The sequence below is a fragment of the Thunnus thynnus genome, chromosome 2 (assembly GCF_963924715.1).
Source record: "Thunnus thynnus chromosome 2, fThuThy2.1, whole genome shotgun sequence".
Lineage (NCBI taxonomy): Eukaryota > Metazoa > Chordata > Actinopteri > Scombriformes > Scombridae > Thunnus > Thunnus thynnus.
The window spans coordinates 32,733,291-32,877,469 of record NC_089518.1 but is presented as its reverse complement, the minus strand read 5'-3'; the positions used below and the strand labels follow the sequence as shown (position 1 = coordinate 32,877,469).

Here is a 144,179-nt window from a genome sequence, read left to right as displayed (position 1 = left end):
AATGTTATCATTGGCGCAACAAGAAATATGGAAATCATCCTGGACAAGAGGCGAGCTGAAGCTGTACTGGCCCAACAGCTTACATAACGTTACCACAAATTGATTACTGCCTTTGAGAGCCGGGCCCATTGTGAGGAGAGGAGTTAGGAGATTGACAGACACGTGCACACAAAAGTTCAAACACACACAAGCTCAGTGGGCGATATCTACAGTTCAATGATGAGTGAGTGAGAATGGCATCACCACAATGACACTGGCCCTACCACTGAGGGAACAAAGGGGCCTGTGTGCGTGTTTATGTGTGTGCACGAGTGTGTGTGTGTGTCCTTCCTTCCCTCCACATCGGATCCATCTTAAAATACTGCGGCTGCTCTACTGATGAAAATTGCTCCCTTTCATTCTTACTGTAAGTGCATCTGGGGGGAAGTTTGAGTATGTGGGGGGAGAAGGAGGGGAGAAAGAAAGAGCTGGAATGATGTGGGTAGGAGTGCAGATTAATGCATGTTTTGTCACTGCATATGTTTATCGGGGCATCTGACAGCGCAAGTTGACTGAGAGATCATTTTACCATCCATTTACAGGCAAAAAAAAAAGAAAACACCCCCATGGAAGACCATTAGCAACAGTGAGCCATCATGTCTTGTATCACAAGCCGTAGATCCTCTGCTTATCAAAGTCTGCCTGCGATGAGGAACCCATATGGGGATGTGTTATTTTCCTCACAGAAGACACGCATTAGCAAGACATATTTTCTCTCTCTTAAGCCCAGCATTGGTTGTTTGTTTACTGGTAAAGGGCGCGCACAGCTGTGCCACAGAGCACAGAGGAATGAGATTTGTACCTTCAAACTCAGACCTCTGACATTGCATATGCTGTCTCTCGTGTTTGCTGTTAATTTTATAAGCCTGGGCTGTGTCGGCCCTGTCTAGAACCTGGGGAAATTTGAAATAAACCAAGTGTTCACTTCATTGGTGCTATGCACATGGAGTAGAAAATTAGAGCGTGGGTCTGCAGGATCATAAAAACAGTCTTAGTCCCACCCTGACTCACTCGGGTAGCACGGTGGCTCAGTGGTTAGCACTGACACACAGCAAGAAGGTCCGAGGTTCATATCCCAGCTGTCCCAGGTCTTTTCTGTGTTTGTGAGTTTGTATGTTCTCCCCACGTTTGTGTGGGTTTTCTCCCACCATCAAAGACATGTATGTCAGAGTTAATACTCCTGTCAGTGCCCCTGACCACTGGCACTGGCAAGACAGAACTGGAGTCGGTCCCCGGGAGCTGCACCACAGCTGCCCAGTGCTCCTAGTGTATAGGATGGGTCAAATGCTGAGGATACATTTTGTCTCAATGTATGTGGGTACAGAGAAATGACAGTAAAGAAATTGTAATCTTAATCTCTGTGTTTGCCTCTCTGTTTTCCTCTCCTCTTTCTTTTCTGGTTAATTTTGTTTCCCCTGTCATCACTTTTGTTTTTCACAATCTCTCCTTTGGTCTCAATGCTCTGCTCTAATTTGCAGTCTGGTTTAATTTAACATGGATCGATCCGAGAAGTGCTAATTGTGCACCGCAGAAAACTTTGAACTGAACACCCTCAGCCCATCTCTTCGTCTCTATCTCTGCTCCCTCCTCCCTCCTACTTCCTACCTTCACTTAGTCCCTGCTTTCTCCTGACTGCACAAGTCTTGTTTACTCTGGTGTCAGAGTTGGTTTAGAGCAGGTTCAGTGGCATGTGTTCAGCATGCGGGAGATTTCCCCTTCTGTTTATTTAACCCTGTAACCCCCTTCTACTTATTGTATGGAGAGGTGTGCAATTGTGTGGATGTTTGAGTGCCTTAGCGTGTCAGGCATTATGGAAAACAGGGACAGCATTAGAGGTGAAGAAGCTTTTAATCATGTTTGGATATATGGCCTCTGCTTTTGGCAGATGTTGAGTGTGACTTGAGGAAACAGTAAGGAGGTTCCAGAGGGAGATAACTGAATGCGACACCCCATCCGCCCTCATGTCAGGGTGGCTGGCGGGTCCCTGGTGTCGACATTCTGCCAGCGGCTTTTTCCCCCAGGGTTTCAGCAAGTCCCTGAATGTCCTTTACGTCATTGTCAGAGTCTGCAGCCCATCAGTCACTGCCTGAACGTTTGCCAAGCAAAGCTCAAAATTGTCCCACCTTATTCCATCCTTGTCCACTCACAGAGCCAAACTACCCTTGATCCATCTGTGCTGTTTTTTGTCAGATACCATCCCAGGCACTATGGGAAATTCTGCAAAGGTGGATGTTTTATCTGCCGCTGTGTTTTTGCTGATTGAATTTTCAAAATCACTGGAGACATAACACTTAAATTTAGGGCCAGAGAGCAGAAAAAACCTTTTTAAGCTTGCCATTTTTGCGACAAGGAACTTCAAACAGAGGGTTTTTTTGGCAGAGCGTTTAGCCCACCAGTGGCTCCAGCAGATTAGACTCTTTCCATTACGGAGCTAAATAATAGGGGCCGTACTAGAACGAGATGGGGCCATGTTTTATAGGTGCTACCCAGCAACTTTGGCAAGGAGTCCTGTGGGTCTGTGGCTACTGTGGTTGTGAACTGGAGAGGTGGTGCAGCAAAGAGTTTTTGCAGGAAGAATGGTGGTGGTGGAGGCTATTTTGGGCCTGAATGAGGTCTTGGTTTATGGCCTGGTTATCTGGGGCTACAACCTATGACAAAAGCATGAAATGAAAAGGAGGACTGTAAAATCCCATTGGAAAGTCATTGACCGAAGAATTAACTGGTTAGAGGCATCTGTTCTCATCACATGGGAGGCACCATTGCTTTTCTTTTGCACTTTCATTGACCCTCTCCCATGAGTGCGCTTTGAAAAAAAAAACTCTTTACAGGAGAGGCGAGATCAGAGAAGCAAAGAGGCGAGGTGTGGTCCATTAACCGCTGAGTCCCCCCCTCTGAGAAATCACTGACTTCTCCTCAGCAAGATCCAACTTCATTATGAGAGCCTCACTGAATCTGTGACTATCCTCCTGCAATCCTCTGAAGTCTGGTGTGGTTTGCAAAATGGAAATGGATGCTGTTGGGGAAAAGGGGAACCAGACTTGTGTTGCAGCCAGCTGTGTCCCCCCAGAAAAGAACTCTGTAACCCGCTACATCTGGCCTGGTTTGGCCTGGCCCTGGCCTCTGTTCTTACTATACTGACATTAATGAGCACCACAACAGTAATGGCTACCAGGATACTGTGGAGGGGAAATATATTATAACAGATTGTGTATTAATAATCTGCCATTTCTGTCATCTTAGTTTGTTGACTTTGGATAGGAAAGGAAACTTCGTATGTGCTCAGTGTGCAGCTTCCAGTTTTTAGTGGTGGCGGTGCCTCTACAAATTAACTTTTTGTGTACAATACTGTACATCCATGTTTCTCTCATAGGCTCATTTTGTGTAATTTTATTATAGTGGAAATATTGCTCATGCAGTAAGCCTGTTTTGCTGTCCCCAGAGCTCCAAGCATATAATAAAGATGGAAGGAAGCTCTTTATGTCAGCCCTCTGTGAGGAAGCAGTCGTCTGTAATTATCGCTGCTTTTCATCCCTCGTAGCAAACACAACAAATAAGTGCTCTTGTGTGACCTGGCAACGCATTTCACAGAAACCATTTGTTTGTAAGCTTGTTTGTTTGTGTTCTTGAGATCACATGACCAAATCCCCGTACTCCTTTCTTTTTCTCACTCCCCCCTCTTTTCTTGGAGCATCAAGTGCATTTGAAGTTGCAATGTGGAAGTCATTAGCCACAAATCCCAACAAATATAATAACAGGGCGATTAGTTCTTTCTCAGCGATCCGCTGTTTTTCTTTTTTCTCTCTCTCTCTTGTTGCCGGGGTGGTGCAGTGTTCTGTGAGCGCAAGGCTTGGTCAAGGGCGAGTCCTCCTCTTTCCTTTCCCGGACTTTTTCTATTTGTAGATCTGCATATATTTTATAGGATCCCCCATCCCCACCCCCCTTCTCTGCGTCTTTCATGCGGTGGTGGTTCTGTTTCCCATCACGGTCTATGATGAAACCACAAGAAAGCCCAGGCCCATGTGACGAGAGCGCAACAGTTGCTTGGTGACAAGGAAAGAGTGGTGAGGTGGGGGCTGGGCGTGTTCAGAGGGGAGTGGGCCTGAAGTGGTGATGGTCCAATCAGCAGATGAGCTCTTCATTTCCTCTAGGACAAGGATAAAATGCTCGTATCCACACCACTCCAACTTAAAATTGTCCTTTTCTTTTCAGCTTGATAGATGTGTGGCCGTCCGCAGGGCTCTTAAATGGTCCATTCATCTTTACGATGGCCTCACTTATCTCTGAGTCCTTGCAGATCTGCTACTTCCCATTCCCACCACAAGCAAATGGTGCCTTGAAACCACATGGAACACTCCACCGTCTCCCTCCCGGTGGCAAAACGCTGACATATTTACCATCTCATCCTGGAAAGCTAACTTGGCTGCAGCAGGGCGGGATGATTGCCAGCAGCAGCTCGTTCCAATCGGACCATGTGCAGACAAGCTCTGCTTCATCCTAAAACTCCAGAGTAAAGTTTCCTGAAGGAGGATAGGAGACATTTACAAAGTCATTTGGCCCTTTCTTTTTGATACAGTGCATTGATCAACGCTGCACACAGCCAAGTTCAGTCATTTTAATACCCGCTCTTTTCAAGGAGAAGATATTTGAAGGACGTGAGCTCATTTGGGATGCAGTTGGTTGCCCTGTGCCTGCCCGATGTTATCCTCCCTGACTGGGGCAATAACAGTCATGATTGCTTTTGGGGAGCAGTGACTCATGATTGTGCTTGTGCAATTGCCAAACTCTCAATAGCAGTGTTTCCTTCTCTTTCTTTCTGTTGCCGTGGCTGCCGGCATCAAGAAAAGAATGTAAATACAATAAAAATTCATCATCTTTTCAAAGTTATATATATCATAATGTACTGTGCATATCCAAATAACATCAGTCTTGAATGGAGCGCCCTGGTAGCCGAATGGTTTCTGCACATGCCACATAATTCAGTTCGATTCTAGCCAGAGACCTCTGTAGTATGTCATACCCTTCTCGCTCTCCTCCTGTTTCCTGTCTGCCTCTTCACTGCCCACTATCCAATAAAGACAAAAATGCCCAAAAAGTAAGATTAAAAAAAGAAAAAAAACATCAGTCTTGAGCTATGTTGGTATCAGAACCAAAATTGCTTCCACATCTCCAAAATCTTCTACAGTTAAAGCACTCCATGGTGATCACACGCAGCTAATGAGACCTGCCAAGTGTGTTATTACCGTGTTATTTAACACACCTCATCTGTCCTCTGAGTGTCAGCCCGACGATAACTTGTTTCCTCCACCCCTCTCATTCGCTCCTTCGTGTCAGGGTGGCAAGAGCGTGACCCCTGTTGTAACACCAATTAAGCTGTTTTTCTTATTTTATGAAGTTATGTTCTGCCTGAGCCACTGTCAGGTGGATTTACGATCCGGTGGTTGATATCCTTGCATGCCAAGGCAGTATTAATTTGCTAAGAGAGAGGGGAGCCATTTACAGACAATAGAGTGGCATTATAATTGTAGGAACCTGACACCCTGCAGCTCTTTGCTGCTGTTGAACTCCTGTCAGCCAGACGATGGATGGCTGATAAGCTTGACTGAACAACACAGCCGAAACAACTTTAATTAAAAGCAACTTTGGCTGACACACTGAGGATGGCCAGGGCCTCTGATTTACTAAATAAAGTGATAGCTCTACTTTTGTGGTGGATACAAGAGGCTGGAATGCATGTATGCTTGCAAACTAACAGCTATAAATATGGCAAAAACGTGGTAGAAAGTATGAGAAGCTAATTGCTAAACTCATGAAACTTTTGCAACATTTGTTTCTCGTTAGGCTCTACAATTCTATATTCATTCACTTTCCTCTAATGTAATTGACTCACAGAAATTTGATTTGTGAGTTTATTGATCTCTCGCATATTAGAAAAGAACTCTTTTTGGGCTTTTAACTGTAATAACTGATTCTGTCCAGCTCCTCTAGACCTGTGAAATGACATGTAGAGGTTGCCATCTAAGGATGGACCTGGCAACACACTACAGAAGTTGCATTACAGAGCTGTGAGGCTGAACAGCTTTGTAATCCCCCAAGAAATTTTTGTCTGTATGTGAGTTGAAAGGGGATGACAGAGATGGCAAAAGCAGCAGAGGAGAGAGGAGAAAGGGAGCAAGGAGAACAGACAATAAGATACGAGAGATAGAGAGAGAGAGGAAGTTGGGAAACTTTGGACTCAAGAGAGAGGGAGAGAGAGAGGAAGTTGGGAAACCTTGGACTCGAAAGAGAATGAAAAAGAGCCTCGGAGCACAGCTGGCTCACCAAGGGGTATAATGACTGTCATATTGCAATGCATTAGCTCATACTCAGCCCAGACAGCTTGACTTGATGAAAGGGGCCGGTCATTGGCTAACCACGTACATAGCAACAAGACCCCATGGAGACGAGCCAAACAAGCCAGTATTGTTTTTTTCCTGTTAATGTTTGATTGACAGGCATGATGTGAAATTGCTGTAATAGTTCCGCGTGCTCTTGCTTGACATTTTGAAAAGCAGACGTTAAAGTTAACACTAGAAAGTGTTACATATTTTAAGAAAAGAAAATGTATATATTGCGAAACTTCATCTTCAGATCGTTGCCTGTGTGGCATCTTTTGCGTCTACTCTTTGCATAATGCAGACTGAAAAGCCTGTTTTCGTCTTGTTGGTTACACTGAAGGGGTATTCTGCTCTGTCAACAGATGTAGCAATTGTGAGCACCTGCAGTACAAGTAATCATAACAGTCACATAATAAATCAATATTTTCCATCGTAATGCAATCAAAAGAGGAATTCAGTTGTAGCTAAAACTCTCTTAACAGGAGCCCCCCTGAGGCTCAGTGCGATGAGCGGTGACGGCCCATCACACTCCCATCAGCTATTGTTTATTTGAATTTTCTCTCTCAGGGAAGAAAAGTCTATCACCAGCCATGGTTTTGCCTTGGGAACTCAGCTCTCTCTCTTTCTCACTCTCTCTTCCTGACTCAGCCATATGGTTGTCATACACTTCCTGGAAATTCAAGCCATGTTTGCTTTTTCTGTATATCCGTGGGGGGGGGGGGGGGGGGGGGGGGGGGGGGGGGGGGTGGGGAGGGGGTTCTGTGCCTGTGCGTCAACATTAATTGAAACAATACTGTGATTGATCTTGCTTTAACACGTTTGGCCAGAACCTGGCCAAAGTCTACAGTTATTCCAGAGTTATTGTCTATGATCATTCCAAATACGTTAAAACATTTTAATAGCAAGAGAGCATTTCACTGAACCCAGATTCGGAATAAAGCAGATCACATATGTGGTTGCCTTTTACATGCCTGCATAAAAGCTCTTTCCAAGCTTTTGATTTCTATCTTAATATATGTCTAATCCCTTATTACAGACACCAGATTTTGATTTTGTTTCATTTCTCTCACTTTCTCCCTTTTATTTCTCTCCTTCCAGAGTGTTACACTGCCAACGGGGAGGACTACAGAGGCTTCCAGAACCAGACTAGCCTGCATGGTGGTAAACCTTGCCTCTTCTGGAATGAGACCTTCCAGCACCCTTACAACACACTCAAATACCCCAACGGAGAAGGCGGTTTGGGCAGCCACAACTACTGCAGGTGTGGGTTTTTTCTTTATCTGGCAGTTTACTGATTGTAATACCTGCAAAAAAGATTTACTTTTTGATAATGGTGATACAAGAAGTCATCAAATCAACTGTTACCTTAATGTTCAAGTTTTTATTTCAAATAATATGATTGTGATTGTTTGAGGAGGGGTCAGCTGATACTGTTGCTGCCTTAAAAACTAAACTGAAAAAAATTATTTTATTGAGAGTTTAGGCTTTTATGTAATGTTTTCTATCTTTTGCAATTCTTCTTAATGCTGCTTATGTCCTGTGAATTTCCTGACTTTGAAAATATTTGAATGCAGTGTTTGGCAATAGGACAAACACATTGTCTATAGGATAAATCTAAGAGTCAATTACCACTGCTTGAGGCTGAAGCCAATGTGGAAGTGCAATACCACCAACGGCCACTAGATGCTGACTACAAAAAATCCCTTGCTCCAACTGACATCCATTCAAAAAGCCACAACTTGTCTATAGAAATACTGAGTCAATATTTTTTTTCAACGAGTCATTGTCTCACGTCATGGTCTCAATCACACAGGCCCTTTCATGAGCGTGTTGGTGGTCATTTTGGAAATAATTTCTCCATTAATAAGATTTGAAGACTTGTAGTAACTTTGATGTCTGCCAGGATTATGATACCTGCCCTGTTAGCTAATGTAGCTAACGTTAGCCCAAGTGTGCGCCTGCTCAGTTGTTCCCAGTAAGCTAGCATTCGCTTCGGTCCGACTTAGCAGGGTGTGTTTCCAGAGCGTGTCAACGTGACACCCTGTACTTCTTATTTGGAAGGTTCTGGCTCCAAACAAAGAGATGGCGCTGACCATAAGCTGCAACTCTGGGCTTCAAATCGGCTCAAATGTAAACCAATGGGTGATGTCACAGCCTGCTACGTCCATCTTTTTAGACAGTCTATGGTTAAATCTAGGGCTGATTAAAGGCTTTGTAATGCAATGGTGTACTGCAGTTGTAGATACTGGTGTACTGCGACATACTGTAAAGTGGGTCAAAAAGCAAATGAGACCGCTCTGCAGGTTCCTGTCTCATACAGTTTGTGTGTTGATAGCACCTGTGTTTTTTGAAATTATTACCATGCGTGCTGCTGCTCTAGGTTCATTTCTTTCACAGTGGCTGCAGCCATGGGGCAAGTCAGTGAGACATTTTTCTGTAAGAAGTTTTCACTCATTTCGCTACCCAGAATTTCAAGTAAGCTTTAGCTCTGTCTGCACTGGGAGAATAACAAGGTGTTTCTCTTGTCTCACATTGTAAAGCAATCTCTTGTCATGCTGAAAATCCAGCAAATTTACCACAGAATCCTAAGCAGTGGCTCACAGTGTATTCCTGCAGTTATCTTGTTTGCTTATGGTAATTATAATTTATGTAACTGATGTCAAAAATGCTGCGTGTGTTACCTTCAAAATTCATCTGTCTGAGACTGACTGATATGGATGTAAATAAGGCATTTGATTTTCAGAATAATTCAGAACCAGGTCGCTGTCATTTGGGTTTGAGAGCAGGGTACCCGCTCAGACATTCACCTCTGAATATTTTATTGGTGGTACCAAAACATAACGTTTAGCCCTGTCATCACAAGGACGCGAACACGCTTGAAGAGTTTGTGCAAGCAAATCTCCATCATCCCTGGAATGTGGAGGGACACGGTGGCTTTGAGTGTCTTGAAAACCCTTTATATCCGTCAGTCACACTCCGAGTACAACTGTCAACGTTGTATGCATGACTGTCAAACGTGTATATTTGTAGGGTGCTGCACTCCTTTCGTGAGTCAGTTCAAATTCACCGAGACGTCCAGAACAGTGGCTTGGCCCAGATCACCAGCCATAAGAAACAGAACACCCCCTCCTCCTTGGCCCAAAGCCTCTGAAACATTTCTCTAAGTCATGGTTGTAAACTCATAACACAGCAATGCTTTGAAGTGCTGCTGGATGGATTTGTTTTTACTTGAACTGGATGGGAATTCGGAAGATTTATGAGTAGGATACAGGCAGAGGATGGAGGAAGGCTTTCCCTGCACATTAGGAGTGTATTATGTCCAACAAGCAATGCAAAATGGACATCTTCTTTGTATGGATTTGGCTGTTTTTTTGGCCACCTATGCAGTTAGCAGCTTTTCCAACTCACTGACAGCTCACAGCTTTGTTTCTTCCTGACAGAGGGATTTCTGTCACTTAGGACTGTAGCTACAAATATTCCCAGTCTCTCTCAGACACCCTCCTTGTAAAGAGTCAGTCATCAGCAGTGCAATGGGGACCAAAGTGGCCACTTCATTGTGAAAAGATGAGGGATGGCATTTATGGCATGTCTGCACAGGGTCAAGTATTTGTACATGCATCCACCCACACGTGTGTGTGTGTGTGTGTGTGTATGTGTGTGTGTGTGTGTGTATGTGTGTGTTTGTGTGCACATGTTGGGAACATGTATGTGCCAGTAAAGGAGAGGGTTATCCTACCACAGAGAAATGCTCATTTGTGATGTTTGATTTGCTTGATCACAGTGTTGGCTCGTGACATGGATTTTTCCAGCCATGTGGGGAACTGTCTTGGATGTCGTTGCTTAATTTGATTTGCAAATCTCCTTATTTACATGAAGTGTGTCTTGCAATTCAAATTCTGTTTCCAATATTTCTTTTGCCCCCTTTAACCTTCAAACGCTTTCAAATCTCCTCACCTGAGGCTTTTGTGTAGGTTTCTGGCTAGAACTCCACAATAAGTGGTAATTCTTAGACAAAAGGGGTAGATAGCAAAATGAAAGCGGGGGGGTTAAAAAAGGAGAGCCAGGGCAGTTTTGGCATGTCTGACCCTGGAGCTAATTGTGGTTTTATGAGTTGAGAGCAGAGGGCAGGGCATAGGTGGATAATGCAAAGCTGGGTGTTTAAGTAACACACGGCTCTAAGCACATATCAAATGTTGAGGTAGAGGATTACAAACTCAATTCTCGTCCCATCACAGCATTTTCCCCATGATTTATTCGAGAGGGCACCAGAGTGGTGCCGGAGAATTTGAATTGCTCAACTTGAATAGTTGCATTAAAAAACTGAATTTGAATCACATAATTTGAATTTGTATTGTGTAACTTGAATAATTGCATCGAAAAACTGAATCTGAATAACATAATTTGAAATTGAATTTATTCATTTGGAACTGAATTCCAATAAACTTGAAACTGTATGTAGTATTATGAAACTGAATTCAGTTGCTCTGAAGCTGTATTTGATCCTCACTGGAAATTCAACTCTCTATATACTACCACATTCAGTTCTCGCAATTTAAATTCTGTTCTTGCAATTCAGTTTCACTTGTCTGAGACACACATCCGGTTGTTGAGGAAGAGCAATCGAGTTCAGATTCGCAGAACTCCTTTTCACGTACTGTGACGATTATTTTCTCTCAATGATATCAACGACCAATGGTCTGTCACCATAGTAACATTTTGGCCTAAGTGGGCTTCTGTTAATACTATCATATCGTAAATGGATCTAGTTCATTTTTGAAATTGCGCAAAAATCTCCTTCAGTTCTCTGGACATGATACTCCGAGCTGAACGCCACCAGTTTTCAGCATGTTTGTATAAACATATGAGAAACTGAATTCAATTTCATGATATGACATTCAGCCTCAAGTTTATTGGAATTCAGTTCCAAACTAATAAATTCACTTTTAAATGATACTATTCGTATAAATGATTCAAATTCAGTTTCTAGTGACACATATTTCTGCCAATAGAAAGAGCCCTTAGAGCACCCACATTTCATCTTTATAGCCTGCTATAAAATACTCCAGTGAAAACAGGGAGAAACTGTGAAGAGGGGAAATGTCACATTATTCCCCTGCAAAAAAGGAGCACAAAACCTCAGGAAAAGGACAAGAGCTCTCGTGTCTAAGCTGAGAATTAGAGAGACTCATTTCAATAGTGAATATCACATTACTTATCATGACTGCGGTTCAATCCAGAATTCATTTCGTATCATGAAGTACAAGTAAATGATTTACTCCTAAGTCTGGTTTTAAGTTTAGTTGTAACTCTGCAGTCATTCTGCACTTTTACACTTAAACAAGACACTTTCTTCATTTCCTAAGTACTTCTATGACCTTTCCGGAGTACTTCTTGACATTCACACACAAATCGAAGTCTCGATTTATAATTCATTTATTGTTCCTTCCAATCTGCCCCTAGCGTATTAGTATGAGGGTGTGAGGTGCACGACGGTTCAGTGGGTGGTTGAATAGCTTTGCCAGCCATTTCCTGGCTATTTATATGCAGGTGTGTGTGTGTACTGTAGAATTTATGAGTGTCCACTATGGCTTCTAATGCTTTTCCCTTACATAGATGAGATAATGGAAATGCCAGAGTGAATAATGCTCCCCAAGTTGATTGTAATTGAATCTCCATGATATCAGGTGCAAATCTGAGGTCAGGCAAACTGCAGCCAAGTTGTCCACCATTTGTATGACTACATTATGGTCCCAGTGTGCTGCTTTGTTAAATTGAAGAAGTTAATAGAAGTGTCCCATGAGAAGATGTACTGTGTGGCACTAAAGCATCAGCCATCAACATTATAATAATCTCAGAATGCAAGTAGGAACCAATTTCATGCAATGAAATGTGTCATTTAAATGTTTGGACATCTGTCTTTCATAGGTCACTTCCCCCAAATTACAAGCAAACATACATCTTTGAACCATGCAGATAGTTTTTCTTTTATTTGCCCACGTTTTGAGATATTACAGAGGTTTCCGTCCCCACCCCAATTCAATAGAGGCGATCAGAATTTTGTTTGTGTCTACCAAAAGTTGAAAAATTACGATTAAAAAATCACATTATCTCTTTCCAGAAACAAACAAACAAAAAAAAGAACAACAAAACTCTCTGAGACACATATCTATATATCTATATCTATATCTATATCTATATATATATATATACCTAGGTACCGCTAAAGGTAAGTGAGAAATTGTTCTTTTGTAATTTGGGTGAATAGACTCTTAAAAGATTCGTCAAGGAACACAGTGGTTTGTTCACCAGCACACATGACACAAGAACATCCCAACCTTGTATTTAGCGCAAGTAGACCATGAGAGAACAACAATAGACAGTAGACTATACATATCAGCTCATGACCAACAAGCCCTCTCCTTCAATACATGCATTCATGCAGTGCAGCAGCAGGCAGCAGTTTGCATGCTAAATCATCCAAGTCAATTAAAGACTCTTCTCTCAGGCAGTAAATTGCCAGACTCTGATCTGCTGTTGACCTCAAATCCCAACCCAGACAAGCTTCTCACTACCACTTTCCAATCAACATTTCTCCCACTTTACCATTCTTCAAAATGAGGCTCGTTTAGCTTTCATCTTTTTTTTTCTTTTTTTTTTTTTTTTTTTACACATCTACCAGTTTTACTAAACAAAGGCAGTGTAGAATCAGGCAGTTAAGTTTAAGCTCATGAATAAAAGACTTCAGCTCTGCACACAAGAAGGATGTTATTTCCAGCATTTGCACACATAGTTTGATGTAAATTATTTAGAGATTTTTATGTGCAGGTTCACAGTGCCAGGCATTTTAAAGATGATCATAAATTTTCTGATTAAGGTATGTGGAAAATGGTTATTAAAGAAAACCTTTTGAACAGCAGCCAGCCAAGAACAGCTGTTTTTCTCGGCGTTCAGATGTGAGCCACTCAGTGCAGGCCGGAGAGCCCTGTGAGGCAAATCCAATGTGGCTATAATTGGCTCTGTACCGAAGTGTGTGGCTTACTCCGAGCAAAATGAGTCAATCAGCGTAATTGTGACAATTAAGTGTCCAAACATCTTCTGTGATGTACCTCTGGGTATAGGAGTTTTTCATAAAGCTCTTCTATACTCAGAGCCAAGCAGACCATCTCTGACGCATATGGATATAAATGCAGCCCCCCCCCTTGCCTCCCCTACCAAAAAAAAACCCCTAAAGACACACACACACACATATACACACTGGCAGTAACTTTTATCAGAGTGCCTCCACAAAGACCAAAGTCTGTCTCTGTGCTGCCGGGTTAAATGAATGGATTTCCGTCCATGAGGTCTGCCCTTATCTGCACTGTGGCACCTCGGCTAATCTGAGGCTGTCTGCTTTCCAGAACTCTGTTCTACCCTTCCTCCCCTCACACACACACACACACACATACACACACACACAGAGATACACAGGTACCTCGGGGCAGGATTGATTATGTTTCTCTGTCATGTGGGCTGGCCTGTTCACCTTATCCTTGCGGATGATGTTCCCATGCTTCTGCTAAAAGGCTGTGTACAGGTGTTTGTGTGAGAAAGAGAAGCATGAAGTGCTATTTGGGGACCAGTGGGGGAGAGTAAACACAAAAGGGGTACACCACATCATTTACTGATCAAAGATGCCGGTGGGTCAGACATGGGATGGGTGGTCTACAGAGGATGTTTTTTTTTCTTTTAACGCTGATGGTTGTAATTCATGTCTGCCTCCTTAGGGGGTGATTAAGAAAGTGCAGTAAATTACATAAGTGGCTATAGATGAGGCCTTGGGAGTCTTATTTCAAATAGAGCTATTACCCGTTGACAGGCATGAAAGAGAGAAGGGGAGAAAGAAATAGAGAAAGGGTATATAATCCAATGTTTTGATGGTTGGACCCAGTTTTTTCTCTTTTCAGCCATTTCAGCAGAAGCCTCAGGCTAAACAAACAGGTGTCTGCCTCTGATCTGGGTGGAGCAACAAACAGATATGGGCTCATGATACGGTGCTGAAATTTACTGGAAAACAAGGCTGGTTTGCTGTGAACATGGGAATATTTCATGTTCGGGGTCACATGAGAAAGTCAGGGTTGTTTTGATGGCAGGATGCTAGAATAAATATTAGATAACAATGTGACTAGATGAGTTCTTTCTTCACACATTTCTGTTGCTGTCAGGGTGCAAGAGAGAGGGATAACTGATTGCCACATAATGAGAGTGAAAAGCTTTAAGGCACTTAAATTTGAGTTCAACCCAAAAAAGTCTTTACAACGACATCTTTGTCAGTACCTCATTCTGAGTGTGAAAAGAGAGGAGGAAACTCAGGATACTGTTTTTGATAGGAGAAGAAAAGAAATGGAAACGCCCTTCACAACTTTGTTCACAAAAGGCGAAATGGGATAGTGCAGCGCCGCGGGGCTTTTTCGAGATGCTACAATGAGGTGTGTCAAAAAAGAAGAGAAAAGGTCTCTGGCGATTACAGTCAGGGTTGAAAAAAATAGCTATGTCATCTTAGAAGGCTTTTTTAGTTGACGGGGTGTGTATTTTTACAGTCACAGTAATCCTGAAATAGAGCTTAAAGAGCTGAAACAGCACTAAGAGCAGCTCCAGCTGCATTTGATTTCATTTATCTGCTATTAAAAGGGTCATGATTAACAAGGTTGCATTATTACCCTGGAGATATGGAGCCTGCACAACGCTTTTAGGTATTTCTGTGTTAAATCCTGCTTCTCATTGCTTTTGTAAGTGAAACTGAAAAGCAAAAGCACCGAGGGGCCTGTCAGCCTTATTATGATGGGTTAAAAGTGCCTTGATGAGGTTCAAAAGAAGCTGCGGACTCAGACAAAAGCTTTGCCCCATCACCCATCCCTTTTTCAGGTCTGTGTCTGACCCAGAACAAAGAGCCTCCCCTCCACCCCTCCCCGACCTCTAACCATCTCCACCCATCAAGACCCATTGGCCTGGCCCTTAACTGACATGCATGGTCAAGCCTCCAGAGTGCCGAGGAAAAGGCTAAACCAACAAGCGCCAAGGGGTGCTACTGGGGATGATTGACACAGCCAAGATAATCTCCCCCTTGGAAACACTATTGAGCATTCAGCCTTCTGCAGCAGGGTTTTCAGTTGATAGCCTGTCATTGTCTTGTTGTTTTTTGCCCTCATGTCCCTCCTATCATTCTTTCTTCCCTTCCTTTTCCCCACCATCTTTCTCTTCCTTCTCCTTCTTTTTAACCTTCAACACCTGCCCGACGCACCTCTTAAACTACAACCACAATCTGAAAATGCAGTTTGTGTGGGGAAATAATGTGCATCCTCACAAGTTTTTTCATTCCAAGATCTCTGTCCACACTAAAACCACCAAACATTTGAAACATTGCTAAATATCATCCTGATTATGTTTTGGTTGGCCAAAAAACAAAAACAAAAATGTGCATCACAACCAACATCTGGTAAGGAGTAGGAAAAACACAACCTGTTTACTCTGTTTTGTCCCCTTGAAATACAGCAGTTTTCATACGTTTGTTGTTATCGTTTACATTTTTTTAAACTGTTTGTGTTGCTGCAGCTTAACGAGCAAAAAAGAGTGATTTGATTACAGCTTCTAAATGCTTCTTGTTAACCAGGAAAACAGCAGTTTGCTGCATTCAAACATCAAGCTCACTATTTTATGATATGTGAAGACATCTGACATAAACATGAATACAACTGTGTTGTGTGTTCAGTTAAATTGGATATGAAATTGAGAAAATGAGAAAATCACAGAGTGGGTTAGAGACAATAGAAAGTTGACAGTGTCTGAGCAGATACATGTCATATTTTTCCAATTTGACACAAAAATGCAAGGCTGGTGTTGTTGCATTTTGCTGGTTTGGAAGGAGGTTTTCAAAAGCTCAATTTTGTGAGAGAAAAAAAAAAAAGAGATGCCAAAAAGGAGAGAAAAAGCTGTTTTTCAGCTTTAAACAACTTTGTGTGTACATGGTCTTAACATTTTGGCCTGTATCTCTGCAGGAATCCTGACGGGGATGTTCAGCCGTGGTGCTACATTGCAGATCATGAAGACGGGATCTACTGGAGATACTGCGACATCCCTACATGCCAGAGTAAGAGACTACAACTCCTTTTTCTCTTTCTGTCTCTGCCCTTCCATGCCCCCGGGGCTATATCATGGGCACACGGACCAGCCACTTTCATTGCTATGCTCATCTGCTCGCCTGCTATGAATAGCTTTTATAGACTGTATGGCTTGTACACAGCTATTATCATCTAAAAAATGCCTCTAATTGCCTCTCGTCACCCCTCCTCCTGCCATGCCTGGGCCTGCCCCTACTTTAATGCGAGCTGTCAATCACTGCCTCTGTGTGTGAGTATGCATGTGTGCGTTTTTTGTACGCGCGATCATAAGTTTCCCCTTTGGCTTTTCAGCTTGTTTTGACAGGCTTTTTGATGTGAGTGATTATGTGCATCTACCTGTTTGTAGATATATTTGGATGATTTGTTCACATGTGGGTATGACACTGTCCCGGTCCAGTTATGCCTGGATAGATGTGTGATGGACTGTTTGGTTAGGGAGACTCCGTGCTTCTGTGTGTCTTCTCTACCAGTTTGGCACACATTTACAAAGAGCTGCTTGTCTTTAATCACATTACTTTCATTCCCTCCACCTTTTTAATCACTGCTGTTGAAAACAGACTCATGTGGATCAACCTACACTGTTTTTGATGCCAAAGATCAGAATTCCTGCAGAGGAGATTGAGATCCAGCGATTTGCTGCGAGCATGTTTGTTTTTTCAAGTAACTGTCACAAATGGTTATATTTCTTAGGTAATTAGAGAGTTCTATGCTATTTAAAAATCATGTGTTTTTCACTTTTATTCTCTCTTAGTACATGGTGGTTTAGATCAGAAGAGTTATTGCATTAGTACCAAAAGAATCTGATGACTGAACACATTGCAAAAGATAAAGATGGCTCTTGAATGTCAGCCAAGTGGAACACAAATTCTTTTTAACTGAAATAAATATTTCATTTCTTTAATCATGAATTACATTCCCCTTTCTTATGTAATCAATCTTTACTCTTTTCCTGTTTTTTTCTCTGACATTAAACATTCATTCTCTCTATTTCTTTTCTTTTATTTATTTTTTTTAATGCCAGTGTTATCTCACCTTCTGGCTATTGCAGTGGGTCTTTAGGGGGAGATAGCATCAGTATATGCCACATAGATGTGGTATACATCATCTGAAAGCTGGGAACATGAAGATTAATTTGAGATGCAGCTCAGCACTATGTGTCAAGTCATAAATCTGTTATAAACATTGTGTTCTGGTTAGGTGCCTATTCAAAATTTGAAGGTTTAGAGTGTATAAGGGCTAAGAACATTATGATAGAAGTATATGATGATCATTCCCATGCTCAATTATGTCTCATAAGTTGGTGCAGCAATTTTTGGGTTATATAGATTTGGTGCAAAATTTAACCATTTTTGACCACTTGAGAATCGATCAAAAATGGCCAAAAATCCCCCCAAAACACCACATTAAGTCACCAAGACCTTGAGGAACACCACAGAAAAATTCATGCTGTGATTTTTTTATCAAAAACTTTTGATGTTCAGCGATTTTTGTAAGAATAGCATTTTTCGGTGATCGAATGGCAAGCACTTCTGTTCCTGTCAATATACCTAGGAAAGCCATACATCCTCTAAATGCGCTAGGTCTCTACCTTGTGGTTATGTGTGAGGCTGTGATTATCCCAGAGGTCACAATAGGTCATTTTATACAGTGAGGTCAAGTTTCAAAAAATGGTCTCACTACAATGAAATGGCTACTGTGGGGACTAACATCATCACACATGAATAAATGGGCAATGAATAATGGACTCATTGAATCCTCAAGAGTCTCAGCTTTCCAGTCATACCCAATTTATGCAATTCCAAGACTGTTTAGGGACTGCAGTTGCAGAAATATTCAAATACACCATTTTTAGAATAGGTGAAAATAACACATTTGTACCGCATGCAAAACACTGCATAATTTTTGTCAAAAACTGCATGGGATTAGCATAAAGTGGGCATGTCTGTGAAGGGGAGTCTCATGGGTACCCACAGAACACATTTTCATTCAGATATCTTGAGTTGAGAGGTCAAGGGATCTTGTTGAAAATGGCCATGCCAGTTTTTCCTCGTCAAAATTTTGCCTAACTTTGGAGTGTTATTTAGCCCCCTTCCTAACAAGCTAGCATGATGTGATTGGTACCAATGGATGCCTTAGGTCATTTACTTTGATATATTCACTTCTTCACTGTAGTTTGAGGTTAATCTGCACTTGAGGTGAACACTAGTGATTGGGGAACAGGGAACAGACTTTCTTGTGACTTTTCTTCGTAGTAGGTACGCTGTACCGCTAGGCCTCGAGAACCCCCCTCCACCCCCTATAGCCATCCCACCATTATACTGTCTGAGTAGATTTTTGACTAAAGGCTGCTGTTTGAATAGCCCAGGACCCATTAACCCATCTGATAATGGCTGTTGGCTGGATGGCTTGTGTGTATCCATGTATTTATCCATGACGTTTTTGCATGTGTGAATGATTTCGTGTGTATAGGAGCTTGTGTGTATACCATTAGTCTTTTGACTGACCTATTTCAGACAACTGTCAATTTAACTCAGTATTTCCCGGCCGATATCCCAAACCTTTGTGGTTTCAGAGGAAAGAGGAGAGCAGCCCACACCGTCTCTGTTTGGAGCCAGGCTTGTCCCTTATCTTTGGTAAAATTAGGCCAGCTTTTGTTCCAGATGGGTTTGCCATGTGCTGGTTCAGCCTTGTTTTTGTCTAGGATCCAGGACTGCACAGCGTGTAACCCATCCTTGCGACATGTGGCCCATTTCTAACGGCTGAGAGCTTCGCCTGTATCAAATCCTGTCTTACAGGAACATTTCTCTTTCTTTTAGGGCATTAAGAGTTATACAGAACCCTGTAATGTAAGAAAAAGAGATGAAGCTAGCTGTGAGCCAAGCATCCAGTGTCTTGAAAACATGCCTGTTCAGTAGAGACGGTTTCTCCCTGCAGGGATATGAGGGACCTTTCAGACACGAATGCTCTGTCTCATCTATTGTGAAACCACAATCGCCACAGGGTGCCTCACCTTCTGGCGGTGCCTGTTCTCAATCTGCTGCGCTTGAAAGCTTTCAAGCTGCCAAGTGAGAGAATGCTGATGCTCTCTCAGTGTCAGTGTTCTCACATGCGGCTGGCAAAGAAAGGCTGAAAAACACTGTGGTGTGCCAGAGAAAGGGCAACAGTGGTCTTTGTTTTCATTTTGTCTGGCTTTTTGTTTTGTCTGTGCCCTCGTTTTGTCTACTTTTTTGCTTATGTTTGATGTTGCGTGGTTGGTAGTTGGTGGCCACTTGCTGAGGCACCTGGAGCCTGCCAACGGTCAGTCTGTTATCCAGCTGGGTTCCCTGTCATCTAGGGTCATGCCACCCTGGTGAGGGTGACACACCCTGGTGGAGCGCAAACTGCCAGGCAGGTCACATGAGGCCAGAAACACATAGTCTGACAGTGTGGATTACAGTGTAGGTCACGACATTTGTTGATCCTAGTAATCCCTCATGGCAGCAGTTATCATGCGGTGGAATTATCTAAGCATTTCAAAAAGGCATGCTGTCAAGGCACATCGTCTACTGTACAAATTGACATTTCCACGGTGCACGTTGTCCTGGGTCCTTCTCATTTCCAGGCCACTAAATGCTCAGCTAAGCATAGCCTTGTCATGATTGTTATTTATTGAAATCCAGTTCCTGTGTAGCAGACCAGCCTAAAAACTAAAACTTCTAAAGGATGCATTCCCCTACATTGAACCGATTAACTTGAGCTATGTTGTAACAAACATTTATATTTATTGTTAAGTTCAGTTTTCTCTATAGGTCAGTTCAGTACTGATGCATTTGGGTAAAACATAATGTCAGGCCTTGATGTGTAGGGCAGAAAAGGCTTATTGTTGTCTTACAAAGAATGCACATTCTAATGAGGTGTGAGGAATTTACCAGTGGAGCCTCTGGCCAAACCAGTAGGTTTACCAGATACAAACTATAGCTGACAGCTCAATCCATTATTACAGGAGTTTTTAGTTTTACACAGACACAGTCAGACGGTTCCTGGAAGGTCTTGAACATTTGGTTTTGGTTATATGTCCATTTGCATTACTGATTAATGTGATGACAAAGGATTTGTTTGGGATTTTAAAGACAATCCAGTCCATAAAGTAATTTTGTTAAGTGTTAGTAAAACCTTACAAATTTAAAATTTATTTTCATAGCTCTGTATGTGTCAGTGTTGTGATACTGTGGTATCTGTAGATGTCAAAACACTTGTTAACAAGAGGATCAACTCTATAATTAGAAAACATTTGAATGATTTGACCAGTGAAAATGTGATGGATCCTGTTGACCGTCTATCCTTTTAAAAAACTTCCTTTCTTATAATGTTTCATACTGGCAGGACATTTTGTTTTTTGTTGGCTCCTTTAAGCTGACATGCATTTACTTGACGATATGCCCCGGCTGAATTTGATTGACACAGAGTGAAACTGTCAGGGTTAAGTCCTACAGCGTTTGCCAAGACAAAGACGGTTTGATCTGCACGTTGGGAACTCATCTCTCAACAGCACAAGAAAAACTTGTTGTGCCACTGTGTTTTCTTGCAGTGGAGAAATGTGGAGCAGCTATGAGGTTTTCCCCTGTTTCAGTACAGTCCTAAAGGGATAGTTTACAGCACAGTAAGCGTTAAATCCACATTGACGTTTATCCACCTTTTCTTTTTTTTTTTTCTCAAACTTAATTTTTCCAACAATTCTTGACATTGAGCAGAGTTGACAGGTATTTACAAACAAGAGTAAACCTCAATCCATATCCTTTTTAAGCATTCATAGTCCCAAGTAGGAGGAGTCCATCTTTGTAGAAATATGTCCATTTTCATTTGTAAATGTGCCGTCATGCATTCCATTGTGTATACCTGTTTTAGTCTTATCCAGTCTAGTCCATTGAGTTATGTTTGTTGACAGTACTTTCATCCAGTTTATTGCTGTTAAATTATCTATTTTTTTATCAATATGATACCATATGTTTACAGTATCTTCTTATTTAACACAGTATTATTGTTGGTGACATACCTGCTGTGTTGGGTAATGAGACTCTGTACGTCACATGTCCTGTACACTACTTTTGTGATATTTTAAGATAGTCCTTTGTTATAGACCTGTCACTATGTTTGCACTTCAGCTTTTAACCAACTTGACATATGACTTGAATTCCTCACTTACAGTAGGTCATACTTTCATCTATCTGAACAATCGAGGCAATGTCTGATTAACCTTGTCTGTCACCGTCAAACAATAGTCTCAATACCAGAGGCACTACATCCATCCGTCTGGCAAGCTAACCAGCCACACCTTGAAGACATTAAAACAAAGTAGTTATGTGTTTGGCCCAAGATTTTATTACTGAACGCTGAGGAAAATATGCAGTGATGAGATATTGCCTTCATTAAGGGTGATTTATGAAGCTGCTAAATGGCACTTTGAAGTTGTGGGACACCTGAGTCAACCTCCAGCGAGTCATGAATGAATCTGACCAGAGATCTGTGTCCAAGAACGGCTAAGCTGTTCTTGTTCAGTGTTTTGGGATGAAACTGAGCTGTCCAGGCCAGGGTTTTACAGGGTTTCACACAAGTCTTTTTTGAAGTCTGCCTCCATTGTTGTAAATGTCTGTCTTTTCTTCTCAAATACAAGCTGTTAAATTTACTGTTTTGTGCAATAAAAGAACTCCACTTCCTTGCGGTTAAAAAAGATCTCCACTTCGAAACAAACATAGTAGAAGTGCTGTAATCAACATAGGGCTGCGATTATTGATTATTTTCTTTATCAGTTAATTTATGGATTCTTTTTTTATTTCTATGATATGATATATTCATAGATTTTCCTCTGGCGCCACCATGAGGTTGACATTTTTGATTTTTAGCCAAATGTCTTCACAACTATTGGATAAATTGCCATGAAATTTGGTGCAAACATTCCTGGTCAAACATTCATGGTCCCCAGATGATGAATCCTAATGACTTTTGGTAATCCCCTGACTTTTCCTCTAGCTCTACCAGCAGGCAGAGGTCCAGTGAAATGTCTCAACAACTATTGGAGGGAGTACCGTGAAATTTGGTTCAGACATTCACGTCCCCCTCAGGAGAAACTGTGACTACTTAATGATAATAACTTTATTTATGCAGTACTTTTTAAAACAGCATTACAAAGTGCTTTAGACAGGAAAAACAAAAAACAGATCACAATTAGATCAAATCCAGCAAATAAAGGTGTAGAGAATACAATAGGAACAGCCAGAAGGGCCCTGACTGAAGTGACACCCAGAGCCATTGAATTCTTGGCATTTATGCTTAGTAAAGGACTTAAAATGATACAAGTTAAGCTGAGTCCAAATCAGTTCCAGGGCCAGACATAGTGCGGTTTGAGACAAGAACAGGTCCAAGTGGTGTCAAGCCAAGTCAGGACCAGATTAAACCCGTCACCAAAACCGTCAATAAGCATGTAAAAAGTAAAGCCTCTTAAAGAAGACAAAGTGTACCTTTCTCTGCACCAGCTACAGTAGGTGCGTCCAACAATGCATGGATTATATAATACACACATGTGTTATTCCTTAAATAACAGCGTTGTAGAGAAAATGAAAAAAATGTGGATCAGGTTGTAAAAAGATGCATCTTTGAAGATTTTATGATAGGCAGGAAAAGTCAACTGAACAAGCTTGAGTCAAAATAAGCAAGAGGCCGAGACAAGTCGAACATGTTGGACATGTGGTCTGGAAATGGATCCCAGACTGAAGTACCACAGCCTTGCCTCGTGGCTGTTGTGGTTGCCTGAACCATAGATGCTTTCAGGTTCTGTTATTGCAGTATTTATCTCACTCTCTGCCATTGTTTTCAGAGGCTGAATAGTTCCCCTAGGTGGTCTTGTACCAGCTTTCACCACAACCAACCCTCGCAACCAGCATACTGAGGCAGGTTCAGGCATCACTGTGTGGAGAAGGGTGTGTGTGTCTGTTGTGTTTGTTCCTGTACTTTTGACAGTGTAAAAACAGCTCTGAGATTTAGACTTCTTTTAGATTTCACAGAGAGGATATTTTTATGAAGTGAGGTCATTTTGACCATTCCTCAATTCATTTAGAGGCTATTATAGGTTAGAGTACAATTAAAGAACTAACAGTAAAGGTCAGTCATGTTGCTGATGGTTATGTTTTGGTTCTTAAAAAAGGCAAATGGTTGACCTGTTCTTCTGCTTAAAGATTCATACAGTTATAACAGATGTGCTGACAGAGCCAACAAAGAAGAGGCTTATCATGTGGCTCTTCTTGAAAGAGCTACATTCATAAAGAGTCACTTTCATATAATCCAATGAACAAAGTAAATAGAGGGGCCTCTGAAGGATAGAAATAATGTGTGTGCACACGCGCATGCAATCAATGTCCAAAATTATCTTTTTGGCCTCACCGCCCCAACCTTTAAAAACTTACCTACCAAGATGATATTTTTTACCAACCAAATTAATTCATATACATTTTTTATAAAAAAAATATGCCAACCTCAGAGTAATTTCATGTATAAAATACAGCAGGTGTTGTGAGAATAGATTTAGAGTTCTATTTTAAATCCTGCACCCTCATACAAAGGGACTTTTTGTCTTGTTTTTTCTTGCCACTGGCCTCACACTGACTGTGTGCCTCCACATGGGGATGAAGTAAACTTCCTGCTAATATTAGACTCAATCGGCATCCACAAAGACACAGAAAGAAAGCTTTGAAGTTGTTTAGGGACTACAGCTTTAAAGCAGCAAATCAGGAGCCTGTGAAAAATACAGACATACAAAGATTGTACACAACTGAGACTGACATTTTGAGTTCTGCAGAGGCAAATTTTGGAGACTTTAAGGCACTGACGTCTGTCGGTTTGACGCGTCCCCTTTCACCTGCATTAGATCTGTCCTTACCTGGGGAAGAGGGAGGGGGAGCTTTGAGCATTGTTATCTTCTTCTGACCTCTGACCTCCTCATGGCTCCACCCATACCTGCCCTCAGGAAAAATACCTGCCTGCAGTGCTGTGAGGAAACTCTCAGACAGAAAGTAGAGACTCTCACAAAAACAAACCAGAGAACATCACGTAGATTTAATCTTCCAGCCTCTCTCTCTGGCTCCTTCCTTTTCTCAACATAGCTGGGGTTAAATCAGCTAGGGCCATTAGGGAATTAAAGGTATTGATTACGAGGAGAGCCGGTTGTGTAGAATGTTTGCTAATGAGAAGAAGTAAATGGACATTGTTTAGTTCTTGTCTTGGGGAAGAGGAGGAGATGAATAGTGGGTCAACCGATTTTGAGGGCTCATAGCCAAATGTAGACCAGCATGACTCTGCACAAGTGCAATAAATGTAATTTTGTTATTGGATATTATTCAGCAAGTTTTCCATGTGCATGTGCAGTTTGCATATTTAAGCCAAACTTGATTAAAATTAATTTGCATAGTCGATATACTTTTTAATCGTGGAAAGTAAGACTGTGACAGTGTGGTACAAAACCGGATATGTTGGCAACAACTGTCCATATTTTCCATTAAATCAACTATGGATAATGACAGTCCACAGAGAATGAATCCTAATGTTTTTGCTGACCACCTGACGAGTGTCTCATAGGCCAAAAATTCTCCACAAGACACAAAAAATCGAAATGTCCAAATCTAAATCTATAGACTGTTGTGAAATTATGCCCCCCAGAAGATAAATCTGTCTGATTTCTTCTTAAGCATTACATTAACTTCTGTATTGTACTACCCTCAAAGCCAAAATATCAACTTTGCACACATGACATAGTTTATAATAATCTAATGGGCATGTTTGCCACGAAATTTACTGAGCACATCAATATTCCCCCTTTAACAAGCCCCTTTGATTAACGACCACATGTCTTTTTCTCTTGCTCCATCCCCAAAACGAAAAAGTTATATGATTAGTTCCAGGACTGATAAAGCTCTAAGAAAATAATCAGCATGTTGTTCATTACTTTCATACTGGGGGATGTGATGGCAATTGCAGCTTGTAGGGGCCACTCATGGTGCCTTCAGCTGTAAGTCTGGTTGTACATACACACAAAATAGTTTCAAACAATGGCTGGAACGATGCTTTTTCTCTCTCTTTCCAGTGTTGTGTCTTAGTTCGGGATAAAACAAATTGTCGATCAAGCAATTAGTCTCTTCAAACATCGTTAGGTTTTGTATTGTTGGTTGGACAAAAGAAGGAATGTGATCAGATAAACTTTAGGAAATTATAGAGTCCATTTTCCACTATTTTCTTCCATTTTATAGACCAATCAATCAAGAGAGTACTCAGCAGATTAATTGATAATGCCTTGGGATGAATTATGTGCAACATCTCCTAATTGGAATTAGAAAAACATCATATCATATGTCACATGTGAGCGAACGTGACAGAATTTGGACTTTTTTTTGGAATTTCTTTTTCACATTGGTGGCGACTTATTCACTGTCATCGACATCCAGATAACCAGGACGACGTGCCACGGTAGACAAACGAGAAGTCAATCTCTTTGGAAGTGAATGATGATAAATGGAAGTGCGCCGCCATGCTTATCTGATGCCCCGAGGTGGTCACAAAGTGTCTGCTCATCTTTTCATCTCCCAGTCGCCCGGGTATCAGGTCCCCTGGGACTCCTCGGGACATTGGTTATTTGGTTTGTCAGGTGAGGCAGAGTGATGCGGTGTGGCGGCCATTTTTCATCTCTTCTCTGCATTGTTCGGCCTGGTCTCTGAGAAGGCACTAATTATTTATTTAAAGCTCCGGCTCTTCCCTCTTCCCTCTAATTAGATGGTTAGTCACTCTCCCAGGGCCCCGGGCTGGGGCATTGATCTCCTCCATCCCAATCTTGTTGTAACACAGCCTCCACTGCACACACACACACACACACACACACACACATACAGAAATGTTTAAAGGGTAAGGCTGGTTATTTGCTATATTTTTCTTATTGTCAACAAATCTCATGTGCAGAGCCAAACCAACAATGAATTGATCTGTTTACAAGTATTATATGTGTATTCAAAGCCTGATTTATCTTATTCCTCTGTGCCGTAGACCTCCATTGTTGTTGAAAAACTATTGAAAACACTCTCGCTGAGCCACACTGTTGCATTGGGTGACTGTTCCTTCTCCCCAAAGAGGAGTAGGCACGGTAGTTTGTGTAGAAATGCCTCCAAAGAGTAATAACAGCAAACATGTTTTCAGTCTACTACATAGTATATTGGACTAGTAACTTAAGTAGATAGTCAAGAGGTTGCGATATGTAGCGCAACAAGTTAACGGAACCGTGTTCCTGCACATACTGAGTTCAGCCTTACACTGAAATACTCTCCGGAGCCTGAAAATGCCATCGCTGTCATTTGTCTTTGGAGCCATTTCCAAACAAACTATCCCTCCCAAATTTTTTCAGGGCCAAGGAACATGTCACCCGATGCAACAGTGTGGCTCATCGATGTGTATTTAATAGTCTTTGGACAACAATAGAGGTCTACGGCACAGAGGGATAAGATATAGGATTTGGATACACGTGCAATACTTCTAAGTAGATCAATTTGTTGTTGGTTTGGCTCTGTACATGATCTTTGTTTACAATAAGGGAAATATAGAAAATCAGCCAGCCGTATCATTTAAATGGGATAAAAGAGGACGTACAGATACAGTAAACATGCACATACCGTACTGACATACAGAGTCTCCCTCTCACGCACACATGCACACAAATACCTGGTTTTCACTGACACTCACTCAGCCCAGCAGCGTGTCTTGAACATCTCACTAGCAAAGTCAGTCAGTCACATACAAATACTTCTCTGGTTCTGCCCAATAATAAGTCCTTTATTGTCTAACTGTAAACTGTTCCCATTTACATGCGGGAGAGAATTTATGATCACCATAGAAAAACAAAGCATAAACCCAACAGAAAAACATAATAGCAACTCCCACCTACTTACAAACAATGCTGAGTTTCCAGAAATGATCGTCCTGGGGGAGTTTGTGGGATATTTCACTGTTTCTTCTGTGTTCTCCCAGGCTGCGGTGCAGTCGACAAGACTAATCATGGGCTTGATGAAATGCAGCAGCTGTATTTGTTTATGTATTCAATATACTGTACTACAAAGGGAGTAATAAATGGGGCAGAGACACAATGAAAGGGAGACAGAGCGAGGAATAACGGCAGAGAGACAGAACTGGATGGAGGGAGGAAAAAAAAATCACATAAACACCGACTGTGATAAGTGTTGTTTCCTTGGTTTGTTGCACTTAGCATTCCTGGGAAGGCAGTGTATGTTCCAGATGTGTGCGCGTGTGCGTATGTGTGTGTTAGTGTGTGTGTGTGTGTGTGTGTGTGTGCATCAGAGTTGAATGGTTAACCTGCTGGTGGTGCATTAATGGGCTGGTGGGAGTGTTTCGAAGGCTCCAACATACCTGTGTTTTAAATTACTTGTATCAAGCCTTTTAGCACTTGAGGAATGTGCCTTTAAAATCCCGTTTCTCCTCTTTTGACCTCACCGCTTAAACAATCCCTTTACTAACGCGGAAGCACTAATCACTTTTTTGTCTCCGGTTACAGTGTAATTCGATGTTAACAAGGTGTTATCAGAGATTCTTATCAGAGATTTCCTCCTTTCAAGGCGCAATTTACTTTCATTTTATTCTTAAGTGATATCAAAACTAAATCTCTGAGATGTCAAATTCAATGTAGGAAAATAATACTTGAAAGAAATGTGTGTCTGAAAAACTTCTTCAAGGCTAATGGGGCATAAAAAGAAAAACATTTAAATGTTTATGCATTCAAAACACTGCCAGAAGACGGAGCATGTGATATTAGACAGAAATGTAAACAGTGAAAGAAGAAGGTGAGACATCGTAGCGGCATAAGAGCACTTTGGGAATGATTGGTGTGATTTGTGCATAAAAATGAGGAGAAGAATATATAGTATATATACAGAATATACTGTATGTAGTTTGAAAAAAGAGGAGACAGCTGCTGTAGTTTGGCTGGTTTCCTTTTTACTTGATGTCACAACTTTGACAGAACGTCCCACCTGTTGCAAACATCTTCAGGTGTTACAGTCTTACCTCATGTTGAGTCTCTCAGCTGCCTGTTTATAGAAGATTAATCATCTTATATGAAGACAAACAAATCAGCAAGTAATATGTTAAGTAACCTGATGTACAAAAAAAAAAAAAAAAGTTGCAAATTTAAAGGACAAAGGCATTCTGGAAAATTGGGCATAAATTTCACCGTGACCACAATCATTAATTATAGAAAGCCCACGCCATCACCTACACAGTGACGCCACAGCGGTGATGTTATTTATGATCTGTGTGGGTGCTATAAACTGACCTTTCATGCTCCCACATCCAGAATTCTTCAGGCAGTAAGTGAGAGGCCATTCAGTGTTTTTTTTTTTTTTTCATCGTGAGAACAAGGAATATTTTTTTTACCTGCCCAAATAAATTCATGTTGGATATATATGCATCTGTTTCAAATGTATAGATTCAGGTGATGTTTCTATATTTAAAACATCAAGAACATATATTCTGTACATATTATTTCAGCTTTTTATTTAAAATGTTTGATATCAGGAGCCACCTGAGTTTTGGTCCTGGAACCAAACGATACTTTTTGTGATAGCTTAGCTGGAGGAATATGTCAATGTTCCCTTTGTCTTTTAACAGAAGAACTATCATCTGAAATTGGTGAAGTTATAATTGAAATCAGAAACTGTCTGATCAAAGAACAAGTGAAGAGGAGTTTGAACAATTCCATGCCAGCGGTAGGCGCCAAAAAAAGTATAGACGTTCGGCACCCAGACCTAATTTTGGTGCGTTATTTAATGTATTTTCCATGTTGCTGCAGGCTCTTTTACATACATTTTTCAGTGTCATCTTGGCTTCTCTAGATTACACAGAGGACAGGTTGTGAAAATAGTTTTGTACTGAAATCCTCCAGTGTTTCAACAGTGATTATAAAGCAGAGACTTTTAAAGGTTGATTGTTCCTTAAGGCTTTATATTCTCTCTCTTTCTCTCTCTCTCTCTCTCTGTCTTACCTCATCTTTTAAGTGAACATATCTGGCACACTGTACTGGGTGGATGCAGGCAAGCAGAGTCTGGCTGTTAAGAGTAAATCTATTTAAAAAAAAAAAAAAAAGAGAGAGAGAGAGAGAGAGACCCACAATCCCATTAAAAACAAAACCATTCTTTAGCTCTTTCTCCTTTTTTTTCCTAGATATCTTCATCTTCTTTACACTCCAGATGTCATAGAAATTTATAACTTGATGACATGACCCCCTCAACCCCCCCCCTCCCCATCCACCCACCGGCTCATCAACCTGCTCGCATGCGCTCCCTGCCAAGTTGCACTTGCCAAAGCCTGTCGTACATGTTTGATGTTTTGTTTGTTATATCCCTCTGTGTTGTTCCTTTCTCTTTCTCTCTGATGTGTTTTGGGTCGGCACTGTTGTTGTGTCTGCTGTGTGGAAAGAGGTGTCTCCTGTTCCTGGCTAGACAGACACCCGTGAACTTTGTTGTTTTGCCCGATGCCTCCTGTCTGCGTAGCACATTGTATTGTGGGAAGAGTAACTAGCCGCTCCTTTCTGAGCTAAGGCAGCAGGCTTCCAGGTTGTGATGGGTATGACTGCAGTCGAGCTTTGTTTAGCTCTCTGTCTTTTTTTTTTTCTTCACTTTTTTTTAAACTTTGTGGGAGTCCCCCCCCCTCCCTCCTCCCCTCCCCTCCTCCCCCCTCCTGCTGTGATCTCCTGAGGTTTTCAGAGGTCTGGTCTGGGCTGACTGGAGCATTTATGCACCTTGTGTTTCCTCCGTTTCTCCCCTCTGGCTCGTTAAAGTCTGAATTCCACCGACAGCTTTGAAGTGTGTTGAATGTGTTTGTGTGTTTTTTTTTTTTTTTTCTTTTATTGTACGTGGAGACATTTGCACTTGTTGCGTCTGCAAAGCAGATGTTTTTAAAGGAACAATGCTTCGCTCAGGCGTTTTTCATGCAAGGACAATTTCACACAATTTATTTTTGATAAACGCGGTGTTTGTACGGAAGGTGCAGTGCAGAGGCTGCGGCCCTCTCCGTCTCCAGTTCCATACAAACCTCCGAACCTCTGATGTGATACGATCCCACCACCTGCTGTTCTTCAGACAGCGCTTCGCAGCCCCTGGGACGAGAAAAGGACAAAGACAGATAAATTGACTGTAGTCTGCAATCTTCTTGTCAAAGCAAAGTGAAAAAAGAGCACTGCTGCCTTTAATCTGGCTGTTGAGCCCCGCAGTAGCATTTTCTCCTCCACTTTTTCAAAGGCTCCATTGATGTGGTACCTGCGTGCCTTGCTTGGAGGGAGGTTGTTGGTTCCCAACCAGGTGTTTATCTCTCTTCTCTTCTCGGCTCTCCTCCTGCACACTTCACTAGGGTTAATCCAGTGTATAGCTAAGCGACGGATAAAAAAGAAAAATGCTGTTACAGCACTGTCCTGCCTCACCCTGAAAATGTGAAGTATAGAGAATATTCTCATTACTGTCATGTTTGCAGTTTAACTTGTCATATAATCCAGCCCTTAATTCTGCAAATATGCATCGTGGAGTCTTGCTAAATGATTCAAACACCCATATTAATCCATTTATGAAGCGTTGTGGCTGAAAAAGGAATATTGCACACGGTTTGTTGCTGGTCTGAGGCAATCTCAGAGCGTTGTCTTGAAGTGTTGAATCATCTGTCAAACACGGTTTCAAAACAGAACCGAATCATGGCTGCAGCCAAAGGCTCGCTGGTCACTTTACAGTCAGCAAACGAGAGTGAAACGCAGGGAGCAGCCTTTTTCTCTCCCAGTCTGTTTCATTTCATTTCCCCCCCCCCCGTCTCCACTCCTTCACTTTTCCAGTCTGTGGTGGGCATTCTTGTGGACAATAATTTATGTAGAGTCTAAAACATGTCACACTTTTACCCCAAAAGCCTTTGTGCCTCATTCTTACATAAACAGAAAGAATCTGCGGCATCTGTTGTACATGTAGACGAGGTATCGTGCCAGCCGAAAAAGTTAACATTGGGAACAAGTGGCATGCCAAAGACAGCGCACGTGTGTGGTCTTTATCATGGAGGGGACAGGTTACTCCAGTTCACGAAGACAGTGAGTGATGCCCCTCTGCAGCGATGTTATAAACATTAAAACTGAGTTGAGTGCTATGTTCCATACCTCTTTTTTCCTTATGCAGAATCTGAATATATTCCAAAATTGAATCATGACAGGCTTGTAAAAAATGGCTCTAGCGTTTTACTGCCAACAACTAGATGTTCACCGGTGGAACTAGCTGTCATGAGACAAGCAGGCAGCTTTCAACATGCAAGTGTTTGAGAAGAGAAGACACACAACAACTGAAAAGCTCTGGTGTAATTCATTTCTAGGACAGTGTTGGTATACAGAGTCAGGGGACAAAACCACCCCGCAGTCTCAGCTTGTTGTCAGACTTTGCAACATCCACAAAGTAAGACTCACAAATAAGACATGCTGCTGTGTGATATCAAACTTATGATCAAATAAATGTCTTGCTATTTTTTTTTATCAGTATGTGAGGAAACTGCATTGTTGAATTCTCTGCTGAATCGCATATGCATTTATATTGGTATCAAGCAAAATAACCCCCTGTGGTGGGCTTATTCAGGGAAATTCACTATAGTTTTTTACTGTATGTTCCAAATTCAGTAGCTGCAACACTGTTACTTTTCATGATTCTAATATACTGCCAGTACAAACTTAAAATATCAGACTTGACCTGTTTTTCCGCTGATTTAATTTCCAGTCGTTTTGAGTTTAAAAGACTGCAAGACTGCAGGAAGATCAATCACACTTTGAAATCTGTATTAAAGATGAGTTGTACCTCATTTAACTTGCAGTTAAAGACACTAGATGGAAATTGTACACGCTCGATTAAGAACAAGAATGTACTGTAATGTCACATGCTTTTGATTTTTGCATCCTTATGTTGTATCTGAAAGCAGCATTGACAACTATTTTGGGCACAGACTTTGCTCTTGTCTTTCCTGTCTTCTTCTAATGAGCTCTTTTGTACCCTTAGGTCAGATGACACCAATTCCAATTAGAGTGAAGAGCTTTGGGGGTTGATTTTTTTTTATACTTGCAGTGAAAATTACTTTCAGATTGTGCATTTACTTCTGTGTGTCAAATTCGTTTAACCTCAGAACATGGAAATGAAACAGGAGTAAGCCCGTTTTAATCGCAATGAAAAACAAATCACAAGCGGGATGTAGACCGCTGGAAGCTTTGTTGGCACTTCCTGAGCTATTACATTGAATTTAAAGGCTTTGGAGGGTTTAATCACCGCGCTGGATTTTGAGAGATTGCATAGTATTTGATGAATACACAGTGGATTAGGGACGGCGGGCTGATTCATCTGACTCCAATGTGATCTAGAAAGGTGTCAACATCCATTTTCCACCTATCTGTCTGGTCTGGGATCCATCTGCGATTGTTGGCCTATTTGTGTCATACGTCCCCCTGGTCTCACCTAACAAGCATTTTCAATAGATGTTGATACGATGGATGGCAACACGCTGAAAACCAATAGGGTATAAAAAAGTAAAAATGAAAAGTGATGCAGAAGTTGTACAGTATGTAGCTGCTTCTTGCATCAACCAAAGTATGTCTCCGGTAGCAGTTCAAAACCAAAAACAGTTTATGTGTTAAATATTTTATGGAAAACTGATCCTGTGTTTATTGGAGAACGAAGGTGTTGCCATCTGTCAAATACCAGCTAGGAATTCTTGGCACATCAAATATAGAAAACCCATTGTCTCACCACACGCACACACATGTGTAGAAGAGGCTACATCCCTAATCTGATGCAACTTGCTCTCATATCTGACAGGGTACATTTTCGAGATTCCAGCTTCCTCTCGTTATGACTCAAACATCTTTGTCCCCTCCATCGCCTCCTCATCCCCTATTATCTCTTTCCTCTTCTTCTTCTCTTCTCTTCAGAGGCCAATTGTTGGCTGGCCTGTTGACAGTTCACACCAAAACACTGAAACAGAGGCTTTATTACTTCTGGAGTGTGTTACCATAGATGTCCTGTGTCTGGGGTTTATAGAGCAAAGTCTGAACTTATAGGAAGATGTAGATGATGCGCTTCGTAGTGTTTAAGACACATTTTGAATGAAGGAATGAAGTCATGCACTGACCTTTTCATGACTTTCTGTAGAGATGTCAAGTTTCTCAATAAAATGAAAATACCACATCTGGTCACATCTACATCATGTTACTGCTCAGCAGCAAACTGACCTCACCCATGATGACACTGATAATCAAAATAATCAAAAAATGATATACTTCAAACTCCAACACCCATTTAGACTGAACCCTGCAGCGGATCCAGAGGGAAACCTGGATCTACGATCGAAATTACAAAAAACACTCTCACAGCTATGACATTTGTACATGAACCGCTAATAGTCAGCATGTGATACAGAGTGCATCGAAGTTATTGTGCGTAACTAATCGTTTTTTTCCTCTCCTCTCTTCTTCTTACAGTGCCTGGGAACTTGGGCTGCTTCAAAGACAGCGGCGATCCCCCCACCCTGTCCGGCACCAGTGAGACCTCCAACAAACTCACCATCCAGAACTGTATCAGCTTCTGCAGGAAGCAGAGATACAAAGTGAGATTTGAAACTAAAGCAGAATTGTATAAAAGAAAATCTATAACCCGAGAGCATGTTTTAAGTCAAATGAAAACTGGCAGCTTCTGTGGGAGAAAACATAAAAAAACAAGCTCCTGGCACTCATACTGGCAAGTTCAAATGTGGCCACTCACTGAATGAGAAAGCATTCAGTCAGTTGCCCCTGACATGTCTAAAGTTGACATGAGCTGTCTCTTGCAATAGTCAAGCTTTCATGTAAATCATCTGCATTTACGGGCAGTTTCCTGACAATTATCACCATGATGTCCAGTACAGTCAGTACCCCCTTTATTCAGCCATCAAACTTCCTGTTTGAAACCAAGCAGCGGATGACAAATCATCACAGCAATCAAGGCTGACAGCTGGAAATGAACGGTTATTAGCCCAGTGGGCACCTCCTCTTCAATGCATTTTACTCATCTCTGAATCTGGCATGCCATTGTCCCAGCTATAAACAGTGCCAGGTGTTCATTTTCTGTCTCAGCAGATCCGGTTCAGCTCTGTCTGCATCGACAAATAGTGACAGCTTCCCCCTCCCCTCTCAATTCAGCAGATGTTACCAGATGTGGCGGCAGATTGGCATCGTCTGCCTACCCTTGGACTGTCACTGTCCTTAATGTGCATGTGAAACATCAGTGCTCGGAAGTACAGATCCCGTGTGACTTTTTGACAAAGAGCATGCCTGATGAGTTAGACAGCGATACATCACTTGTTTGCTCCGCCAGAAATATTCACGTTGGTGTTTTCAAACGTTACTTCATCAGATAGAATAATGCAACAAGGACGTAGCTTGATACATCTTGGCGAGAGCAGAGGCTCCATAAATTCCTATTCCATGAGAAAAGACGCAGAGTGGGAAATGATGCAGTACCTTCAGTTGTGTGAACTCATTTAGGGCCTGAAAATTGGACAATGGTGTCCTTTTGAATGAAGGACAATAGCTCTTTTGAGGACAAGCAGCCATTGGTGGCGAGGTCAAGATGTGTGATGGTTTTTGACGTTCCACATTCCTACTCCGACGCTTTCAGGAACAGTTTACTAACAGTTTTGATTTTGAAGATAGATAGGTGCTATTTCTGTAAGGTTTATTCTGTACTCTCTTTGTACAGCTGTGTGTTTGAAAGGCACAAGGAGGCTTCTAATCAGACGAACTGAGAGGTTGTAGTTTTCCAGACTTGAATTACAGAATCTTGTAATCACGAGAGAAAAAGTAATTAGGGCACTTTAGTCTAAAGTCACTTTCAAAAAGGCAAGGAGTTACATGAAGTGTTTACTAAGTGTTAACACAATGTCACATAAAGCTGATATGAGAAACTTAACTTATAAAAAGTACATGAATATGTTTTGTGTGTGCAGTTATTTTTATTTTCATGCAAATTTGTTGTGCAATCATATAATAATTTAATGGAAAAAATTTTAAGTATTTTTAGAGTAGAGAGAAAAGCCAAAATCTTCATGTTTCTTCTACAAAGCATTCTCTGAGTCATCAGAATGACAGTCAATGTTTTCCTCACAGGCACCCATTGCAAATGGATTTGTAATGAGTAGCATTATGAGAAGCGTTACCCACAGTTTGTTTTGAATTCCTGACTCTTTTTGTGTTGTGCAGCTTGCCGGTATGGAATCAGGATATGCCTGTTTCTGCGGAAACGAAGTGGACCTGCGTGACCACGGAGAGTCACCTAGCATGGAGTGTAACCACGTTTGCTTCGGCGACCACACCCAGCCCTGCGGTGGAGACGGCTGGGTCATCATCTTTGACAGTGAGTATGAGAGTGTGTTGCTCTGTCTCCGACTTCATGATCTTTTCTGCTACTACACAACTTTGCAATTTGAGATTTTCTAGCCAAAATATAATGTACTCTCCTCTTCTCAAGGGTACTCATGACACCTGCTGTATGTCTTACTGATCAAGATTAATGTGATGGCACAAAGATGCTGAAAATGGCCCCTGTTTGGTCATTAGTTCAGAGACAAACAATCTGAATCTCAGTAGCTTCTAAACTTTGATAGCTTATACAGTATCTCTGACTATTTCCTCCTCTTTTTTGTCCTCTAGCTCGAGTGGGGGCCTGCGGTGGAAACTACAGCTCTCCATCAGGAGTGATCTACTCCCCTGACTTCCCAGACAAATACTCGCCTGGCCGTGTTTGCTACTGGACTATCCAGGTGCCTGGATCCTTTGCCATCCTCTTCAACTTCACCTTCTTCGACATCTCTGACCAGACGGACATGGTGGAGCTATTGGACGGCTACACCAACCAGGTGGTTGCACGCTTTGACTGGCGCAGCCCACCACGGGAGCTGGTGAACATCACAGGCGACTTCGTCATACTCTACTTCTACTCAGACCGCACAAACCAGGCCCAAGGATTTGCTCTGCTTTACCAAGGTACTGCAGGATTTCACTGGCTTTTCTGACATTTCTTATGATAAGTGGTCCACCACAAGTGCTTTGAAAAAAGGTAGTTTTGTAAAAGCCTATGACAGTATCACTTCTAAGGTTTGAGTTTCAGCAAACTGCCTGAGCTACAGTATCCCTCACACCCACCAAGAGTCACATTTGCATGATCAGGTGCGTGCTGACTTGCTGGCTCCGTGATGGAGTTTTGTATGGCAGCCCTGGTTATTAGACTAATGTTAGCTCTTGTGAGGCAGTTGTCACGCCACTGGCAGGCCCTTTTCTCTTTTCATTTGCTAGTCAATGTCTCACAGCCCTGGGTGATACTGCATATTTAAATAATGTTTTGTTTTTCTAGGAACTCGCTCCTTTTATCAAGCCGCAGCAAGCTGCTTTGCTTCTTCAGAGTGTGTTCCTTGGTGAATTACATACAAAACACTGTGATACTATGCACCGTGCCTTCTGATAGCATGATTGCACTGCAGAGCACATATACGGCTGAGGAACTATATCCCACGCAAAGACCTTACGGCAAAATATTTTATCTTTCCAGACTAATGTGGAAAATATAGATAGACTAATGTGGAAAAAGAAAAGCTGTCATCTTTTGTGTTCACACTTTGTTCTCCCACAATGAGTCTCTGCGTGAACAGTCTGAATGCACCAAAAATGATTTAATCGATTCATTTGTGGAGGTATGAGTAAAGCACACCCTGATATAATTCAGTGTAGGTGACATTCAAGCCCGCAAGTCGCTATACCAGCGAGGCAATCTGTCCCCGCTCCTCCCTTTCTGCCTCCATTTGTAATCCAGTGTCATTTTTCTCTCCCAGTGGCGTTACAGTAAAAACAATATCTGGAGGTCAGAATCCTCTGACCTTTGGACAGGCATGGTACTTTCTCCTCACGTCTTGGTTCTTGTTTGACGTGTGGCATCATGTAGCCAAGAAATTGAATCTCAGATGTGTTAGGAGAAAAGGTCACCTCCTAAAGTAATAGAGTTTTCTGTTTTCTTAAAGAAAGATCGAGAGAGAAATATAGCGAATGAAGACAGAAACTAAAAGGCAAAGACAACAGTTAGGCTGAGTATCAACACTAAATACATCTAATATCTCCTTGGTGACACACTGAGTGGTAGAAATGGTAATTTCAGGGTAAACACTCTCAAATGACGATGGCAGAGGGTTTCAGCTGTGCCCGGGTTTGAAGCAGGGTACTTTGTTTGCAAATGGGGAACATGTGGGAAGTTTTGGGAACATCACAGTCAGGTTGAGCTATTATGTGAAAAGAAAAAAAAAAATCCCATGCTGCTTTTAACATCCAACCACCATTCATGGATGAGTGGAACAGGCCTGGATCAAATGGTATTAGGAAATAGTTAGGGAGTGTTTGATTTAAGCTAAGTGGGACACAAGATGGGTGGGGTTTACCATATCGGGACATTTTGGTAACCAGCTCGTCTGTTATGTAATCTGAAGGATCTGAAACTTAGAATTATGATTATATTAATTATATCTTTTTAATTTCTGTTTCTTTTTGCTTTAAGAATAATTTAAAGAGACATGAGTATAAACATGTCTTTGAGACAAATTAGAAAAGCATGATATCTCATCATTTCAGGTTGCTTTTAGATTTCGGACATGTTTTTCTTCGCCAACGCCTAGAACAAATATAAGTAAGAAAAATAAAGAAAGAGTCAAGTGAGACATGAAAATCAGCATGAGACACATCCAAAGTTTTTTTTCTCACGAGCAGAAGTAAAAGAAAGTTCTGAAAATCACACAGTGATTTTAAATAAATCACATCTATGTTTAGGAGAAGTAAATGAAAGGCAGAGGAGATGTTATTTAGGATATTGCTTTCCTCTAGGAACACACAAATGAGTTGAAATAGTCCACGCTCTCTGGCACTGTTGTTTTATGAAGCAAACTCTGCCCATCTGGTGCTCTGAGCAGGTTAAAACAAACAGAATTTATTGCAAACACTTTTTGAATCATGTCTGGAGCGCACAGAAAAGCTCTCAACACCACATGTTTACAGCATGCCTGAGTGTTTTTGCAAAGTCGGTCTGTTTCTTAAGAAATGGAGTTAGTATTAAATATTCACTTGTGACTCTGCTGTGTATACTTTCAACAACATAATCAACATGATGTATCCTTTTACTGCGTGCTTGCACCAACAGCCCACTTTACCCACAGGCATAATTAAATGGGTGTTAAGTGATCAATGTCCTCAACTTGTAGAAATTACAACAACATGGCAGACTTTCTTCTTCTATTTCCCCACTTTGAGAGCCATGAAAGCCTGTAATACATAGAAATAGTCACATCTTCACCACATAAAGATGAGTAGCATGTAGTGATCAGGTGATATCACACATTGCAGAAAACTGTAATGGTATTCCACTTGAGGCTGAGAGAAGTGCCTGAAAGAAAGTAATATTAACAATTATAATAAGACTATTTTTCAGAGATGGAAAGACTAACTCTGAGAAATGATTTATAGATTGCAAGATGGACAAAATGAATAATAGATTTGTTTGAATAATGGAAATGGCAGCTGGTTTTGCTTCTCCAGCCTTCTCTAAACTTGTTTCCACCCTTTTTGTTTTTACTGTTAATGTCAATCACATTCAAATTATATACATTATATACATAATGTAGATGGTGCCAAGCAGTGTTGTTGCTTATTTTGTTGTTATTGACAAATATAAAAGTATTGCAAAGAATAGTTTTCCAGTATCAGTAAATACGTATATCACAATTAAAATCACATGGGTCAAATTTTACTTGAATCATTCATTTAAACAACAGGATTTTGTAAAACTATGACACACTATGCTCTTATCAGATAATTGGATAATCAGAAGATCATTGTCTCGTCCTACAGTAATCCAAAAACCGTAATACTTTCATAATGATGTTGTTCTTATTAATGTCAATCTTTTGGGCTTGAGAACAAGGTTACTGTTGAAGATGAAATGTAGGTAGTTCATGAATACTATCATTCTCCATTGCTGAACAGTTTGCCAGTAATACTGTATGTGTGCATGTGTGTATAGGTGTGTGTGTGTGTGTGTGTGTGCATCTGGGTGTTCGGGGGGATTTCTGGAAATGCCAGAAAGTCGAAACAAATGTCAGCACCTGGCAAAGTAATCCTTGGGTCACTAGCATTGATCAGCACATGGGTCACATTGTGCTTTGGGGCAGTAAAAAAACCTTTAACTGATCTGAGGTAATGTCTACACCTTGATAGCGTCAGTAACAACATCCAACTGTCTATAAACCTGTCTAAATCACTTTGTCTTGTTTCCGCAGCGCTGAGAAGCCAAGACACCAAAACAATGGATGCTGAAGGAGAGGACGAGGATGAAGGAGAGGACATCTCCAGCACGGTGGGGCCCCAGCTGGCCGGCAGCGTCACACAGAGATCCAACAGCACCTCTAATGGACGTTCCTCCCAGATCCTCTACGTGATCACGTCCAGCCCCGGTAAACCGGAGCACAACATGCCAGGTCAGTGGGCTGGACGCGGCGAGACCACCGGCCACAGCGCTAGTATGTTAACACCCATGATACACTGCACTTTCTGTATCTCTCTCTACCTCTGCGGGGATGTTGTGGGAGTTTTCTTGGCTCCGATTTAGCATGACCTGAAAGCATTAAAATAATCTTTTTCCATTGAGATGCCTCTGAAAAGCCCACAGTAACTTCTTATAATCATACATAGGACTAATGATACATTATGCTCATGTTTTTTTCCTGTCAGTGACTTATTGGCTAAATTAAGTTAGTTCAGGTCTCCCTGCTGATCACAATCAGAGCACTTCTTCGCCTGAGCTACGCAGAGTGGACTAACGTGTTTTGAGCTCTTCTACTTTCGTTAAACACTATCCTCTCCAAGCTCTGAGTGTTCTGTCTCAAAGGGCTAACTGATGTATTTCTCAGCCAGAGAAGAACAGATGTGCATTGATAATGCATCACCATTTCTTGACAATTTGCTGGCTGAACACTGGTAACAGGTGTGCTAGCGGTGCTTGAATATTTCTTTGCTTGCTAATCCTTTCAGTCTGCTTCAGTTTGTTTTCATTACCGTGTTACTGTATCTGATGTCTTATAACTGTGTTGCTCCCTCCCTCTCTGTAGTGTGGACCATCTACGCTCTGGCTGGTCTGCTCATACTGACTGTCATAGCCATGGTGGCAAAGCTGCTGTTGCACATCACAGTCAAGTAAGTATGAGGACGATTGAGGTGTGCATGATCAACCAAGCATCAACTGTCAATGCATTCATATCCCGGATTACGGTTCATTCACACATTTAAAGCTCGAATTTTTATGTTATTGTCACATGTCTGATGGTATACTGTAGAAAAATGAGACAATCTTGGTGAAACTTAGTGCAGTCTGTGTGTTGCTTTCAGCTCATGAATGATTGCCATGAATTCCTTTATAGTACCACTAGAAGTCTCCAAAGCCTGAACTTCTTAAATCCTACACATACAGTCGGGGAAAGTTTGAAATTTTCTGTGTAAATTAGCTTCCACTGGCAGAAAATGTTTAAATAGATACAAGAAAGTTTTAAGTTGGACCAAAGCCAAGTGTTTGGTGCACAGCAAGCCTTGTCTTTATTTTTAACTCCTAAACATACTATAGGGGCTTTAACTTTTTGCCAAACAGCACAGCATTAAATCATCTTTTTTATCATGGAAGTAAACCTTCTAAAAACAAAGCTCAACCTATGCTGCCAACTAAGATAAGGTTGCTAATTTTAGATAAATGACACAAAATATTCCTACTATCGATAACTTTGCTATAAATGTCAAATTAAGTAGTAGATAATTGAACCTACAAAAATATCTGTGACTGCCACTAGATTTTGTGCTTTAAGTAAACCCATCGTTGTTTTAATGTATTGAATCTCTTTCCATTATTCTCTTTCCCTCTCTTGACCTCATCTCTGTTTCCTTCCTCTGTCATCTTCTACTATGTCCTCTCTCTAATTGTTCTCTGTTGTCACTGTTGTCTGTTTTCTCCTTCTCCTCCTTTTAATTTTTTTTTTCCTTTGCCTCTCAGGTCACCCAACATCCCAACAGTCAGTGGTTCAGACAGCTGCAGCCAGAGTACAGCCTCCTCTGAGCCCTGGATCATCCTGTACCGGCCCTCCACTATCTCCCTCTTCAAGAAGAAGCTAAAGAACCACCACGGCGACCTCAGCCCCCTGGTGGGCAACTAGCGCCACTGCTGCGCTGCTACCGTTAACCAAACGCCACCACCACCCACAACTTCTCTGTACAAGGGCCGTCAGATGCCAAGCCCTCAGACAATGAAACTCTATGAGGCGCTAAGCTAACAAGCCAACAACTGAGCGGCTAATGACAACTGACTGAGTGACTGCTACTAAATGGCCCGTACGTGGGCCGAAGTGGCTGGGCCCTCCCATCCTGCTCAGCACCAAAGACAAGGAGGACAGACAGGGCTGTCAGTGACCACAGAGTGGGAGAGGAGAGCGAAAGAACGGAGTAAGATCTGCAGCTCTGACAAAGACACAAGGACGCTTTTAACATGCAGGGAAGCTTCGCTGGCTCAGTGAGATTCCATTTCCATCACACACGGACGTCCATAACAATCAACATACTGTACCTCCCGAAAACCCTCCAGACTGCAGGCTCACCAGTGAAAACACAACACAGCCAGGCAAAGAATAACGGCTAACTTCACTGTCTGTGTTCAGTTTAGGAAACAGGGAGCTTTACCTCTTCCTGGTGCTTTAGAGTCACAGTGGCAACCAAATCATCAGTATCAAAGAGAGGATGAAGAAACGGAGTCTTTGATACACATACACATATGCTGTAACACTTAACAGCTTAACAGTTTTATATAACTCTTCTAACTGCCTCATAGGGATGATGAACACTTGCAGCCAAAAACCAGAATCCTCCCATCCAAAGAGTTGTGTATTTATTTGTGTCTTGATTCTGTAAGCAAAGTGCTAATGTTTCTTTTTGATGTGTTTCACGTGACAAGCAGCTTTCTGAAAGGAGAGGGAAACAGGACATGGAGACGTCACACCGAAGGTAGATATCACAGCACTTTGGGGATGAATCACTTGCTGTAAAATGAAAAGATCAGAGAGAAAGAGAACACGCTCGCCCACTCGTTCACTCAGCGCTCTTGCAGATTTGGGTGGGGAGAAGAAGTAGCGTCGTTCGCTGGGGGGGTTGGGTGGCGCAGTTTGCAGACAAACTGCCATTTAGGGAGGCTTGGGAAGATCTGAGGGCTTTTTCTGCTCGGTTGTGGGTGGGAGTCTTTCCGGTTTGATGGTGTTCAAGTGCCTTAAGGATCTCCTCTTCCCTTGTCTCAGATTCCTCACATCTGTTTCTTTTACAAAGTGGACTAGGGTCCCACAAGAGTCTGCACTTCTTTAAAATCAGCTGTAAACTCTGTATGTTCAGAGTTTCATTCCAAAATAAGATAACCACCAAAATGTAAAGGAAAAAATTATGCCACATCTTGTACAGTGGTTGAAAACATTGAATCAAGAATACATCATAGTCTTTTTAAGCAGAACACACTCAACTAAACACCTCTCCAGACTGGATCTTTGGCATTTTTGTTATATGATGGACATTAGATGATTTATTTTTTTCTAAGAAGAACACATAGTTATTTGGAATAGAAATCTTCATGTACTAACGGACAAGGCTTTAAAAGACAATTTTGTTTTCTAATTTCTGCGTTTGCTCTTATAGTCTTAGTCTTGGACATTTACTGAACATATTGTTCACATTAAGTTGTCTTTTGATTACAGGGGGGGGATGAATATTGTTGTATATTATGTAATTCAGTGTGGTAATGATGATATGATGATATTTATGTCCGCTCTTTCATTTTGTGTCTCGGCAAAGCATTTGAGAGACCCGTCAAAGTGCTTTTTGTATTTACTCATCAACTGCAACTTTGTGGAATGCAGCTTTTTTTTTTTCTCTTCTTTAGACAGCAGTAAATTGCCTAAATTCACAAGACGCTGCAGACACCGAAGCTTTTACTTGTCGCCTTGATTTCAGGCCAAAAGGTTGAGCGCAAACAATATACCCAGACAGAAATGTAACCAAAAGCACTCAATGGTACTATGCACAAGCTGACAGCAGGTTTGCAGCTGTGAGGGTTTTCTGTGCCATTTAAACTACTTGTGAAAGGTCAAAGTCTACTGGTGCAACATTGGCATAGTAATTGGCCTTTCCTGTCGTGGGACTGGATGTTAGAGGGTCAAAAATCTTCCAATGACTGTCAGAATAAATAAAGAAGAGACCCGAAACGTCAATGCACTTAAATTTGCTTCTAGTTCCACGTGAAACGGTACTTGTTTTTACTTTTTAAGTTCAGTCTCAGTGAAAAGAAAAAATGCACTTAGAAGATGTGCAACAACCTGAGCACTTGAGACAAAAGGTTATATTTTACACATAATGCAGCATCACAGTGACATTCAAAAGAGAGGATTTATAGCTTTCAAGAATCAGACAGACTTTTAGGCCCATAAAAAGACGAATAACCTTTCTTCCCCAATCAGAAGTTTGTAAAAAATGTGACTCTGTCCTATATTCTGCCTGTCTGCTCAACTGTAACTCATGTTAATTATTGCAAGGCAAGAGCACATGCCCCTGGGTCTGTGATGTTCAGAGCAGACCATGCGTAGAGAGAGAGAAAAAAAAGGAGCGTGGATGTGGGAGCGATGGGAAATTAATGTGCGTTCAAATCAAACACAAGCTAACGAAATCTGACAGTTAAAATCTAACATGGGCATATTTGTTTGGATAGCCTGGTGAATTATGCAAACTCCCATTTTCTGTCCCGTCCTCCAGTCAATCGGAAAATTCCACGCTATCTTCTGAGCGGTGGAAACCGTCTTTTCCAAAACTGTAGTTAATGTGAATGTCCTGTAGTGTTCGTTGATGTGAAAACACCAGAAGCCCTGTGGAAAATGATCTCGAGGGGCCAAAACATTGTTTTCATGAAATTGTACATAGCAAAATAGTGAAAATTTTAATTTATACAGTAAATTATTGTTATTTTGTATGTGAATGGGATATAATCTATCTTTTGTATAAGTGAAGTACCTTTGTAGTTTTATTTAATGTGTCCTGGTTCCAAAATAAACACTGTATGCATGTTTCTTAATACTTTGTCATGATGATTCTTCTGTTGTCCTCTGTCCTCTTAATAAAACATTTATTTCATCACTGTACATAACATTACATACCCAAGTGGCTGAGAAGCATATGGGCCACAAATACCAGATCAAGCTAATCCCATTCACTCTTCCCCTTTGAAACCTTTTTTGTGCACAGCACTGTGAGAGAAAATCAAAAGGTGCAGTGTGATTTTCCAAAATCTCCCCGCTTGGCTTAAAAAGATTCAGACTTCAGTGTTTGCATGGCAGGACATCTGCACAGCCTTCTCCTTTTCTTTCTGTGAAGCTTAATACTTATCTGTGAAATGACTCCCAGACTGTTCAGAGATGCACACACATGGAGGGAGGATTTAGAGTGCCATGTGTAACCCATTGGCTCCCCTCCGGGATGAGGTCAAGCATGCAACCTGCAGATTTTTGAGGGAACAGCAGGAGTCCAGCTTTACAACTGGAACACCATGAAAAAAACAAACATGGAGGGACGTGTAATAAGCTGTAACACTTGGGATGTTTTCAAGAATGATTTCTTAATTCATGAAAGGTGTTACTGTGTTTCTTTCATCAAGTACTCACTCTGAAGCGGTTTAAGGTCTGTTTGTTTATGTGAAACTTGCTATTTGTTGGCAAGGCCAATGCAACTCCACAGAGAAGCAAAATAATCCTCTAAAATGTTGCGAGTCTTTCCAAACAGGCTTCTATGGAAGTGCATTTGCAATAATGAAGCCGCTAACTACAGACTATGTAAAACACAAAAACGTGAAATCGTTAAGGTTTCCAGAAAAATCTCTTGATGATGATGATGAAAAGGACATGCTTCCAAAAAGCAAGTTACATGAGGACCTTTGAAGCAAATTGGAAAGCAAAAGGCTTACGCAAAAGTTAATCAATAATGTAGTAAGTCTATTAATGGTCTAAAACATTCAAAATCATCCAGAGATCAGCAAAAACACAGAGCCTCAGGTCATTTGAAGATCATTTAGGTTAATTTCCAATAAAAACATACACATTCCAATACAGGAGACTAGAAACATCAAACTGTAAATGATCCTTTTACTCCCCCTACTGGTGATATGATGTTTGAACACACATTTCCTCCAAAGTACCCTGATAATAAGGCTCGCTGACAGCTCGCTGGCTGAATAAGATAGTCTTTTTAGTAGCCACAAAACCCAGAAAGGTGCTGAATAACATTGAATTAGTGCTTTAGTCAAAAGTACTGTAATTATAACAAACATAGATTTTTATTTATTTTTTGCCCATGTGGCCTTTCTGTAAAGTTCTGTCATCCATACAGCCACAGTAAGATATAAAATCTTTGAGGCCTTTTACACACCCTCCCATTGATCCCAAATGGTTTTCTCTCAATAGCAATTGTGCAGCTGTAACATTAATCCTTAACTAGACTCTGAACATTATCACCACTCCTCTGGGTCCCTGTGAAAAACCCTTGGCTTGCAGACCAAGGAAAAGAGACTGGTGTGAGCTGATCCTTCTGAACCCGAGTCGACCAGTAATTAAGGCAACAATAGGACAATACATTGCAGTGTCTGGTTACTATAAGAACGAGAAAGTGAGAAGAATGGAAGACAATACCTGCCACTTTCTGCACTCAAGGTACTGAAGTCACGTAGATTGGGAGTGAGGTACTGTACTGAGCTGGTCTCTCTCCCTTGATGGATTTGAAAAAGAACTGTGTGAAAGCGTCTGGTTTACTGGCCGTGCAGGAACTTGTCTGTTTTGATCCGCCTCGCTCTGCCATATTGTCTGTGACCCTGGTGCAATTAAGGCAGCCTTATGCCCTTCAGTGGTTTTGAGTACATGCATTGACCTGTTTAATGCTTGAGATTTCCCTTCTATTATCGTATCTTTATGCTGTTGAAAGCTGTTTATATATACACTACGCAGCTTCTACTGTCAGGACAGCTGATTAGTGAGGATGATCCATTTTGAAGATGTTTTAATAATTTAGTCACAGATTCACTTGTTCCAGCTTCTCAAATGTGAGGATTTGCTGTTTTTCTGTTTCACTGGAGGGGTGGGGAGTTGATAACCTGATTCTACTAATGCCACTAATTCTACAGGTGATGGTTCAATCCTGTGGGTAAAAATATCACAGTAAACGGTATTATGACGATAATCATCAAAAATTATTGAAACCCTATCATTATTGTTAAAATATAATTAAATGACTTCACATCATGATTGCCTTGGATTGATTCACTGCACATTGGTCTGTTTGTTGCAGCTTTGTTGGAAAGAAATAGTATCAAAAAAAGTTTAAAGGACGGGTTCACAATTTTTCAAGTCTGTCTTAAAACAACAGTCAGGTGTCCAAAATGAATATTGAAATAGTTTTTTCTTGCCATAATCATTCCTCCTGTTCATACTGGCCACCAGAAGATTCCTTATGCACGTACAATGTAAGTGATAGGGGCCAAAATCCACAAGCCTCCTTCTGTGCTCAACAGGGAAACACTGTCTGAGGAAACACAAAGAGGGAATTTGATGCTAAAAAAAAAAAGACTGTAAATGTGGCAGATATCCACTTGACATACCTAACTCAGACTGCTGAAGCCTCGTATAAGCTTACAAGTTAACATTTTGAAAATGCATCATAGTCTACAACAGTGGTAGGTAAATAGCGGCACAAAGCGCCAGCAAAAATATTTGGCACCCTGATGAAAGACATATAATGACATCATTTTCCACAAACCTACTGTAGATAACAAAATAAATACAAGGCGTGTGTAAATCCCAATGAATATAAACTTGTTTCATCTAATCCTGCCCCCACACCAGGAGAGGTATTAAAACCGTAGTTGCACCATGCTGTTTGAACAGCGCATGTTGCTGAAACTAAGTCTAATAAACCAGAAATGACATTTTGAGATTAAACATTGAGTTCATTCTAACACAGTTTTAATTCAATGACTTAGCCTGACCTGAACTGATTTGTTCTTCACAAACACAAATAGGTGGAAGGTGAACAGAAGTGGTGTGTTGATGCAGCAGGATGCTGTCTATCATGTGTGGATAACCAATAAAGTACATCTCTAGTCTTCAAGTGCAATATGTTCATGTATGAATAATGGGGGAAATGAGATCTGCCCTCAGATACAATCCTAAACAGTGTTATAAATCAATTTAATTTTTTTAATGAATTAAGAGAAATAAACAAAACATTTAGGCCTGTGTTTCCACTGCACTAACCAATGGCCCCCCTGATGAAAAATCCTGAAGAAACTAGCTTATGGTTGAACCTAACTGCTGATCCCTGGTCTAAAAGTTTGAACCAAATCAGTGTGGCAGTGTGTTATGTTTCTATATTCAACATGATATCTTCTTCTTTGGCACAAAAATACTAATTATAATCCTGCAAATGTATGAAGTCTGGGAAAAAAGCACTCACAAGTATCAGGTCTGGGAAATCATGCAGTCAAGATATTCTGTTTGAAGTATGTCATTTGTTTCATTTGGGTTTCTGCCTATGTAGGTATGGAAGGAAACAAGGGTGTGGATATACTGGCCAAACAATGACTTAAATCACAGTCAGTCAGCATGCAGGTTCTGTTAAGTAAACTATCATTAAAAGTCAAATGCAAAAAGTGTGGCAAGAATACTGGAATATCAATGACATGGGAAGACATCTCTGTAATATACAAAAACGTGTTGGTACTGGAAGGAAGCTGGGCAGGAACTGAAGGGAAGAAGCAGTTATGTCCCTTCTAAGGATAGAGCACAGAGGACTTAATCAAACACTGCATAAAGTAGGTGAAGACTCAACTGGACCATGCATGCATTGTAATCAAACTGCATCTATTCAACATGTGCTACTGGAGTATCTATGAGGGGGAAAAAGGAAACTGATATCAGCACTGAAAGAAGCAAAGCATAACATCACATTAGGGAATCTTCTTGAAGAAGCATCATGGCGAATATATTAATTTATTTTCAATTAAATGCAATTTTATTTATATAACATCATAACAAAAGTTATCTCAGGGCACTTTTCACATACAGCAGGTCTAGACAGTACTCTTGAATTTACAGAGACCCAACAATTCCTCCATGGGGAAGCATTTGGTGACAGCAGCGAGGAAAAACTCCCCTTTAATGGGAAGAAACCTCAAGCAGAACCGGGCTCTAGGTGGGCAGCCATCTGCCTTGACCAGTTGGGTTGAGAGAGAAAGAGGGAGAGAGGGGAGAGGGGGGAGAGAGACACAGAGAAGCATAACAACAACAACTAGAAATGCATTTCCTGTGCAACATGCGTGTGAATGCTGACAGCTGAAATAAATTGCAAAGCATTGCTGCAAATACTACACACTTGTTCAGCATCCCCATCTGTACAACTTTACAGAATTTGGTTACCATGGTATATTACATTTAAGAGATATGGCAGTTAATAAGTGGTATGGTGGTGATTTACTCATGACCACAGGGTGGAGCTATTGGTCCCATGTTTTCATATGTTAAGCATTTCCACATAGGACACTTGTCCATGTAGTATGAATACTTTAGCACTTTTAGTTTTTGAGATACCACCTTGCAAACATTCCTCCCATAGACTTTCTGTCATGGACTCTGTGTTTTTGGACTTTTTGTGTTTTTCCTTTAATTTGTCACCCATCTGTCTGTCTGTCTGTATGTATGTATATATGCATGTATGTATGTATGTATGTATGTATGTATGTATGTATGTAAAGTACGAGGGCCAGTATGCATGTATAAGTCTGTATGTGTGTCATTTGCTCCCATTTACTTACATTGTAAAAAAAAAAATGTTGAAAAAAGTTTAACATCTTAAAAAATATAAGTTATAAAAATAAAAAGTAATAGCATAGATGTCCTTAAAGAGCAGCTATATATATATATTTATGTAGATCTGGCAGCGGCCCAAAGAAAACTACGGAGTCCAACATAGTCTTGCATATGTACACACCGACTCAACATTGAATATACAGTCACCTAATTAAATATCTTAAGAAAACAGGTTTAGTAGAGAGAATGTATCTATCTATTTATTTATTTAGTCTATTAATCTACTGTTTCATAACCCAGTCCAGTAGGTAGCGTTAATGCGCCTTTACGTTGGTTTTCAAACCACTAATAAACCCAGAAGAAGAAGAAGAAAAAGAAGAAGAAGAAGAAAGTTAAAGAAATTCGTATTAAAATTTTACACAGATACTATTCCTGCAATGAATTCATTCACAACTTTAGACCCAACGTTTATTTATTTACGTTTATTGTATATTTATTGTCTGTACTTACCCATGTAAATTTTGGACTCAAATTTCCTTATTCATCTGGGAGACTCATCATAATCTTGGTTCCTATTACAGAAAGTATGGTCTTGTTTTTGAATGTAGAGTTTAATGACAATGAAGTTGATAACTTCATAACTTCTTCAGTTTCTTCCAAAAAACAAACAAACAAATGAAAAAATAATTAATAATTTTTTATGTTCAGATTACGATTCTATCCGCAGGGAATCTAAAAACAGACAAACAAATAAACAAACAGCTTTAAAGACATCTCATTTCTTGAGAAACATTGTGGACAATATTGCCAGATGTGATCATCTATATTTTTACATTGTACGATTTTATTTCTGCTTGTGTTTCATACTCCTGTACTGTTATTTGTATTGTAATATTACTGCGTTGTTAATAAAGTTTTTTAAAGGAGTTCTATGTTGCTGTCGCGTGTGAATGACGACAGACTGACGGGCAATTGAATAACCACGGTCAACATGGCGGTGTCCATGAGACAGTTGGTCCGGAGGGTGATCCGTCTCTCTAACAGAAATATTAACGTTACAGCTGGTGGAGTTTCGGGTCGGTCCGGTTGTTGTTGGGGACCGTCGTCTTGTCGTTGTTTCAGCGACAGAAACACACATTTTGGCTTCGAGACTGTGCCAGAGGCAGAGAAGGCGAAGAGAGGTGGGTGACAGCGTCCCGGAGAGCAAACCTCATTCAAAAATCTCGCTATTTATCAGCTCGTTATCTGCCGGTAAATATGCACACCGTGACGAACAGGTATTTAGATGTTTTTAAAATGCCGAAGGTCTCCTGGATAATTCGGCGTTACAATTGAACCATGAAGTGACACTTCTGCTCAATAAAACTTCTAAAAATAAAAATTAACAGGTGATTCCCACCGCTGTGCAATGAAAATATAAGTGGGAATTTTACCAAAATTTGTGATGTTTGGTGTATTATATATATGCCAAACTTAAAAGTAGTTGGCATTAATTAATATAACGTTTTAAAACATGTTGTACCAGCAGTTTTGCCTTCACAGCAACGTATTATAATGTGTCAGTTTTTTGAATGGAGTCTGTAAGGACACTAAAAGGGGCGTTTTACAGGGCTGGGACGATATGGCAAAAATATCATATCACAAAATTTTTCACAGTATTGAAAGTATGACGATATTGACGGTATTTTCATTCTTCCCTAAAACAAATGCCATTTCACCTGTCGAGCTTACATTACACATAAAATACAAAGAAAGGAAATGTGTATGCTTACTGTACATATATACGTTAATGTCTGACATTAATAGCATAAACGCAATGACTACATCCCTGTATTACTTTCAGGCTGCTTTCAGGATTTTTAAATGATATTTGTCATTTACTTGTGTAGGATTGTGTTTTATAGTAACGGACATGCAGACACATTGCTTCATACACTCAAAGTGTTGCATACTTATACAGACATATAACAAACCCTGTATATCTCTATTAACCATATACAATTTAAAAAGTATTTTGTTTGACCATATTTTATGTCTGGTTATTGCAGACATCCCATTATCCAATTAAAGATAAACTTAGTTTGTAATATACTGTAGATCACGTGAAAAATTTAGGAGTGCTTTACAGAATGACAACTCACATGAACAAAAACATGAACCCACAGATTTAAGTTCATTTGTTTATTTGTCACTTCAACTGGAAGAAATACTGTTAAAATGAAATCATGTTTCTTCAGCACCAGAGTATAAAACTGACACAAATGTCACACAAAACACAAAGTTGTCGAGACAAAAATACTAAACATTTAAAGTGGATTGGTGCATGTAAACCTCAATGCAGCAAAATATCTGAGTATATTCAAATAAAGAACTTACAGCAGAGTAAAAACATAAAACAAGCCCCGAACAGCTTCCACTGATACAGATGCTTTCTTTCCATTTTGCTTTTTCAGTGTATAAGGTATTTGAGAATGTGGCCCAGAAGTATGACATCATGAACGATGCCATGAGTCTGGGGATTCATCGACTGTGGAAGGACGCGCTGCTGCACGTCATGAACCCACAGCCTGGTGCACGACTACTGGATGTGGCAGGCGGAACGGGTAAAGAGGCTGAAACATCTCATATTTAATTTTTGTTTATGTAAGACATAAGCATAGAAATTCAACATAAAGTTTACTGAGCTTACTCCCACACTGGTATCACTCCGCTACAGGTGACATTTCTTTCCGTTTCCTGGAGTACGTTCGTTCTCAGCAAGAACGCCAGAAGAGGCGGGTGGCGAGGACCATGCAGACGCCTTCGTGGCAGGACATTTCCAACAGCTACTCCAACGAGGACAAGGACGGGCCCCAGGAATCCAAAGCGGTGGTGTGTGACATCAACAAGGAGATGCTGAAAGTGGGCAAGCAGAAAGCTGACAGCACGGGCATCAGTGCTGGTAAGTTTTCACCTGTAAAACTGCTTCAAGTGTCCCAAAAGAAAGACACCTGATCCCTGTATTTTCCCCTCAACTGGGAGGTTTCAGTGAGCATGTTTACATATACATAGATCAGGTTTTTGGGGTATCCCACTCATGTAACTGTGCACGTAAAGATTCTATGGTTACATGAGCCTGTACAAGCCCCTATCCTGGCTTTTGATTCTGATTGGGTCGTTCTGAAAGCAACTGGGATGTAAACACTTTATCCAGGTTTCTGATATGACTGGATATCAAACCTCTCTTTGTGAGAACAGGCTGAAATGTATCAAAAACTGTCCACATTCTTGGTCTTGATTAATTATTCTTTTATCATTTTTGATTTAATTCGTAATATTTTGCTCACTTTAGTTTTATTGAGGCAAAGTTCTTGTATGACTGTTTTGTGTTAAGATGAGATTAAATGCTGATGCTGATTTGAGAAGGCTTATTTTGTAAATTTGAAAATTTTTGTACAAAAACATGGTATTGATGAGGAAACTCATTAGCATGTTGGCACCAAATTGAAAAAAATAATCGTCAGCTTCATGCACATGAGCATCATGACTCAGTTTAGGGAGTAGTTAGTCAGAAAAACAAGCTATATATCTAAACATGAACTGATTTTGGTGAGAGTGACAACCTGACGCCAGTCAGAACAGAGGAGACATTGAGGATTACTTGCTGCTCTGGTCTTAATTTACTGACAAGAAGTTGGGAAAACCAAACCCACAGCGTTTGATTTAATGATTGATTGACAGTGCCAGCTGCAGCGGAGCCTCACCCAGGATTCAGTCCAGTAAATCAGGTACAGTGGCTTCATCTTGAGATAAGTCACCAAAGTGACTGATGTAGATGTTGAGGAGTAAAAACAGTCCTGCATGGACAGCAGACAGTGATGAGAAAACTGTATCTCCTCTGCTTTTCTATGTTCTATAAAAGCAGCAAATATAATCAAAGATGAGCCGAAGCTCACGGCTGTTGAAGTATTGTGCAATTTAATGTGTTCAGTGACAGAAACTGTGTTTACTGAGCTCAGATTGTGGTTGTAGAATTGATTTGACTGGATGTCAACAATCTGCAATCACTTTATGCATGAATATAAATTAATTGTGTGCAGACTTTCGTTCCCAAGCAGTGGAAGCTCAATCCTGAGCACAGCGCACAAACTGGAACCGCAGATACAAAAAACACTTTAATTATAAGTGTGCGAGACTTCTGTGCAGCCATGCGTAACCTGAACAGAGCGCACAATAATTGTTGCAGGATTACGAAACAGAACTATTGGTTCAAAACTTATCACAAGTTTGCAAACTGGAATTACAGCTTAGAAGTTCATCACATGAAAGAAACATGAAAACTTCGATCAAGTAGAAAGTTTCTGTTATTTTTGACTTTGTGCTTCTTTGTGTGTCAGGTCTGTCGTGGGTGGTGGGGGATGCAGAGGAGCTACCCTTTGATGATGACCAGTTTGATATTTACACCATCGCCTTCGGCATTCGTAACGTCACTCATATAGATCAGGTAACTGACCAGAGCATCACTGCTGCTTTCCTCTAACGCACAGAAGATCTTTGTAAGAACAAGGTGGCGCTGCAGCTCTGCATTAAGTGATTATCAGCCTGTTAACAGAACATGTTTGGATCCACAAAGCAGTGTCCATCCCTGTCAAACTGTTATTTAGCAGGAAACTGAGCATTACTGTCGACTCCTGTACTGTGATCCATTTGAATTAAAAAAAAATGGTGTCAGAAAGGTTGCATAGAAAGACGTGTGATAACATTACATATAATATGTTGATTCAAAGGCTTTAAATTCATTAAAAATCCTGGAAAAAAAATTCTTTTACCACTTTTAGTTACATTTCCATCTCATGCACATGCATTATAAGTACTCAGAGTATAATTTTTTTTAGTTATATTTATATTTAATGTATTTAGTAGCTAACAATTCTGTTCATTATTTAATAAACTCTTTTTTTATTTAACTGATTCATTTTCTATAAAATGTCAGACATTCATAAAAAATGTCCGTCATCATTTTTTAAGAAGGTGACATCTTCAAATTAACATTTCAGAAGTATAAAAACCAACAAATGTTTGGCATTTCTGCTTAATAAATGACTTAAATGATTAATTGATGATCAGAAATCTTGTTGATACATTCACTCATCATTTCAGCATCATCTCTACTTTTGTGTAGGCGCTACAGGAGGCTCTGCGGGTCCTGAAGCCTGGCGGCAGGTTCCTGTGCTTGGAGTTCAGTAAAGTGACAAATCCTGTGTTGGCAAGGTGAGGAGGAGTGTTCGCTCATGACGGATGACTTGTGAATATATATCAGCCCTGTAACTCTCAAAAGTTAGATTTATTGCTGCCGTTACGAATCCAACAACACGTTATAGCAGCTGGCTAGACACCAGGGAAAGATCTGTGCAAATCAATACATAACAGAACTAATCTTATCAGTTTCACCATGTTCTGGGAGAAGTGTTAATTATTTTCCTGCTTTGTTAAATGTGTTACTTTTATTTTTCAGTTAAGTATTTTAACCTCCTGATAATTAATGTAAACAAAGGAAAACCTGCAAAATTTAGACATTTCCAATAAACAATTAGTTTCTCCCTTGGCATTTTTGCTTGAAAAATTACTAAAATGATTAATCAATTATAAAATTAGTTAATCTGTCAATCGACTTATTGATTACTCGACTAATTGTTGCATCTATCTATCTATCTTTTTTTTTTTTACCTTACTGACTTTTGTGTCCTTCCACATCTGCAAATGTGAGAGATGACGTTAGCTTTGTTAGCTCTGGAAGGACACTGCCCTCTTCTGGTTTCGTACCACAGAGACCACCAGTAGATTTCCTCTTAAAAGTGACCTCTGGCTGCGTAGTACTCCATAACTATAACATTAATGATGGCTCTGTTCCATTAAGTGTCCCAGTAAGCCATTCCAGTAAACCAGTATGCATAATAGCAGGGCCCTGGAACTGGCTTATCTAAACGAAATGCAGCTTTTGTTAACCTGTGTTTTTCCTTCTTTATGGCACATGGTTCTGCTGTAGAGGCTGCTGAGGCTGCCAGCCTTTTAGATGATTGACCAATAATTTCATATATGCTCCAAAAGCAGTATGCTAAGGATTTACAGGTATTAAAACGCTACATGTTTTTAAAGGGCCAGACAGTCATTTCTACCTATATAAACTAGAGCTGTATTTACATGTACTGTATAATTTAAGATGTCATGGGAAAAGCATTTCATTGGAAATATAGCGATGTTTTACTCTATGAAAACAAAACTTTCCAGTCTAAGAAGACAAAACATACGTAGACCTTAGAGACATTTGGGATTGGCAGCCAATTCCAGAGAAAACAGCTTTTGACTCTTTGGCTAACTCATTTCCTCTTCCATTTTTCAGGCTTTATGACACTTACAGTTTCCAGGTAATTCCAGTTTTGGGAGAGGTGATTGCTGGAGACTGGAAGTCCTATCAGTATTTGGTAGAGAGCATCCGCAAGTTCCCTGACCAGGTTAGAAAAATGCATTCCTTTATCCCTGTCTCTCTATTATTTCCATTATCTCCATATTAAGACTATCTTAAATTATTTTATTATTTCCCTTCTTATTTTACAGCTGTTATTATACAAATATCCACCATGTTGCTTCTGTCATTTTAATTTGATGCTGTTTTGCTTTTTCTCTGTAGTTTACATGTTTTTGTTAGATATGTAGTCTTTCTTACTTACTTAATGTCTCATGATTAGACTAAAGACTGTTTTCATTCTAGATAAATCTATTGATTATGTTTTGTGATTAATTGATTGTACGTTTTAAAATTGATTTATTATACAGTCTAAAAAATGTCCAAGGTGACATCTTCAAGTGTCTTGTTTTGTCTGACCGGCAGAAATGACATTTTTATGATATAAAACAAAGATAAGCACTACTGTCTTAGAGTTAGACGCTGGAAGCAGAATTTTTTTTTTGTACTTTATAAATGACTTGAATCAGAATCTTTGCTGATTAATTGTCTGTTAATCACCTAATTGATTAAGTAATTGTTTTAGCACAATTTGCTACCGTTAACTTTTCTTCAAGCTAGTTAGATTTTCATTGGCTTCAGTTATTTGACTGCGCGGTAGTGTCGCTTTGTGGCTACAGCGTCGGTGTGTCATTTCTTCTCCTCTTTTCCTTCTGCAGGAGGAGTTTAAATCTATGATTGAAGATGCAGGTTTCTACTGCGTGCAGTATTACAACCTCACTGGCGGTGTGGTGGCTCTTCACTCTGGTTTCAAGCTGTGAGATGAACTTCTAAAACCTCCAAATGAGCAAATACACTGACTCTGTGTTTCAGGCTTTTCCGCCTGTATGACAAACTGTCTGCAGGGTTCTCAGACATATCATAGAGCAAGAAGCCTCAGCTCCTCTCCGCAGATGTCACTGCACGACGGCAGAAAATCTGAGCTCAGTGGACGTATTTATTACCTGTAAACTGTACTTTTTACCATTATTAATATAAAGAATTTCAAACTAAATTTGTTTTTGGTGTATCAGTGTTAAGACAATTGCCAAGTAACTTAAGTTTGAAGTTTTTATATGCGGTAACCAACATTTTGGTAATAAATAAAACCTACAAATGGTTTATAACTACATCAAACAACAGCTGATGACTTGTGGAAATAACGCTGAATGTAAATAATGTAAAAGGAGGACACCACAACATGAGTTACTTGAATAAAACTGTATATTTTACAGATCTTTGTACACTTTAATTACAAAACTGTATGGTACTAAAGTTTTAAAATCGGTTTTTTGGTCAGAGAAGATTTAATCGTCTTGTGTGCAATTACCATGTATATACAAAGTCTCATGTTAGTGATTTTTCTCAAAATAAAAAGCAACCAAATAACTCAAACGTTCATACACTCTGAACATAAGACATGGCTTAAAGATAAATATATTAGTAAATAAATATTCAGAGAACATATTTCCATTCATGAAAATGTGTTGCTATACAGGTACAGAAATATACACAGATTGATTTCTAGCCTTTTTTAAACATTTGTAATGGTAATGACAGAAAATAATTATATTCTTAAAAAATTAAAAAATATTAATTTTTGTACACATTTTAATCTTCTTAAGTGCTAGAAACAATAACAAAAAAAAATTAAATAGTGACTCAAGTACCCCAAAATGTTATATTTGCAGTAGGTACATATCTCTATGCAAAAGGCAAGATTAGATTCTCACTTGATTACAGCACTGGGTTAACTTATAAATAGGGTTATTTCAGAAGGATTTCCTCTGTGTAGAGAATGTGTATATTTCATAGAAACAGTATAAAAACAGTCTGCAGGACAAACAGAAAGGCATGAATGACAAGCATTGATATCACGAGTACTGTATGTATTATGCACGGCACGATATGATTCAAACGGAAAGACTGTGGTATGTAAAACTGCATTGTTTAAAAAAAAAAAAAAAAAAAAGTCACAGTACAATAAGGAACCCTTATGAAATATGAGTCTTTTCCAGCTACTTTCCTTTGGCCTTTTGATACATGCTAGAATCTTAAGAACCATAGATATTTATTAGAGCATGCCTCATGGAGGAAATCGGGTAAGTGACAGCAAAAATACACGTTTTAAGGGCTTCCAAACAAGAGGTAGAGTGCTGCACTCTACCTCTGAAGAAATCTACTGACCCCGAGACACCTTCACTTTAAGTCTGGGATTCGACCAAAAGTGGTGCAGTGTCTTTAGATATTGCTACAAATAGCTTACCAGCGTAAGGCTTTCATGTTGCTCTGGCACATCTCATACAGGTAGGCCACTACTGGACAGAAATGCAATGCATAAAACAAATTCTGTATCATATTGAATAGAGACCAGTGTCAGCCTTGCATTCACATTTCTATGCATTTTTTTTCTGTAATATATAGCTTCTTCTCCTCAGAGAAATGTGTGGGTCACAGACACTTAGACCCATTTCCCTGCTCTTGAAAAAAAAAAAAAAAAAAAAGGAAGAAAAAAAAAAAACAATCATGTCTTTCTGTTTTGGTATAGCTATGTCCGTACAACCTATTTGAGTTGGTGGTTGAAGCTTTATAGGCAGTCAGTGTTCATGTGCGCACATATACAAAATGTATACATGTAGATGTTTGTGAATTAAGAGTATACTTTTTTTTTAACTTTTAGGAAAACAAATACTCCTGTATTCCTAGATCTTACACAGAAGATGGAGTCTAGATGTTTTGTTCTTGACAAAGTCTGAAAAATCTCATAAGAAATGGGCCCAATTTCATAGCATTGAAGGGGCCTAACCCTTGATGGCAGCAGTCTGCAAATAGATGCCATTACCAACCACTCTAATTTCTGAGACATTCGTGGCCACAGGAATGAACTTGATACACTGTATATCTAGAAATAACAGGCCATTTCAGTAGAAATCCACACAATCTAAGATGAAAACATTCAGCGCTCAGAGAGCACAGTTAGAACAAGGCAACTGAGGGTTTCAATGATTGACTGACTGACTGATACGGTACCAAATACATACTTTTGACTGGACTCAAGTTCATATACCCAGACCTCCATCATTTGTTTTACTGCTTCCCAATGCATTAGGGCTTGCAGAGAGCTGAGGGTGAAACAAAGCCCTGGTCTCCTCCTCCTGAGGGTATGGCTGACCTCTTAACTGTCCTGAGGTGAAGTACCCCTCCCTGGGCTCATGTCGCTCCCCTGTCCGCACCTCTGCCTCCACTGTCACACTGACAGGCAATAAACTGCTCTGGGTCTCTGTCCCTGTGCCCATTTCACAATCTGTGTCCTCAGGAATTATGGGTATTCTCTGGTTGAGTTCGCAGCAGGCCTGTCCAGAACAGGCCTCTGAGTCTGCATGCGCATACTGCACATTAACAGCGTAGTCCTCTGTGTAGCGCCCTGCTGTGGCCCTGTGGACCTTCATCTCTTTGTAGAAACAGCAAGGCAGCCCTTCGTAGCTTACCTGCTCCGAGGAAGGGCACATGTGCTCAGAAGCAAAGTAGTTCTTGGAGGTGGAGCTCTGAAATTCCATCCCCCTGTGACAGTGTCCTGAGGCCAGAGGCCCAGCTTGGTCCAAGTCCTGCCCCTTGCACTCCACATTGGGAGGAAGCACCTCGAAGCAGCAGCTACAGGCTGCAGCCCCAAGCTCCCCTGACTCGTCTTGCGCCCCCTTCCCCCTGTCTGCTCCGGTAGCCTCTAGAGCCCCGCCTGAGGTAGTGCTAGTGTTGCTGTTCTCCCTGGGTTCCAGTGATGAGCGACTGCTGTAGTTGGGCTCCAAGCTGCAGTTGGAGAGGTGGTCCCCCGAGTTATATCCCGAAGCCCCAGGAGGAAGCTGGAGGCAGTCATGTCCCAAGGGAGCAGGGGATGATGAGTCCTCGGCAGGAACTGAGGTGCAAGCCGCAGCCCCTGCTTCCCCTGCAGAGCCCCTACACGGGCTCTTACTTCGGTAGACGTAAGGATCGTAGTCACTGCTCAGCGAGCTGCGGAAAGTAGAGCAGCTACCGTACACCCCCTGGTTGCTGACCTCAGTACAGTCCAACATGGAGTCACTGGAGGAACAGTGACACTGGCCTGAGCTGCTGCTGCTGCTGTCACTACCAGGGCAGTCAGCGAGGTAACCGCTGCACACTGAGCGGTGGCCATGGTAACAGCTCAGGCCAGAAGTGCTGCCGGTATCACCTATCCTTGAAGAAGAGGCAGGTGCCATGTGTACCACTGTGGGGTATAACAGCCCCTGCTGGAAGGCCCTGCTGTGGTGGCCCTTATGAGCTCCTCCACCGCCGAGCTGTCCTGCCATTGCAGACCCTTGGCCACCCTCAGGTTGCTGAGGGAAAGTCAACCCCTGAAAATAGTAGTGCTGGTACATAGTCTCGTACTGCGAGAAGCAGGCTGCTCGGGAGAAGTTGCGCCCGTGGAATTTGGGTCGTTTAAAAGCAGGGTGATGTGGTTGTGCTTGGTAGGCAGGGGGTCCACGGTGCTCCAGTCCGCAGTGGTGGGGGTTGAGTGAGTGGTCCAGATGGAGGGTGGGGTGGTAGCTCCGGAGGAAGGCAGACGTTGATTGGGGTGGGTACAAACCTTGAGGATCTGGGTGCTGGTCCACAGTGAGCACAGTGATGGGGTTGCCGTGGGGGTCCATGCTTGTTCTGGTTGGGTAGGCTGTCACCTGGCCTGCACGGTGCACCCTGCCAGGATAATGGACTGGCAGCACCACCCTCTGCTGCCGGCCGTGGACTGGGTTGCCAGGGTCCATGCATGCTGGTCCTGGATTTCCCTTCTTTTGCTCTGTGGAAAAAAAAATTAACATTTCGAATCTTACAAATGATAAGTACCTTTATGAACGAATGTGTTCAGTGCTGTAAATACCAAAGCAATAACAAGTCAGTCTTTTATAACAGGAAACAGTTTTTGTCCATCAGTGACATAAGTGTCACTGCTACTGACAAAGGGTTTTTCATGTAAACATCAAAGCAATTAGAAGTTGTGCACCAACTTACCGATGATGTTGTGTCTACAGTGGGGACAGGTGTGATGTTGGAGCAGCCAGGGATCGACACATTTTTTATGGAATCTGTGTGCACAGGGGATAACCCGAAGCTCCTGGAGGGGGAAATAAAAGATTTAATGGTCACTACTTGTATTGTCATCTACCAAAAATAAATAGCAGCAAAATACAGCAACAACAATAGGATAGGAGGATTAGGCTACAAATCAAAATACGCTGGTTCATTTTTGTTATTACATTAATGATTATATTGGAACTTTTAAATATGAAATATGAATATTAACCTCCAGAAAAGGTACACAGCAGGTGGACAAAAATAACAAAACATCTAAAGTAGGAGGAACACTCACTCACTTTTCTTCTTGTATTTATCTGTAATAAAATCAATGGCAACAGTCCAGCATAAACACACTGAGGTGTGAGTGAAATGTTTGTGTTGTGTCTGAGTAGGCGGTTGTTTTATTAATTTAATAAAAGAAAAACACAAGAAGAAAATCTGGCTCTTTGTTCCTACCTAGAGGCACCTTAAAGGACTTTTACACATTCAATATGAAAGATAACAGGTCGAGTCTGTTTTTTACTTCAAAACTGCCATCATAGTACAATACCCCCGCAGTTACTTTTTTTTTGTGAAACCCTGTTTTTCCTTTCAGGGTTCGCATCAGTAACTTACTACTGAAAATCACAAAGATAGCTGCACGTTGTTAATCTGATTTAGTCAAATGTGCCAAAGTACATCTCCAAGGCAATAAAATTCTTAATATTATATGTATGCCAACAGGGTTTAAATTCTCAAAGGGTGAATTTAAATGTGTGGTTGAGAGCGTGTAGATGTCCAGAGGGTGGCAGCAAAGTCTTGCAGAACCCTCAGATGTGGTGATAGTTGTGACTGCAGGAGCCAACTTCACATCATGCCACAAACAAAACTCTTAACTAGATGCCACACCACAGTACAAATACAACTTTCATACTCAATGTCACCGCTTTCTAGAACAAAACAAACAAACAGGGGTACACTTGAGGATTGATATGAAAAGAATGCAACACTTTGCATTCAGATAGAGAATTGTCATTCCAGTACACAAAAGCAGGAACACTATGAATATGAATTATAATATTCTTTTCCAGTGAGAGCTCTTTCACTGCCATAAATACTTTACTCTGTGGCTTAATGTGACTCATCTTTGGGCTCTTTTCCACCCAAGCTTTTGTTGCTTGGTTCACTGCTCAAAAACCGCTTTGATGCCATTCAGCCTTTTATATCGCCACTTCCTCTGTGCAATCCTGGCGCCATGCTTTGTTGTGTTTTCTTCTCCTCCTTACCGAAGAGACACATTACCACAAAAAAAAAAAAAAAAAAACACACACACAAAAAAAACAAAAACCCACACACACACCAACTATGTCCCCCTGGGCAGTGGGGTTTGTCCCTCCAGTGTCCATGAATGAGGATGAGCAATGCTGTTTCAGTTAACCATCAAAGTCCAAGATTAGGACACATATGTTGACAAGAAGGCCACACGCAGAAAACAGGAAGCCTAATCACAACCCGATGCACTCTGGGTACCGTTATCTCTCCAGGTGCTCTGAAAGACTGACTTAAACATCTGAAAAGGCGCCGGAAAGAATGTCACTGAAGACTGCAGTACTGTGGTCCCCAAGCACATCAGGGGAACTTCCATTCTATTGTCCACATTACTGCATTATGTTTCATGTCTGCAGAATATGCGAGGAAAAAGAAAACAAGCTCAGTGGGTAGATGACCACACAAACACTGCCAAAGCTAAGAGGCCTGGCTTCAGCATGGCCCACTTAGACAGTAAGGTGCTTTGAATAAAAATCATTCACCAAATGCAGATGGTGCATGTTACTTCTGTGTCTATTTCAAATTATCTTTCTGTATCAAAGGTCAAATGTTGCTCAAAATGCTCTTCTGGTGAAAAATGTGTATGATGACCTTGTGTGATACTCTGTTAATAATGATCAAATGTTTTATAAATGTAATGAAAAAATATTGGACATTTTCAAATGAGCAGATTGATTTAAAGTGATTTAAATCATTTTCTGTCCCTACACATCAAAACATTGTGCTTTGTACTGCAAGAAGACACAGTTCATCACTGTTTGCACTAAACAAAGTCTTCTTGTTGCAAGCGCCGTGCGTAAAATGCTTATGGTAAACAAAAATGAAAAGGATAATGAGTGGAAAATGCAAACAAGCTGCTGATTATGAGCCTCATAGTAATTTTGAATCAATACATGATTAAACTACACAGTATTAGTGATACAACGTATTGAAAATCTCTACCATTTTCATGTAAAGCTGGAAATAATCACAAAGTTTGAGAATTCAGAAATATTAAAGGATGACTCCATCCATTTTTTTCCAGGGACGAATAAGACCTGGCGGGAGTAGAGCAGCAGCAACAGTGAGTGCTCCGTCTGTGTGTGTGTATGTTAGCATGTTTAGCAGAGCAGCAGTAACAGTGCATGCTCAATCAGTCTCTGTGGCTACTGGCTAGACGGGCTAGGGGGTTTATGTTGGTTTATATGTAGCAACATCATCATGCGGAAACCTACATCAGGTCACATGGGAAGAAGTTTTTAGAGGGGCTTGGGAAAATGCCATTTTGACGCTAAAACATACGTACCTCAACCAAAATTGGAATTTTTGGATTTGAATACATATGGAACACTGCTGGGTGGCTACAGAATGATATAAAAAACTCCAAAAAACAAAAAAATAATGGACCCACCCTTTAAAAACACATGAAGTAATGTAATGTAAAATGAAGAAGAAATACTTAAGATTCTGCACCATGTCTAGGTCAGCAATCAAATTTAATCAAATGTGTGGCAATGACCAACTTAACTCCTTTGTACAAAAGGTCAGATTTCCTTGAGTTGTATTGTCATGTATTACTTGATTGCAGTTCTGCATAGCACTTCTGCCCAAGTCAAATTCCCTTCATTTATCTCATTTCATCTCTTATCTTATCTCATCCCTTCCATTGAAGCATGTGTTCAGATGACACTCAGGTGGATTTGATCTACTCATCATTCAAGTAACTCAACTTGCAGCCAGTGTTCACCTATGCTCCGGTATATATGTCTGTGCCTCAAGTTTCCAGCAGATCATTGCTTACTTAGTAGCATTGTGATAGTGGGAAACATGGCATCAGTTGTATCCAAAGCACAATCAGACAGACCAAAAGTGACCAAACCATCAGAGGATCACTACATGAAGCTTAGTTCCCTGAGAGATAGAAAAGCAACTTCACCCCAGATATAGAATTTGTTAAATAAAGACTCCAATCAGCAAAAGTACTGTCGAAAGAAGACTGTCTTCTAGTGGTCTCAGGATGAGTAGCAGTTTCTAAACCACTTCTCAGGAGGGGAAACAGGGCCAAACGCTTGGGGTTGGCTGAGAAATGCCAGCATTTCACAGTGGATGACTGGAAAAAAGTCCTATTTACTGATGAATCCAAGTTTGAGATTTATGGCAGTATCAGAAGGGTGTATGTAAGGAGACGAACAGGAGAGAGAATGATACCATGTATCAAACTGACAGTGAAACACGGTGGTGGGAATATTTAAGTCTGAGGGTGTTTTGCCTACTCTGGAGTTGGACACCTGCACCGAATCAACTACATCCTGATCAAGGAGAAGTACCACTCCATTCTTCAGAGACATGAAACACCCTCTGGTTTGCATCTTTGTGCAGAAGGATTCATACTGCAGCAGGATAATGACCCGAAACACAACTCAAAGCTTTGCAAGAACTACTTGAAGACCAAGGATTCCTGACTGTCATGGACTTTCCTCTACAGTCACCTGACCTCAACCCCACTGAACATTTATGGGGGCACTTGGAGACTGAGAAAGCCAAGCATTCTCTGACATCATAAGAAGCTCTTTGGAACATTGTCAAATCATGCTGGGATAACATGCGTCATCAGGTTTCCCACAAACTTGCAGAGTCCATGCCAGCTCGAGTGCATGTTGTCATTAAGGCAAGAGGGAGACATACCAAATACTGAGATATTCTGAAATTCACGTACACTTTTCAAAGATTCAACTTTTCACTCAAATAGTTAAGCTGATATTATCATTTTGACTTTTGGATCCCACTGTATAAACAAGACTAAACAAGAATTTTCTAATTTTATTCACTGTAAGAACACATAAAACAACCAATATAGTAAGCAACAGTTCATGGCAAGTAACAACACTGCTTGAATGATAGTATTAGATTCGAAAGGACCTATAGTGTCAAGCAAGGCTGAAAAAGACAAATATATAAATCAGAGTTAAGTGTTTTTTCTTACCTCCCCATCAATGTACTTCTCCAGACAGATGGCGCAGTCAGAGGTGGAGCTGCTGCTCAGTGAATCAGAGGCTCCGCAGCTGCTCTCGCGCTGGGCTTTTCCTTTGGCCTTGAACTTGCGTGTTTCCATTTTTTCCAAAGCCTGGATGGCCATTCTGTTCATCGAGCTCTGCGGTGGGGAGGAAGATGGACATGGTCAGCAGGAATATCTGCGTGTCTTGATAAACAACATTTAACTTTTAAAAAAAGACCCTTTTAGAGTTCTGCAGAATTTAGCATGAAAGCCAATAAACATGAGAGCCAAGATAAGACATAAAAATGACAAAACTATCAAAGACTCAGGTCAACTCAGTGATGTTTTTAAGAAAACATGCTGCCAAATGCCTGTGCTTCACTGTTGATGAGTGTTTACTTGTGAACTGTGTTCAATGTTGATGTGAGAGGGTTGATGTAGTCACGATTTGAGACTTTTCCCTTTGACAAAGCACATAATTTTGCAATGTTTGACTGATGAATTAACAACACTCTCCGGTTATGACTCCGGTCTCTTTTATCTCTAATTTGCTTCGTGCCGCCCTAAAAATGTTACTTATTAAAAAATGGAGACTGATACAGAGCTGCTTATCAGGATTAAACTTAATGACTCATGTATAGCAGCCTTTATGATTTATAGAAGTCACTGCTAGTGTACGTGACAGAGTTATTTATGCTCTGGCTTTGCTAAACTAGTTTCCCTGGTGGGTGTTTCTTCCTTTAGCAAGGAACTTTACTCTTTACTCTCTTGCTGGTTAGCAAGAGAGTAAAGAGTAAATCATTCTCATCACAGTGTTGACAAAACATGAAACATGAAGAATTTAAAATCTGTAAAGTTAGTACGTGGTTAACTATAGTTTTGTGCGGGCAAACCCTTAAGGAATCCTTCATTAAACCTAAAGGATGTTTGTAAAGTTGGTCTGCTTTTTACAGTTAAATTGGATTTTAAAAAGTCAATAAACTATGAACTATATTTACCCTCCACAAGCAGTTCATTAATTTTTCACATTTCAGGAAGGAAAAGGTTGTTACATGTGACAAATTTGCCCCTGGTGTGAGTCGTTCTCTTAATTAACCACCAAAGGAAGTCACGACCAAGTCATACACTGCTGTGACACACACACACACACATACACACCCATCAAACACCCATTATACACCCACGCACAGAAAAACGAGTATGGTTAAGACACATTCACACACACACACATGTGCTGGCAGGATTACACCTGTCTTAACGGATGCTGCTACAGGTTTTCTGCTCCGTCATGACATCTCTCTGCAACAGCCAACCTCTCATCAGCGTTAATTAAATGCTAATCCTGATTCATGCGCCCGACATAAGCCTCCACTGAGAGCTTTTTGTCAACACACCGGAGGAATCAATCAGTGGCAGAGCTACTGTCGCCCGACTCAACGCCTGCAACTCCCAGTGAAGTCGTGTTGACTGGAAAAACAAAGCGCTCGTGTATTTGGGTGTGTTTTGTTTGTGAAGCATGCAAAGTTTGGTCCTGTGTGAATCAAACTTGAATAAATAATGTTTTTTTTTCTGAAGTTGGTTCTTCAAACTTCTGTTCTAGTGGTGATGAGTGTGTGACTCTAACCTGGCTTCTCCTTTGCTTGAGTTTGATCTTGATGAGCAGAATGAGGCAAACCAGCGACACGACCACGAAGAAAGCCAAGAAGATGCCCATGTCAAAATATTCCGTGGGCTGCTGTGGAAACAGGAGGGCGAGAAAAACACAAATTTGTCAAATAATCTTCACATACAGCTGGTGTAAAGGGTCACTAAAAGGGTTATTTCCATTCACTGGTTGTTTGAGATAACACTTTTGTTAGATATTGAGTAGACCTGTGCACTCAATGCTGTGATTCATTCACTCTACATTCTGCAAATAAAAATAAAACTCAGGTTACTCCTACATCTCCTGTACAAGTTCTGCAGAGTTCAAACAAGAAAAACAACAAATTTGACACCTTCTCTTTTTTCTTGAAAGATAGGAACCAGGATAAGAAGCCGACTACCTCAAAGAGGTAGTTAACTTCTGTGTGCCCATGTCCCAAACATCTGTTGAAAATCCACTGGGAGAGGTCAGATTGCTAAATTCTCCATCAGAAAATGGTCACTTATCGGACAGTCCTTTCTCTCGGGCTTTCATTATGTCAAGCTATTTGACCTCAAAGTGTGCTGGTCTCTTATCAAATATTCCAAGCAAACAAACAGCTCTTTGAATGGCTGATATTAATCTTTCACAGTGCTGTGAAAAAGTCCTCGGCCTCGGGGCAGCGGAGAGCGGAGAAGAAAGAGAAAGGGTCAGATTTCACAGCTGGAATTTTTCGTTTGTCTTTCACATCTAAAAACTTTTCAGCACTGTTTGGAGCAACATGTCTGCCTCTTCATCATGTTCCTCACATGTGCCTTGGATTTGTTTCAGACACACACACATGCACGTGATCTACACGGAGTGGTTTCGGGTTTGGCAAGAGTCCTTACCCTCGGTGGTCTGTGTTGTATCCGAGCCCGAGCCACTTTCTGCTTGTTGACGATGTTCATCAACTTAACAGCGTCGTTGCCCTTCACGTACACAACCGGCCGCTTCAGGGGGTCCTCGGCAACCTGATTCAGCTGAGAAGAGGACAGAGAAAAAATACATTCAACACCAGATGTGCTAACGCAAACCAAAATCAGATATAAATCTGGGTAATAACAACATTTATATAATAATTCAGATGTTGTACAGATGTTTACATCAAATATGACACCCGATTATAGCTAAAACGTAGCCAAAGGTTGACGAAAACTTCTACCTGAAACATGGTGGTGCTTTTTTATTACACTCAGGACTCAACAATCTGAAAATGACTCTATGGTGAGACATATGCAGTGTGTGATGAAGGATTGCAAGCAGACATATCTTAATTTTAAGGGGACATAAGGCAAGTAGTTTGGGAACTACTGCCCTAATGGATGTGAACTGTCTGAGGGTGAAAAAGCCAAAGGCATCAACTCTTCTTTTACCAACTGGGGAAAGTGACCTATAGGCTCAAGACATGGAAACTGTGGTCACGGTTTGCCAGTGGGAGCAGGAGGAAATAGTCAATGAATAGTATGTTCTGGCTTTCGAGTCAGTTGACATACTCCTTTACTCCTCCTCTCCCTCTGTCCTCCCCTCTCGTCTGCTGGTGGAATCTGTAATTTGAAAAGCCCAAGGGAAATACCGAGGATATTCGCATTTCTATTTCTTCTGCTGTCGTCATGTTCCCCAGAGAAATACTGTATGTTCTGGTTTCAAAGTATAGATGTTGGAACTTTTGATCTCCCGCTCGATTCTGGCGTGCAGCTCCCGCTTTGAGAAACGACTCCACCAAGATTCTAGCTTGGCCTTTTACAAACAATACATCATTTAAAAACACACCTATAAGTCCTGCATTAAACTCCAAAGAAAGAAAAAACCTTGAGTGTATCACTTTTGAAAGAAAGTTAATCACAAACTTAACTCTTCTCCCAAACAAGTGTTTTAGCCACAAGCAACACTTGGCCTCACATTAGAGTATAAAATGATTTAAAAAAAAAAAGAAGTCAAGTACATTAACTTCATAAAGATTCTCTCTAAATTTCGGCCCCGGGATCTTAATTCTCCCTAAGCTCCTCCTCCCTGCCCCTCGGCCTTGTGGGTCCTGTCTCTGCTGATCGGGCCGCTCTGACTGGAAAAGCCTCTCGGGGGAATTTAACACAGCCGCCCAGCGCTGCCTTTCATGTGGTCTCCGCGCAATCCCTTTTATCTCTCAGCTACGCGCTTTACGACCCAGCGGCAGAGAAGAAGAGGCGAGGAAGGGAGGAAAAAAAAAAAAAAAAAAAAGCTGCAAGTCCAGGCCTGGCGTGGCGAAGATGAATACCACAGGAGAATTCTTGCGACAAAGGCGCTCAGACGAGCAACTCGTGTATTATACCTCTCAACAGTGAAAGACACAGGAGACAGAAAGAGTTGAAGAAGCAGGAATGTGAGTGTCTGGGTGTGTGTGTGTGTGTGTGTGTGAAAAGAAATATACTTTGTTCTTACAGTAGCCTACAGTATGTGTGTTTCCCCCCACAAATATGCACTCAAAGACAGATCCATGGTCTCAGGGGTTGAGGTAATGTGCGCTACCTGTGCAATTATGAGCTCAACAGAGTTTGGTCATGGTCTAGTGAAAGCTGAACCTGGATATCCATTTGCAGTCCTCTCACAGCACAACGCACTCCTCCAAACACAAAGTTAGAGAGCTCAAAGGCCCAAGAATGGTTGAATGAGCAACGCTGATCCACATGCTTTCGAACAGAACTAAAGATAGAAAGATCATTGTTTGTACAAACAGCACACACACACACACACACACACACTCACTGCCAGTCAGAAGGGCAGGGCATGCTGCTGAGCTCTATTCAGAAGTGAAAGGCAGAGTGTCTTTAACAGACAGACCGAGACAGATTAAAGCGTTACAGTGTTGTTGAAACGTGAGTGTGTGAATGCCTGGGTAATTTTAGGGGTGTACAAACCTGATCGATGGCATCTGGATTTTCTGACACATCAAAGATGACAGCTGTGGCTCCTCTCTGCACTGCTCTCTTCGCCTGCAAACAGAGGGGGAAAAAAAATCATTATTATATACTCAAGTGAAGAGGAAAAAGCGAGGAAATGTATGATCAGATTCTTCTTTGTCAACTGCAATATTTTGAGGTGTCACATTCAAATTAGGGCCACTAGAGGGAGTTCTCTGCCTGAGTGTGACCGCAGATCACCTGGAACCAGTGAATGAGGAAGAAAAATGACAAGAAAACCAAAAGTCAAGAAGTAAACAAGCCATTGATCACATTTGCTGGGATGTACACATGTGGTCTTCAATGATGTCATTCCATGTCAATCTGTATCGCATTACCCTTAATAGCATGACATACACTAAAACAGTTTCATCCTTGTATCAAGGACCGATGCATGCATTGCTGAGTTGCATCACATGGAGCTGAATCTGAGCTGAAATTCTGTCGTGCACGCTCAGGAAAGTTGAATAAAGTTATCAAGGGTTTCCAACCGCTTCAAATCTGAGCTTCTTTCATCTGAGAGTAGAGAAAGTCATAGCAGAGAGGTCTTTTGAAGACTTCTGCTGAAGGCAAAAGATAAAGGAAATGCTTGGATCTGCAGAACCCCAAGTATCTCCTTGCAGAATCCAAATTGGCTTCCCCTCTACGGCAAAAAAAAAAAAAAGTTCCATTATCTTAACTCCTGCTTTCCCCTACAACACGTTCTCACCCCGCTTGATTCATGGTGCCCTATTTAGACAACGTTTTGATGTCTGCACTACATGATCTAAAAGAGCGCGGCTGGGATCATATCCTGGTATTATCAAGTGCCCTTGGGTTCTTGCCAGCGCTCTTCATAACTGGAGGGAAAGGGGTGGGGTGGGGAGGAGGAGGGGGGGGGGAGATCAAAGTGACAATGTACAGTGCTGTGACTCTGCTTGCAGAGTGGCTGGAGAGTGTCACTGCTCCAGTCTGCAGGCACTCACAGAGGACAGAGAGAGAGGAGATGGGAAGGAGTGGTATGTGCAGGGGAGGCGCGATTTCTCTTTTCACAACACATCATGTTGATTTCTGAGGTAACGACACTCAACAGCTGGGTGTTTCTGCTTTTTTTTTTTTTTGACCAAAGAGGAAAGACTAAAACATAGTTTTGTTCCACTATGAGGGGCCAGAACAGATTAAGTGCTCCAAATATTCCCAATATTTCTATATTTGGTGTTTTGATGATGGTTGTGGAAAAGCGCTCTCTAACACAAAATCCAAGATCTGGTGACCATGAGGGTCACATGATTCACATCACTTATCATACTCCTCGAACATTACAATGACTCATCATGCTTTGTATGGAAACATCTGCATTTGTTCTGTTTGTCCACTCATTTATTCAGATGGCTGTCATAATCCTGTTGGTTAGTTTCAACTTGTGACAAAGGCTGCAACTAAAAAAATACTTTCATTATTCTTTGATCAGTCAATTATTTTTTCCAATTACTTGTTTAGTCAATGAAATGATAGAAAATAGTGAGAATGCCTTTAGAGCTGCAACAATTAGCTGGATCAATAGAAACTTAATCACCAACTATTTTGCTAGTCGATTCATCGTTTTGAGTCATTTTTTAAAGAAAAAATGCTGAGATTCTTTGATACTAACTTCTCAAATATGAATATTTTCTGGTGTCTTTAGTCCCCTATGATAATAAACTATCTTTGGATTATGGACTTGACAAAACAAGACATTTGCGGTTGTATCTTGGGCTTTGACAAACAGTGATGGACATTTTTCACCATTTTCTGACATTTTAAAGACCAAACAACTTATTGATTAATCTCATCGATTGGTTTATGGTAGTTCCTCTTTTTTGAGGCAGCTTGTTTGGCGTGATCTTTAAGACCTGACACTTCCTTTTTTTTTTAAATTCATCCAAAGTTTATATTTATATACATAATTTGGCCTCTTTGCAGCTCTGTTAGTTGTCTCCTGCTTGCTTTGAAGCTCATACTGAAGTGCTGATTTCCTGAACTCTTATATAGCTGACGAATGCTACACGGCACAACATGATGCAGCTTTGTAACTGTTACAGTGCTTATGTTATTTCACCAACTTCCTGTGTGTATTATCTTCAGACAGAGGTTAATGATTAACTATATCTGTCTAAGAAGTAGCACATGTAGCTTAAGTAAATTGCGATTTAATTTTACCAATGTTTCACCAACAGTAAGCATGGCACATTTCACTTGTTTATCCTCCAAAACAAGAAAAAGAACTAGCGGTGTTTGCATTCTCTAAATATTGTATATATTAGATGAACTCTTGCAACACACAAGCATGGGCCTGAGATCTTCTTCTTTACTGCAGATACTGTCCCGTATGAGGAGTTAGGTGGGACTACTGCTGCACGGACAAGTTACAGCAGGAGGGGAAATAGAACCAAACTAACAAAAAGCTTTTGATAATAATGGGCGGCAAACGTACCACGATCTATGAATTCAACTTCGAGTGTAAATCCGCTTCAGGAAAACGTTATCATGCATCAGAAGCGTACGAGCTACGTCTCAATTAGATTTCCCCTTCGGTTTAATCCAAAGACAAGATGTTTATGAATCTGGCTTTCATAGCTCATTAAAGACTAATTAACCCTGCAAACTGATTCGATCTTTACGAGTAGTGAATGAAAGCCTTATTAAAAACACTGAAACATTAAAAAAAAACAGCGACAGCGCTATAAATACAAGCTCTTCCAACTTTCTCTCTTTCTCTCTCTCTCTCTCCCTGCCTCCTTTACATAAACTAACATCGCTCTTTTCTTTCTTCTTTCTTTTTTTTTGTACTTGGAAAGTTCAAAAGCGAGGAGAGCGAAATCTCGCTCGGCTTTTCCCTCTCACCCAGTTTTCTCTCAGCTCCACACTGCCAGGCTCCAGCCCCCATTTAATTCAGCACAAGTCTCGCTCCTTTGATGTTAGCTCTCCCAGTTAATAATTAATAGCTCTCGGTAAGACGCTTTCAGAAGAAGGAGATCTCCCTCCTAAAGAATCTCCACTCGGGCAGGCCTGCGCTGTAGTGTAGGGACTTGCCTGACGACAACAAAAATGCACCCACAGGCAAACTGGCTCTCTCTTAAAAAACATGACACATCTCCTTCTCAGCCCTATAAAAAAAAAAAAAAAAACTACAACCTCTGACACCAAAGGAAGGATAAATACTTCTTGAACTGTGACTGTTTGTAATATATAAAAAAAAAATTTGTCATGTTGCTACAAAGTTTTAAAACGCTTCAGTGAGGAAATACTGTTTACTTCACTGACTCACACCGGCTATATAGGATTTCAAGTGGCAGAGCTCCTGTGTAAGGGGATATTGTGCAAGCAATTCGAGACAGCAGTCAGTTCTCCCCTGCCAACTTTACAAAAAAAAAAAAAAAAAAAAACCACTGGAGAGCTTTCATTCATAAAAGTTTCATTGAGATCGAAGAGGAATTTCAAAAGTCTGTTCCTCGAGTTTATCAGGGTGAAGTCGATGCGACTTAGATGACACTCTGATCCTCTCATTCAGGATTAAAGATGATTGTGTCATTTCAGGAATCCAATATTTCAACGACGAAGGCTGAGATAAGAAGATACCGACTCTGGGAGAAATTGTTGAAATCTTGCTCTTTTTTTAACCATCAGAGTGCAAAGAAGAGTTTGGCAGGTTGCAGTTTATTTAAGATTTGAGCCCCTCTAAAAATAATTCAAGCTATAAACTTTCAGAGAAACTGCAGCAGGAATGTGAAAGTGAAAATCCTCGAAATCCTAGAAAAAAAAAGGCACTGATAATGATGTTTAACTATCAAAAATCAGGAAAAATTGTTCAAACCTTGTCACTTTTTTTTTAGCTATCAGCGTGCAAAGAGCTTTATACAAACACACAACAACCTTTGAGACAAAGTAGACGAGTCATCAGAAACTTTTGAAATCCTGCAAAAAGCACACAGCTAATATTCTTCTCAAGGCTGAAACATGATCACTAGCCCACAGCCTGAGTGCCTGACTGTCATTTATGCTCAGAAATTGGAAAAGTTATTAAGATGCATGAATTTTTCAGCCAATAAGGGAGTGGCAAATAGCATTTTTTTTTAGATTTGAGCTTTATACACATAGCAATACACCTGTAACAATAAAATAAAGGTATAATCTTGAGACTAATAGAAAGAAGGCTGCTAATCAGGAACTTTCTCCACTGCTAATATTGTCCCGAGTCCTTTGATCAGTCATCCATGCTCCAAAAAAAAAAATCAGCTAAACTCTCAACCTCAACACACGGGGTGTGCGGTGGGGGTTTCACAGGTACTTCACAACACTGCTGGCTAAACAAACTTCCCGCTGGCTTGGAGGCATGAGAATTAGGGTACAATCTTCCCTGAGTGAACGAAAACCGCAGCAGAGAGTACTGAGAAGCCAGTCTAGACACAGAGGAAAATGAAAGCTATGTTTAGCATCCCTAAGTAAGCCTGCCAGCTTGTAAGATCTGAGGGAGACATTTTCACTCGTCTGGAAAAGAGACTTTTTCTCAGCGTAGGCTCTCGCTCCGTCGTTCACATGGACTGAGGATTCTCATGTTGAACACAGCAGGCGCTTACAGGACGGTGCAAATGTGTGTAAATGTGTGCATACATGTAAAAAAAAAAATATATATATGAGACAGGAGGTTATGTGTTCAAATAGACAGATACACACACCTGGATTACACCTGCAACATCTGGCTCATGCACTAGTCCCTCTATCACCTTGCTCCCTCTTTCTTTTCTACTTTCCTCTGCTTCCCTCCTTTTTCTTTCCTCCTCCTCCTCCTCCTCCTCCTGCTTTCCTTCCCCTCTCTCTCTCTCTCTCTCTCTCCCCGCACTGCTATAATTAAGGCAATTAAGTCTTCAGAAGACTCTCCACTGCTATTATGCTGTAATTTCATGTTGCCTCCTGGCTTTACGGTTTATTAAAAGATAAAGGCATACTTTTCTCCCATGGATTTTCTTATATGTGGTTGCCTTTTTCTCCCCACTCTCCCTCTCAGAGCGAACGCGCGCGTGTGTGTGTGCCAAGACATTATTTACAATCAACTAAAATAAAAAAAAATCAAAGTTTTCAACGTGGCAATGTGTCATCTGATTGCGAGCTGGCGGAGCCCGGAGAGAGAGACATTAAAACTATGTTCCACCTCTTTCTCATTCATTTCGCTCGTACATACTGTACTTTCACACATGGCGTCATCCGTGTTATCTCGGCGTTTTTCATTACGCCAGAATTCAGTCATTTACCCTGTTCGTCAAGCGTATTACTCAACATCTTCCTGATCTCCTACCGTTTGATGTTAACACCTCACTGACAGACTGTTAAATCTGTCATAACATGTTATTCTGTTTACAGATACTCCACATAATCGTATTGGCTCTGTGACATGTAATCAACTGGTTTGACACTCTCACCGTGCTGGATTCGCTATCTGCCGTGTCATGACAGCTCCGAAAAAGGACGTCCCTGTTCCCACAGACACATAAAACACTATCCTAAAAAAAAAAAAAAAACATTTTACAAGGGCATAACATGAACTCAAATAACCTTGTTGAGCTTAATCCTGCCAATAACTTCTTTTCATGAATCCCTTCCCGCTCATATTTAAAGGTTTTCAGTCACGGCTGTTAATTTTCATCCCTGTTTTGCAGGTTAAAAAAGAAGGAGGTAAAAAACTTTCTCTGGTGAACGTGGGTCCCTTTGAGAGTTTAACGAGTCATTGTTCAGTTTCTCTCCCCCCCCTCGACCGTCCCAAACTTTTGAACTCTCCCATATTCCTGTTTAATATTAATTTGGATGCTGTTAAGCCCCCAGCTGGAGCGTTTTACACAAGTCCCTGGACATCTGAGGCACCATTTGTCAAACTGCATGCAAAATGTTTACGAAGCACATAAAAATCCACTTGTGTGTCACACCGGTGGATGACAGGGGCCAGCTAGCCTCCTCGAGCTGCTCTCCATTCGGCCGGCTTCATATAAACGGGCAGTTTACCCAACATAAACACACAGGGGAAAGAATCACTTGAAGTGCTCAGTGAGCTCAGTGACTGCCATTAATATCAAACTGCAGATAAGAGGTTAGGTCAGGAAGTGAACACACAGAGCTGATTATTAAGTGTCTGCAAGTCCAGGCGCTCATCTGAGTTCAGTTCACGAGATAAAATGAATCAAAATGAGATCTTAAAGTCCCCCCCTCAGGTCAAAAAGAAGTTTTTCTTATTGTTACTTAAGTGTTTGAGCTTCGCTGTGCAGAACGATGTATGTGCACTAGAGTTTCTGTGTGCTCACCTTGAGATCTGATTTTAAGGAGCGGGCCTACGAGGGTGATTTGTGACATCACAACTAGTTTGGAGCCAAATTGTGGTCCAGTATGAAACGTAGGAGAAGCAGTTGATGTCATTTTAAGGATTTTTGTGACATAAATTAACTTTTTTTTGTGGAAAAACCACATTAGACACAAAGTATTAGACAAAATATAGGAAGTATTTCGGTCTTAAAACATGTCCGGAGGGGATCTTTAAGCTTAAAGCTGCAATAAGCAATGCTTGGCCACTAGGGGGCAGAAAAATATCAAAACACTCTGACAGGTATATCGCCAACACAAATCTCTGGCTTATGAAGGCTAGCGTGTTAGCAAACACTTACATACACACACTTATTAAACATCCAGCAAACTCAAAGCAGCATTGACATTCATTCTGTCCACCTGAAGAACGCCGGGTGTCCAACATAAACTCTGGTTTGGTCTCCACCAACCCCTGAGAGAAATATCTGACTCTTTAACTGCTGGATGTTTGATCTTCTTCACTGCTGTCCTTGTCAGAGCTAAATCCTCTACATGACTGTTATGATATTGTACCATTACAGCAATAATAATGTGTTTCAATTTATTTCCTTTTTTTCCTAATTTTCAATCATGACTGAATATTAAAGTCTTTGTACCTCAAGCACCAATCAAGACGCCTTAGACGCTGTCCTTTGAAAGATGTTGTGAATGAAGACGTGAAAGTGTGGTCCACATAACTCACTGTTGAATCCCACTGTGAAATAGTCAGCACGTATATATATATATATATATATATATATATATATATATATATATATGCACATAAGCATACAATCAAACACCTGCATGAGCTCTGTTACATACTGCAGATCAGGCTGGATCAATCATCTAATATGTGGTCAGATTTGTAGTCTTGATAGTTTGTGATTTAAATGAGGCAAAGTTCCTGTATGGCTGACTTTGGTAAAAGTGTTTTGTAGAAAAACATGTTTATATTTCTCAAAGTCATGTGATCTATAAAGTTTTTGTCGGCACAAGTGCAGAAAATTTTTGAAAACTACTGAGTGCAGAACAGGTTGAAACATTGGCTCACGGTGCCAATATGGAGAAACATAGCGGTTTGTGGGTTAACGGCACCATCAGTGCAGGAAGACCGAGAGAGAGAGAGAGAGAGAGAGAGAGAGAGAGAGAGAGAGAGAGAGAGAGAGAGAAAGAGATTTGGGGCGGATGTAATGACCTCACCATCAAACAAAGACGAGGCCCGCCCCAGGTACACTGATCCCCAACCATGCCTCCCTGGTGTACATCATGTACAAGACCAGGTAGCATGCTCATGCACACACACGCACTCACACACACACACACACACACACACACACACACACACACACACACACACACACACACACACACACACACACACACACACACACACACAGTATGTAATGACTATCTCTCACTGTGTCTTCCTCCCTGAGGCAAAATCAGTTCCCATGGGTGAAGTCTCTTATTTCCACTGGTTTAAATCCCCAAATGGGAAACAGAGTTGTGGAAAAAACGATGATGAGATGAGCCCATTGCATTTATTTCCTTTAGGGGGGGAAGATGTGTTTCACAAGGTGGCCATCTCCTAGATGGGTGTGAACAGTCTCTTTAAGACAGTAATGTCAGGTTTGGAGAGAGAAACAGAATTCTCTAAGGGGGACAAAAGCATAAGAACAGCAGGTTTTCTCCAGCGATGCTTCTAACATCAGTTCTCCAACTGTCTTTAAAGCTAAAAATGACTCTATAATCGTTCAGTATTTCTTCTTTTCCTCTTCTTCGCCTCATCTTTCCCTACCAGTAACCACTACCCCCCCCCCCCCCCTCCATTTCTGTCTCTGCCTCACCGCACAATGTGGGGTGGCCATTCACCGACTGACCATTGCATAACCAGAATTATACAAGTGAATTGTGCTATCAAAATGTGTGTGTGTGTGTGTGTGTGTGTGTGTGTGTGTGTGTGTGTGTGTGTGTGTGGGCACCTCTGAGGAGGCCTGCCAGTGGAACTTGGCAAAGAGCCGGCTCCCATTAAAGAGTCGAGAGAGAGAGAGAGATAGAGAGATAGAGAGAGAGAGGTGTACTGGGGAGCGCTCCCTCTCTTTCATCATAACACTCATACATACTGTCTCTCTCTCTCGTACACCTCCTGTACTGTACTAAATTCTGACCTTTTGGCTGGAAACTTCCGTAAAAACACTGAAAGGGCCAAAACTGCAAATTCATAGTTGACTGGTTATCAAACTTTGATACTAATATCAAAACTCGTCATTGAATTCCTGGTCTGATTCGTACTCTTGACCCTGATAAAAAAAATCATCATTTTGCCAATTTTAGACTGTATTTGATTTAGACAAAGTTCTTAGAAAGTTGCGTATGACAACTTTGGCTTATTTTGTCAAGAAAAAGACGTCACACACTACATTCACAAATCAAATCACAACATATAACTTGAAGATATCAGTCACATATTGATTGATGGGATAAAAATCAAGTACTTCAGTTTCTTAATATAAAATATATGACAAATCCATCTTTATTGGGAGTGTCAGTGTCCAGACGCTTTGAATTTTTATTACTTGAACCGTTTTTGTCCTCTTGCCAACTACTTTGAACTACTTTGTGGATTTCCTTTGTTAAATGAGAAAATGTTCTCAAAGATACTGAAAAGATTAATCAAAACCCAGGTGTCATATTGAACCTACTTTCCAGAAACATTGAGATTTGGAGGCAAAAAACAACAACAACAAATAAACAGTATGAAGCATGAAAAGAACATGTCAAAAAGGTCAAAGGGTTTAGGAAGTGACAGACTAGCTGACAAAGTGACTTATGCAGGCAGAAAAATGATCTACTCTTGCAGGATTATAGAACACTAGAAAACTTTTTTTTTTTGGAACAAAAAATAAACCCAACAACACCTTCATCAGGGCAACATAACAAAGAAAACTGCTCTGAAACATTTAAACACTTGTCATCGTGTGGCCGTGATGAAGGATTCCTGAGGAAACACTGCGGTTTCTATGAACTAACAGACATTCATCAGCCTCTGAGCTTTTTTTTTCTTCAAGTCAACTTTCCTATAATTTTCCAGCAAGTGCGTTTTTAGCGATGAAATGACACAGCAGCACTTTCGAGCGTCGCGAGGATGCGACGAATAATAAATGATGGATGAGGCTCATCCGCCGGGCTGGAGAGTTCCTGTCAAATACCGAGCATTTACACATCTTTTCTCTCTCTAAATATACGGTTGTCTTGCTTGTTGTGCACCACAGGCAGCATTTCCTGTCTCTCTCTCTCTCTCTCTCTCTCTCTCTCCACGGTTTGAGGTCTTGTGGCGTCAAGCGAGCGCGCGCACACACACACTTACACAAACATAAACACACAGATGCAAAGGCATTGACTCAGTCTGCCACTAATCAAGAAGCCTTTGAGTCCTCCTCTCCTCCCGCTGCCCACCGCTGCTCTGCCCTGCCGAGACCAAACGCTGGGGCTGGAGGAATGGACAACCGCTAATTAAATTTCCTCCACTTTTCCTCTCCGTCCCTCCCATGTTGTTTTCTTACCGGTTTTGGGCTCTGGCCCTTTGTGAATCACAGGAAAATAAACAAGCTTTCCGGCTAGGGACTAGAATACTACTTTTAAGTGCCTCTTCTCCAACAAGTTGTTTGAAATAAAATTACCGGACTTCTTGGCGAGATATATACTGAGATAATTAGTGACGGCCATACCTGTTTTTTTTTTTTTTTATGTGTGCAAAATATTGAAGGAGAAAAATACTGATATAATTTTTTGAGATTATCTGTTTTATCAGTCAAAAGCCATTAAAGTTTTAATCTCTCTTCTCTGCAGCAGTAAAACAAGATGTTTGAGACATGAGGTAGGAAATAACTTAGGATAAGAAATAGAAATTTTGATACTAGGTTCTTTTTTTAGTCCTAAACTCTCCAAGGAACACCTGAAGGCGCCAAAAACTTATTGAAAATTCAGGATTACCATACTTTTCACGAGATGAGGGGCTGTCAGACGGAGGGAAGAAGTAAATGGAGGGAGGACGATAACGTTGGGAACAAGTAAAGACAACGGAAGCACGTCATTTATGCTCGACTGTGTACTGGCACATATGAGATCAAATCTTAAGTGTTTTTATTCGACGGGATTCCATTTTTTTTCCCAACAAAGAGTTTGGGGGAGAAATCTCTTACAGCCTTGAACACACACACACACACACACACACACACACACACAAAAAAAGTTAAATTTATGTTACAAGCTAGTTTGAGATAGCATTCAACATAGCCTGTATTATCTTGACTCCCCTACTCCCCATTGGAGTTTATATTTCCTCCATATTATATAATATTTTAATATATCAATAATTTGTCAGGGTGAAGAGCCATTCACCGTATTCATACGTGTCATATTAGTCCTGCACCTGGACTCCAGATGTCCTTTATTCAAACAGCAGATGTCCATTACATCAGTGATATTACAGAGACCACTTGTTTTAATGTTGTCCTTTCTGAATTGCGAGATTAGTGTATAAAAGGCGTACGAATTCAAGTAGTAAATTTGTGATTATGTCGAAAGCATATGTTATGTAATGTAGCGTCCGAAGACGCCAGGAGATAACAGCTAGTCGCCTCCAGCATGACAACATGAGCAAATCAGCAACCTGATGAAAATACTACAGTTACTCAGTGACTTGAACTAAATAAAGATGCGTTCACTTCTGGTACATATAAAAAAGGGCATAAAAAAGGCCTTAAAGGTTGCGTTAGTACACGGAAGAAAGCTGAGGTGCCGCTCTACTTCTGGAGGGACTTTGGCCTTCACACGGGAAGCCGATGAGGTGTTTTATATGCCATAATATTTTTTTTTGCAATACGTGACACATATTACTCTGGGCAAGAGTCTACACCGGGGCCAATTGATTCGTGATAATGTCCCATGGAAAAAATGAGCTGTGGGCCTTTGTTGTGGTGCACCCCAACCCATTTTGCACCAAGAACCAAGCAGTATTCCTGAATGTGGTGTCAGTTTGCAGAAATCATTTTGTCAAATTAGTTCAAGAACATAACTGAAATATTAAAAAGGTATTAAAAGTAGATTTTGACATAGGACTACTTTATAAGACAGGGTTACAACATTAGGTAAAGCTGTGTGAGCCTTCGGGGGATTTAGCATTTCAGTTTTTATTGTGTTGTTGAGGTTAATATACCAAACGACTTCGCAATTTATTAGATTACCACAAAGTCATTTCCCTGAGGCAGTTGCCAAACTTGGCTGCTTGGGAATCCAGCCTTGGTGTATGCTAAATTAAGAAACACTGCTGTTGGACTAGAACATTGGCTTTTTACCTCCAACAACTATAACTAACTGCTCATTAAGTCAACAGTAGTTTTCCAGCGTTAAACAGTGAACTACTGTAACTACAATATCCAACCACACAGGTGCACCTGTCATTAACAGCTGACATGAACGCCACATTTAGCTACATGCATCATTACTAAACCCACAGAAACCATAGCGTCATATTAACAGTATAACCTGAACATGACTACAAAACTAGACAGCAACATGGCAGCATCTGTGCTTCCCTTTACCCAGGATGCTACAGTGTGAATCCACACTATGACAGAATACAGTGATTTGAGTCGAGCTGAGGCGTCTCAGTAAACAGCCACTTTGCTCCTTCTCTTAATTCGTCTGCAGTCATACGGGTTTTCTCTAATCTCTCTCTGCCTTGAAGCTGCTTTAGGAGACCATGTCCCTGCATGCATGAAAGAGAAGTTGCTGTTGTTGCATCTATCCTGCTGCAGATGGAGGGGTGTTGCTGCTGCTGCTGCTGCCGCCGCCTGCTTTCCCTGGGCAAACAAGGCAGAGCAGGTCAGGACTCGGCCCTCTAACCCCCATGTAGCCTCCTTTCTTAACTGTACCTCTTTTTTTCTCCTGCTGTGTAGCCGCCTGCTATTGACTTTGGTTGTTTATTTCATCTCAGAGCGGTGAAATGTAAAAGGAAAGTGCTGCAGAAGGTGCTACTGGGTTCATAAAATGCTTGAAACTTTCTTCAGACTGACAGATATCCCTTTGATGAGATCTATCACTGTCAAACTTGAAAGGGTAAGACTGCAAATGCTTTGCCTTTTGATGGCAGAATGAAAGTGGAGCAAAAGTAGTGGTCTAAGAAAAGGTGCGGTATGTGCTGCGGTTCAATGGGGCATTAAGTCATCTATGATAGGAGTTCAAAACCTCACGACTCAAGTCTAAGGGTTCCAGAGATGGTTCACAGGATAGAAAAAAAAAAAAAAATACAAAGAAATAACGTGTTTGTTTGAAACTTTCTTCTAATCTTCGCCTGTTTCTCGCGATATACCGGATGACTGAACTTTACATCGTCACGCACATTGAAACACATTCAGATAAAACAAATCTGAAAAGGTAGAAATCATCATTTCTGGTTGAACCGGTCACAAAAAAACTGACCAAAAAAGGTGGGGTAACTGCCTTTTTTTTTTTTTTTTTTTTTTTTTTTTATAACAGTGAACTGGATTTCTTATCTTCATCTGACATTGCATGCACCTTTCCTTTTGTTGTGTCCCAATAAAGATAACATCAAAGCAGGAAATGTCTGTGGCTGTAAAAAGGATTTGAACAAACCATGGCAGCGAGATGGTGCAATATTCCAGTGTTTACCTCATTCAGTTACCACTTATCTCACCAAGTCAATCTATATGACTGTATCTTAGTCAACAATTAAACTGCCAGATCCTTCCGACGGGTGAAAAAGTACATTTACTCATGTGGCGTACTCCGGTTTTGAGGTACTTTATGCTTCTACTTTACCACATTTCAGTGGTAACTATTGTACTTTTTACTCGACTTTTCAAACAAACTTATTAAACCTTCTTATTAAGTAAAAAACTTCATCCACCGCTGATCATAAAGTCACATTTAACCATGGACAACCACCATCCAGATGTCCTATTGAAATTTTATCACTATATTGGTCTCTAATAAATGATACTAATATCTCCCGGCGTCTGCCAGGTGAATTCCTGCCCTCCTTATCTCCATGTTTCTCTTTCTCTCTCCTTCCATTACCTCACTGTCTCAGCTTTAATGTCGCCCTCATACACCCACACACCCACACACACACACATATACATACACACACACACCACTTCTTCTCCATCTCCTTTTGCTAGGCCCAACCTTGGCTCCCTGGCGGAGCATAAAAGAAAAGTTTTAAACCACAAGAGCAGGATGCCATTTTCACCCCCGCTAACCCTCCGGTGAAGGAATCATCTATAGCGGGGAGAGGCCTCAGATTAGCTGTGCGGGGACTAGAGGAGAGGGGGGGGGGGGGCTTCAGTTTCCAGCTTCCGTGCCAGGCCATGGGCCCGAGCCTTAAAGACAACATGGCCCTGACATACACAGCGGGGCGCAGGACACGAGGATTCTCACGCACACACACACACACACACACACACAAGCGCATTCCCCCTACAAAGCAACCGGCTTAGACGGAGATGAAGAGAGAAAAGACAGGGCTTTGGTTGACGTGGGTGGATGTCTGGTTCTATCTTTACTAAGATTTACTTTTTCCACGGCTCATCTTTTTGATCCAGCGCCGCCCCGTCTTTCTGGGTGCTGTTTGACAGACAAGAGAGCTTTAGCTGCGGCTGGTGTCTGACTTTCAAATAACAATCGTGATTAAGAACTAAAAATCAATGTAAAAGGGTGGAGGGGGGGAAAAAAGAAGTAGAAACTACTCCGCAGCGGTGATAAGGGTACTTTTCTTGTCTTTCCTCTCATTTCCCCTCCTCTCTTCTTCTCCTCACTCTTTTTTCTCCCCTCTCTCTCCCTCCATCTCTCTCTCTCATCTTAAGTCCCCGGGGCTCCTTTCTTCTCTCTTTAAATAGGGGCCTGAGCTGTGAAGTCTAATAATGGTCATTTGGCCTCCCATTGAAAGCTGGGTAATTCGGCCCAGGGACGGCTCACTTTGAGCCACATGACACAAGGAGCTTCCCAGTGACCATGGAAACCAGCGCTGTGGGATCCCGGGCGCCTCCAAGCGCCGTGAAACGTGGTGAGGCAGTGATTTAGGAGAGGGACTTTTTTTTTTTTTTTGGTAGGAGGAAGGGGGGGTGGGGGTGGTTGGGGATCGACGTAGGAAGGTGGGTGAGGGTTCCAACACAGCCTGAGAGAGAGAGGGAGGGGGGGGGGGTGAGAGAGGGAGAGAGACATGCAGAGACACAGAGAGAGAGAGAGAGAGAGAGAGAGAGAGAGAGAGAGAGAGAGAGAGAGAGGCCCCTGCCTGGTCACAGTGGAAACCTCTCCCGACACCCCACCAGGAAGAGCGGCCAAGATAATATCAGCAAGTTGAGGCGTACACAAACATGAAAGGAGAGCCCAAGAGGCAGGCCCCTGAGTGCGCCGCGCTTCACAAGCTTTTTTCTCTCTCTCTCTCTCTCTCTCTTTTTTTTTTTCTTCTTCTCTCCCTGCTGCTCCTCCTCTCTTTTTCAATTTCTCTTTCTACCTCTCCCCTCCATGCTGCCGTGTTTGAAAGTGTTTGTGCAAGCATGTTTGGGGCAAGGGGCAGGTGGAGAGGAAGCAAAAGAGTTTACCCCTTAACACTGCTAAGCTAGCCAGATGCTGCTGATTGGTTACATTTGTTTCTGTCCTATAACTTTGTCATTTCTTGACTTTTTAATCTGGTGTATGTTGTGAATGCAATTGATTATTGATCATTTATTGAGTGCCCTGTAACTGATTGTGTGGATGAGTTTAAATAGTCTGTGAGAACTTTCAGCTTTTTTAATGTTTTTGTGGGGGATTTGCAGCCCTTAAATATATTTTCTGTAATCCGTGAACTTGACAAAAACACATACAGCACATTTTTAGAGGGCGACATAATTTCGAGGAAAGGAACTGAAGAGAAAGTTGAAATCTGCCCTCAAACTGCTCCATCTAACAAGGCAGAGAAGTTCATGAAGTTACTACAACATTAGTCACCATTACACTTCAGGCTACAGCTGCCAATGTTCGCTGCTCTGATTTAAACAGCCCAAAATTGACTTTCAATTCGCTGCAGTCAACTGAAAAGAAGCAAGCCCTATCATTTTCAGGAATGGCATAGGGGAAAATTGTGTTATCGATATCCTTCTTACATCTTTATGGCTACACCATGAAAAGATTTCTTTTGAGAACTTTTAAGGAAGAAACAAGCGTCATCGGTACTGAACAAAAGCCACTGAAGTAAATCAATCACTATTGTGGTTTCACTGCAATTTAACAAAACATTCTGGAGACCGCACAGTGTAAAACGACATCAATTTCCTATCTGTTGTCAAGGCTCTCTGCCTCGCTAAAAAAAGGTCTTTGCAGTGAGAGGCGAGGAGAGGAAAGGCATAAAAGTGGAAAGGAGCGAGAAGAAAGTGATGAGAGAGACAGTGAGTCATTCAGCCGTCTGCATCAAAACACAAGCTGATTCGCCAGGCTTCTACTTCTTCTTATCCAGACTGATAAACAGTGGATGAGCTAATGCGTGCACACATACACAACATCAACAAATACACCCACTGATCAGACAACATTGCAAACCATGAAGGGCAACACAGTGTATTAGAAGTGGTCTGAAAACAAGGCCAAAATCCAGCCAGTTCAATCCAGCATTGAAGCGCCTTTTTACAACAGGCCCTGCGGCATGACACCCTACTGGCAATGCCGTGGCCTCGACACGACCTCTAACACACACCTGAGTGTGTAGGACAGCTAACCTGGCCGCAGGCTCGGAGCCAGTCGACCGCGATATCACACTCATCTGTCTGTTGCCATTTCTTTCTTTTTTAATGCAGGGCTTTCTCTTCTTCAGACACACACACACCCCATCCTTGTAGGCCTCGTGTACTTTCTATGTCCCCATCATTCCACTCACATACACACACTACACCCTCTCTGCAGCTCTGGCCGAGATGCCAGACACAGTTAGAGTCCAAAAGCCACTTAGCACTAAGAAGCAGCAGCTGTTTGCTCTGGCGTGCTGTCCCATAGTGCCAACTTGAGGGCCACGGTAGAAGACATAGTCCTCTGCCCGCTCACATTGTTCCATGGCAACTGTGGTTTTCGGATTATGTTTGTATGTGTGTCAAAGACAGAGCTTCCCACACAGGATACACATTTTATGGTTGTGTGCCTCTGGCAAAAACTTTAAAGTAGCTAGCTTTATTTCTGGGAGGATATGTCAATAAAGATCTTGAAACTTTTCTTGTTGCTCTAGTTATTTTTAAGTGCTTTGTAGCGGCCTGTCTTGCGCTCCGCTGCAATGAAATGTTGTCTTTGGCTGGTGTTTAAGGTGGAACTGATCGTGGTTCAGAGACGAGCTGGTCAAGGGCAGCGCCAGGCCACACACAACAAGCACATACCAGCGAGATTTACATGCTATGCCAGCCAAGAGGCTTGCTTTACACAAGCTGCAGGGCTGTGTGGGAGGATGGGTCGCATTTTTCTGCTTATGTGCATACAAAAAAAAAAAAAAAAAAGAAGTTGTACCAAGCGAGACACAAATCCCAGCCACCCACTTACCAAACCAGACACATTCGCCTTCGTCATCTTCTCGAGAAGCCAAGCCCCCAACCTCTTTCCCTTCACTCTGTCCTCTAACTCCCACTCCTTTCTCTATCCGCCACCGCTCCATTCCTCTGCCCTTCCTCCCTTGGCTGCCCGAGTTGGGGGGCTGATGTCATGAGAGCGCGGGCAGGATGAAAGGGGGAAAAAGCCGGCATGCTAAGGCCCCGTGTGGCCATTGGACTGACATCGCGGTACTTGAAAGAGGAGATATCTCACTGGCACGGCGACAAAGACCCCGACCAGCCTGGGCCACCAATGAAAGCCAGTGGCATGAGTTCATGTTCCAGAGGCGCTGCCAAAAATCGCAGTGTATGTGTGTGAAAAGACAGTGTAGAGAAGTAGGGAGGGAGGCCAGTTCTGAGAAGCAGCAGGGAGGAAATGACAACCGAGAATATGTTATTGACTGCAATAAATAGTTCAAATTGAGGATGGATACATGCGTGCGGAGGTGTGAGCATGATTTACAACATCTACAAACACCTCAGAGAAAACAGAGACTTGATAAGCTCTAACTAAACTACTTGCGTGTGTCTTCTGCTGGCGCTGGGACACCTTTCAGTGTCACCAAACCGCTTCAAACACTGTCTCAAACACATTTAATTAGCTACAGTATGAAGCGATATGCTCTTGGCTTTTCTTGCTGTTGGGGGAGGGCTACTGCTCCTGGCACACGGAGGTCAGAGGTTTACCAGTCCTGCAGCTCTCACAGGAACCAGACAGGAAGTGCAGGAAAAAACTGTGTACATATATATGACACGCCAGCACTTTTGTGAGGGTTTGCTCGTGGACTTCAGAGGCCCGGCACGACTGCCCTCTTTTCCTCCTCTTCCTCTACTGCTGATATTCGCTGATGTCAGAGCGTCTCTGCAACAGTGAGAAATCCTTAAGTCGCTCAGCTGGATAATTTAGTAATCACATTGGTTTAATATTGACTGCAGCATCAGCAGCATATAAGGGATTGTGCAGGATTTCTTTAAAGCTTGTAAGTCAAGTAAGGAATAAAAGATAAAGAGAAAAAAAGAAACTACACAAACACAAACTATGCAAAGACCTGCAGAACCTGGACAGTGAACGCTCATCCTCAATCATGTTTTGCTTTAAAAGCTATCTGTATGACCATATGCATCAACCAATTAGGACCGGACACTTAAAATAAAAGCAAACCCCATCCTTGTGTGCAGCCGACTTTAAATAGAGGAGAGGAACGCCCCTTCGTACACGTTGACCAGCTCCTAAGCACAGCGGGGGGGGTCCTTGTGTTCCCAGACACTTTATATTTAGACATGGATTAGAGTAAACAGCGTGTTTTCCCTGCGATTCCGTTTTGTGCATTCACTGGGATTTTTGGTAATTGAATGGAATCTAAATTGACCAGACAAGACCCCGACACTGTTGGTGGCAAAGTGGTAGCAAAGTGGAGTGGGCTCTTGGGTTCAGACAGGGGCCAGTCGGGTAGGGCGAGTGGGGGAGGTGTGGGGTTGCCACGCATGAGGCCAGACCAGGCGGGGTGAGTGTGTGTGTGTGTAAGAGTGGGCATAGTATCCGGACTGGGGCTGGGCACGGTGGCCTGGCTGGCTGGGCAGAGTAAGCAGACTGGCAGGGGGTAAACACTGCGCTGTCTGGCCTGGCAAAAGCGGCGGTGCCAACGCAAAGCACCCAGCTGTGTTCGGGCCCCGGGGCGAGGGTCTGTCAAGATGCAACAATGGGCTTTCCCTCCTCTAATTATAGTCCTGGCTGAATAAACACAGAGGAACTAGAGTGGTGTAGAGGTTAGGGAGGCTGGCTGGAGGCCAAAAGGTCACAGGGCAAGGTTCCTGCCATCCTCACTACACTGTCCCTTAGTGAAGCACCAAACTCAGAATGTATAAAAATGGCCTGCTCATTAGCGCTCTGCTTTGACTGGTTCCACTGGGCGGAAGGTGTGGGTTTCTGGTACTCCGGGCGCCCTTGTGGCTCAGTTGGCTAAGGCACATGCCCTGTACCCAAAACATTCTGGGTCTGAATGTCCACCCTGTGTTTTCCATCTTTCCTGTTTTTATTTGTGACTGTTCCATAAAGCCTTAATCTCACCAACAATTAAACAAAAGACAAGCTGGTATTGAATCGCTGCCCTTTTGACTTAGCATCCTATCTGATGTTACATACCTGTAGCTAGCCACAAGAGACCAGCTATCAGTATGCTTACAGTATTAAAAACATCCCCTACTTACCATTAAAATCATCATTTTTTATAGGCTGAAACCCTGTCAGTCTTACCGTCCTACAGGCATACCGTTCTCATGACAGGCATTCAGTTCCCATGACAATTATAGTGGTGGTAAATAGCAACTACTTTTGTAAACCAGTTATAGTTTCCTTGGTTTCCCTCTGGAACTGTTAAACACCCCTCAAACATGGATGCATTACCCGTGTGAAGGCCATTTACTAGTGAGCGAAGCCGCCGCTGAGATGGATATATTCTTAGCTGCAGTCGAAGAGAGAGAGAGAGAGAGAGTGAGTGTGTGTGTGTGAGCGCCGAACATTAGGTCAGTTTTCAGGTCTCACTATAAGCATCTGTTAGGTAGCAGCAGCCGTCACCGGAGAAAGTGCACCATTAGCATGTCTATATGGTACAAGGGCTCCTTAAATTATGAATGGCTGCTCTCTTTCTGTCACCGGGCATGCACAGGATAAATGAGACTATAGCCAGCAACACCCCCCCCCCCCACTCCCCCCCTCCATCCCCCATCCTCTGGGGAATGTTGGTACATTCCATTAAGAGGAACACTTAATTAAAGCATGATAAAATACCACTCGGAGACTCCAGAGGGGTCTGGGCACTGGAGGAGGGAGGGGGGGTGATGAGAGACAAGGGAGGGATTCAGTTCAACCTTCATTCTTCCAGCAATGGGAAGTAAAAAAGGAAAATAAAACAAAATCATCCCTCTGTGAATTGTCTGCGTGACTACAAAAAGATCAAAAAGATAAAATTCTTAAAAGGTTTTTAATTAAGTGGGAGAAAGAATTTGCTTTAACTTGACTGTAGCAAAGGGGGGCCGGGCCGTCTATATAAAAACACAAAACAACGCAGAGCCGTCTGCACATTTCTGCTCCGTCACTCCCCGAGCCAAAAAAACTCAAGCCCAAACATTCAATACACACCTGATAGCGTTTCTGTTTATTTTGATCTGTAGCCTTGAGACTTTCAAGATTCTGTTTGCATGCAAAAAGTAATCCAATTCACATCCTTTTAACGTCCAAGATGTGAAGTTTGGCTGTAGATAGCAGATATTAAAAAAAAAACCCCACTAAATTCTGGGTGTTCTGGGTCTGGAAGTCTTGAGTATTTTTACCCTGAATATGGCCGTATAACAAATATGCAGCGAATGAAGCAGTAATCTAGTCATCTGAAGTCCAGTATTAATGCCACAAATATGTTTTTCAACTGAGGCAATTAATCACAATAAGGTGTCAAAAATAACTGGAGTCCAACTACAATATATTTATAACAAAGACGATGTTTTCAGAGCTGTGTTGCTACATTAGTGTTCTTTCTGCCTCACACACACACACACACACACCACACTCATTAACATCACTGGTATATTTACCTTTCCCAGTACGGTGAGACAACTGGGGTCCAGCTCTGGTTGCTCCAGTTTCACCACTCCGACCCAGCCGTACTCATATAGGTCCTCCTCATCGTTATTGTTACATAATCCCAAAGGATGCATCTGGAAAGAACAGATAGAAAGAGGAATTAGTATTCGCATCAAAACAACAGAGTTACAGGTAACTTCAAAGGCGATGATGGGTAGCCTTGTCATGAACCCTTCAGTATAACATTGCCGATACAACGAGAAAAAGGATAATAAGTCACATGCACACATGGCAAGTTGTATCTCCAGTTCCTAAAAACGAGCATGTGCAGAGTTTCATGACAACATGAAACGCTGCCCCACACGACGTGTCAAAGTTTGAGGGTCCCGGCATCAATGGTTTATAGATTTGCTCCAGGCGGCTGAGAACTGGACTAATCTCTCCTGGATACCCCGTTGTTTGAATGAGTGCAACAATTTATAATCCACTTGTCACCTATTTTCCATTATGAAACATAAGAGCTTAAGAGCATTACGTGTCTCTGAAGTGTTCACCGTGTGCGGCGAAATCATGAAAGATCTAAACACGGAGTACGGTATTCTACCTGACCCCTCGAAGAACAGCGGTTGTATTTCTATTTAAAGGTGCTTCTACTCTTACTGCTGCAAATGATCAACGTTTCTGCAGTTTCTACTGTGCATATGTGCACAACGACCGGAGTCTTTTCATCTTCTCTCACTAAAATTATGAAAATGGATGCTGATGTTTCCCATGCAGTGTGCTCAGTGTCTATCAGACTATTTTAAGTTGTCCTCTCATTACACTCAAGGCCACTAAATTGGCCCAGTTCTCTCTGCCAAAAAAGCTCTGCAGAGCCAGCTCCTAGACGATGTCTTTAGAGAAGATTAAAGCTAAAGGATGGCAGACATCACAAACACTGACTCACTCCCTGGGCCCAAAAGAAAAGAAGTTGGCAGCCTCCTTAATTGCAAACTAACAAAAGCATTTATCTTAAAGTATTTATCTCAAAGCGCTTCCGTTACTTTACTTGAATTATCTTGACTGTGGGAAGATGATGAAGAAGGCTAGAAGACTCGCCAAGTGTCAGACAACTTGTAACAGAATGAGAATTTTTTTTTCAAAAAACCTGAATCTGTATCACACGTTTTGACATCAAGAGACGGCTAGAGGCTGGTTATCTGACCGTCAATCTTGCGGATGTGCTAGTATGCACTCCCAAGAGGTGTCTGTATCGTGAGGGAAGTTAGCAGATAACCCTAACAATCACAGCGCACAAACACACGAACCAAAAGCAAAAGGCGGAGGAGAACAGCTGTCAGCCAGTCACTTTGAATGGAATAATATACTTTAAAGCTCTGATGAAACAAGCTTGGATTAAAACTGTAACCAAGTGGTGGCCCAAAATCCTGGATCCATTCCCCGTCCTGGCAACGGAGCAAAGACAAGTTTCTGTATTAGCATTAGAACTGGGCCAAACTGACCTGCAGGCCACTTATCCTATTAACCCAATGACCACAGCAACCCAATCAGCCAGCATTGTGGCGCCGAGCCCTTGGCCACTCTGGCCCTGGGGCCACTGCTGATGATGACCCAAGATACCCTTCTCCCTCTGGTGACCCCTGACCTTTGAACCCCACTTTATCACGTTGGGAGCAGGTTAGTCGTGCAGCAGGCCAATTGAAGAGATATTCAGCTGGCGCCTAGTCACTTCAGTGCCACAAGGGCGAGGGGTCAAGCCCCTGACCTGAAGGGGTTTTTGGGGAGGACTTAGCTAAGAGTAAGGGGGTCAAATGCAAATCAGGCGGACTATGGAAGAGTCATAGGGAAGGAATGTGGACAACGTGTGCCGCTCTAGAGCTCCGCAGCGTAGCGTTTCTGCCTCAGGGACGAAAGCTGACTGAAATCTTCACACTATCGGCTCTGACTGTGAAGAGCGAGGCAGGCTGGAACAGCAGATGTCGATTTGGAGAAATCACAAGCCTTTAAGGTAACCACGCTGGAGGAACATTTGAAACCGAAGACACATACACTTTCTCTTGAAACGGATTCTGAAAAGATCATTCATCCTTGAATCCTCCTCCTCAGGCCTCCCACACACTCTCACACACACACACACACACACACACACACAGACAGACAAATGTTAGTATGACAAAAGATTAGGCTCCAATGTACAATCACAATCCTCCTCCTTCGAATCAAAACGGCTCATTCTCACAACAGAGTTCAGAAAACCAAAGAGGAGGTCATCATGAGGGAAGGCTACTCTGTCTCAAAATACCTTTTTTTCACAAATCCACAGGATGCAGTCGTCTTGTCCGCCCGGATTTCATAGATTCACTATGCATTTTCTGAAAGCTGCTTTTCTACAGCGTTTAATCTGTTTCCAAACCCACACACACAAAAACCAGGCGTGTTCACCTGATGCGAGTGCACAAAACAGAATGGGAGGGTAGCCCTGTACTCACGGGACCGCATTTGTGCACACGGAGCAGAAACGCTCTCTCGCAAGGATGCTTTTCCTGCTCCCGGATACTGCTCTGCATGCTCGCATCACGTGCACGTACCTGCTTTTTATGTGCGCCGGTTTTGCAACTAATTAAAACACCATACTTTTCCTCTATTGAGCATTTGTGTGCAGAGAGCTACTGAGCCCTGGATGACTGTTTGGAAGGTAGATATTAGCCTAGGGGGCTGGCAGGAGCAGGGAGACTGCACAGGTATACATTACATACACATTTGGTATGATAATTTCAGAGTGTGTTCTCCCTCTCAGCCTTTGGAGGACGCCAAAATTGAAGGGAAAGAAAAATATAAAAGAGCGTAACCTCGTCAGGTTTCCATTCAAGCTGCATATCCCGACATGCCGTTCCCACTTAATATCATTCTACAAGCTGACAAATTCTCCTGCACATACCGTACACATCCCAGTCAACTAAGGTAACGTTTTGAATTTGATGTAACATACAGTATCTTATGAGGATGTTGTTGGGGAGGAAGCAGAGCGAGTCAGTGTAGGAGGGGATCTAAAGAGAGGCCTAATCTGTCTCTCTGTCTCAGTCAATCTAAAGGAGGACCAGGAAGTGGAGCGCTGCTTGCTGTGTGATTATGACCTTTCTCTCCTGCTTGTCTAACAAGATGGCAGTGGGGAGCCCCGCCTGTGCCCCTGGGTCCTGAACACTGGGCCATTGTGCGGGGGCTGTTGCACTCCAAATGGGGCAGTGTTGTTGTTGTGGACCATGTTGTTATTTTAGAGGCTGGCCATTGCACCATTATCTCCACCGCAGGGATTTTTTTTTTTTTTTTTCTTTTTTGTCAGATCTTGACGTAGGCGTTGATGGATGTGGGGATGGGGAGCAAAAGGAAAAGGAGCTCGGTTTGGATGAGAGACGAGGCGATTTAGTGAAGTGGGTCACAGCTACCGGCCGCGCACACAAAAGAGTAACGAGCACATATGCAAACATGCCTTCGCGCACGCACACACACACACACACACACACACACACACACACAGACAATATGACAGAGACTGTCGCCTCTCTTGTTCCAACTGCTAGCTTTCCCCGCTAGGCCCCCAAATCACACAAGCTCAGCCCACTGGAAACACCCGGTTGCTCCACTTAGCTCCGCTCCTCTATACCCAGTGTTTTGGGTGAAGGGCATCCGGCGCCCCCAAAGTACCACAAGGGGGCGGCTCTTGTTCTGCCCTGCCTTTCCTGCCCCTGGGGGGGGGGGGGGGGAGGGGGTGGGGGTGGTGGAGGGGAGGCAGCCTTTCACATGAATATCCCATTACACAGGCCACACTCTCAATGAAATCCTGGCGGGGATTTGAACTCCACCTGTCACTCACAAGCTGGCCACACCCCCTGCCAACCCCCCCTCCCTCCCAACCCTTTCTGCAAAAACCACCTGTAGAGAAAGTTCTTGCTCACATGGTGATGCTTTTTTTAAGCCAATACATCTCAGCGCACGACGCTGTGATAGTGTCTTTTTAGTACAATGACATTGATTATAATATGAGGTTTTGTGGTCTTGATCTTAATTTAAAAGCTGGTTGTCATATTTATAAAAGCTTCCACTTCCTCTATTATTATCTAGGGATGTTTGTATTTCATATATTTGCCAAATTTCTTTACATAGTTGCCTGTTTTCACATGCTGGAAGCACTAATATCTCATCTGGTTCAGCTGCAAGAAAAAAAAACATAAATCACAAAACCTTCTTCCATCTCTCTGGTCTCACTCTGGTCTTTTATGGTCCTCTTCTCCACCAATAAGTGACCTGAGAGTTGGTAATGGGATCAAAACAGGGCCCTACTTCTAAAAAGCTCCCACCACCCCCCCCCCCCACGGCTCTCAAAGGACATCAAAATGCAAGTCACACCATCCAACGCCATTCTTCTCCGTCTGTCTGTGACACAATTCGCCGAGCCTTTGATCATACAACGACCACTTCTGGCCCCCTCCTCCTCCTCCTCCTGCCGCACCCCCTTTTCCTCTCTCCCTCTAAATTATTGGTGGCCCCCGGTTACAGCCCCCCCCCCACCACCATAACCCCTCATCCCTCCCACACCTCCAAAACAAGTCACCCTCCCTTGCCCTCATCATGCTATGTCGTCCTTGCATGAAAGAGCTTTTTTTCCTCTGCACAGCTGTGTATGTGTGTGTGAACAAATTCTATCCTCACTTGCACTTCCACTTCAAAAAAAAAAATTAATAATCAGCAAATTTGTTTTCCCGCTTTACTGGACTTTTGAAAAAATCCCTTTGAAATCCTCATAACCACTCCAAATGTCTGTATTTGCAAATGAAACATCCCCCAGGGCTATAAAAAAAAAAAAAAAAAAAAAAGCTTTCTTTGTGACAAAGCAGAAATTTCAAAAAGATTTCTCTCCTCTCTTGCATTTAGCACCAGCAGCTAGTAAAACCTTGTGAACTTCAGAAAAAAAATGATGCTTGTAGGGTGCAAAAAATCTAAAAAAAATTCTAAAAAGGAGTTGCTGAATTGCATGTCTATTTAAAGTTATGCACTTGCTGAAACATGGCGCTTAATGTGCTGTGCATTACAACAAGGCATCCTTCGCTATAACACACCAGGAGCTCACAACATCAAAGGCAAGTAGGCGGATTGGAAAAGGAGAATCATCCCTGAGCTAAAAGTGATCTATACAGGATGCAGATATAGACGCCGGGCATGTACGTCCTTGAATCATCAACTCTCAAAAAAAATCTGTTTTTAGAAAATCTCAGGCATCAATATTTTACCCAGAACCCCGTTCCAACACTTCTCGCCATGGCATTCAGGTCACGCTGAGGATGAGTTTCCTGTCGTAACAATCAAAGCTGCCTTGTTGTCTGAAGCGTGTGCCAAGCCAAGGACAAATTTTTACAAGATGTTCTTTGTGAGGCCGGCTAAATGATTAACTGGACGAGATCTGTTGTTCATGGATTTCTTTTTAGAAATTCTGGAAGAAGAGCTGGCACCTATTTCACACGCACACAAAAACCTAGAGGAAGAAAAACCCGGGCACGGCGCCAGTCCTCACACCCACCTGCTTCCCCGGCGTCGCGCATGTGTTTACGTGTCTCACTGTTTGAGCGCAGGCGTGTGTAGAGGCCAGTCTGTAGCCTGAAACGCATCATGGGTGACCGAGGGGGTAACTCAGTGGCATCTCTCACTGCACTGACCGTCCGTTCTCCGTGAACTCATTCACCCCCAGCGATGAAGCATCCCGCCCACCACCTCCCGGGCCTTTAATTCAGCCCGACCCCTCCGACCTCCTCCGACACCCCTCCCCACCGACAGTTTCCCCTCCCCAGCACTATGCTTCGACCTCCCTCTCTATGGGTGGGGTGTGGGGGTGGGTGGGGGGGAGCATTGTCAACTTCCTGGAATAACACAGGAGCCTTTGCCAACTGAGGCGGCGGGCGGTTGTGTTGAGGGATGTGGGCATGGGTTTGGTCCGAGGGGGGTATGTCTGATCACAGCCCGCGAACCGAGTCTCCTCTGAGTTCTGTGGTGTCTTTCGGAGTCTCATGACCGAGGCACCACTCTCGGAGCTGAAAGATGACAGCAAGAGCTTTTTTCAGGCCAGGATGGAGTGGTGTGCAACAGGATGTTCATGACTAGACACTAACAAGCACACACACAGGCACACACACACACAATACACCCATTGCACCATCCTGAGCCACATAGTACCTCTGCAGACACTCACACCATCTAGCAGTCTCAACTTAAAGAGGTACTGCACACTTAAACATGTAAACTAAAATTATATGACTGTACTGTGATGAAACACATCAGCGCTGGTGTTGATATTGACATGATAAGTTTATAAAAATTAGCATTTCCTGGCTTGAAAATGGCTCAACACCTTTTGTTTTGTTTTTAAATCAGCCCTGAACCTTGCAAAGCCAATGCTGACATAGAGTTGATTGTTTGGGGCTTATCTACGTCATGAAATACCTCCAGCGTCACACACACTACGTAGTCACAAGGCCACACCCCCCCCACCCCTAACAGTTATTGCCCTGCTACATATTTTAAATATGCTGGGAGGGAGGGAGCTAGCAGAATTTGGGTGTGTGGTTACTCTTTAATCTCTAGTCTTTAAATCAAGCCAAATTAACTCTTGCGAATACAGTATGACAAATAATATCACAGTCACGTTCAATAAAAGTCCAACATATTCATGAGCAACTGAATGTTTTGCAGCTCTCAGCTGACACAAATGACACAACAGCTCTGAACAGATGCAAACATTAACTGTTTCATGTATGATTCATCTGCCGTCGTCTTTTATCAGTTAATCTATAGTTTAGTCTGTAAAATTGTCAAAAAAGTAGTAAGAAATGTCCGTCACGTTCAAGTTCATCAAGTTCAAAGAGCCCGAGGTGACATCTTCACACTGCTTCTATTGTCTTAACAAGTGTCATAAATACACACACACACACACACACACACATATATATATAAATAAAACAACAAAGAACTGCAAATTCTCACATTTGAAAAGGCTGGAGCCAGTTAATGTTCAACATTTATGCTTGATAAACGACTTTGAACAATGGATCGATCACTAATTTCTTCATCTTTTAAGGAAAACAATCACCTTCAGGGGTGATGCACGTTTGTTTACAAAACCACCTCAGCAATTATCATCAGCGCTCGCCTCATGATGCACTATAACAATAAAAACACAAGCCGATATAGCTTCACAACATTTCATGTCTGTCTTAAAACTATATTCAGGTGTGAGAATGAACATTGAAACAGGTTTTTCTTCATCATCTCCTCTGTTCATACTGACCATCAGGAGGTTCACTCCTCATGTCCTTTCAATGTAAGTGATGGGGGACAAAATCCACAGTCCTGCTTGAGTGCAAAAATGTATTTAAAAGTTTATCTGAAGCTAATATGAAGCCTCAACTGTCCAAATTGATCAAATCAAGTGGATATATTTCAAAGTTACTGTCTTTCTAGTGTCTAATCTGCAGTTTTGGTTACAATGATGCCCACTTGATTTCACTAACTTTGACTGCTGAAGCATCAAATTAGCATTAGAAAAACTTTTAAGTACATTTCTGTACAAAATGACAACCGTGGATTTTGTCCCCCCCCCATCACTTTTGAAAGGGATCTTTTAATGTTAGCAGGATGAATGATCACCTAGGCAGCTGACTATTAGTTTAAGCCAGACTTGGAAAAACTGTGAACCTATCCTTTAATCATACGCAATATCACAATACCCCTGCGGTGTAAAATAACATTTTATGCAAACCAGCACATAACGACGCTCCATTATGCAACATCCAGCAAACAAGCTGAATAAAACTGTTGGCCAAAACACACAAACTAGCAAAATGTCAACACCATGTTAGCACCAGCTCCTCCACCAGCCACCCTCCCTGACAGCAAACTGCGGTGCGGTCAGGACGCAGTCAACTTCACCCCCCCCCCCCCGTGCCCAGCAGGGCAGACATGGGAGCATGCTTTAACCAATTACTTTCCTGCTGGCGCTTAACCCCCCCCCAACCTTCCTTCTTCTGCAAATTGCACAAACGCCTTCCATTAGTAATAAACATAAATAATACCTCTAGTAAATATATAGAAAAAGAAGAAGGTGAGGCTGTTTGCTGGGAGCTTGAATGAGCTCAAAAAAGTGGCTTCCTAATTTAAAATATGTGAGAAAAAGTACCGTCACGCAGACACACACATGCTAATGAACGCTCGGTTGCACAATCTAGGAGATAGCCTCACCAGCTGCCACATACATGCGGCGATATCTCATCTACAAATCTGCTAACTCGCCCCCAGTAACGACACGCCTGCTGAAAGAAACTCATCAGATTTAAAGAAGCGCAAAAACAAGAGAACGATCACACAAACCTCCTCCGCGAGCTGTGATTTTCATTCATAACTGCGTGTTTGCCGTTATGATATAAGTACATATTTTGCAAGACGTAAGAGGCGAGTCGCTATTGATTGACAGTCATAAGTCAAAAGGTCAAATTTTCCCAAAGTCTTGTGGCCATCTGTTCATGTGGAATGCCTCCTCTTCCATCTAGCTTTCATCCCTCCCCGTCTCCTCTGTTTCATTATCTCACCTTCCCCGCTGGAAGACAAGTCGTCTGAACCCTGAAGAGCTAAAGGCATCATGCCTGAAGGACAAGAGGAAGGAAATCAAAAAGGCCTTTAATCCAGAATGATGACCCAAAATAAAACCACTGAAGCAGAGAAGGAACGGGGAGACTCTCTCTCTCTCTCTCTCTCTAGAGCAAAGTCATTTTAGTTCAGGCTCTGTGAGGTTAAGCTTCTGGTGCCCGTCGGGATGTGTGTGTTTAACAGACACTCCTATAAACCTTGCCAGGAGGATTAACAGCGTGTGTCCTTGGCTGCGCAGGTCAGGGTTACCACCAGACTCAAGACATGACAAGTATGGCTTTTCTTTTGTCCGTTTGTTGACAAAAACGAGCCCGAAAAGGTTTTAAAGTGACTTCGGGCCAAATTATTACGCAAATATTGTATATATAATAATCTTGTTTATGGAATTAAACTTGTTTAGAGGAAAGAAATAGAATAAATATTTCTTTTATTTCTATATATAGAAATCTGTGAGAAAGAAAACGTCCCCTGAACTTTCTGTCCGGGGGACGTTCTCTAAGTTGTTCTATCAATTTTCTAAACTAAAAACAATGTCAGTAGAGACATGGGATGTATTTTCCTAGTCAATAACATGTCTTCAAGGGTTTATTCATTCAGTTACTATCACAACATGTCAGATAATCTCCAATCAAAACAACACATCTTCTGAGTTTTCTTATCCTCGCGCAGAGGTTCAATGTCGGACAGCACACGGGAGGAGTGGGGGGGTGGGGGGGGGGAGAAAGGAGCACAAGAAAGGAGCAGGAGTTTTGAATTGCAGCCTTCTATGTATAGCACACACAAATAGACTCACAAACTTACATACACACGACATACATACACACACACACACACATACACACACCTCCCCTCTCACTCTCTCTCTCTCGGTCAGTCTTTTGCCCCTCTCGGTCGCTCTCTGCCCCTCTTTCCCAGCACTAGAAATAACTTCAAAGGGGGCTGGTAGCCTTGAGGAGAGAGAGGGAACAGGATCCAGTTACAGCGGAGCAGCTGGGAGGGCCCTACAGGTGGGGCCCCGACACTCCTCCTCCTGTAACATTATCAGCGTAAAGGGATCCCTCTGCTTCTCCTCTCAAATAATGAAGACTTCCTCTCTTTTGTCTTCCCCGTTGGGACTGAAGGAACAATTAGCCCAGCTAGCCTGGCATCCATCTTTTATTTTGGCGGTCTAAATCAAAGAAAAGGAGGAGTGTGAAAAAGAAAAAAAAAATGTTGGGGACTGAAGACAAAAGTTTATGAGAGTCAGCTTTACTCTTGGCACTGTGTTTTTTTTTTTTCCTTCTTATGTCAAGGGCGTGCGAAGCAAGCTAGCTCGGTGATGTGAGCCACAGTGCAGCCATCATCTGTTCATACCCCCCTCACCCCCCACCCCCACCCAAAACCAAGCCCCCCCCCACCCCCACCGGTCGCTGTCCCCTCCTTAACCTCCTCTGAAAATCACCTCCGCGCCATCTTCATAGCAACGGGCAAAGCAAACAAGTGTCATGGTTTCAGTGCGAGCAGGGGACGCTGGCAGAGGACACCTAATATCATGTAAATGTCCTGATATGTAGCACAAGGCTCCGGGGTTGACAGCTTTAACACTGAGCAGGACGCCGAGCTTGTGACTCTATTAACTCTATGCGAGTGCATCCCGAAACCGTCAATGGCGTGTGTGTGTGTGAATGTGTGTGTGTGTGTGTGTGTGTGTACGCACACTTAAAAAAAAAAAAAAAAGTCTCCCTGGTGTCACTTTCAGCTCTTCAGTCTTTAAAACCCAGAGTGACACGAACAAAGGACGGGCCGACAAAGTACAGGGGTCAACATTGGGCTGGATGCCACCATTTTGGAAAGAGAAGTGGGGGGGTGGAGGGGGTTAGTGGAAACAACTGCACCCCTCTTCCCTGAAGGGATCACAGAATCTATGCGCGAAGATAAAGTAACAACAGCGAGCCAACATATTGTCTCCATGCGCGTGAGGCCGCTGCCCTTATGAGGACAATTACAAAAAGTAGGTGAACACGCGCATAAATTATTTGTCAGCATCAAGGTGCCACAGAGAATTAATTAGCATGACTAACAATGCAAACAAGCAATGGGAAATGGGGCTCATTAATAAACTGTTCTACACAGCACACAACTGCAGAGTAGAACTAGCAAGTACACATGTTTTTCTACCCAACATTTCAAGTTCTTGATCAACTAATTCATCCTTTAGACTATAAAATGATAGTGAATGATGCTCATCACAGGTTATGACTGCTCCAGGTGATGTCATGATTGGTTTGTTTTGTCCGAGCAACAGTCCAAAATCCAAAACATATCAAATTTACAATGATGCAAAACAGAAAAATACAGCAAATCTCCACATTTCAGAAACTGAACACAGCACCTTTGGCACGTTGGCCTGATAAATGATTCGAAATGCATGATCGATTAGCAAAACTGTTGTTCTTTTTCTGTCCGTCGACTAATTGTTTTATCAACTAATCATTTCAGCACTACCCCATTAGTCAAACGGCTTTAACTTTCTGCAGGTTAAGTTTCCAAACCACATTCAGCTTTGATGCGGTTAGAGATTCCGCTCGCTGCCAGCACTGCCCCAAATATCACTGGCATCCCCCGCTCCGGCCCGCTCCTCTGCAACCCTCGCCATAAAACAAAAGTCAATGTCACTACTTAATGAGCTATGATTAATGCTGCTGCAGAACGGCTGGTGAGCCCGGGGTGGGGTGGGGGGGGTGGAGGAGGAGGAGGAGGAGGAGGGAGGCTGCGCATACCTGGCGCAGTCAGTCCACTCTGTATGTGTGCGTGTGTGTGTGTGTGTGTGAGAGAAGGCTGAGGGGTTGAGCTAAAAGTGGACCGAGGGGAGGATTGCAGTCATCAACACCTAGGCTCTGACTGGCCTTTGAAGTTACGCGGCGTCTTTGATGGCCCCGGCCATGGAGGAATGCTGCTCACCCTCCCTCCCCGCCCTTAAAGCCCCCGGAGTTGTGGAATGCGGCGCAAGCTGCTGCTGCTGCTGCTCGGCCCGCTGGAATGGGATTAGAGTATAGGCCCATATTGCCCTTCCTCCTCCTACCCCCCCCCCCCCCTCCCTCTCTCTCACCCTGCCCTTTGTGGTGGACAACATGGCGGCAACCTTGCCCAGTCCCCCAATGTTTGGGCCAATGGTGAGAAGAAGAAGAGGAGGATACAGTATGTTCCCATGTTGTGTTTTCCCTCAGACTCTCCTCTCTAATTCAGTCTGTTTTTATAAATGAAGCATGAACACTCAAACTGTTTCATTCAGACAGACACTTCAGCAGCTTCATTCATTGATTTACACTTTCTCATCAAGAAAACATAAAACATCTGATTTCATCTGATTAATAGTTTAGTCAGAAAATTGCGCTAGGTGACTTCTTCACATGTTTTGTTACATCTGACCAACTCACCACAGCCCCAAGATATTCAGTTCACTATAACATAAGACAAAGAAAAGCAGCACATCTTTTGCATTTTTGCTTGAACATAAAAAAAAATATTATTGAGCAACCCTCAGAATCATTGCAATAACAATGTTGATGTTGAATGCAATGATTTGAACAGTTCCAGCGGTTTGTATGACACCACAGTGAGTCTACACATGTAAAACCTTACTTTTTGTTTGTTTTTAAATCACGATTCGAAAAAAGTATCATTAACACGAACAACAGGTGTTATGAACACATCATCATGATTCCACTAAGTCCATCATTTCCAGCTTTTTTTTCCCTCTCATCACGGTGACTTTTCACCCACAACAAAAAAACTGATTTCAGTGTGGCCGGTCTTCATTTGAAATTTTCAGTATTTGGATTTGCGGTATGTGGGAGCGGTGGCAGAGGTGGCCTGCGGAGATCAAACACGTCCGAGGCAAGCAGCTGGCCCATTATCAAAAGCTGCACCACCTAAACCTTGATGCTTTGAGTAATAGATTAAGGGAATGGCAAACAGTAGATGACCAAAGCCACATGCTAAATATGCACAGTAACCCAGGCATATCAAAGCCGCAATATGAAAGCGACTGTGGACTCTCACACAGATATATATATATATATATATAAATTCATGTGTGTGAGTATTGTGTGTTACAGCAGGAGATGAGTGTTGTAATCCAGCCGCTCCTCAGAGAAGAGACAGACAGGGATTTCTGCAAAGGTCAGGTTCATTTTGTCCACACACACACACACACACACACACACACACACACTTAATGTAGTGAATGACCTTCCACACAACAACTACACAAACAAGCCATTTTGGCCATGCATGCCGATGTCTGTCAGGGCTTGGTTACACAAGGCTCAGCTAACCAGAGCACTGGCCAACGCTGCACACAGTGTGTTTGCTGAGGATTGTAGCTCCCTGCCAGTGAGAGTGAGAGGAATGTGAACAGGACTTACAGTACATGCACATGTTCACACACTTAAAACGAATGTGTGCACAGACGGTGAGTTTCATATGGTAAGAGCTACTCCCCCCCCCCCCACCTTCCTCTTTACCTCTGCTTTCCCCCTGGCCACAGTGTTTAGGGAGGGAGGGAGGGAAGGAGGGAGGGAGGGCAAGGTGGAGAGGCAGCCAGCATTAGCACTGGTTTCAGGTTTCAGACGCCTCTGACTTGTTTTCTTTAGGAAACACTTACTGGGGCTCCGACTACACCAGAGGAAGTGCTCACCTACATCACTTCCGGGTCGGATGGCTAGGGTCACGCTGCACTCGGGGGCTCCATTAAACCACATGTGGAATGCGTTTAGTGTCACCAGCAATTAACCTCATGAGTTAGTTTCAAATGTACCGACCTTTAAAGAAAACATGGAGTAATAAGGGTGAGGGGGGTTTGCGAGATTGATTTTCTCTTGTGAAAACTGGCACACGTAGAATCAGCCCCTGACACATTCCCAGGTCTTTTCTTGGCTCGCTTGTGTCTTTTTTTTTTTTTTTCCTTGCCACCCCTCTTTTTCTTTCACTTGCTCTCTTGTGTCTGAATGGCTGTACGATCACCTTTCATGACAACCTGGAGGGGGGAAACAGGAGGAAAGCTTGATCGAGGAGCTCAAGGCCCTCCAAGGAGCTAATGATATTCCAGAGGAAATGAGAATGTGAATAAACAAAGCCAGGGCCATTTCCAGGAATAATGCAAGAAACATGGATTGGGGTGGACTAGGGGGACAGGATGGAGTGAGGGGAGCCATCATGCAACTTCCTACTTATATTCCTTCAGGGAAGACCTTGAATGGCAAGAACAGGAGCACCGGAAGCTATTTGGATGTTCTCCAAACCGCCAATAGTCTCCAGTCTTCTAATTGTTGTAGCTTTAAGGATAAGAGGTAATATACATGCTTTTCACACCGACACAATGCAAATACATATGTGCTTGCAAGTTTTTAGAGCCAAACTGATAAATCTGCATAGCCAGTACTTTCAGTCGATATTTGTACTGATATATATAATGGCCAATAAGAAATAAGAAATGCCTGAACTATGTTTGAGGTGAAGAAAAGAATGAAATAGTTTGTCCATTAAAGAACACTGACAAATGTATTTTTTAACTAAAACAGCTCTCACTCAGACATCTCCCATACATATGCTGGTTACAATACTTCAAAAATTAAATATAATGGATCCTTATCAAAATTTTTGTTGTGTTCATGTTAAAAATCGAATATCAGTCAATATACTCTTATCAGATTTTTATAAAACTCTCAACCATCAATGTCAGTATCAGCCAAATCAAAAATCCAATGTCATCAGGCTCTACTACAGATAAACACTAGTTCTGAAACAATTAGTCAATTATTGGATCAATAGTAAATGAATCAAGAGCGATTCTGATAAACAATCAATCGTTTAAGTCCTTCATCAAGCAATAAAATCTGTTCCAGCTTCTCAAATGTGAGGATTATTCTGTTATTTATCATTGTTTATTGAACATCTTTGAGTTTGGACAGGTAGTTGGACAATGCAAGATCTCTGAAGATGTGACATTGGGCTCTGCTATTAAACAACTAAATGATTAATCGACCAGAGATAAATTAGATACATTAATGAATACTGAAGATCATTAGTTGCTGTTTTAATAAGGAGACATTGTAAAATAATTGTAAAATAAGCATCAAGTAAACCTTTCTATTTCGACCGCAAAGTCAATTAAACTTCGGACAATAGTCAATGCAAGCCTTCAAAAAAACTTAAACATCATCGACATAATGTGAGATACTTAAATCGATGAAATACTGTTCATCTTAAGTTTCCATTTAAAGCACTTATTAAAATATTCTTTAAAATTCTGGGAGGTCTGAGACACAAGCTAGGCTAAAGGCACCAGGATGGACCAGTGGGCAGGTTTATCCCACCTCTGAACATGAAAGCAGTAGCCATCTCTGCATGTGTTTTCAGAGCCTCTCCCTGCGCTTATTCTGGCTAGTGATCAGGTTATACAAGTCCCTCTTTTCAGAGCTACACCGTAATACCGATATCCCCAAAGAGGAAAAAAAAAAAAAAGAGAGAAGGAGGAGGTAGAGAAGAAGAAGGGGGGAAAAAATCCTATCTGAGAGATTAACTCGCAGCACCCAACCGAGCCAGTGCTGGGTTCACTGGCTCACTCAGTCCTATCTTACCCACTAGTCTCTTGTTCTAAAGCAAAGCATGTCTTTGATACTCGACTAGAAGGAATCTGGAGGCGTTACAGGTTTCTTTTGTGCTTTGCGCTGCACAGAGAGTCTGTGTGTGTGTGTGCCAAGGCTGGGATTTCTTTTCTTTACCCCCCCCCTCCACCCCCTTTCTTTTTCTCCCTCGTCCCTTTGCCTTCATCTCTTGCGCCCCTTCCCCCATCCCAAACACTAAATCAGTGAATCATAAACCTTTTCTCTCTTTTTTGGAGGTGGGGGGGGTTGGGGGTCGCCATCACAAACTGCTTGCTGTCCAAAAGCTCAAACTCTTCCTGTGAAAGTTTCCAATCTGCTGTAATTAGGGATCAAAGTGACCATATTTGGGTGGGGACTGAAGGTGATGACCGCTTCAGAGTTTGGAGGGTGGATAAGGGGTGGGATTTTGGACAGAGGAGGAGGAGGGGAGGGGGGGGGGGGGGTAGTTGGGGGTGTGTGGGTGAGGTTTGACTCCCCTTGGAGATTTTCTTAAACCCATTACATCAGCTTTTTTCTGCTTCATGGGCTCCAAGTCCGGGGCTTTTGTGAGGGTAGAAAATGACCTAAATTGACATTCAGAGTGGTTGTGGTTGGTTAATTGTGGCCAGGCATTTTTGGCATAAATAAAACAAGATTCAAGAGGCCTTCTTTAAGCCTTTTGCAAATTCTGCGTCTTTGTAAGCATGGCCTCCAATGAATGTAAAGTGGTCATACCCAAAATCACGTGAGCTTTGTCAAATATGCTCAAACCTTGCAGATCAAACGGGGGGCGGGAGGGGGGCAGCTCTATCAGAACGATTCTGAGTAGCGATAAGAAGAGCACGATATCAAAGTGAGAAAATGCTCAGCATAAACACCCACGCTGTGATCAGGCTTTTGAATAAAAAAGCTCTACAGTTCTCACCAACTGTGCAGTACATACATCTCTGCTTTCCCAATGACCAAAGTATCAGACTGTTTCAGCTTTGATTACCACAAAGAGGCTGTCAAAGTGGTGCATCCACATGCTGTGGCTCCCTTTCACTTGATAGCACATGTTTTTCTATAGATATGATAGCAGAAGTTGATTTCGGTCAAAACAAGCTCTTTTTAAAAAAAATAAAAAAGGGGGGGGGGGTGCAGAATCAAGAGAAAAGTGTGAAATAAGAAATGATGCAGCAGTCCTGCTAAGCTCTACCCACACATTCTAATCAAAGGCTTCACAATGGTTGGCCTAAAAAAACATAAAAGAAAAAGGAGAAATTCAAAAGAGGCCACTTGCTGGTGCCGGGCAAACTGATCAGCAGCACATACACTGTCAAAAGCTAGTGGGAATGTCAAAAGCACCACTGATCTCTCTCTTTCTCCCCTAATGTGATCAAACAGGGGTTCATTCCTCGGAGGAGGTCAAAGAAAGAGAGGGAGAGAAAGTGAATGGGAGCTTTGGTGCACCATAGGAAGCCGGCCACCAGCAGCACAACCAAGCAGTGAGCACAAAACAACATGCTGTCTCTCAAGCTTTCCTCCAGTCCCACGGCAAGGGGGAAAAGAAGAAGAGTGGACCGAGGAGGAAAGAGTGGCTGGGCAAACAGTGAGGGGTAAGGGCTCAAAGGGGCCTGGTTGCCCGGGTGAGGGGGACCCGCTGCTCCAACAATGTCCACATCAAGCGTCCGGCTACGGGCCAGGCCCCGCAGAGGTGCGCTCCCAGTGCGCTTGGAGGTCAGTGGCATGGACAAAAGGGAAAGGAACAACCCTACCCTGGCAGAGCAGCTGGGCTCAGGACATAGAGGCTTAGGACTTGAGAAGAGGTGTGTGTACAAGTGTATGTGTGTGTGTGTTTGGAGGATGATGAAGGGGGGTAAATGATAGAGAGAGCAAGCATAGGATGGAGTATGCTTTCAAACACATCAAAAAATGTTCCCTGAATCATCAATAGAATTGCAAAATTGGTGGAGACGCTGGTCGTGAAAGTAGTTTTTCCCTCACTGTAAATTCACACTTCAAAGTTTTCTTTTCATGAAATCTTCAATGGTTCACAAGAGAAATACAAATCTTGCACATGGTTCTAAATACTTCACAACCCATGAGTCTTAGTCACCATCGCTATGGAGAGGAAGTCAGTCACAGGTACAAAGAACTGTAGAGAATTCAGAACATCTCATCATTGTAATTGGGAACAAAACACTACACCAACAAAACTGACCCATAATCCTACAGTAAACCGATTTAAATTGCAGAGTGTTTCTACAAAGCGTAATCTTTAACTTCCGATCACCATTAGCCACGTACACAACAGAATTTTAAGCTCAGTGATCAGATGTTTAGTGTACATTAGGAGTCATAGTCGACTTTTTTTCTCTTCCTATTAAGCAAGGCTGGTACTTTTTTTGGATTTTTTTAATCAAAGAACTGCATATTTTCTAACACAGCTCATCTTTTGTGTTGATCATTCAACCAGGAAACTTTATTTCCCATCAAAGCCTTGGAAGTGCTCCAACTGCAAGTCATCTAACACTGCCTATGCAGACTGTTACTTCCAAAATCTTGGATGCTCAACATAACTTCTCCTTCATTACAACTCTAAAGCAGAAATACTCTGAAAGTTTTTTTTTTTTTTTTTTTTGCAATTTAGGTTGCCATAACGATCCAGCCACACCTCCTCCTGGCTGCTTGAAAAACAGTGTGCTCACAAACCCACACACACACACACACTCACTCACTGTCCCTCCACACACACACACACACACACACACACCAATAAAAGGGGGGTGGGGCTGCGGCGGTGATCGGACAAACACTGTTCTTGGAACTCTGCCGAGCGAGGCTATTGTGCAGGCGAGCGGTAAAGAGACAGAGAGAAAGGTTTGGGAGGGGTGGGGGTGGCGTTGAGGTTGCTTCAATGGCTGGCTCCATCAGTGGGTGGAGATAAAAGGCAGCAAGGTGCTGGGCCAAGTTGAGGCCTGGCTGAGGTGGGGAGGGAAAATGGTTTGGAGGAAGGACTTGGACTCGCAGTGGCAGGTGTGAGCAGGTGAGGCGGGTCAGAGAAAAAGACCGGTGTGAGTCCTGTGTTGAGGAACATCTAGTTTAGCCAATCTCTTTCCTTCTTACTCCATTTTATTAACAAGAGTACTGAACAGTACTGTAAGCAGTTATTTATTTATTTATTTTATCATATATTTGAAATAATTTGGGTTTAAACTCAGACATATGCTTTAAAACCTCAACTATCTGCATGGCTAAATAACATTAAAGAATATGTGTTTTTTTTTTTTGTAATTTGGGTGAACTGACCCTTTAACTGTGAACTCTTCTTTTCCTGAAAAAAAAGAAGTAAATGTTATCTTGCATGCCTGTATCCTTTTACCAGTCACCTCAGGGCCACATGGGCTGAAGGTCTGGGTGTGGATCCATGTCACCCGGCCATTCAATCCCCCTCATCTCCTACTCCGTCAACCCACACCACCGCCTGAGGACATGGGCTGTGGATTTCATACATTCCACTGTGGGTGGGGGAAACACTTCAGATTCTCTGCTTAAGTGCTTTTGATTTGAAGGATTTCATGAGATTTTGCAAAGCCGCCTCTGAGAAAATTGAACTTTTAAAAAAAAAAAAAAAAAAAAAGGAAAACATGTAAAATAACATACCCCCAAACACCATGAAAACAAGTTATTTAGGGCAGGGGGCGTGTAAACCACCCTGTAAATATTACCACAACATCAGCGGCAATTACAAGGAGAGAAAGTGGCATAAACTAGACTGTCATGCCTTCGTCACTCCACCCTGCGCAAAGCCTCTACAAAAATGAATGTTTGCGCCTTGGGCAACAGAAAAATTCCCTTTCTTGCTGTAGGAGCAAAATAAATAGTCTACATGAGGGCAAGGGGAGAGAAAAGTAAATTTTAATTGGTGTGGAAATAATTCCATTACCATATAGCTCCCTATAAAAGGCTGATTTGTTCTTTTGATCGCCCCAGTGAGTGTTTATGAAGTCACTGTGGGATCAGCCTGGGCCCAGGGGCAAGGCCAGCCACCAGAATTCCTCCGAACATTTGTTTAGCAGCAGGCCGAGTGCAGAGCGGTGCACAAACGCAGTATTGTTCCTCCCGTTCTCACTGGTCGCGCTGCCAGAGGTAGGAGCTGACTGGGCCGGAGAGAGAGAAGAGGGGAAGGAGAAGTTGTGGGGTTGAGGGAATAAGCAGACCCTGGGGATAACCGCCCCTGAAGAGTTAAACATCAAACCTGCTTTACACACACACACACAAGCACTTCCTGCCGTCAGCGTTACCGGGCCGCTTTGAAAAAAAGGTAATGGCCAACTTCTAAAAGATCAGGTCATTTCACAGTCGAGAGGGCTGTTCCATCGCTGAGTGGTCAGAGCTTTCTCCCCCCCCCCACCCCCCCTCCCCTCCCCTCCTCTACACTCCTCGGCACGTTGTGGCTTATAAATTATACAATCAAAGCCAACAAGTTCCTCCCACATCCATGCCTTTGTATGGGGATATTTGGAAGAGATTTATCTGCCCAAGAGTTCATGACTCTAGTGTTATAAACCCCTAGGGATCCATGTTATTTGATTTGTTTTTTATTAGAAACAAGGAACCACTTAGCTGGCTGTAACCTCTGGGGCATTTGGCTCCACATCTAAGAGGATTGCAGGTTGGAAGCCTTTTTTTCTGAAAAGGGACAGCAATGGCAAATACTGCCTCTGGAGATGAGAAACAAGCTGGCAAAACTGTGCAAAGTTACTGTAATGTAACTGTAATGTCTGGAAGCCAAAAACGTTGGGTGCGGAGGAATTTGCAGATTTGGCAAATTGTATGGTGATAAATATTAACCGTTCAATGTAGCAGATTCACCATCTCCTGAGAGAGACTCCCATTCAAAAAAAAAAAGAAAAAAAAAATCATGGCTTTGAGCTGATTTATACCGCAGTGTGATTATGTGATTTATTTTTAAAATCCAGTCTGCTAGAGCAGTTACTTTGAGGTTCCACCTCCATGTTTGTGTTGAACAGTGAGGCAATTGTCAAGCTAGACTTTGTCTCTTTGATAGGCAATACAGACCCTTTTCAAACTCTTAATCACCGTGATGAAAATATTAAAAAAGGACAGAGAGGGACGAAGGGGTCAGGGAAGGTCTGTCTGTCGCTGCTTCAACCAAAATTTCCATACACCTCACCATGACACCTTGAAGATGAATACCTAAATTCTGAGGATCGGAAGATGATGAATGCTAAAAGAGGACGAGTGCATATTCAAATAGCTGGCAAGTCTGGCCTATTTTTGCATATGAAATTCCATTGCAACTAAGGGTCAGGACCTCTGGGTCCTTAAGGAAAGAATGTGTGACTTGAAATTGAAGACCAAAGGGGCTGCTTGCATCCCCTGGCCTCCCAGCTGGGAGGACAGCATAAGCATCAAAGAGGCCCTGTGAATCTTCAGAGGGTCGATCGGGATAAACTCGGAGGGCATGTGAAGGGTCTGAGAGAGTTACCGCTGATCATGCATTGCGTGTGGAAGCCCCCCCCCCATCTTCGTTTACAGCTTCTCCGTATTTCGTGAATTATTCAAAATAACATGAAAGGACCACACTAGCCTCAGCCATTAGAGTCCCCAGGGCGTGCTGTTAGCATGTTAAAGCGTGAGTCACACAGTCCAGTGAGCAGTGTGTTTACCTCACGTTTGTCTTGGCCAGCTGTGCGGTGCTGTATTAGTGCAGCACGAAGAATGATGAAACCTGTTGTGACAGCCACGGCGGCTACTTCTCCTCTGTAATGCCCTCCTGTACTGTAGTAGGTGAGCGTGAGAGAGCTTTTTGACACTTGAAGGCAACATCTGCATGCTATGTCTGATCTCCAAAACCAACATAGTGGCCTATAGACAGGAATCAATGCTCATCATCCCTCTACTCATCAGTTTTTAAAAATCTATGCAGAATTAATGCCTAAACAAATCTTCACAAAGTTGTAGTGTGAAAGACTGTTGTAGTAAATCTTCCTAACATGCATCTACAAAGGCTTTAGTCAGGATGTGGTTTTTGAAATAAAACTGCCATTGCAGAATTGCACTGACCATTTTCATGTATGACATTTGCAAAAAGAACAATCACTAGATATTTGCAACATTTTTTTCCTGCATGTGATGGATATCTCCCTGAAACAACAAGTGACACTGACAAACAGCGTCATGATTGGCTATATAGTGTTGTTAGCGGCTATGTATGGCAGGTCTGAAGCTGTTGAGTAAAAATCATAATCTCTGTCATCAATATTGAGCAATGCTCAAAGTTCAAATTCACAGAGAAGCCAACATCTGAACAGAATGATTATATCCATCTAAACCTAGAACCACGTCAAAACATTGAAAACACAGGTGGGAGGATACAGGCTCGGGTTGGCGCTGCGGGCCCTTGGCTTTCAGCTAAACCCGTGTGTGTGAGTGAGTGTACCTGGCATGTCACAATAACAAGCGCTGGTCATAGGCAGAGAACAGAGTGTCTTTTGTAGGGAGAACCAGGACAACCAGCATCCCCTGTTGGGCTCCTGCCCCTATGAGAGAGCTGAAGTGTCCCGACCTCCAGCACCTAGTCTGCCAGCCAGCCAGGGCCTGGCCCGGAGAAGCCTGTCATCACTACCACAGAGGCCTCTATTCATCCCCCCAAAGACAAAGCCAAAAGTGTACAGCAGCCATCCAAGGCATCCCAAGCATCCAGATATCCACCAGCGATATCATTTTAGGCTTTTGTGAGCCCGTGCTTTGGTTTCCCCGCCGTTCTCAACCCACCATCCCTGCTCTCCATTCCTTCCACGTCCAGGATTTATCCGCTTTGCGGTGCAAGGAACTCACATGCAATGCACATCCTTGGTGCACAGCGACCACACAGTGGAACCGACTGGTAATTAGCGACATCATTTTCAACATTTTTTGACTAAAAATCCATGAAAGCCTTTAAATTTCCGTAAAACACCTGGTGTCAGGTATGTTGTTGATGGATGCACGTGAGGTGATGCTTCTTACATGTCCTGCAGCAGTAACAGCTGTTTCTGTGGGATAACCAGATGAACAACTGGAATGCTTTCAATGTGAAAAAACATGCACGGGTTTTCATTTTTCAACAATATCTTTCCTCCCAGCTGTGGAAAATGTTTTTCTTTAAGAAATCTTTGCTCTCATTGGTTGGGTGTGTCTGGGTGAAGACCGATACGTTCGCAAAACCGAAATCCTACACAGCAATGACATATGTAGAAAAACAAAGTGTTGCCATCAACACACGATGGAACTCATTTTGCACGATTAAACACAGATTTTAACCTTCAATTCCTAAGCTCTCATGGATTTATTCAAACAGGACACACATGGTACCAAAAACCTTGCAACACAACATTTCACATACAACGTTCAACATAACATTTTGCTTTGTTTAGGCGGCGTTAAACATAAACTTAAGGTGAAAAGCACGAGCAGCGCTACTAGTGTAACTGAAAAGTTGAAGAAAAGAGCAGCAGCTATAAGGAAATTCAACCTCATCAACAACAAATCTTAAGAAAGAGACATGTTTCTGTTTGACTGGTGAGATATGTAGTGCAGAAACACCACTTATGTTACTTTTGCATAAAGAATAAGGAGAGAAAAAAAGGCACGTGTTCACATTGCTCACTCCCATGTCAGACCCTTCTGGTCTGGCCGTCCTCTGGCCACACTGGACCCCTGAACTCAGTGGTGAAATCTCCACCTGCTGATAGCATCAGCTGCCCCCCCTCCCCTCCCCTCCCCTACCCTCCCCTCTACACCAGCACCACCACCACCACCACCACCACCCTCCTCTCTCGGGCATGTGTGGCGGCTGCTGATAAAAGAACTGTAGATAAGAGGAAACACAAGCTGTGATGAGGAACACATTGCCACCAGGAGAACAGAACAGAACCCAACATCAGCCCGGTGGAAAGGAACGAGAAGGAGAAAGACAGAGGAGGGAGAGAGGAGGGAACGAGAAGAGAAAAGGCAAGGAGACAAAAGAGGACGGGATGAGAGAGAAGAGAGAGAGAGAGGAATGAGAGGGAGGCGGAGAGAGAATCTGAAAATGATTATAGGAGAACACTGAGTAGAAGAAGAAAAAAAAAAGCTGTTGTGTATCCCCGGGCTAAAAAGAGAGAGAAGAGGAGGCTCTGTCAAACAAAACTGAACAATAAGAACTATAAATGGCCAAAGAAGTTAAAGGACCAGTCATTCCTGAAGGGAAATCCCCTAAAACTGCATTAAGTCTATGTATTTCTACCCAGCCGGCTCATTGTGAGATTTGGAATACATGCGGTTTGTCAAAACAACAAAAAAGCAACTGCAATCAAAGTTCCCATATATCCCATAAATATGACACGAGACGCTAGCATAAATACATAGCGCTGTCAAAACATATACAGAACTGGACGTTGTTGCCGTCTTTAGCGAGCACCACTGCAGTATTTACCCTGCAGGAGCTAGAGTGAAACTGAAAGCAAGACTTTTTGGCAGCTGCTGGTTTAAGAAATACTGTTCCAATAAAAGGTAGTGCAGTGCAGTAACATTGTTACACAAGAAAATAGTCATATTTATTGAATTAATCCTGCAGACTCGCTCTACTAGCGACTCCATCAACTGACAAGCAGAAGTCCCAGAAGACACAAACCAATCCTCTCTCTCTCTCTCTCTGCCGTTTTCCAGTTCACTTCTCTGGAAAACAAGAGTGAATGTAAATAAATCTGAGCTGTTGACACGGTCTGAGAGTGGAGGGGACAGGTGCCACAATGACACCAGCGACCTCCAGGGGGGATGTATGCATCCCATAGCAGTGTCCCCTTTCAAGATGGACACCGGAGGGGACAAGCCAGTTGGTCCACCCAGGGGTGTGAGCAGCACAGCAGCGGGTCAACTCTGCCACAACCAGGGAAACACCGACGGCTTAGGCGACACTTAGCGGTGCATTGTATCTAAAAAAAAAAAAAGGCGTATAATCTTATTTCTGTCTCCTATGCTTTAGATAACAGTCTCAGTCTTATGTTGAAGAATAAAATCCCTTCTGGTGCTCTGTTAGATCTTATTTTTTCTTCCCTGCGTTTTCTTTTCTACATGATATCTTTTTAGGGAAAACTGCTCTCTTTTCCAAAAAAAAAAAAAAAAAAACAAGTGTGCTGTGCTCACTGTAAGTCATGCTGGATAAGAGCAGCAGTGGAATGCTTAAAATGTAATCTAATATATATAGCTCAAAAGAATCCATTAGCCCGCATTTGACCAAGTACGCCCTGCTTCTGGCCAGGCTTCCTCCTATTGGCTCTGAGTCAACGCAAAGTGTCCTGCTAATCCAACAGTTGTCTGGCTACGCTGAAAGTCACCTCTGAGTCCAGCTCTAGCACTCGCGTCAGGAATCCACAGGCTCTTTGCATACCGAGCGGCCGGATATCCTCTAGTTAAAGAGGGCCCACTAAGCCAGGGCCATGTGTTGGGTTGACTAAGGGGGAGGGTGGGAAGGGGGGAAAGGGGTGTTTTTAAGGGTGGTGGCAGGGATGTTCAGGCAGTGCTTAAAAGGCCTTCAGAGTGACATCAGCATCACTTTGAGCTCACACAAAAGCGGTGAAGTGAGAGCGGACTGTTCAGGTTCCATAGAAACCAATCCAGTTTCCTGCAGATCCTCTCGGAGCCGTGCACTGCGCTGACTAAAAAAAGTGCAGTTGCTTCTTCTTCTCTGAGCCCGCGGATCTGTACATCTGTGAATGGCTTTTGTGTTGCTGCCGGGGCAGAACAAAGTGAGTTCAGGTTACTGCACTCCTCCCGTTATTGGCCCACATTGTCTCTAATTATTCCAGCAAACATTGACACAGCATGTGTGGTCTCACATTTATACTCCGTCCCCCCCCCTTCCCCTCCCATGCTTAACAGAGTGGGAGAAGACAGAGAGAGAGAGAGAGAAAGAGAGCAGAAAACAGAAAGAACTTATGAAAAGGAGGCAAGGAATGATGAGAGAAAGGAATGTGCACTTTTTTTGTGCTTAATTATGATGTAATTATAAATGAAAATGCATCGAGATGTACTAAAAATGCTTTGGTTGTTTTCATGCCAGTACAGAGAACTGCAGCGTATACTGCGGAGTGAGGGGGGTTTTCCTCACCTTTCTCCCAAATAACGCTCCATGCCAACTCCAAGCTTTTAATACATGAACAACCAAGACCAACCAACAAGGGTTAGAGGGCATAATGATGGAGTTTTTTAGGATGCAATGACTGAAAACAGAAAACAGCCCTTCTCCACAACTTTAAAGCTCAATCCCACACTCTAATTTGAATTCTGAAGCTTTCCCGTTGCCTGGGCGATTCTAACTCCAGCTTTTGCAAAACAATAATTATGACGAATGTATGCATCAGTAGCTTACCAAATCCTCTGTCCATAAGCTTAGCTTGAGGCAATGCTGCAGAAAAGCTGACCCAAATATGCTACATGTGGTTGCCAATGGGAAATGGTTTAAGGTTAGGCACCAGAACGGGTTTGGTGTAAAATCAAATCACGAAAATTTAGAAATGGTTGCAAGCTTGGTTTCAGCTTAGTTACAGTAAAAGTGGCACTAGTCTCTTGTTAGCGTTTGGTAGCAGTCCTATAGAAAACCTTAGTGGAGTGTGAAGCCATTGCTGTGATTGCTTTTCACATAAAAGCACTTCGGAGCAGATCTGCTGCAGATTTTTTACTGGAAGCCATTAAAGCTAATGGACTGACTCATCTGTTAGGAAGTATAACATTTTAAGTTTCCTCAGATGGGGTCTGAGTACGGACTCAGACTTTTTTTAATTTTTCACATCTCTTCTGAGTTTCAATAAAATCCAGTTTTCTCACTGAGAGTTTGCAGCTTTATCGTATTTGAGAAAATGTTGAATATATTAACGCTGCAATCAACATTCGCAGACAGCTGTACCTTTACAGGAGAGATGTGGTGTGACACGACAGCATAACCTCGCACTACAAAGCACTGCATGTCTTTTTCTGCAATGTCCGTGGATGAAGTTTCTGTGTGCTAAATCTGCTCAGCCATAGTTACTGCAGATGTTTCTGCTAACACTTTATTCTATTGATTCAAAAACAACATATGCTGGTCAGGCTGCAAACATAAAACACCTTTTCTGCACCATAACAAAGAAGATCGATACCACTCTTTTGTATGTTTGTTAGATGTGAAGCTACAGCTAGCAGCTAGTTAGCTTTGCTTAGCATAAAGAGTAGAAACAGGGAAACAGCTAGCATGGCTCTGTCCAACGGAAACAAACTTCCTACCAACACCTCAAAAGCTAAATAATTAACTTGTATTTTATTTGCTTAATCCATACAAGTGTAAAAATGGCAATTTGTGGTTTTACAGAGGGAAGAGCCAGAGTAGCCATGTCCAGTCTTTATGCTAAGCTAAACTAACCAACTGTCACCTGAAGATTCACATGTAACAGACATGACACCATGAGAGCATCAATCTTCTCATCCTCCCTTCAACAAGTTAGCAAATAAGAGTATTTCCAAGAATGCTGAACTATTCCTTTAATGATACTTTGCTCAAGAATATATTTGAACTTTATCTATTGTGTAAATAAATCTACAACACACAAATTGCAGATCCTCCTGCAACTATTATATGAGAGGGAACCATGCTTCCAAACGCCTGGTGAGGCCACTATCCAAATCTCAGAGCCACATTCCCTGGGACGTGTTTATTTCGAAATGCCTGCGGGATACATGTCACCCCCGGGGGTGACAATTTGACTTTGTCACATGCCTGTGGGATGCAGACGGAATAGCAAAGGGCTGTATTGGCCCGTCTTTTTCTGTCATTCCCATCTTCTCCTACTCGATCGCTCCTTTCTCTCAAAACAGCATTCTGAGAAAACTAGATTCCTTGACAGGTCCAAGGACAAGTTATCATTAGTGAGCCAAGTGTGTTTGGACAAACTGCCCCTACGCTGCCAAGCAAAGAATAGCCAAGATCTCTTCAGTGCCTGAAAAATTGCTAAAAATGAAAAATGCTGCTTATACAGTGACATATGACAGACAGAGGAATGTAGATAAACGGAGGAGAGGTGTGATTGAGAAAGTGCAGTGACACGAATAATGATGTGCTCCATCTTACTACACAAAGAAACAATGATTTGATTGCTACTAACATTAGAGCCCCATTTTCTCTCATATGCCCACCCTCTAATTTACATCTGAGTAAAATAATCAGACCTAAAAAAAACAAAAAAACAGAAAAAAACACAACCTTGACATTTTTTCTTGACAACGACATGCTGGGGCAATGAGGGGTGAACAGATGGATTGCAAGAGGACATAAACGGACACAGCTGGCCAGGAGTAATTGTCCTGACCTTTTCATATACACTCAGGTTCACACTGAGCCAGGAGGGGGGGGGGGGGGGGGGGTTTGGAAGGTAGGGGTGGAGGGAAGAGCACAGATACAATTTGCATGATGGAAAATGTCATTTCGATCAGCCTAACTGACCGCTGTCTGTAAAGATCTTGTCTTGACATTTGTATTCCGTCCTCAACTTTCTCTCACTTATTCCCCCAATTCAGAACAGAATCGAGGAGTCTTTTCATGTATATACATACTCTTTATGATCTATTTTAAATAACATACTGCTCAAATTAAAATATCTGCCTCCGGATGCCCTGAAAAACAAGTGTTTTGCCTCCAATCCCAATCAGTCATTTATATGTAATAAGTGCAGACACAGAGTAACATTTTACTATGTCATACAGCTGCAAGGTGAACTATTAGAATAAAGAAGCTCCACATTAACATTTGTAAAGCAAATCTAATTTAGTTATGTTTGACAGCTGAGTAGCTCTGAATTAAGTAGCCTCCATCACAGCTTTCCTTCAGTGGTTTCCTAAGATATTTTGTACAGTATCCCACAGTGTTTCATATAGTAACTGTAAGATTTAGACAGCCTCTCTTCATCCACAGCATGAAGTTCAACTACAGTTCAGCTACGACACCGACAAAACGACTGAAATAGAGGCAACGGGATCACGAAAACGGACGTGCCTGCTTCTTTCACCGATACACAACATCAGTATGGATACAATTATTTGAAAGTGCTGACTACGCTCCGCATCAGGAACAGGTTTCAGAGCTTTAGCAGAGTGCGATGAAGCATCTTTAAACAGTCGACACGCTCGCAGCACATTGTGTTAAAATTAAAAACGGTACTGGGAGTTAAACTGGCTTTACTGGATGAATTCAACCAATTACTTAAATTATATAGGAATTAAAACAAGTCAATGTAATTGCCGACAGGAGAATCTCGCTCGCAGTCAAGACCGTCATGCTTCAATGATTAACTCGATTCATCATTAGATAATCAATCATTCGGCTGGGTGGCAAAGTTCATAAACAACTATTTTAATAATTGTATAATCATTAACTCATTTATCAAGCAAATATGATGAACTTTTTGCTGTTGCACGTCAATGTAAACTGAATGTCTTTGGTTCGGTTAGACAAAACAAGGAAGATGTTACTCTGGGAAATCACATCTCTGCATTTTCTGACATTTTACACACTGCAACAATTAATCAAAAACACAGTCAACAGATTAAATGATACTAAAAAAATATCTGTCAGCTGCAGCCGTACTCAAAGCGAGGTTAAATCATGTTATGAGCCCTGTTTTGTCTCAATCCATTCAAGTACAGCGGATTAGCTGGACGGTCCTGTGATAGTCATGAACGCTACAGTCTACGTGTCGGAAAACAAGGAGCTCTCTTCTTTACAACCGGCAACAAAGGCTTTGTGCTGCAGTCTTGACTTTCGAGTTCGACCCAGAATGCAGGAGTTAAAAGGCCGACCTCCGCGTGAACTCCGAATAAATAAAAGTGCAGCTGTTTACTGCCAATTTAACATCAAAGCGATATACAATCACAAAACAAGGGCGGGGGAGAAGATAACTTCGATCAGAGGCATGCAAATAACCTTTGGCAAACCGAATCAACAACGGTGAATTATTGCCGTGCGCTCTCAACAAGCCAGATACTTTCCTGCAGTGTGAGCCTCTCAACTGTCATGGGAGCTGTCGATGAGTTATCAGCCTGATGATCATGTGGGCATTTTTGAAGGGATCTGTGGTCATGCTTAGTGTAACACACATTACAAGGAAAAGTACATGCGCACACACACACACACACACACACACACACACTCACAGGCCCTGTATAAACTTTACAAAGAACAGAGTCAACTCTGTTCCACCTGTTGTGTACTTTAGAAACGCCCAATGGATTAACCTATCTGCTGAAATCAGATAAAAACTGTTTCCCGTTCCAAGTCCTCCATCAAAAACGTAAATAAAACTTTTTTTTTCACCAGGATCCTTACGTTTGAGGAGCGTCAGGAGGTGACCTAACACCTTCACCTGTGAGGCATTCTGAGCACTTCGGTTTCAACAAAACACTCCAAAGTATTTTTTTTTTTCCACCGTGCTTGTGCAAGGGAACACCTCCACCTTTATTTGTATGGGAGAGGATTTAGCTTGAAGGCCTGCAATTACATCATTCAGTTTTGCAGTGCTGCATATCAGGGCCGGCATTACTCAGAGAGGCCTTTGAAGAGTTTGGCCCAACCCTCGCTCTGTCTCTCTCTGCTTCCCTCCTCCCCTCCGCCACCCCCTTCGGCACTGCCTTTGATGTTAGCGCGTGGAGCTGCGCCGAGCGTCGCGGCCTCCCAGGCCTCCCCGCCTCGCCTGATCCTATCTGCTCAGGCGGCACATTCATGTGGTTTACACCCGCAGCACGACTCCCGGCAGCTATTCACCCAGCCCTGTAGGCCCCTCCCTGTTCAGGGTCCAGGGGCTAGAGAGGGAAGCAGTGTGGCCTTAGCTGCCAACGGGGGTCCAGAGGAAGGACAGGAGGAATTGTGGAGGCTTTATCAAAGCCTGAGGCTGTACTACAGAGCTTTTATTGGCATGGTATATTAGTTACTATATTTGTAGATTCATAAAAGGAAAAGCTACACCTGACCATTTCAGATTTGAGGAGTTAGAATCAAAATGCAACGGTGAAGGTTTAACTCTTACAATTACGGAAACAGTAACTGATCTTATCATCGGTTGCAACTGCAGTGCACCAAATGAGCTTTGCTTCAAAAATAAATATCGAAGGGAATATTTATTTCTGAACAGAATAATCTTTTAGCGACCGTGACAGCGAACAGAAAATAGAGAACCCTGTGTCCCCGATATCTTCAGTATACCCATGATACAGAGGACGACATAAAAAGAAACCTAATTTTTCATTTCAAAAAATCTAGGGCGCTTTTTTAGCAACAGGAAGAGGAGGAGCTGAGAAGATGCAGTGATATATCTTCACTGTGGAGCAAAGAGACATGCAGCACTCTACCAGACGGCACAAAAAAAAAAAAAATGCACGGATAACCCAGCTTGTTCTCATCTGACCAAGCAAGCCTTATCCATCATACCTCTGGCCCCATTGTGTTACAACCTGGATCTTCCTCATTACTGGAACTACCTGCACACACACACATGCACCAAGTAGGCTCTAGAAACCATGAGGTGTAGGGGGGGGGGTAAGGGGACAGAGATGAACATAATGGGGTCGGAGCTTCCACCTGAAACTGATTTGTCCCCATCTGGCACCCCTGTAAATGACCTTTGCCACGGTTGTGTAGGAATCCATTAAAGGAAACAAAAAGGGGGGGAGAAAGAAAAATGGCAGGGTTTCTGACAGAGGGCCTGTCAGGAGAACCCTCACACATTAATATGATGAATTAGACGGTGATCAAGTGCGCAAAATCAGTAATGGCTTCCTTGAACAATAACCACAGAATCTCAAACTAGGCCTAACGCATATCAGTATGAATCAAAATGACAGGGAAGGGTAGGATCTCTCTCACATTAACAGCAACTGCGATATGTTTTTAGACATAAGAGGCTGATAATTATGTAATGATGTACACAAAAGGAAGAACTTTGAACCCTGTGTTCTTGAACTTGGGTGAGTGGGATAGATCTGTGATAAGACCTCTCCTTTCTGGAAAACAAACGAGAGGAGCGAAGGCACAAGTACATTGTAAGGTAGGAGGAGGAGAAGGAGGCAGATGGAGCGTACTGCTCAGAGTGAAATGGACTCCCTGCACAGCTACCTTCCTAGTCTATTGGCAAAAAAAGTACAACAAAAGAGGAGGCTGGCGTTGTGGCCTTCCACGGTTAGTCAGCACATTCCTGGCCGACAACAAAGCATGCCTTTGCCTGGATGAGCCACTGTGAGCATTGTCATTTCATAACCCTCGACCCCTTAGCCTTTGTTTTGCAGACCCTCTGTGTCAGTGGATAAAAATGTGGGCTGAGGGGATGGACTGGCCTTTCAGCGCTCTTGCATCAAATGCAGACAGACACACCAAGGGCTATTCAGAAAGCAAAAAAAAAAAAAAAACCCCACTCTGGACTCTTCTTTATCTTTGACTCTTAACAAATGTGACTCAAAAATAACCCGAGTGAAGACAAGCTGTGTGAAAAATCACTTTTTTTCACCTGTCAAAGTGTGACATTATGTTGCGGTGCATTTGATATACCCCGGCACACACCATAGAAAAATAATCACAGCCTCAGGGCGAAGCTGAATTAACATTTCCTCATGATCGGAGTGTAAAGCAGAGGACAAACGCAAGACGTTCATACAAATGAGCTCAGACAAATAATCAATACCAGTTCAGGAGTAGAGCGACAAGAGGGAATAGGGTTCCCCCTGGGAGAGGCCTGGAAGCTGGAGAGAAAGCTGCAGCGAGCACCAGCGCTGACTGCTAATCTCTCTTGGAGTGGAACATCAAAGATCTGCTCAGCCACTCAGCCCAGTGGAAACTAACATAGCTACTGGGGCCACCAGTACTAACATGCACTTGTTCCAGGTGGAGCTGTGCAGTGAGTGGGAATGAGAGGATCAGAGAGAGAGAGAGAGAGAGAAAGACAGACAGGAGAAGACAGAGTAAAAGAGCCAGGGGCAGGAGAGTAGAACAGGGGCTGCTGGGTAGGGAGGTAGCGTTGGCCAATTAAAAGAAGTTTGGACAAGTGGTAAGAGATCCAACGGGAAGATTGACATACACCTGACTGAATGTTGACAGGCAATCAGTGCTTTCAGTGAACGACTGAAAATATGATCTTAACTTACATTTACATTGTACAGAATGTCACATACTTACCAGCAAGATAGTAAATAACTAGCGCTGAAACACTTTCGATTAATTAATTAATGAATCGTCATAAAAGATGGGTTGATTTAAGCATCAAGTGCAAATACCAAATATTATCTGGTTCTTGCTTTTCTCTAGTTTTACATCACTGCAAATTCAAATCCTTCGTTTTTTTGAAATGTCAATATCACATTTTATAGACAATTAATCAAATGAATAATTACATTTATCGGATGTTTTTAGAAAGCATTTTAGAGCCTTTTATGCCTTTATCAGAGAGTTGACAGTAGAAAGATGACTGGAAACAAGGAGAGAGAGAGAGAGAAATTGGGAACGACATCATGCAGCAAAGATCCAGAGACGATGCTGATCATAAAACCGACCACCGGGGAACCCCAAAACAACTGAAGTGTTAAGTGACAATTCATCAGTGCACGCTAGTAAAGAAACAGTTGTAACCATCACTTGAAGGCATTCACATGCAATATAGGATGCATGACAAATTTTGGCTGCATCACAAAGAGCAGACAGGCGGTGGGGGGTGAGAGTGTATGATAGTGTCGGGGTGGGTGGAGGGTGGGGGGTGGGGGGGGGTGTTAAGCAAGAGAAAGAGAAAAACAGTTTAGTCTGTTCTATTCCGAAAAGGGGAGAAAAGCAGCCTCAAATTACTTTGGCCGGGACATGAAAGTGAAACAGGGTGGCGGTTAAGAGACGATAGCACTTAAAATACAGCTGTGACCGCCAAGCCAATAAATGGAAAAAAGTAGGGAGCAGCACTTTTAACCTTTTAAACCAGCGTTTGTGTACTGCTACTGTTGCTTTGGCGCTGGGAGTGGCCCGGTCCCTGGCACCTCCCGTCTGGGACCGGCCCATTATGGCCTCTTGGGGTTTCCAGCCTGTGGTGAGAAAGCGCGCTGGATGCCTTAAACCACTAAAGCTCTCATTATAGTCTAAATGCAGCGCGACACAACTCCTGCCAGCTCCAAGGTAGGAGCTCCAGTATTTAAGCTCATCGTTGTCTTAGCTCAAAACCACCACTTTCCCCCCTGCACATGCAGTCAGAAAAAAAAAAAAAAAAAACTGCCACTTTCAAAGAACCACATCATGAAGTCTCCCAGCTATAGTTACTGGCACTTCATGCGTATGGGGATGAAGTTCAAAGGTGAAACAGCTCGTGGGTGTTGGGAAACTATAGCCTCTTCTTCCTGACGCTGGATTCAGAGGATGCTCTGTGTCCCCTCTGAGAGGAAGCAGGCAAAAGCCACATTATTCCCTCTGGTTCTGGCCGACAACACTATGAGTTCCATCTGGTCCTCTCGGTGCCCCTGCCACGTCCCTGCCTCAGCTCCTCACTCACATGCTGACAGCAGGGCCCGCTGGAAATCAGAGGCAGATGTGTGCTCGTGCGGTGCATCGCGCCTCATCTCGCTACAGGAAAGACGATTTGGCGTCAGAGAGACAATGGAGAATGATGAGCGGCAGATGGCGTCTCTCCCTTCACATCAAAACACGTTCTAATCAGGAGAGCCGTGCGTGCGCTGTCAACAGTGATATAAATGTGACAAACACGGTGATGAGCAGTCTGACTGAGCATCCCGTGGAGCGAGGCCAGTCTAGGAATTCAATTATCAGTACATCTGGAAGAAGAGCGCTGTCAGTCTGTTAAGCATCAGCTGGTTTCGTCAACCCACACCAATCAAGGTGTCTGTCTTGGTGACTTAATCAGGGGGATGATATGATGGTGCCATCATTGCACTGCTTAACGAACTTAACCCAAGCCCAAGCTGCTGCTGCTGATATGTGGAAAGGTGCAGCAAGACTATCAGAACTTCTAAACTATGTAAAATATGAAGTCCAGCGCAAGCGCTTACATCACGGTTTTTTCACTTAATCTCTTCTGGCCCAAAGCACTGCTGGGTTTTCATTTTACCAGACAGTTTTTTTTCATTCTAGCTGTCTAATCAGGAAGTATCTAAATCTGGGATAAGAGGTGAATACAATTAACTACCTGGCAGAACGGACAACCTGCAGTTCTCTGGTTGCCAAGAAGCAGAGTTAACAGGCACTGCTGTAAATACACCCTTTAAGTCCACTCATAGGGAAATGCCTGTTGACACACACAGTCTAATTTCTTGACAGAACGGTTTAAGGAGACATTGATTACTTTACTATTACTGAGTCAAACTGGAGCAATCAGGGAACTGGCGTGGGAGGCCTGGGGTTTGGCACTGTCGCCAGATCTGCGTCGTCATCCTTCCCCTCTTAGAGCAGAGCGAGAAGCAAATTAACTTAATTTATTATTTTTGGCCCTGGCAGCGTGTGCCACATTTCGCACTCTTCAAACAGGGCTGAGCGGGTGTTAGCTTTAGGGAATTAGCAAAGGCGAGCTGGGAGTGTATGAGCGGCGATCGTGGTTGGGTCTTTGCTCAGGAACGCTGCCAAACTTCCCCGCGCCCCCCCACCACCACCCCACACCCCCCTCCCACTTCCCCCGTATTTGAACCCATACCTGCTGAGGTCTGGCCACTACTGTACACACAAGGTAACGCAAACCCCTCAGGGCCCTGTTCAAACAGCAGAAGAGAGGACGTGAAGGCCCTGTAAACCTCAGACAGACCAAAATCAAACACCCTATTCACAGAACATGAGACGGCTGAAAACCTTGAATGCAAAAAGTAGACAAGTGCAATGGTTGCAGAGGTCACTGCGGACAACTGAACGCACAAGAACCTAAATATTTGTGTTCAACCCAATTCCAGTGTAACACTATATCCGTTACAACACCGCAGCAATTTCTCAACACGTTACTGCAATGTTATTTCACAAGTATAGAATTTGCATGTGGGGAATGTGATACCAGTTTAAAATTGTACTCTTCAGGTTGTATGGCTGTCATTGGTTGTCAAGTTTCGACTTTCATAAATCTTTGGTAGAATATGTGCTGTAAGAAATTCAAGACAGTGTGCCGTGCTGGATAAACTGCCCCTCATTATAGCCTGACAAAATATAAGCTGCCTCTAAGTGGTCAGAAGCTATGTTAGCAAAGAAAGCAAACCTAAATAGATGTGGTTTTCGATGTAAAGCTGAGGTCCGACATTTCTGTGTGGTTACTGAGTGGCGCCAAATGGCCATCACTGTGTGTAAACAGGGACCGTTTTTTTGTGCTGAGTATCCCCTCCTTTGATCCCCACATATCATCTTTCTTTGAATGCAACAGTCTGCATTTTGAGGAAAAAACAAAAAATGCATACATGCACTGAAAAGATGCTGCTGTGCGACTGATATCCATCCGGGGGCATCGTTCTTACAGAGTAGCAAGGGGGTGGAGAAGAGGATGCCGCTAGCTGGGTACATTCAGTATGAGTGCATGTTAACAGACACACAAATGTGCTAATGAGTCACAGTCTTGACTCACCCAATACGACGGCTCATGATAGTAGCTGCTGAAATTCTACGACGCATCCTTCCACTACACGCTGACTGAGTGGACTTGATTGAAACCAAATTTGCAGCATTTAAACAGCCCTCAACTCTCTCCATAGGCTGCATTGAAACCTGTATCCCCACCCTCCCACCACCACCACCACCACAGACCAATGATCTCATGGAGTTCAACTGTTTCTTCAGTGTCGAGGCCACACTCGAGCAGCTATTGGCTTGTGTACAAAAGATACAAAAACCGACCCATCATCTTCTCTGCTTGTGAGGCTTTGTTCTTGCAACGACACTTCATCTTTTGATGATCCAGTACCATCTCGACATCGAAGAAATCCTTCATAGCGAAGTGACTAGTGTACAAGACTTGTTGGCCCAATTATCAATCACAACCTCAATCCAAATAAACTTGACATGTGTTAGAAACAGTTTGGATTTGAAAGATATGGCCAAATAAGCAGATACCACTTCAAAGAGTGGATTATTGCTTCACATTCAAGTGACTACCAATCGATCATAAAGAGCTCCCTCCATCATCCTCCTTCTTTCACACAGGACATGTTAGAGGTCAGTAAATAAAACATTTGGCTTTGGCACATGACTACACTGTACCTCAAACTCTTCAGTGCCTCACAAAACAGTGGCCAAGTAGATTAAGCAAGCGTTATAAATCTTCAAACAAACACTTGGCGCTAAAGAAAAGCTTCATATTTTAGTGACTCCCACTAAATCAAAGTTGGATAGCCGATCCAACCATAACCAAGTCCAGCCAAATGCACTTGTCATGTTTCAGGGAAATAAAAGATGGAACATGGAGGAGTCCTCTTATGATAACTAGTTTCTTCAGCGTAATTCTTTTTGTACTCGATGTTTAATCCAAAAGCCGTAAAACGGTTACATGAAAGCCTCAGCCAAAAACATGCAACTTCAAAGGCAGTGTTGATGACGGCTACATAGTAACTAACAGGCTGCAAGCGGCGGGACGTGTGGGTCACTTTACACGTTGATCAATAAAAACAAACCTAATCCACTATTAAAGCGTACTTTTCCGAAATGAAAGCGAACGTTTGACCGAAACACAAACCGATAAACTATCACAACTGAGCACAAATCGGTCAAAGTTTACAAACTTTTTTTGAGGGAAGCGGTGGCGGATTTGTAACTTTTTTTTTTTTTTTTTTTTTTTTTTTTTAGGAAAACGGTTCCGAAAAGCGTGCCTTTCTAGTTGAGGGCAATTAACTGTAAAAGAGCGCTCAAGTGATCTCCAGACATCAACAAAATAACCTGCAAGAGCATGTTTTCCCTGTGAATGAATTCCACAAGATAGGAGCCATCTTGTGACCGCATATGCTTGCAAGCTTAGTACCATCCTCACACAGCCTACACACACACACACATACATATACACACACACACACACACACACATACACACACCGTATACAACTCTTGTCAACCCCCCAGCCTCTGTGGAAAAAAAGTTTTAAGAAGGGCAGCTTGGTAAAATTACACCCCGGGTCCCGGTAGTGTCGCTCGGGGCTGCTTCTTGTCATTCCCCCGTAAGAAAAAGACACTTTACACGTACTTGAACGATCTCCCCCTCCGCGCTGATAGTGGCTCCTGCTTTGGAGAACCGTCCTTGCAAGCCAGTCGTGTAAGTAGTATAATCTCCATTGGGACTGGACTCGAACAGAACCACTTCCACAAAGGCAGTATCCTTGGCGAAAACGGTACCAAGAGAAGCGGCGACCACCAAGATCACCAGGACCACCGAGTCGGGTACACGATCTGAGCCTCTCCTCGGTGAAATCATCATCTTGCCGGCTGGATCTGCGCCGATCGGGACATAATTTCACACGGATTAATTAATCGGGTGAAGGTAATTGAAATCAGGTCTATGCGCGCTACGGGCGATGCGTCAAAAGAGTCACAATTGTGCAATAAAAGCTGAGCCTTGGCTGAAGCGTGTTTATTTCACCACTGCAAGCCTTGTCAATTACATTGCCTGCAAACGCTCCCTCTCTCTCTCTCTCTCTCTCTCTCTCTCTCTCTCTCTCTCTCTCTTCCTCCCTCCCTCCCTCTCTCTCCCTCTTTCTTTCTCACCCCCCTCCTCCTCCTCCTCTACAAAGCGGATCTCCTTTGATCTCCAAACACGTGATTTTTTTTTTTTTTTTTTTTTTTTAGTTTTTTTTTCTCTCTCTCCCAAAAGGGTTATATCCCCACCCACCAATCTTTCTGACCCTCTCCTTTGCACTCCCCACTCTGAAGTGCCAGCACTCCAGTTAAGGAGGCACCGCGGACTTCACTGAGCTGCAAAAAGGGGACTTATTGTTTGTCAAATCTTGAAATTACGCCTTAAAGTTTGAGTTAATTCACGTTTTGTTGGGTTGATCGTCAAGCAGAGGCCACATCTCCAGCCACTGTTGTAAAACCGAGCTGCCTGGTGCTGTTTTTTCCTCAGTTTGACACGTTTTTTGCAGTTGTACCACCTTAAAATAAACACTACCCTCTTCAGGACGCTTCATGATTTAAACCGGGCTAATTTTTCTAATCTAATTCAGATTTGCTCACCTCCAGGTTGCAAACATGTCGCTGGAGTTTTTTCAGCAATCTCAGTTTGAGTGTGAACGTTTGTACAAAGTTTTTGTTTGTTTGTTTTGCTTTTTGTTCTGACTAATTAGGAATTTTAATCAAATCATTCCAATGCGAAAATCAACACAATATTCCCTACAGTATCCCTGCACACATACTTTATGGTACTAATGTTTTCACCCATATATGGAATCACAACCTTTTACCTTATATCTCTTTAAAGATTTAAGGAAAACTCCTTATATCTCTTTAAATAATCACAAATCACTTCACTTCCTAAAGCACGTTTTGCTCATGAGAGCTGTTGTATTCCACATTAATTAAAGGCAGTTCATTTTGCACATATATAATTGTGCACCGCTCTTTAGACAGATGGATCTCCAATTAACTGCTGGCTTTGATCTTCAAAGTAGTTGTCCTCATCGAGACAGGCCTGACAAACTAGTCATATATCATTTCAGGCATTTCACAAACCTCTAAATATTTAAACGTAATTTGACATAATTTCTATGTGCAGAAAGTCAGCTGCAAATTAGCGGCTGAATGGGACATCTCAACTGAAGTTGTAACAGTAGGCGTCTGATTTATCACGCATTAATCGATAAACATCACATTTCCCATGATCTGCTCTTTAAAACATGCAGGCATTTCCCCCATTTAAATAAACTGTTGATGCTTTTATTTACAGAAGAAGACAATTATTTCCCAATCATTCTCTGTTCTGGATAAAGAGTCTATTGTGAAACGTACATGCTGCCCAGTTCCTAGAGAACATCTTCTGCCTGGCGTCTTTTCTTTCAGTGTGTGACTGTTCATTATGTGTCTGCAAATGACCACATTGTGTCTTGAAAGGATGTTGAAAGAATAGATAAACACACACTATCTTTCAAATCCTATACAAAAGAAGACAATTTGAACCTTTGTGCAGCTGAGAAATGCATGAAAAGGCGCTCACAGTACCATGATGATGATACTGTACGTACACTGTTTTTCCTAAAGAGAAGCAACAAGACTTAAAGATGACAGTATAACGTTGAGACAATTTTAATATCATGTACCTAAAATAAAAAGGTTGCCGTTGGTAACCGTGGTTTCATTTGAAAGGCCTCTCTTTAAATTTTATAAGCAAAAAGTCATAATGAGTAGTGATCATGAACCAAAGTTACAAAGTGTCCCACGGATGGGACAGTGTCGTTTAACAGGTTAAACAATAACGCATGAAATTGATTAATACAACTTTGGCAAGGCCTGTTTCCAATATTTCTAATCTCTCGCTTGCAAAGAAAACAATCTGGTGTTTTAAAGCTCTCAAATGAAGGGTGAGCTGTGCACAATGATAGATGTCCAAAAAAACCCCCCGAAAACAAGGTCTCATCTTGCTGTCAGCTGTGTGGCAGTGTGATTATTAAAACCAACTGTGAGGACTTTTTAGGTCAAGAATGCAGCCGCCTCTGGAAGAAAGCGTGATGGTCAACATGTGTTCGGACTCAAAAAAGCAGGGAGGAAAACAATTCAAAGCTGAAACTTAAGAAGTTCTTCAGCGCCTCCAGCATGACAATAATTTACAGATCACATTGGATGTCACTCTGTTTTATGAATCCTGATCCACACCACATGGCCCATATCTGTCTTGTGGCACTTAACTTCTCTGTTTCTGTTTGTCTCATTCTCTCACACACACACATGAAATACAGATACATGAAGAAGAAGAAACAATCAATAAATTCCTGAAAAAATATAAAAGGCACAACCAGCCATATCATGCATAAAATTCCTGCAAGCCTGATGAGATTCACTTTACCAGTTTACTAAAGGACCACACAATGCATCAGGGCAACAAGTTATAGTGATCCAATTACTGGTAGAGGTAATGTTCCTCTTTAATGGCAAGTCTGCCCTCTGCTGGTTGCTGGAAGTTTTCATTTCATGAGAGCTATCTCGCTCTGCAGCTCCACTTTTGTAGTTTTCTTTAACTTACTTGAATCGACTGTTTACATGGTTTACTTTCCAACGTATTTAGAACTAGTTTGGTGGCTATTCTGCCCTTTAAAACTCTCCGTGTGTGGTGTTCGTTCAATAGCAGCTGCGGATCTTCTCCCGACGCTCAAGTCTCTCTCTACACCAATGTCTAAACTCAGGCCAGCCTGAGAAGAATCAGCTGTCCGCTTTGTTTAGGCTGAGGGAGTGCTGAGGATGAGAATGACTTTGAGGGATGATAGCTGGCCCGGCTTTGTGTATTACTGTGCCATCTCTCCTGACAGGCTTGTCAGTTAGCAGGTTTACGCTGGTTTTCTTTCTTCCAGATGGACTTGTAGAAGTAGGATTCTGCTACTATACTATAATAAGGACAAAGAGGAGAACCTAGAGTAAACCTAGAGGTGAAATAGTTGGTTAATCAACCACTTGATCGACAGAAAAATACGTTTTCTGCAGCTCTTTTGATGATCACTTAAATGTTAAAGTCAAAACAAACCCTATTTTTCCAGCCTCTAATTTGTGATTTTGAGATATGATGCTTGTCTTTGTCTTATATGACAGTAAACTGAATATATTTTAGGTTTTTGATTGTTAGGTGGATAAAACAAGCAATTTGAAGATGACACCTTGGACTTTATATTAGGAGTTTTTTTCACGACTTTGAGATATATTTGACTAAATAATTGATCCATTAATCAAGTAAAGAATCATCCAGTTAAAGAAACAGTTCACAGTTTTTCAAGTCTGTCGTAAAACAATAGTCAGGTGCCCAAATGAACATTGAAATAGTTTTTTTCTTGCTGTGATCATTCATCCTGTTCATACTGGCCATTAGAAGATCCCTTCATAATGCACTTACAATGAAAGTGATGGGGGCCAAAATCCACAGTCCTCCTTCTGTGCAAAAATGTATTTACAAGTTTATCTGAAGCAGCCGTCCAAATGAGTCAAATCAAGTAGATTTCATTCAACATTACAGTGTTTTTAGTGCCAAAGTATCTCTTTTTGTTACTATGCTTCCACTGCAGCTCAACAGGGAAACACTGTTGGAGGAAACACAAAGAGGGAATTTTATGCTAAAAAGACTTAATGTGGCAGATTTCCAGGTTCTGTGGAAAAGGACCGGCTCCCTACATACATATAAAGGGTTCATTCCAAGGTAACAAAAACACAACAATTCTTATTTTCAGGTGATTTGTCACTAATGAAAACATACTTATGAATATTATATTCCATTACTGCCAAGTCTGTTCTGCTAGATGCCACTAAATTCTACACACTGCACCTTTAATATCCAGTATGAACAGAAGGAGTGATTACAGTGAGGAAAACCTCTTTCAGTGTTCATATGGGCTCCTAATTGTTGTTTTAAAAAATGTGAATCTATCTTTTAATAGTTATTTGTAGCCCTGAACCTGGAATTATTATTTGTAACATAGATTTGACAAAATTTTAATATGAATATTATAGGTTCTATATGTAAGAATTTTGAAGCAATTTACATGTATTAATGGTTTTTTATTGCCAATGAGTGAACAAGTTGTAATGCACCTTCCCAACTTTCTCAGTTGCTTGTATAAGCCTGTGGACTGATTTCTGTGTGAAAGACTCGCGCTGGTTTTTCCGCAAAAATCCAAAGTATGTGACATTTTTGCACACTCCTCAGTGCCTTGCCTCTCTCCCACCACAACAAAAACTGTGCTAACTTATCCAACTAGAAACATCCTACAGGTATTAGCTTTCCAGCTCTGTTACACACCAGATTGGCTGGTGGCTAGCCACCTAACCATGCTAGCTATCACTGTTTCTGGCTACAGTACCTTTGTTTTTTGGGGGGTTGAGATGGCTAGCTGTCTCCTTTGACCACCACACATTTCACAACAAAACCGCAGTGCATTGCTCTCCGGCCACAGCTCAATGAACCTATCGGTTTTAGTAAACACGGTTGGTAAACAAAGTTGGTGGTTTGCAGGTCAGGTTCAGGTGGTTGACTGATAGATATTTCCGCAGGTTGGGCGGTGCAGATTGGCTCTAATAACGGGTCAAATGAGTGTGGTATTAAAAAACCCTGACCTGCGCACCACTACTGGCCAGTAGCCACAGTGCGGCAGAAGCCTCTGTGTGTTTGCAGCGTGTGTGTGTGTTTGTGTGTGAGCGAGCGTGCACACGTACAGCAAGTGGTTATGTTATTATGAGAAGTGTAAGGAGTGCGAGCACATGCAAGCAATAGGATGCTGACTGCAGTTCACTTAATGTCCACTGGTGTCACTAATGAGAATTAATTCCTGATTCTTACATATAGAACCTTTAATTTGGGGAGATTCATTAATTTTCTATGTGGCAGTATCAAGCAGATAATCTAATTCACAAAGATTGGTCTCAAAACACTACTGATTGTTTATACATCACCGCTGCATTACGTCAATGACACTTATTGTTTCTGAAAACTCCCCTAGCAGCCTGTGGGTGTGAATAAGAATTTGTGCTTAACTGACTTGCCTGGGTAAATAAGCAAATATGGAATAAACATAAATCACGGGTTACTAATAATACCCAAAAGGAACATTTGAATTTGTTTGATGAGTCCTTCAGCGCAGCTCTATGTGTACCAACCAGGCTCCCAGCCTCTGTGAATTGTCCCTTTGTTGGCATGGTGCTGACGTTATGTTTTAATGAAGAAAGGAGATGATGAGGAGGGGGAGCATTTACATTCATGGCTCCCAGAAGAGCGCATCACTGCAGCATATTATTACATAAAGCAATTAGGGGGCCCCGCAGCCCCCAGATTATGGGAGATGCTTTCCCCATGATGACACAGTACGGTGATGACTATTGACTCCAGCCGACTCAGAGTATGTTGCATGTTTGCAATGATGTCACTGCACAAACCCCAGTGGGAAACTCTCATGAAATGTTCTGCAATGAATTATAAGTTGAAAGGACAGAGGGGGAAAAATATCAGCACCAAGGGAGGGGTGGTGGAGGAGAGTCCTTTAATAATAATAATAAAAACATTATTTATGGACTGTTTTTACCAAAGAAATGTCATGAAAACATGGAGTTTATGAGAACATTTGATAGATAAGTGACATTTAGCAAACCTTAAAAATAAACAGATCGTTGGACTATCCTTGTAAGTGTGCTTTGGAAAATAATTTTTCAAAAGTTTGTTAGTGAACAAACATAACCAGGAAAAATGAGCAGATCAGTGATATTTGTCACCCACCAAAACTGTAAAATTAACATATTTTACTATGAAAATGACATCTAAAATTAGAGTATTGCCCCCCAAAATTCAAAAAGATTACATCCAATCATATAGCAGGAACTATACCTGAATTTTACCACATTTGAAAGTGTTCAAAGTTAATCAAGTAGTACTTTATAAAAGTAATTTTATCTTACCAAGGTTTTGGTCAGACAATTTGAATTATAGTATCAACTTTACAGTGGACAAACAACATCATCAATCACCTACTTTTTTTTTTCCCTCCAATTTTCAAATAGCTCATAACTAAATGTTACAGGCTTTGAAGTCCTAACTATTCAGGGGCTGGGCCCTTTCCTGGTCGGACCGCCCCCTTCGGATCTGGCTTGAGGGTGAAAGTTGACTTTGAAGTGCAGACTAGACCAGGGGGAGGTATTTCAATAGGCCTCTAGTTCAGTCGAGGGGTAAAGTTGCAGCCGTAAGGTGGGGGGGGAAGGGAGAAAATGAGAGAGGAGAAGGAGTGAGAGAGAGAGAGAGAGAGAGAGAGAGAGAGGAGGGCTGGAGTCTTTTGAAATGAGGCACCTGTATGTTTGAGGCTTGCAAGGACAGGTATGTTCCCAGGGGTTAGGGGCTTTGGAGAATTCAAAGTCATTTCAGTCAGCCCAAATGCTCATAATCTGTTCTGAGAACTGAGGAGGATAGGGGGGATATGATGTTGATATACTCACACAGGCGTGAACATGTTCTCAAAGGATGGATGGATGGATGGATGGAATCTGTTCTTGCACACACATACACACTTTCACACACACACACACAGCAACAATAAAGAAAACAGAGTCATTTAAACAAGTGCGGTGGCTCACTTTGCTTCCATTTGTGGAAAAAAGAAATCCGTTCCACCCAACCGGAGCTGAACACTTCCTATACTCAAAGGGCTGTGAGCAATGTAGGAACAATTTTAGGTCATCTGTATTGTGGAAAAAAAAACTTGGCAACACAATATAACAAAAAAAAAAGAGAGTGAAAAAAAAGGCAAGTGGGTGATGTCTTCATCAATGATCAAAGAGTGAAAGAGTGAGTAGCCTTTTCCCGTCGGCGACATGATGGGAGAGTGGATGAGGAAACACGACTGGAAACAGGAGATAGATGAAGACCCCTCAGGACAGAGTGTGTGTACAGTTTTTACGCACATTAGCATTATCTTTTTTTGTGTTTGAAAACTTCTGACAGTTTGAAAATCTGAAATGTTAAAGCTCCATTGTGCAATATTTTTTATTCAAAAATCCACTTGTATCATGAACATGAATTACAAAACAGTGATTAATATGGTCACTGGCAGAAAATATTGATGCACCAGAAGTTTAACTTAACTTGAGGGACATTTTGGGAAATATGCTTATTTGCTTTTTTGCCAAAAAAGATTGATATTGGCACATAGCTAACCCCTTGCAGAACCACAACATACATACATTTTACACTTTGTTTTTTGTACAGATTTAAAAAATGAAATATATGTATTACTTAGTGAGCTTTAGGGGTACTTGTAGGCAAATTTAGTTACTTTGGACAGAGCTAGGCTAGCTGTTTCCCCCCTGTTTCCAGTCTTTATGTTATGCTCAGCTAAGCTAAGCAGATGCTGGCTGTAGCTTCATAACAGACAGATATGAGAGTGTGCTCAATCTTCTTATCTACCTTTCGGCAAAGAAGCAAATAATTGTCTTTCACAAAATGTCAAACTATTTATTTAACTTAAAGTCCCCCTCCAGTCAAAAATGCTTTTTTTCCTTCTTGTTCCTTCACTTGGATATTTGAGCTTTGCTCAGCAGAATGATTGATGTGCAGAGTTTGGCTGATACATTCATCTGCCTAAAGTAGAATGTTTCTCTACTTACTCTCTACTTACTTACTGCTCCTCACTAACTTACGAGTATGCTTTGTGACATCAAAACAATTTTGGAGCCAATCATGGTCCAATATGCAACTTATACAAGTGTGAATGTGAAAACTTGATGCCTCCAATGCACATACAATGAGGTTGGACATCTTGTATCTAGCAGTTAAACCCTTGAAATGAAAAATATTTGCATATAGATTCAAGATTCTTCAATGAGGGAGAAGGAGGAGACGTCATTTTAATAATTTTTTAGGATGTTATTGAATTTTTTTTGTGGAAAATCCATATCAGACACACTTGATATCGATAGCTGAAGAGCAAAACCTCCTATCTGAAAAATGCACTTTTTTGAGAAAACTAAAAAAATACTTGTTATTTCCTTGAAGAATGCTATTTGTTAAGGATACCCAATATATAATACACCGTTTTTGAACTATATTACCATATTATGTGTTAACAATACTGTAATAACTATACAAACATACCGTAAACAACACCACATAATATAGTAATATAGTCCAAAAACAGTGTGTTATGTATTGGGTATGCTTAACAAATAGCATTCTGCAAGAAAACAGCAAGTTTTTTTTTAAACAAGTTTACTCAAAAAAGTGCATTTTTCAGATGGGAGGTTTTGCTCTTCAGCCATCGATATGTCAAAGCAGAGAGTTTTTATATGTCTTGAAAGATGTCTGGAGGGGATCTTTCAATTGTGCAATGTAAAACTTTTTCCTTAAAGCTGCATGACTCAATACTTTATATTAATAATTATATGTTTATATTAATAACCCACACAAAATTATCAGCTGCTTCTGCAGTTTACCTCAGTACTAGAAAGATTTTTAGATCTTTAAGCTCTTTTGGTTTTCGGCCTGTAAACTCCACTCTCATCAACCTTGTCGCTAGTTCTGCCAGATATTTTCAGCTAACAAAGCTCTGATTAATCAGCTGGTGAACATAGAGGAGCATTTGTCTGCTTAAGATATATTTTTGTTCTCATTAGAATTAGTGGGAGCTTACAGACTTACATTTGTCAGGTGGCCAGAAACACAACTCCACATGAATGCTAATGGTACTATGCAACTCTTTACTAACCTATTCGCCTTAACAGCTGTTTCAGGTGATAATATGTCAGTGTTGTGTAATCCAGCTCTAACTAGTTAATTTATTTGTATTTTTAAAATGATTTTACATGAGGAAAACGTACCTCATTTTTATAACTAAAACAGATTCTTCACTCAGTTAGATTAGATTTCTTCAAAGCTAGAACTGTATTAGTTGTTGGACTCATATAATGAACTCTTTGTCATGAGCCTCCAATGTAGTATAATTAGGTTTTATTTGATCTTTTGTTTCATGTATCACAGTTTTTAAAATGTATTTATCACTAGTTTATGCTTAAAAATGTGATCTTTTATATTATGATATTACTTTTAAGAACTTTTAAGAGGTTGTTCCTTGTGCTTGTAAAATGCACAGTGACACTTTAAAATGTATAATGTTGATTTTCATTTTCATATTACCTGCATGTCTATTACTATGTTTTTTTCCTGTTTTGTAAATAAATCAATCCATAATCCCCCTAAACTGCAAGTGAGCGTGAGCAGGACTGACCTACAATGACTGTAACTGCCGAGCAAAAAGTTGTCTCTCAACATTAAGAAGAAATATGTGTCCAAGTTGTTCAAAATTAACTGATGTCACCTTATAGTTCAGTTCATAAATAAAGCCTCAAGCTTTACCTGTTTCCTACTGCCACCTGAGGCTGCCAGATAGCAGATACCCAATTTATTTTCTGTTCCTCTTTTCTAGTTGGTCTGTCTTTTTATTTTAGTCTGACACTTTCTCCTCTATCACCTTCTCTCTATCTATCCGCACTCTTCTTTCTCACTAACTCCCTGTCACTCCTGCTGATGGGTTCGACATAATTCGCAAACCCCGCCGTTCGATTGCTCCCTTATTGCTTCTGACTGGAAGAACAGATCATCACTGAGGAGGAAAACAATGCGTCAGAGCACCAAATCCCAAACATCTAAATCCCCAAATGAAAAGCCAGTCTGCACATCACTCAAGCTGGTCTCAAAGAAGGGATCTTTGGTTTGCGTGAGAGGACATGCTGACATAGTATAACACTTTGCCACATGTGCCACCCAGTGGTTGGAAAGCAGTGGAGATGTAAGGATAGGGAGGGGGGTTGGGGGGTGGGGGGGGGGTTGGGGTGAGGGATGACTGGAGAACTGGTCGGGGAGAGAGAAATGCGGTTCACCATGTCTGAAAACAGATCATCTTTCCTCCTGGGTCTCTTTGATGTCTGTGAGACTTATTTTGTTTTCTGCTGATTTTGTGGTAATCTTTGCACATACACACCATTGTAGGATCCAGTGGAAAGAGACATCAAAGGCACTTCAGTTCAAACTAGTAGCCGGTAGACACAAATTCAATTTCCCTTGAGAATGAGATCTTTGTATGAAGCAGCAGCAGCTCGTTGAATTATTATTTTACTGTATTTAAATCATTAAAAGTTAACTAAACTTTGGCCAAAACTCTAAAGTTCTATCAGACAAAAACATTTGATTTGTTCTCATAATACTGTATCATCAAGAACAGTTTTGAACCAGAATATAATGTTTGTCTCATATCCGATTTACCAAGACGTTGCGACAATAAACACAGTTTTGGCTAGTATTGGGGATAATTTAAGCATTTCTCAGTTCTTTACTTGTGCTTCACTAACGTCACAGTGCTCTGATGTGTGCATTTGTATTTGAATTTACCTGAACTAAGTTGTGACAATAAGGAAGACAATAGCTGTCCCATACAGACTATTGAAAAGGGAAACCAAAATCTGAACTAAAGTGAATCCTTATGTAAATTACTATGAAATAATGTGACTGTTAAAAATATAGACACTTAAATTTTGGTTAACATCTATATAATACAAACACCACAAAATTTAGTTTGAACTCACAGCTGCTTGTTTTCCTCTAAACTGCAGCTGCGGGCCATTTCAACAGCACTTTAATCAAAAATATATACTTCTGCAGTGCTGAAGCTGGTAGTTTCAGGCCATAAAAGTCAACTGTATCATGAGGCTCTGGCTGTTGTATAATGTATTGACTTAGCTACTGAGGATGTGTTTTAAGGCAGCCTGGGCAGCTTGTGCCTATGAACTATTAAGTATTTTGGTGAAATTACTGCGTGCGGTGGGTGAGTAAAAGTGAAATTTCTACTGAGTTATCTTAAGTTTTCATAGACCCAGTTCAGCTCAAGGGAAAGTTACATTTGATTATTAGTGAATGAACATCATCGCTCTATGTCAAAATGTAATGATAATACAAAGTGCATTTTAACTTGTTGAATGCAGGAAGGATAGTCCTCCACTAGGAGGCAGAAATGAGCTGGTCATGCTAGAATTTTGCTTGAATGTGACATCAACTATTAACTTTAAATTGTGGAACGAATTAATGTGATGCTCTACTATTTGTAGTAGAATTTGTATATATTTAATGTGAGCTTTCAGACAATCAAGATGTCAAACTATGCCTTTATTTCAGATTGATGTAAGAAGTTGTTTCATGAAAACCCTCAACAAGCACAGATAACAGATTACAGCAGAGACATAACTGCCTTTTCTATACACCGACAACCAAGCAGGGGAACTCAGTACTCTGGGAATTATTGGGGATTAGTAGTAGTGGGTGTTAGTGTAATCTGCTGTTGCAAACACCAGAGGGCAGTAGAACACATGACTTCTGTGTGCACAGTGCAACCATGCAAAAAGCAAGTCCAATAAAGGTGAATATCATATCTTACAACACTCTTATTGTGGGACGTTTGCACCAAACATGTCTGAGTTTCACACCAACAAGAGGAAGAGGAAGTGACAGTCATGATGAAAAAAAACAACAAGTTATGATGAGTCGAAGATTAATGCGGGTTTCATCATTTTGGGGTTGGACGTCTTCCTTCTTGCCTCTGTGTTGCATCAGATCAATGTTGCTTCATAGCTGAGCTGATCAGATCTGCATAAGTGAAGACTAAATCATACCCAAATAATGATTAATGGTCAACCTATTTTCATATGGCACAGCATATTTTTCACTATTCCTTCATTATGCATCTTCAGTGCAACCGAGACAAATTCCTGAATTTGGCAAATGAAGTGAGACTAATTTTTTGATTTTACATTTAGCAGAATTTAGTAGATAAAGCCTTGGATCTGATTTAGGTGTTAAATTTGCTTTCTTAAAATAATGCAGGGCTCAGTCTTGTAAATATTTATGCAGAAAATAGATCACACATTCTGTCTTGCGCAGGCAATTTTTAAAACCACAACCACAACCAAAATGTGGCTTCCCTTCAAATGTGCTTTTTGTTGTTCTTAAAGATAGCACCAGTTCACAGCCCTGCATCGACACTAACTGTAAGATCCCATAGTCAAAGGTGAGCATAACATAGTGTCAACAGGTTTTCACAAGGCTCCTGCACGATCTTGCCCTTCTATATCTGAACATTGCAGTGTTGTTGCTGGCAAATAGTGTTGTTGTTGTTTTTTACTCAGCCAGTACAGTGAGAGCAGAGTAAATGTGGCCCATCAAACAAAAAGAGCGCTTTGTCAGCTCTCTGTACTAACAAAGCACGGCTTATCTGGGCTGACAAAGTGCTTGCAGAGACCCTAAGACAATTACGGAGAGGACGGACAACAAGCGCTGTTCCACTATTTGGATTTAGGTCAATTTATAATGGAAGATGAATTTGGCTTGATCGCTTTGTTTCCCATGATGGCTTTCAATTAAAGGCAGAAATGTCATTTTGGACAAAAACCATATGATGGATGGATTAATTAAAAATATGTGATGGATCAAAGAGAAAAAAAGCATTTCTTTCATCCAAGAGCAGGGACATCTCTGTCTGTTCTTTATTACTGCACATGTACACTAAAATGTGTATGCAAAGTGGTGGACACCTTATCCGTAGATTGGCTGACACACACGTCCATGGACTCACACACACACACACGCGCGCTCAGATAAAAAGCCAACTGATTGTAGAGTAACTGGTGTAGAGTTATGAAAGAGCTGAGTGAGTTGCTGCAAACATTGTTCTTGTTAAGATGCAATGACACTGCAATTCAGCAGTGCTGCTTTTGCAGGGCTACAAAGACGTTCACACCTTCACATTGCACTGAGATGCAAAAATGATAAAGAATAAATGACAACTTGACATGTAAAATTACAAGAGAGAAAAAAACTAGAATGCATTTTCTAACATTTATGACGGCGCTGAAAAAAGGAGTAGTAACAGATAGAGAAAATGACAAAACATGAGATGAGAAAACTGAGAGATAGCAAGGAAGAAATAAAACACTGAGGCAAAAAAACAAGACAGAGCAGCAGATACAGGTGGAGGGTGTGGGAAGGCTACAGGCCGAGCAAACACGCCCCTGGATCGTGGGTAGGGAGCGACATGTGTGATGGGGAGGAGGTTAGCAAACACATCGACCCACCGCCCCCCTGCAGCTGGCTGCTGTCCCAGGGTGTGACCCCACTCACCCCTATTGTCCATAGTGGCTTTGCCCTATAACACCACCGTTTACACCAGTACCCGCCTCGGTGAGCACACATGGGCGTTACTGTTTACCCTGCATGCCATGCCTTCGCTGTAGAAACCAGGCCTTTCCTAGAAAAAAAACAAACCATGGTAGGTTAACAGCAGCTTCTAATTAAACACACACTAGTGTTTTGTTCTTAATTAAATCATGAGTGCTGGAGCAAAGTCATATTGTAATCTCATAATATTGTTTTAATCAAGGTTATAATTTAGAAACAGTGCTGTGGAGCGCAATGTAGGATATGACTGATGAAATTGATACCAGTTGAAGCTGCCAGTACCAAATATTTATGCAAATATCTTTAATTTGTCTGCTTTCATGCCAAAATACAAAAAAACAAACGAAAAAAAAACAACAAAAACAGATTGTTAGAACTCCGTCCAACAAATTCTTTAACTAAATCTTCACAGAAAGAGTCCTCATCGATTCAAAATGATGAAATTCTTTGAATCAATAACTGGTTCCAGATCCACTGAAGAGGTGTGGTGGCTCCCCCTAATTCAATTACAGATAGATGGAAAATACGGAAAATAATATTTAATTGCAGGTTTAAGAGCTGGTTTTATGCAGCTGTAAGCAGGGAACATAATTAATATCATGTCAGTCAGGGCATTTGGTGCTGATGTGATTAATTAAACCATATGGGGGAGATTTCAAGTGTCATTATTAGAGACAGAGACAGTTTTTACAGCTAGTGTAGCAAAATCTTTGCTTAATTAATGCTCTCATGCCTTGAGTCTCATGGGGGAAATGCAAGAAAGTAACATATTCCATATTGAAATGATCACATTAATGTGTAGCTTGTGATCTTTAAACCTGTATTCAATCAATTATATTATTAAATTAAACTAGGCTTGTCCCAGTAAGTTTTCCTTTTTTTTACAAGGAAGACTTTGCCAAGATAGGAGCATCAAGAAAAACATTTAACTTGCAGTAGCTGATTTTTTGGCCTCTTGGCGGCAGCAGAGCCAAGTTGTGAACACAACATCGACATATCAACATTGTGACAAAATTGCTCACAAACAGTTGCTTATTGACACGTCCAGCAGTTTCGGAGAAACATTATGCTTCATTTGGAGAAAGTGCTCCACTATGGTCACTAGCTAGTTGCTAACTGTGTTTTGTTTCATTGGTTTCATTTCATTTTTCCGCTGAAAACAGTGACCTGCTTTCGCTGAAAATGAGGCTATGAGAGCGCTGAGGGTGAACCAAAACAGTAAAGTTGCAGACGGACAGCTACACAATGAGTTTCGATGAGTTGAAACTTCTGCAAGTGAGCCGCAGAATCGGGTGATGACTCTCCGATGCCTCTCACGTTGCACATTGTCATTTGATACCTGGTTACTATAAAAATAACTGATTATAGTCACTTGAAAGATCCCCCTTCAAATGTTTTAAGACATATATGAATACTCTTTGAATAATAATTTGTGTATGATAGATTTTCCCATACAAAAGTTCAACTAACTAGTTAAAAAAATCCCAAAACCACAACTATATATTCTGGAAAAATACAGAATCTATAAATATGAAAATTAAATTTAAAATTTCAAAAGTTTTACTGCTGGATACAACATGTCTCCTTCACTTAAAAGTCTATTCTCAGTGCATGAAAGTTTGAAGTTTGAAGTTTCAACATCACACTTGTGTAAGTTGTATACTGTACAACAATTGGCTCCAAACTAGTTGCAGTGTCACAAGATCGTCTTTTAGGTACATACAAGATCGGAAGTTAGCGCAGAAAACTCTCTCTCTTCAGATATATGTGAAAAGATCTAGTTTCAAACTCTGCACGTACATCCTTCTGCACAGTGAAGCTCAAACAAGTGAAGCAGATAAGTAAAAGACACTTTTAGAGGAGTGAGTTAAGACTTTAAAGTTGCAGACAATTGACATACCACAATGCACTAAGGCAGAATAGTAAGTACGCCCTCATTCAACACCATGAGGTGCAGATTTTATGTGGAAGTGCTGGTTGTACCTTACATCACAGCTCTGTCACCATCTGGAAGACATAAGTGAGATGTTTTTTTGATGCTTTTGGGACCAGCCCATTTTGAATTGTGGTTTCAAGGATCCACCCACCTTAATCACAGGCTCCAACTTTGAGCTCCAGGGAGAATCCCAAGTTCTGCATTTGTGAGTGTATCTGTATTTGTGTACATTTGTGTGTGTGTCTAAGTACTGGTTGAGATGACTTCAGCAGCCAGACTATACATACATTTAGCTGTGCACACAGTCGCTCTCAGAGCCTCCAAGGCAGATTATCTGAATCCGAGATATGTAACCAATGATTTAAGGCAAATGTTAGTC

The 144,179-nt window shown here is 41.9% G+C and overlaps 3 protein-coding genes across 5 annotated transcripts in view; 2 read left to right on the top strand and 1 right to left on the bottom strand.

Annotated features, from left to right (window-relative positions):
• kremen1 (kringle containing transmembrane protein 1) overlaps nucleotides 1-44,850 on the top strand; it is a 61,371-nt gene extending 16,521 nt beyond the window's left edge. Inside the window, exons 2-9 of one of the 2 annotated variants that reach the window (XM_067570664.1) lie at nucleotides 7,512-7,674; nucleotides 16,448-16,539; nucleotides 34,128-34,252; nucleotides 35,883-36,036; nucleotides 36,333-36,665; nucleotides 39,992-40,189; nucleotides 40,820-40,904; nucleotides 41,749-44,850. In XM_067570664.1, coding sequence (XP_067426765.1) covers nucleotides 7,512-7,674; nucleotides 16,448-16,539; nucleotides 34,128-34,252; nucleotides 35,883-36,036; nucleotides 36,333-36,665; nucleotides 39,992-40,189; nucleotides 40,820-40,904; nucleotides 41,749-41,908 — 1,310 coding nt within the window. In that variant the 3' untranslated portion in view covers nucleotides 41,909-44,850. Of the gene's footprint in view, nucleotides 1-7,511; nucleotides 7,675-16,447; nucleotides 16,540-34,127; nucleotides 34,253-35,882; nucleotides 36,037-36,332; nucleotides 36,666-39,991; nucleotides 40,232-40,819; nucleotides 40,905-41,748 lie in introns of both variants that reach the window. The other variant, XM_067570660.1, reaches the window with a different exon arrangement.
• Nucleotides 44,851-50,572: 5,722 nt separating this feature from the next.
• On the top strand, nucleotides 50,573-57,339 carry coq5 (coenzyme Q5, methyltransferase). Its single transcript, XM_067570646.1, has 7 exons — nucleotides 50,573-50,805; nucleotides 52,078-52,227; nucleotides 52,341-52,565; nucleotides 54,001-54,107; nucleotides 54,786-54,874; nucleotides 56,004-56,115; nucleotides 56,786-57,339. The coding sequence occupies exons 1-7, from the start codon at nucleotides 50,616-50,618 to the stop codon at nucleotides 56,885-56,887; spliced, it is 975 nt and encodes a 324-aa protein (XP_067426747.1). The 5' UTR covers nucleotides 50,573-50,615; the 3' UTR covers nucleotides 56,888-57,339.
• Nucleotides 57,340-57,842: 503 nt separating this feature from the next.
• znrf3 (zinc and ring finger 3) lies at nucleotides 57,843-129,202 on the bottom strand. Of its 2 annotated transcripts, none has more exons than XM_067570635.1 (8): nucleotides 128,167-129,202; nucleotides 90,639-90,761; nucleotides 70,030-70,104; nucleotides 67,987-68,118; nucleotides 67,097-67,204; nucleotides 65,461-65,628; nucleotides 61,125-61,227; nucleotides 57,843-60,912 (listed from the first exon to the last, which is right to left on the bottom strand). In XM_067570635.1, exons 1-8 carry the CDS (start codon nucleotides 128,395-128,397, stop codon nucleotides 59,165-59,167), a joined length of 2,688 nt encoding a protein of 895 aa, XP_067426736.1. In that variant the 5' UTR covers nucleotides 128,398-129,202; the 3' UTR covers nucleotides 57,843-59,164. The 2 variants fall into 2 exon arrangements, with proteins under 2 accessions (XP_067426736.1, XP_067426729.1); XM_067570628.1 differs by having other exon boundaries at nucleotides 67,097-67,207; nucleotides 128,167-129,201.
• Between the last annotated feature and the right edge of the window lie 14,977 nt (nucleotides 129,203-144,179).

Excerpts from the sequence above, each read along its gene's own strand:
- coq5 (XM_067570646.1), top strand. The coding sequence starts at position 50,616 with ATGGCGGTGTCCATGAGACAGTTGGTCCGGAGGGTGATCCGTCTCTCT. Across the intron at positions 52,228-52,340 it reads GGATGTGGCAGGCGGAACGG|GTGACATTTCTTTCCGTTTC; the intron begins GTAAAGAGGCTG and ends ACTCCGCTACAG. Across the intron at positions 54,108-54,785 it reads ACGTCACTCATATAGATCAG|GCGCTACAGGAGGCTCTGCG; the intron begins GTAACTGACCAG and ends ACTTTTGTGTAG.
- znrf3 (XM_067570628.1), bottom strand. The coding sequence starts at position 128,397 with ATGATGATTTCACCGAGGAGAGGCTCAGATCGTGTACCCGACTCGGTG. Across the intron at positions 90,762-128,166 it reads CGGAGGGGGAGATCGTTCAA|ATGCATCCTTTGGGATTATG; the intron begins GTACGTGTAAAG and ends TGTTCTTTCCAG. Across the intron at positions 65,629-67,096 it reads TCAAGCAAAGGAGAAGCCAG|AGCTCGATGAACAGAATGGC; the intron begins GTTAGAGTCACA and ends TCCCCACCGCAG.